General features: G+C 40.9%; 24 protein-coding genes and 2 non-coding genes across 37 annotated transcripts; 11 read left to right on the top strand and 15 right to left on the bottom strand.

Annotated features, from left to right (window-relative positions):
• Positions 1-2105: 2105 nt before the first annotated feature.
• Positions 2106-4113, bottom strand: LOC108601420 (sodium-coupled neutral amino acid transporter 1). Its single transcript, XM_017989318.1, has 5 exons — positions 3467-4113; positions 3299-3408; positions 2895-3035; positions 2632-2838; positions 2106-2581 (listed from the first exon to the last, which is right to left on the bottom strand). Exons 1-5 carry the CDS (start codon positions 4111-4113, stop codon positions 2106-2108), a joined length of 1581 nt encoding a protein of 526 aa, XP_017844807.1.
• A 201-nt stretch (positions 4114-4314) lies between these two features.
• Positions 4315-6327, bottom strand: LOC108602165 (nicotinamide/nicotinic acid mononucleotide adenylyltransferase 3). 2 transcript variants are annotated; one of them, XM_017990198.1, is made up of 6 exons: positions 6040-6327; positions 5559-5956; positions 5398-5499; positions 5187-5338; positions 4469-4706; positions 4315-4413 (listed from the first exon to the last, which is right to left on the bottom strand). In XM_017990198.1, the coding sequence occupies exons 1-6, from the start codon at positions 6140-6142 to the stop codon at positions 4369-4371; spliced, it is 1038 nt and encodes a 345-aa protein (XP_017845687.1). In that variant the 5' UTR covers positions 6143-6327; the 3' UTR covers positions 4315-4368. The 2 variants fall into 2 exon arrangements, with proteins under 2 accessions (XP_017845687.1, XP_017845688.1); XM_017990199.1 differs by lacking the exons at positions 4315-4413; positions 4469-4706 and adding an exon at positions 4935-5022.
• Positions 6328-6621: 294 nt separating this feature from the next.
• Positions 6622-12692, top strand: LOC108604158 (protein phosphatase Slingshot). 5 transcript variants are annotated; one of them, XM_017993487.1, is made up of 8 exons: positions 6622-7019; positions 8188-8439; positions 8497-8894; positions 8971-9036; positions 9099-9293; positions 9352-9621; positions 9679-11401; positions 11467-11508. In XM_017993487.1, the coding sequence occupies exons 1-8, from the start codon at positions 6963-6965 to the stop codon at positions 11467-11469; spliced, it is 2964 nt and encodes a 987-aa protein (XP_017848976.1). In that variant the 5' UTR covers positions 6622-6962; the 3' UTR covers positions 11470-11508. The 5 variants fall into 5 exon arrangements, with proteins under 5 accessions (XP_017848976.1, XP_017848975.1, XP_017848972.1 ...); XM_017993486.1 differs by adding an exon at positions 12195-12299 and having other exon boundaries at positions 6624-7019; positions 9679-11760; XM_017993483.1 differs by adding an exon at positions 12595-12692 and having other exon boundaries at positions 6625-7019; positions 9679-11844.
• Positions 12693-13027: 335 nt separating this feature from the next.
• On the top strand, positions 13028-16483 carry LOC108604443 (oxysterol-binding protein 1). Its single transcript, XM_017993921.1, has 2 exons — positions 13028-15060; positions 15118-16483. Exons 1-2 carry the CDS (start codon positions 13516-13518, stop codon positions 15865-15867), a joined length of 2295 nt encoding a protein of 764 aa, XP_017849410.1. The 5' UTR covers positions 13028-13515; the 3' UTR covers positions 15868-16483.
• Positions 16484-17408: 925 nt separating this feature from the next.
• On the top strand, positions 17409-19237 carry LOC108604196 (oxysterol-binding protein 1-like). The gene is made up of 2 exons (XM_017993549.1): positions 17409-18349; positions 18407-19237. Exons 1-2 carry the CDS (start codon positions 17435-17437, stop codon positions 19142-19144), a joined length of 1653 nt encoding a protein of 550 aa, XP_017849038.1. The 5' UTR covers positions 17409-17434; the 3' UTR covers positions 19145-19237.
• Positions 19238-19501: 264 nt separating this feature from the next.
• On the bottom strand, positions 19502-21832 carry LOC108604195 (oligopeptidase A). Its single transcript, XM_017993548.1, has 2 exons — positions 21668-21832; positions 19502-21612 (listed from the first exon to the last, which is right to left on the bottom strand). The coding sequence occupies exons 1-2, from the start codon at positions 21760-21762 to the stop codon at positions 19524-19526; spliced, it is 2184 nt and encodes a 727-aa protein (XP_017849037.1). The 5' UTR covers positions 21763-21832; the 3' UTR covers positions 19502-19523.
• Positions 21833-21944: 112 nt separating this feature from the next.
• Positions 21945-23738, bottom strand: LOC108604242 (CDP-diacylglycerol--glycerol-3-phosphate 3-phosphatidyltransferase, mitochondrial). Its single transcript, XM_017993616.1, has 2 exons — positions 22568-23738; positions 21945-22511 (listed from the first exon to the last, which is right to left on the bottom strand). The coding sequence occupies exons 1-2, from the start codon at positions 23639-23641 to the stop codon at positions 22092-22094; spliced, it is 1494 nt and encodes a 497-aa protein (XP_017849105.1). The 5' UTR covers positions 23642-23738; the 3' UTR covers positions 21945-22091.
• Positions 23739-23775: 37 nt separating this feature from the next.
• Positions 23776-26331, top strand: LOC108604241 (serine/threonine-protein kinase 24). The gene has a single exon (XM_017993615.1). The coding sequence runs from the start codon at positions 24154-24156 to the stop codon at positions 26050-26052; it is 1899 nt and encodes a 632-aa protein (XP_017849104.1). The 5' UTR covers positions 23776-24153; the 3' UTR covers positions 26053-26331.
• A 245-nt stretch (positions 26332-26576) lies between these two features.
• On the top strand, positions 26577-29341 carry LOC108601819. Its single transcript, XM_017989756.1, has 2 exons — positions 26577-26712; positions 26782-29341. The coding sequence occupies exons 1-2, from the start codon at positions 26632-26634 to the stop codon at positions 29224-29226; spliced, it is 2526 nt and encodes an 841-aa protein (XP_017845245.1). The 5' UTR covers positions 26577-26631; the 3' UTR covers positions 29227-29341.
• A 103-nt stretch (positions 29342-29444) lies between these two features.
• On the bottom strand, positions 29445-29516 carry Trnaq-uug. The gene has a single exon. It is a non-coding gene; the product is annotated as a tRNA-Gln (tRNA).
• Positions 29517-29664: 148 nt separating this feature from the next.
• Trnaq-uug lies at positions 29665-29736 on the bottom strand. The gene has a single exon. It is a non-coding gene; the product is annotated as a tRNA-Gln (tRNA).
• A 66-nt stretch (positions 29737-29802) lies between these two features.
• Positions 29803-31657, top strand: LOC108604527 (sperm-associated antigen 1). The gene is made up of 7 exons (XM_017994038.2): positions 29803-29815; positions 29962-30266; positions 30319-30564; positions 30617-30801; positions 30855-30982; positions 31046-31173; positions 31227-31657. The coding sequence occupies exons 1-7, from the start codon at positions 29803-29805 to the stop codon at positions 31653-31655; spliced, it is 1434 nt and encodes a 477-aa protein (XP_017849527.2). The 3' UTR covers positions 31656-31657.
• Positions 31635-34060, bottom strand: LOC108604529 (uridine phosphorylase 1). Of its 2 annotated transcripts, none has more exons than XM_017994041.1 (5): positions 34002-34060; positions 32793-32824; positions 32607-32727; positions 32208-32549; positions 31635-32151 (listed from the first exon to the last, which is right to left on the bottom strand). In XM_017994041.1, exons 2-5 carry the CDS (start codon positions 32801-32803, stop codon positions 31705-31707), a joined length of 921 nt encoding a protein of 306 aa, XP_017849530.1. In that variant the 5' UTR covers positions 32804-32824; positions 34002-34060; the 3' UTR covers positions 31635-31704. The 2 variants fall into 2 exon arrangements, with proteins under 2 accessions (XP_017849530.1, XP_017849531.1); XM_017994042.1 differs by lacking the exon at positions 34002-34060 and adding an exon at positions 33376-33392.
• Positions 34033-35374, bottom strand: LOC108604528 (uridine phosphorylase 1). Its single transcript, XM_017994040.1, has 4 exons — positions 35287-35374; positions 35029-35231; positions 34295-34978; positions 34033-34225 (listed from the first exon to the last, which is right to left on the bottom strand). Exons 1-4 carry the CDS (start codon positions 35327-35329, stop codon positions 34046-34048), a joined length of 1110 nt encoding a protein of 369 aa, XP_017849529.1. The 5' UTR covers positions 35330-35374; the 3' UTR covers positions 34033-34045.
• A 228-nt stretch (positions 35375-35602) lies between these two features.
• On the bottom strand, positions 35603-43104 carry LOC108601880 (uridine phosphorylase 1). 2 transcript variants are annotated; one of them, XM_017989854.1, is made up of 5 exons: positions 42792-43104; positions 41657-41728; positions 37170-37293; positions 36593-36940; positions 35604-36534 (listed from the first exon to the last, which is right to left on the bottom strand). In XM_017989854.1, the coding sequence occupies exons 2-5, from the start codon at positions 41707-41709 to the stop codon at positions 36019-36021; spliced, it is 1041 nt and encodes a 346-aa protein (XP_017845343.1). In that variant the 5' UTR covers positions 41710-41728; positions 42792-43104; the 3' UTR covers positions 35604-36018. The 2 variants fall into 2 exon arrangements, with proteins under 2 accessions (XP_017845342.1, XP_017845343.1); XM_017989853.1 differs by lacking the exons at positions 41657-41728; positions 42792-43104 and adding an exon at positions 38315-38579 and having other exon boundaries at positions 35603-36534.
• A 1842-nt stretch (positions 43105-44946) lies between these two features.
• LOC108601733 (tetraspanin-13) lies at positions 44947-48022 on the bottom strand. Of its 2 annotated transcripts, XR_001915220.1 has the most exons (5): positions 47848-48022; positions 47475-47642; positions 46772-47143; positions 46039-46696; positions 45776-45867 (listed from the first exon to the last, which is right to left on the bottom strand). XR_001915220.1 is itself a non-coding variant. In XM_017989654.2 (4 exons), the coding sequence occupies exons 1-4, from the start codon at positions 47905-47907 to the stop codon at positions 45772-45774; spliced, it is 696 nt and encodes a 231-aa protein (XP_017845143.1). In that variant the 5' UTR covers positions 47908-48022; the 3' UTR covers positions 44947-45771. The 2 variants fall into 2 exon arrangements, 1 of the variants encoding a protein (XP_017845143.1); XM_017989654.2 differs by lacking the exon at positions 46039-46696 and having other exon boundaries at positions 44947-45867.
• Positions 48023-48229: 207 nt separating this feature from the next.
• On the top strand, positions 48230-53652 carry LOC108603632 (protein NASP homolog). Its single transcript, XM_017992591.1, has 5 exons — positions 48230-48377; positions 51677-51978; positions 52035-52609; positions 52676-52953; positions 53010-53652. Exons 2-5 carry the CDS (start codon positions 51698-51700, stop codon positions 53304-53306), a joined length of 1431 nt encoding a protein of 476 aa, XP_017848080.1. The 5' UTR covers positions 48230-48377; positions 51677-51697; the 3' UTR covers positions 53307-53652.
• On the bottom strand, positions 49722-55708 carry LOC108603630 (CG11768). Its single transcript, XM_017992589.1, has 5 exons — positions 55267-55708; positions 54069-55124; positions 53767-54009; positions 50350-50487; positions 49722-50286 (listed from the first exon to the last, which is right to left on the bottom strand). The coding sequence occupies exons 1-5, from the start codon at positions 55361-55363 to the stop codon at positions 50006-50008; spliced, it is 1815 nt and encodes a 604-aa protein (XP_017848078.1). The 5' UTR covers positions 55364-55708; the 3' UTR covers positions 49722-50005.
• An 11971-nt stretch (positions 55709-67679) lies between these two features.
• LOC117134834 (phenoloxidase-activating factor 2) lies at positions 67680-69107 on the bottom strand. The gene is made up of 4 exons (XM_033293909.1): positions 68999-69107; positions 68740-68942; positions 68430-68686; positions 67680-68382 (listed from the first exon to the last, which is right to left on the bottom strand). The coding sequence occupies exons 1-4, from the start codon at positions 69105-69107 to the stop codon at positions 67794-67796; spliced, it is 1158 nt and encodes a 385-aa protein (XP_033149800.1). The 3' UTR covers positions 67680-67793.
• Positions 69108-69942: 835 nt separating this feature from the next.
• Positions 69943-70356, top strand: LOC108603634. Its single transcript, XM_033293910.1, has 2 exons — positions 69943-70094; positions 70148-70356. The coding sequence occupies exons 1-2, from the start codon at positions 69963-69965 to the stop codon at positions 70268-70270; spliced, it is 255 nt and encodes an 84-aa protein (XP_033149801.1). The 5' UTR covers positions 69943-69962; the 3' UTR covers positions 70271-70356.
• Positions 70276-70732, top strand: LOC108603633. The gene is made up of 2 exons (XM_017992592.1): positions 70276-70529; positions 70578-70732. Exons 1-2 carry the CDS (start codon positions 70353-70355, stop codon positions 70695-70697), a joined length of 297 nt encoding a protein of 98 aa, XP_017848081.1. The 5' UTR covers positions 70276-70352; the 3' UTR covers positions 70698-70732.
• Positions 70733-71027: 295 nt separating this feature from the next.
• Positions 71028-73331, bottom strand: LOC108601418. Its single transcript, XM_017989317.1, has 6 exons — positions 73109-73331; positions 72682-73050; positions 72195-72620; positions 71991-72143; positions 71528-71935; positions 71028-71137 (listed from the first exon to the last, which is right to left on the bottom strand). Exons 1-6 carry the CDS (start codon positions 73329-73331, stop codon positions 71028-71030), a joined length of 1689 nt encoding a protein of 562 aa, XP_017844806.1.
• Positions 73332-75547: 2216 nt separating this feature from the next.
• LOC108601417 (glutaredoxin domain-containing cysteine-rich protein CG31559) lies at positions 75548-80647 on the top strand. Its single transcript, XM_017989316.1, has 3 exons — positions 75548-75578; positions 75771-76552; positions 79954-80647. The coding sequence occupies exons 1-3, from the start codon at positions 75548-75550 to the stop codon at positions 80425-80427; spliced, it is 1287 nt and encodes a 428-aa protein (XP_017844805.1). The 3' UTR covers positions 80428-80647.
• A 967-nt stretch (positions 80648-81614) lies between these two features.
• Positions 81615-103861, bottom strand: LOC108602569 (V-type proton ATPase subunit F). Of its 3 annotated transcripts, XM_017990707.1 has the most exons (5): positions 103749-103861; positions 103615-103696; positions 103353-103558; positions 88222-88296; positions 81615-81685 (listed from the first exon to the last, which is right to left on the bottom strand). In XM_017990707.1, the coding sequence occupies exons 1-4, from the start codon at positions 103803-103805 to the stop codon at positions 88258-88260; spliced, it is 384 nt and encodes a 127-aa protein (XP_017846196.1). In that variant the 5' UTR covers positions 103806-103861; the 3' UTR covers positions 81615-81685; positions 88222-88257. The 3 variants fall into 3 exon arrangements, with proteins under 3 accessions (XP_017846196.1, XP_017846194.1, XP_017846195.1); XM_017990705.1 differs by lacking the exons at positions 81615-81685; positions 88222-88296 and adding an exon at positions 103152-103306; XM_017990706.1 differs by lacking the exons at positions 81615-81685; positions 88222-88296 and adding an exon at positions 103152-103303.
• Positions 103862-113115: 9254 nt separating this feature from the next.
• LOC108603443 lies at positions 113116-115913 on the top strand. Of its 2 annotated transcripts, XM_017992270.2 has the most exons (3): positions 113116-113256; positions 113330-113713; positions 114636-115383. In XM_017992270.2, the coding sequence occupies exons 1-3, from the start codon at positions 113200-113202 to the stop codon at positions 115329-115331; spliced, it is 1137 nt and encodes a 378-aa protein (XP_017847759.1). In that variant the 5' UTR covers positions 113116-113199; the 3' UTR covers positions 115332-115383. The 2 variants fall into 2 exon arrangements, with proteins under 2 accessions (XP_017847759.1, XP_017847758.1); XM_017992269.1 differs by lacking the exons at positions 113116-113256; positions 113330-113713 and adding an exon at positions 114495-114580 and having other exon boundaries at positions 114636-115913.
• Positions 115914-116120: 207 nt separating this feature from the next.
• Positions 116121-117092, bottom strand: LOC108603444. The gene is made up of 3 exons (XM_017992271.1): positions 117026-117092; positions 116643-116972; positions 116121-116554 (listed from the first exon to the last, which is right to left on the bottom strand). Exons 1-3 carry the CDS (start codon positions 117068-117070, stop codon positions 116201-116203), a joined length of 729 nt encoding a protein of 242 aa, XP_017847760.1. The 5' UTR covers positions 117071-117092; the 3' UTR covers positions 116121-116200.
• Positions 117093-121896: the final 4804 nt, after the last annotated feature.

Genomic DNA, 121896 nt, shown 5'->3' with positions numbered 1-121896 from the left:
CGGCAACAAGTACTTGTACTAACCTCAGACGTGACTCATCTGCCGCCGCTGCTGCTGCTGCCACAGCAAACACATAGTTCGTGCTAAACGAGACCTTCTTCAATGTGTACTCTTTTGACGCATTGGGCTGCTGCCCTCGCCTCGCCAGTTGAGAGTTGTTAACAACACCGAAAGCATACAACGAAAATAAATAAACAAAGTTGGTAATGAGACATGCACAGCAGTAGCTAAACTTTGATAACTTTGTTTCGACTTGCAAATAGAAAGCATCAGTCAGCATCAGAAATCCTTACACGAGATTGGATTAAAGCGTACTCCACAGCAAATATGCCGGTGATCAAAAGCAAAGGCTTTGTTGCTGTAAGTAGCTTTAAAGAAAGTTATTTAATAAATACAAACTGTAAAAAGTTTCTCACTTAGCTAAGTTTCAAACCAAAAGGCACACAGCTTAAATTATTTGCAGCAAAGGCAACTTTAAACTTTAAGCCCTTAAGCTGCTTGAATATATTTGTGGTTAAGTATTCCTACTTTTGGTTAATATGTCAACTTGCATTACAAATCTTAGCCACACCGCTTAGGGCAGTGTATTAGCCACTTTAAGCCTTTATAAGCCAAACCCATAGTGCTGTAATTAAAAGTGTGCGGAGAGTACCCTAGGGTTTGAGCCTATTGTGTACCCTTAGCCATAAAAATAACGAGCTAATAAAAGCGCCAAGAAGCGTCTAAGCTTGTAACAGGTGTGACTCTATAGCCACGGGCTCTCAAGCTTTCAGCACTCTAGGCATACTTGTATTAAATTTGTTAAAGTAGAGGATGACGCTACAGCAGCAGCCGCAGCCGCAGCAGTTACTATCAATGAACAATGAGTATTAATTTTCATAAATAATCACATTAAAATTATTACTTATTTGTTTATTAACATTGTGGTTTAGCTTTGGGGAGGTTATCAAGACAACAAAACTTGAGTCATGGCATACGCTTAAAAACATATTATTGAAGACGGAAATGAATGCCAGTTGAAAAGAAAAAAAATTAAAAATAAAAATTATACAAATACGCAAAAAAAAAATAACAAAATAAATAAATACGTTAGAAAAATAAAATACGTTATGCATGGCAGTAAACAGCTGCCAAAGCATAAATTAAATTTATGTCTAAGGCAGAAGAATCTACTTATAAGAAAGAATCTTTTCTCATCAAAAACAACAACAAGTTGGTTATAGCGAAGTTTAAATTTAAACACTGAGCTCAGTTACTTTGGCATTTGTACAACAGTTGATAGCTGCGAAAGGTGTTATCACTGCCTTAAGACTTTCCAGCCAAAAGATACCAAAAGATGGGACTAAACTGGTCTCAAATTACAAACAGAGGGAACGCCAATATTTTGTAGTTAATACACTTTCTTTTTAAATAAATAAATAAAGGTTAACTTACAGTTGTAGAACGTTATGGCAACGTTATGGAAAGCTGGTGAAATTGAAAGAAATTATATAAACAAATAGTTATTTTTAAAAAGCTTAACAAACGCATTGCAAAAATAAATAAATTATATCAAAACACAATCAAGTTCAGCAACATAAACTCAAAAATCTAACTAAAATTAAATATTTTGTATTGCAACAAAGTGTATATCGTATTTGCACACTTCTTTACTTTGCCTTTAAGTCTAAATTTCAACAGAAACATTTGCGACGCAAGCAAAAGATGATAAATGATGCGTAGTTTGTGCAGTTGAGCAGGCAAACTAAATAAAAGTGAATAGAGAGAAGAATACAAAATAGTATGTTGGGTAGTTAAGAGTTAACGTATGTTTTAATAAAGCTTAACTAATTTAATACACACGCTACTTTTTAGATTTACTAATCAAACTGCTGCAAATTTTTATTGTTTATTATATGTTATACAAAATGTTTTAATTAAACAAATATTGCAGCAATCAGCGAGCGGGCGCAGGTTTTTGAACTTTATTGACTGAAGGACGGAAATACTAGTTGATGATGAGCTGTGCATTATATTTATAGCTGCTGTATAGCTCAGGGTGAAGCTCTAAAGTAAATTTGTATAATTAATTTAAAATAAATAAAAAATTATAGTTGAATTTGCAGCTAAGCCGTTGTGCCATTGCCCAAACAAGGCGAGTGGTTCTTAAACAACTCGGCTATGGTAAACAAATTTAGGTATGTGGCCAAGAATGTGGCCAAGAGGCCAAAGATCAGCACACCCATGGTGCAGGATAAATCGCATTCCAGGCGATGCAGCTGCCGCAGCAAGCGCAGCCAACAGCCACGCGGCGTATGCGACTTGCTCTCCACCAGCAGCGGCTCCATTTCCAGCTCGATGGGATCATAGTTGAGATCCAGCGGCAGACTGCCGTAGCTAGCCTCAGCTGCAATGCGCTGATGCACGCGCTCCATGCGTCTAATGCGGCGATATAGCAGAGGTGGCAAAATAAACACCAATGGACCAGTAATAGTGCCACCCACCACATCCATCAGTGCATCAAAGCTGGGCACAAACTCTGCCATCAACACCTCTAGCGCGAGCAAACTCGAGCGTATCAATATGCGCTTGCAGCTTAAAGCTAAAATTTTGAATATAATAAGTAAGTAAATTTATAATTGCAGCACTTACATTCCGGCAGCTTGAAGTAGTTCTCAATTTGCAAAAACATGGCCGAGCTGGAGACAGTAACCGAGAAGCAGAGCTGCAGCGACATCAGTATAAGCATCACATAGTATGGGACACTGGTGGGCAGCGACTGCAGCAAGTTGTCCGTAATCATGGAACCAAATTTATAAGCGGCTATAACGGCGCCCACAATGGCCACACTGCTGGTAACTGCAAATAGCTGGAGCTGCAGTGGGAGCTTGAAATTTGGGCGATAGGCTACTTACTGGCAATGCCACTTAGAGCTGCCCAGGATACTTGCGACTTGCGTTTCATATCCACTTGTAGTGTAAGCAGCGCAGGATGTATATCAAATTGAAAGGCTAGAACGCTATAGCTGCTCAATATGGTAAGGAAACCAGGAAGTTCTAGTTTTTAGGAAAAATTAAAACAATGAAGTGAATGAACGAGCGACTTGTTTAAGATAAATAATAAAAATATTTAATAAAGACTTTTAATATGAATCTATTTGATTTGATTTCTATTTGAGTGGCATACAGGTAATCTTTTCAAATATTTTAGAATACACTTTCATTAGCATTGGCTTATCCGAGATTAAAATGAAAAGCAAAGTCACTGAAATTTCAGAAAAGCTTCGCCATAATTTTGCTACACTTTAATTTTGCTTTACCTAGCGTAACTCCTTCAAAGGGCGTGCCCAGAGCGGGCGCATCGAATAGGCAATACCATAGCAGGCCCACTATAATAATCATTACACAAACTGCAATTATAGCCAGACCGCTGCAAGTAAACCAAAGTTAATCCAAACTAACAACTTGGCTGCTGATGTAGAACCTACCGCATATGCCTGGGACTGCCCAGCCACATGAGAGGACAAATGATGAGGCCCACAATGATGGCCCAATAGCAGTAGCTAAAATTATAATGGCCAGCGCTCATGCGCAGCACAACAGCCTCAAGATTCTCGGCAGCCATAACAATGCTGGGCACAGCCAAGGCAAAGATGCTCAAGTCCAGCAGCACAGACACCAAGAGGCTAACATAAGGACCAAAGGCAAGCTCGGCCAAGGCGGCATAAGGATAATTTCGTTTCTGTAGTATAGAAGGATCCAAGTGCTCAGCCATGGTCCAGCACTGCGACAGCAAAAAGGATGTATACATTTGCAAAAAGATTATAGAGAGAACCAGGAGCAGGCCAAAGTAGCCCAGCTTAACCAGCAGCGAAGGCAGCGTTAGAAATGGAAAAATGCCAAACAAGTCCACCACATAGAGTATGGCAATGAATAGCGACAGGCTCTGCGGCTCATCCGTGTGAACGCGGAAATGTGGCAAAGCGCTGAAGCGTGAGCGGGATAAAAACGGCAGCTGATCATGCTGATGCGAAGGCGTTAGTAGCACCGTGGAACGCTGCTTGGGCAGCGCAAAGGAAGGTGCGCGCGAGGGGCGTGGCACGGACTTAACATGCGAGCGTCGAAAGAAAAACATAGACGAACCAAACGCGACGACTAAATGCGCACAACTGAACCATTGTTAGGCAAGTTAGAATCAGAAGACGCCAGCAGCAGTGTTGGTAATACGATATGGCTAGGAAGCCTTGTGGCTGCAGCAAAAGAATGCAAGTTCATTGCCTTTCGCTTGGCAACGCTAACCCACAACTAAAAGTACGTTTATAAATTAACACTTATTTTAATATATGTCTTTTATATTTACAATAACAATGCTTAAGCTTTAGACTTTGTCTTAGACTTGCTGCACTTGCGCTATCTTCGGTTTCTTCGATTGAGACTGTAAATAAAACAAATTAGTTGCATTTTCAATACACAAAACTGCATTTACTTACTTCCTGCTGCTCCTCTTGCAGCGTTATAACCTGCACTGCTTGTCCAGGACCCGCGCGATTGAGCAGCAGCTTGGTAGCTGCTCCAATTGGAGTTTCACCGCAGCAAAACACGCGCTGTGCCTGCTGCCGCGCAGGACTATCTGTCTCATCCATTAGTTGTTGCTTAGTTGTTGTATTTTTATTCTTATCCATATAGACGCGATTGTATGTCAAATGATTTGCTGCCGTTATATACTTACTATAATCCATATAGAAGGTAGGCGTGTTAACGAGTTGTAATAATTTATAAACAATGAATTTAAATATTTTGCTATTTGATACGTACACTATATAATATACTATATACACAATTACGCTATACTATTATATATTTAAAAAAAAAATTAGCTAAACCACATTAAATTTGTTCAAGGAACTTTTATAGCTCACACTCCATAAAAAGACGCCATTGCAATAGTATAGTTTGAGTTGCTTGATGATTGATATTAAAGTGCATTTGCTGTTGCTCCGGTGCAGGATCTTGTCAAGCGTTGCGCTCAGGCGGTACAGCTGGCCTTTATATTATGGCAAAATAAAAAAGGTAATTACAAAACAATTGTTGTGCATTAAATGTGCTATGAAGTGAGCGTATTGTGTGTGTGTGGAGATGTGACTAAATAAACAGTGTACGTATCAAATGTGGGAGAGATGTCTACAGATTTAGAACTCGCTCACTTACGTTTTAACATTGTAAAGTCCTTGACGTTGAATATAGCTCAACACCAAGTCGTCTAGTAAATATTTAACCGACTGTCCGCGACCTAGGAGACGACGCACCAGTGATGAACTTACTTCATTGGGCACCCAGTTGGTTATCAATGTTATATTGCGCTAAATAAAATGTAAACAATTAAAAACACTGAATTCAGCAGCAGTCTCGTTATAATTACCTGATATTTGGTTAAGATATCAGATTCAAATATAAACTTTTCTGGATTAGAGCCACAGCGTGTGATAACGACCAGTCCATGATTAGCAACAATGTCTTCAATCTAAAAAAAAATCATAAAGAAAGTTAACTTTATATAACACTCGTGTCTAATTAACTTACATCTTCATTCGCCCACAGTCCTGGCACTGCAAAGGACTCCAGCAAGTCTGCGCCGCACAGCAGCTTAAGGCGTATAGGATCTCGACGTTCACGCAGTCCCATAGGTAACCAGCCAGGTAGCACACCATTTGTTTCTTCGTCCCCCGGCGAATTGATGTAATTATTTAAATAATTTTGATGATGCTGGAGCACAGCGCGTGTTTTCATCCAATGCGTCTGATGCACCTCCCAGTCGGATAGACGTATCCAGCTTGAGCTTTGCACCGCCAGCTTAATCATTGCACATCGATCAAGAGATGGCGCCAATCCTTTTTTGCCATAAGTATCATGTGTAGGTGATATAATGCCACAGACCACCTTATGTGTGCCTTGCATTTCAAAGTGATCTCGCGCTATCTCTGTGGTGAGGGTTCAGTGTCAATGTCAATATCGATTTGCACCGGTTGTCGTCGTCATAGCACAAAAATAAACAACAACTTACCAAACATTCGCAAGTGCATCGGCGTGGGCGGGCTAAAGCAGCCGCACGCAATTAACGCTATACGTGGCAACATGCAGGTGGTTTCCTCAATATAACCGGACATCTGTTTGTTCAAATATATATCACTGTCAAAGCGGATTTATATGGATTTCTTATGAAATAACACTCGTCGTTGCTATTTACTTCGCCATCGTCTTCAGAGTAACTGCCAACTTGCTAGGAAGGCTGGATGGATGACAGTGTGCTTGCAACGTTATCGCGAAAATAAGTATCGATTTAAATAGCGCTCTTTTCAATTTAAATTGACAAATTAATTCAAAGTTAAATAAATATTTTTTTTTACATTTTTAATATAAATATATGTTTTAAGAGCAACTTAAATAATGCCATCATATATATATTTCCGTTTAATGTTTTAATTTTCATATAACAAATCTCTCTTAGAAAATTTTCCTCGCTAGATTTCCCATGTTGGGTTTGCACTCTTTCGTACTCGATACTATCGCTGGTCCATGCGATGGTTAGGACACCTCTAGTTTTTGCAACTCTACTTTGACAAAACAGTTTTTGTAATAACATTTACCTTAAGCATTTTAATCGTACCCGTTGTGCGTTGTTAAGAATTGTGTGCTGTGTTTATTGCCCAACGGATCAACGCGCTGCCATAATAATAATAATAGTAATTTAAGTTCAAACCAAACAAAGTGCCGAGTGCAAAAACAAAAATCCCGAGAGAGAGGAAACGACGTCGACAAAATGAAAATGCATTTGTGAATTTTCGCCCAACACAAACACACACTGTGAGACATACAGAGTATATAGGCGCATAGGCATAACTAAGCCCAACGAGCACGCTACAAAGGATAGGGAAGGTTAGGCACGCGGCCAGTGTGTAGGCCTTGGAGACGAAAGCAACTAAAACAATGGCGCTTGTGACGGTGCAGCGTTCGCCAAGTGTGGCAGACTCATGTTCAAATTCGGTAAGTAGTTAGTTGTTGCAACAACAATAACAACAATTGAAAGTGAAACAGTGATTGCAAAATGTGAATACAATTGCGTTTAACATTTAAGTAACAATTGCAGTTGCAGCAGCTGCAGGCGCATATAAAAGAGAAAAAAAACAACTGCAAGTGCGTGTGCATGCGTATGAGTGTGTGTTTGCCATGCATGTGTGAGAGTGTGCGTGTGTTTTTGCGTTTGTCAAAGCTCTCTTCAAGCTCTGCCTGCCCTCAGTGCTGCTAGATTGTGCTTTGTTTTGGTTACGCGTTGTTAGTGTGTGCCCTTAGGGGGTGGTTGGGTGGTACACGGTGTGTATCAATGCCGTGGGCCACCGCCTATAAACACTTCCTGTGCGTGTTCCGTTGCTGCGCTGTCAACGATCCTGGCCAATTTTTGTAAATATGTACAGACGTACGTAAATGTCAGACAACATGCGCTGCCGCGCTCTCACACTCTTCCGCTCTCTCTCGCGCTCTTACTTGTTGTGGGCGTTTTGTAGCGTCACCAGCTTAAGATTCGCGCATCTGTTTTGTTGTTCGCTTTGGTTGTTGTTATTCTTGCTATTTATTGTAACTCAAGCAAATCCACAGCAGACGTCTTGACGTCGTCGCAGCTGCCGCGCCGCATCAGCATGTCGCACACACACTCTCCTCTCACTCTCTCTGTCTCTCTCTTCCGCTCACTATCAATAAATTGAAATTGTGCATTGCCTTATTTGTAGTTTTTGTCAACATCTCTGTGATTTTGCTGCCTGATTCCGTTTTAGCGGCCACCAACGTACCGCCCCCAAAAATAGTTTTGAAAACCTTGTAGACCCGTGCGCCCTTGGAATTTTTATAAATCAGACAATTATCGTTTCGATAGCAAAAAGAAAAAAAAAAACAACTTTGTTGTAAACATTCAGCCCAAACGCTCTCACTCTCTCACTAGTTTTGCTTTTTTTTTTTAATTTGTTGTGTCTGTCGCTTTGCAAAGCAATTTATCATGTTTGTTTGGTTATGAATTTCACTTAAACTCTCGAAATCATGTCACAATCTGTTATTATATTTTGTGTAAAGCGTTTGCTGGTGAGTCTGACTCATAGATATAAAAGACAACAGCATAGCGGTTAATAAAAACATAAAATGTTAACGCTCTTCGTTTTTGCAGGACGGTGAGGCCGAAGATGACGAAGGTAATGGCAATGGCAATGGCAACAAAGGCGAGCGGACTGAATGCTACTTTGCGGGCAAAGGCACAGCTTTAGTGTTGGCGCTCAGTGATATACCACAGCATGCGGAGCGGCGTCTAAGCACCGACTCCACACGCTCCACCAACAGCACACAGAGCACCAACTCCGATATACAGTTGCATTTGCAGTCCATGCTTTGCCTACTGCAGCGCGAGGATACGCTTAAGATGGCAAGTAGTCGCAAATTTGCAAGTCTTCAAATTTAAGTTAACCATGTCCATTTGCAGGCTGTCAAGCTGGAGTCGCAGCGTTCGAATCGAACGCGTTATCTTGTGATTGTTTCGCGCAGTTGTTGTCGTCCCTCCGCGCCCAGCGAACGTCGCTTCAAAATCCAGCGTCACAACTCTGTCAAAGCAGCAGAAACTGCGGCTCCGCTCATCACCAGCACTGCGACGTCGCCAGCGCAGCGGCAACTATCAGTGGACAGCCATAAAACGCAATCGGAGGAGACGGCCAAGCGCCTGGCCAAATGTGATTCAGATGAGCGCGAGCGCGGCGATAACAAGTTAAACTCCAATGGCGTTGAGGAGTCCTGTCTTCTAGGCATTGACTGCAATGAGCGCACTACCATTGGCTTGGTGGTGCCCATACTGGCTGATACCAAAATACATTTGGATGGCGATGGGTGCGTGTGCTAAAGACAACTGCTAACAACTTTTATAAATTTATATAAATTTGTCAACTTTCTTTTGTGTTTGCAGCGGCTTTAGCGTCGCTGTTTACGAAAAGACGCGTCTCTTTAAGCCCGTATCGGTGCAGGCCATGTGGTAACTTATATACAAATCTAAATTCATTTACAATTTAATAACTGTTCCAATGTATTTCATAGGTCTGCATTGCAAACGCTGCACAAAGTGTCGCGCAAGGCTCGTGAGAATAACTTTTATCCTAGCGGACCATCGCACGATTGGCTGAGCAGCTATGAGAGACGCATTGAGTCGGATCAGTCGTGCCTAAATGAATGGAATGCCATGGATTCGCTAGAGAGTCGTCGCCCGCCCTCACCAGATGCCATAAGAAACAAGTAATAGCAACAAAATATTCTTATAAATCATTGACTAATCTACGATTGTGTGTTGCAGGCCCACTGCTAAGGAGGAAACCGAAGGTGTTATTAAACAAAAGCTTAAAGCTATAATGATGTCAGTGGACTTGGATGAGGTTACTTCCAAATATATACGTGGCCGTTTGGAGGATTTATTAGACATGGATCTAGGCGAATATAAATCGTTTATAGATGCCGAAATGTTGCTTATATTGGGACAAATGGATGCGCCTACAAAAATCTTTGAGCATGTCTATTTGGGCTCAGAATGGAATGCGAGCAATTTGGAGGAACTACAAAAGAATGGGTAAGCATAAGCAAATGTGTTAATCAAAGCTTTTAGATTAATGAATTTTCTTTGCAGAGTGCGTCATATTTTAAATGTAACGCGTGAGATAGACAACTTTTTCCCCGGCTCCTTTGAGTATTTCAATGTGCGTGTCTATGACGATGAGAAAACCAATTTGCTCAAATATTGGGACGATACCTTCCGTTATATATCGCGCGCCAAGGCTGAAGGCAGCAAGGTGCTGGTGCACTGCAAAATGGGCGTAAGTCGCTCCGCCTCTGTGGTCATAGCGTATGCCATGAAAGCCTATAAATGGGAATTCGAGCGTGCGCTGCAGCATGTCAAGGAGCGTCGCAGCTGCATCAAGCCGAACAAAAACTTTCTCAACCAGCTGGAAACCTACAGCGGTATGCTGGATGCCATGAAGAACAAGGAGAAGCTGCAGCGCAGCAAGAGCGAGACCAATTTGAAGAGCACAAAGGATGCACGCCTGCTGCCGGGCAGCGAGCCCACGCCATTAATACAAGCGCTCAATCAGGCCAAGTCCAAAAGCAGCTCGGGCGATGCCAGTGCCGAGCAGAGCAGCCATGCACGTGATCATCAACATCGGCGCAGCAGCGCGCAAAAGCAGCGTCGTCTTATGCGCCGCTCCAGCAGCACTTCGCCCAAAACACAAAGCGCCGTGGAGGTGACCAAGCAGCAAAGTCAATCCATGGAGAATCTGACGCCGGAGCGCAGCGTTGCAGAGGAGCCCAAGAACATGCGCTATCCGGGCAGCAATGGCGAAAACTACAGCGTCACTCAGAATCAAGTGCTGCACATACAGAAGCATACGCCGCTGTCTGTGCGCACGCGCATTCATGATCTCGAGGCGCATCAGGAGCCGCGTCGCACAGGCACTGTGTGGACCTCACAGTCCAAGCTGATAACGCAGACCTGCTTTACGCAGTCGGAGCTCGTGCGGGACAAGCGACAGCGTCGCAAAACACACTCCTGGACAGAGTCGTTTGGCCCCAGTGGCGGCATCATACTGGACGCACTGCCGCAGCAGCAGACGCTGCGTCACGGTGCGCTGCCCTCGCGTCATGCCAGCTGGGGATCGGGAGATAATCGCAATAGCTTGCCACTGCGCAACAGCAGCTGCAGTTACTATGACAGCAATCGCAATACCACAGCCATTTTCGAAGGCGAGATACAGGATCTGAAGCGCAGCAGCAGCAGCAACTGCAACAGCAGCGAGGCAACGCCAACTCCAGCGCAGCTGGGCACTGTAAAGCGCACCAAGCAGAAGCTGGAGGAGAATACAGCGCTGAAGAAACGCTGCCAGGAGCAGGAGCTGGAACAACTTGAACCCACGCCAACGCCAACCAATGTCAAAAAGTGTGCCAACCTGCAGCGCAGCGCATCCGCAGTGAGCAGCACACGTCAGCGTCAGCCGCTGCGTTGCAACAGCGAGGAGCTGATGCACACCAGCGATATTGAGAATAAAAACACTGCCAGCGATTTGGCTGTGGTATTGCGTTCAGCCACTGCACAAGCTGTAAGCGAGGAGCAGCGCATCTCGGGCAATGTGCAAATACTCAAACAGAATTTTGAAGCCAAAGCGGGCGGCGCCCATGTCACAGCTGCTGCTGCTGCAACAGTTGCAACAACGGCAACAACTGTTGCAATTGTCAACACTGTTGCCAGCAATAAAAAATGCAGCACACATCAATCGCTGCCCTCCTCGCCAGTAGCGCAGCATGCCGAGCTGCCGGACAATGTTGCAGCTGCCAGCAGCAATTCATCCGACTCCAGCGTAAGCGAAACTTGTGATCGTAATGTTAAAGGTCTAGTGCATAAATATCAAACAACTTCCGGCAGTAAACAAGCAATAGCAGCAGCAACAACAACATCAACAGCAGCAACACCATCACTGCCGACAACCACTACAGCAGCAGCAGCAGCAACAACAACAACAACTATAAGCGTCACTAGCTTCAAGCAACGCCCGCGCTCCTACTATGATCGCTCCTTGTCGCATAAAGCGCATGACTATAGCGAGAATCGACCACCGCCTGCGCCAGCAAGACACCAACAGAGCCAACATCAACAACATGCCGCCGCCGCCAACAGCAGCAACAGCAATACACAAACGGAGCAAGTGCAGCATCGTCGGTTAGCGCAGCATGGCAAAACGCATCCACTGACTAGGCTAAGTTTACCAAAGCAAAGCTTCAATACCGCTGCATACAATACCATGTAAAAGCAAAATTCTCTTGCTAACTAACTCTCTCTTAAACTCACACACACACACACACACTCTCACTTTAGCTGCGTACCATTTGCTTTTTATTTCAGCTCGCCAACTTGCCTATTATTGCTGTATTTATATATATATATTTTATGTACTTTTATTTTTGCTTTTATGTCTCATGTCATGTACGTTTACCTTTCTCATTCCCCCCCCCCCCGCGCTGTGTGCAATTCGCTTAAAGTTTTTAAAAGCTTACATTTATATTTATACATTTATACACTTAAACATTTGTTCTAATCTGTACCCCACCCTTTCTTCTTCCCCCTACCCCACACACACACATATGCATTTCAAGCGATCCCAATCTCTAAATGTTTTGTGCCGTCAGGGACTAAAGCAAGCAACAACAACAAGATCAAGAAAAACAAACTATGAAAATGAAACTGTATTTTGTATTTTTAAAATTAATTGTAACTATATACATACATATATTTATTTTATATTATGCAAGAACTGCCTACGAATAAATGATTTATTGTATATATATATACATATGTATGTTGCGTATACACATATACTATATACATTGCATATGTATTTAATGTGTGGTGTCTGATTCGTTTGTTTTCGTAATCGTAATCGTAACCGTTAACGGATTCATTCTTTAGTCATATGTCTATGTATTTGTCTCGCTCTGTGTGTGTGTCCAATGAACTTTTGTCGGACTGCCTTTATGACCAAGTTTGTATTTGCAGCCTATACCGCATGATAGCCACCATTCGCTACTCCTGGTCTAACGAGGCAAGCAAGTGATACCCAGACGATATCCACCTGATTTATATATATACACTATACAATATGCTTACTTTATTCAAAAAACCTACATATTTAATTTACAATACAAAATATAATGTCATATGTTAAAGTTTAACCCAAAACAAATTATAGATTTTCTCTTTGCTAACGGTGAGTCATTCCAGTTAAGTTACAGTTTGCCGATACGTGTGCGTGTGTGTTGCAACTGTTATGGCAAATCTAATTTTCTAATTAATTAGCCACACAACAGGCGCTTACTCTGCTGTATTGCATAAATATAAAATTACAGTTGGTTTTGCTTAAATTGTCTACAGCTGTTTCTCCAGTTAGCCTTTTTTGTTTCAATTAACTGCTACTAAGCCATTTGTAATGTTGCACACATTGCAATTCAAACTTTACGCGCCGCTATTGCTTAATTTTAGCAAGTTGACAGCGCACTGCAGCACTTATCGTTATCGAGCAAGCAGAATTGGTCACACCACACACGCACACAATACATTCACACCGATACACACGCACACAAATGCGCACTTTACTTCCACAGTTTTCTTTATTTTGTGCTGAAAAAGTTGGAAAATTGCCGCTAGAGTATCGAAATTATTTGTGTACGCGCTTGCGAACGCTGGGCAAAGTGCAATTAATGATGACTGCAACAACAATAGTCAGCAGCTAGTTAAACATTTCGGTTGCTGTTCTACCATTTGGGAGTTATTGTTGTTGTTGTTGTTGTCCATACCCCTCTACTCGCATCGTCATCCAGCCCATTGTACGTGGCGTTTGCGAAATCCAATCAGCTCGCTTTTGTGGTAAGCCTAACTGTTGTTATATACTGAAGCTGCTAGGTAACAGTTATACCAACCATGGCGGATGCTGCGGCCGGCGGCGGTGGCGACCCAGAAATGAAGGGCTGGCTGCTGAAGTGGACGAACTACATCAAAGGCTACCAGCGACGCTGGTTTGTGCTCTCCAAAGGCGTGCTGAGCTATTATCGTAATCAATCGGAAATAAATCACACTTGCCGCGGCACAATCTCGTTGCACGGTGCATTAATACACACAGTGGACTCTTGCACGTTTGTTATCTCGAACGGTGGCACACAAACGTTTCACATTAAGACAGCGAACGAAGTGGAGCGACAATCATGGGTAACAGCGTTAGAGTTGGCCAAGGCCAAGGCTATACGTGCTATGGAAAGCGAGGAGGAGGAGGCTGAGGAAACGGCGCAAGTGGTGCCCAGCCAGGAAATCAACACTGTGGTGCGTGATTTAACCGAGCGTTTGGAGAATATGCGCACATGTTACGATTTGATAACCAAACATGGTGCTGCCCTGCAGCGTGCCCTGAATGACTTGGAGTCCAATGAGGAAGAGTCGCTGGCAAGTCGCACAAAGATTGTCAATGAACGTGCCACTCTCTTTCGCATCACATCGAATGCTATGATTAATGCAGGCAATGAGTATCTGCACTCGGCTGAATCGCAGGGACACAAATGGTCCAAGATGCTGCACCATGAGCGCGAGCAGCGTCAGCGTCTGGAGGAGATTGTCGAGCAAATGGCCAAGCAGCAATCACAAATGGAGCAGGCCGCGGTGCTGGTGCGCCAAAGCAAATCCGCTGCTGCCAATAATCTAACATCCGACGATGAGGTGGAGTTCTTTGATGCAGAGGAGCATGGCTACGGAGCTGCTGCCAACGATTCGCCTGCAGATGGCGGTTTTATGTTGAAGCTCAAGCGACGCAGCAGCTCTGAGGATCAAGTGGGCTCCGAGGGCCAAACAGGCAGCTCCTCGGAAAGTGATGAGCAAAAACGCACAGTGGAGACAGTGCAACAAGTTTACTTTGTTAGCGCCGCTCGTATGCCTTCCGGCGCCGACGAGGACAATGTGGATCGTGCCACTTGCGCCGGCCCCGATATTTGTCCAAGGGTACCTCCCGATACCACTGGACGTAAATTACGTCGCACGCGTGTGCCAGACAAGCCGAACTATCCGCTCAGTCTCTGGTCCATTATGAAGAATTGCATTGGCAAAGATCTGTCCAAAATACCGATGCCTGTGAACTTCAATGAGCCGCTCTCTATGCTGCAGCGTCTAACGGAGGATTACGAGTACGCAGATGTGCTGGACATTGCTGCCGAATGTGAAGATGATACTGAGCAGCTGGCTTACTTGGCGGCCTTCTCTGTGTCCGCCTATGCTACAACCTCGAATCGCACAGGCAAACCCTTCAATCCGCTTCTAGGTGAAACCTATGAATGCGATCGCACTGATGATCTTGGCTGGCGCTGTTTGGCAGAGCAGGTCTCCCATCATCCGCCCGTTGCAGCGCTGCACTGTGAGGGACGCAAATGGACTTGCTGGCAAGAGTTTTCCATGACGAGCAAATTCCGTGGCAAATATGTGCAAGTGAGTTTGAAGCTTTGACCTAATCGTTGCTCAAATAAACTTTGATTTGGCTTACAGGTGAATCCACAGGGTGGCATGTTCATTTCATTCAACGAGAGTGGTCGTCGCTATTCGTGGCGCAAAGTAACCACCACAGTGAATAACATCATCGTGGGCAAGCTCTGGGTGGATCAGCATGGCGAAGCGGTTATAGAAGGCTCCAACGAAGCTCAGGGTAACAAGTGTATACTCAACTATATACCCTACTCCTACTTTAGCCGCGAGGTGCAGCGCAGCGTCAAAGGCATTGTCATGAATCGCAACAATGAGGTCAAATGGGTGGTGCGTGGCACGTGGGATGATAAAATAGAAATAGCGCCAGTGCTGCAGACAACTGGACCCAAGGAGAGTCCCACATACACAACTGGCGAGTTTAAGATTGGCTGGCAACGTCGTCCGGCGCCGCCGGAATCTGAAAAATTTTACAATTTCACCACATTGGCCTGTCAGCTGAATGAACCCGAGGAGGGTGTGGCGCCCACAGACGCACGCCTGCGGCCCGATCAGCGTCTAATGGAAAATGGAGCATGGGATGAAAGCAATAAGGAAAAGCTGCGTCTGGAGGATAAGCAGCGCACAGTGCGTAGACAACGCGAGGTAGAGGCGGAGCAAGCAACCGCTGAGGGTCGTCCATATCCAGCCTATGAGCCCATGTGGTTCAAGCGCGAAAGGCGGGAGGGCACCGAAGACTTTATCCATGTTTATAAGAATAACTATTGGCAGGCCAAGGAGGCCCAAGACTGGAGTGGCTGTCCGGAAATCTACTAATATTATATAAATAAACTTTACTTTGTTTCTAAATATTTAAATTGCAATGCCTTCTCCCCCTCCTCCTATCCAAATGTCCATCCACAGCCTACACTCTCTTTCTCTCACCCACAAACACACACACACTATGAACTAATCGATGTAATAACATTCTTCTAACTAGTGGATATAACTATATATATGTAGTATATATATAAATTATTGTAAAGTAGCTAAACGTGTTGGAACTGAAATGTTTTTTAAAGCGAGTTGTAGCTCGAACTTACGCATTGCGTTGAACAAAAAACAAATTTTTATCATTTTGTTTATTTTATTTAAAATTTTGCTTTTATTAATTAATGGCCTACGCACCTTAATAGCAAACAAACCCCCCACATACATACACACACACACAAGCATACATACACCTATGCTACTATAGAGTTATATAGACACCAAGCAAGTGAAAACACGTTGAAAGTTTTCACTCTAAACAACTACACTTAAAAATAAAAACAATGTTTTCCTTTTTGCCGCAAAATTGTTTTGCCTTTGTTGTGTACATAAAGAAGAAACCATCCAAAAAACAAATGCAACGAGAATATGTTAAATGTTATAAAAAAAAAATTATGCAATTTATTATTAAAGTATTATTTAAATAAAGCAAACAAAAATCTGTGGTTAAATCGATCCGACTTTTAAACATTAAGCTGTAAATATTATTTTTTACAGTTTGTTAATTTGTATACACTTTAATCACTTAGTGAGCCTTGGCTGTTGTATAGATTAGTCTTATCTGGCTTTTACTAATCATAAATGGCACAGCTGTTGGGCGAATTTCCTAGACATACATTTACTATATGCATATAATATATATAATTGATTAAGCTGTCGTAGTGACCTAATGTTATGGGAAGAACCAAATTTATTAAAAGCAATTCAACGGTTATAAATTGTTTATTGATGAAACCCTAATGTTGTGGATTCATTAGTTGAAAGCTTTAAATATATATGACAGTGTCTGAGTGAAACCTTGTAAATATTATTTATAAATTATTTGAATTACAAATTACTACACGAAGATTTAAGACATTTAAGGTTATTAAGGAAGGGAAATTAATTTCCCTTTTTAAAGCTTTAAGGAAAGTACAATTTTAAACGCTTGGTAAGACTTGAACAGTCATTTTTCCGGTTACTGACTGTAATTATATCTTTTTATAACAGTCTTACTAATCTGCCATGAACAAAGAACTGTCATTCTTCAAAAATTGATCATTAATCGCTAAGTAAAGTGACACAGTGCATTTGCTAGCTGATATACTCTTTCATGCATAACTTAAGCTGAGGTGCTAAGTGAAAAGCTGGTGCCAAGTACCAAGTCCCAGCATTCGCTATAACTCTCATTTTATTGACTCACAATCCCACCGAAAATAACAAAAAACTTGGTCAATGCTTTCGTCAAACGTTATCTCAGCCAACAAAAACGAATGTAATGCCCCGATAAGCTTAAAAAAATGGCAACTATAGTATAAAGAGTAAGCTAACAAATTCTCAAAGCGCTCAGTGAGTGTTTTGCTGGCGATAGGGAATGTCTTGTGAATTGAATAATTCTAGCAAGGCGGAGCAGCAGCAGCAACGTCGGATTAGCACTGACGATAAATTGAGATTATCGCAAAAGCATAAAAAGCGCGAACGAACGATAGACGCAATGACGAATACGATCGAAAATTTTAGCGATACGGAAATTAGTGGTTGGCTACAAAAATGGACAAATTACGTCAAGGGCTATCAACAGCGTTGGTTTGTGTTATCCAACGGAGTGATTTGTTACTACCTCAATCCAACGGAAGTTAAACAAAACAGTCGCGGCTCATTAGCACTAAAAGATGCAACAATAGAGCACGTGGATGCTACAACATTCGCCATAACAGATGTCAACAAGCAGACTTATCGCCTTAAGGCTGAGACTCCTCAAGAACTTCAGAGTTGGCTCAAAGCTTTGGAGCAAACCATGCACAGCACACCGCCCAAACCCACTGGCAACAGCAGGCAACGCCGCACATGTGTGCCGGACAAGCCCAACTATCCACTTAATCTGTGGTCCATAATGAAGAATTGCATTGGCAAAGATCTGTCCAAGATACCAATGCCAGTGAACTTTAACGAGCCGCTCTCTATGCTGCAGCGCCTGGTGGAGGATTACGAGTACGCTGATATACTGGACACTGCTGCCAACTGCACAGATGAATGCGAACAGCTGGCCTATCTGGCTGCCTTCTCTGTTTCTGCCTATGCCACAACGACAAATCGCGCTGCCAAGCCCTTCAACCCGCTGCTTGGTGAAACGTATGAATGTGATCGTCGTGATGATCTAGGCTGGCGCTGCATATCAGAGCAAGTATCACATCACCCGCCCATTGCTGCGCTACACTGCGAGGGACGCAAGTGGTTATGTTGGCAAGATTTTTCCATGACAAGCAAGTTTCGCGGCAAATACTTTCAGGTAAGTGTCTCTGCTGGTTGTTGTCTTTGCTAAACTAATTGTTGCTTCTCTCCTAAGATAAATCCACTGGGCAGCGCGCATATTGAATTTCCCGCGACTGGACATCATTATTCTTGGCACAAGGTAACCACCACAGTGCATAATATAATTGTGGGCAAACTCTGGGTAGATCAGCATGGCGAGACGGTTATAAAAGGCTCTCAAGCAGCCGAGGGTATCAAGTGCGTGCTAAACTACTATCCACACTCCTACTTCAGTCGCGAGCAGCAGCGCTGCGTCAAGGGCAAAGTCATCAATCGACGCAATGAAGTAAAGTGGCTGCTGCGCGGCACTTGGGATGACAAAATAGAAATTGCGCCTGTGCTGGCTACCAGTGGACCAGCAGATAATCCCAGCTACAGCACTGGCGAGTATAAAATAGGCTGGCAGCGTCGTATGCCGCCAGCAGGCGCTGAAAGGTTTTACAACCTGACCACACTGGCTTGTCAGCTGAATGAGCCCGAAGAGGGTGTGGCGCCCACAGATTCACGCATGCGTCCCGATCAGCGTTTGATGGAGAATGGTGCTTGGGATGAAAGCAATGATGAAAAGTTACGCTTGGAGGAGAAACAGCGACGTGTGCGCAAAGAACGTGAGCAGGCTGCTGCCAAGGGCAGACCTTTTCCACCTTATGAGCCCAAGTGGTTCAAGCTCGAGAAGCAGCAAGGCAGCGAGGAGTCGATGCATGTTTATCAAAACAAATATTGGCAGGCTAAGGAGGCACAAGACTGGCGCGGCTGTCCAGATATATTTTAAAATTATAAGCGAAATATTACTGAAACTAATTGTGATTTGATTATGATTTGCAATCAGATCATAAACAATTTCAGGCATATGTCATTTTAGCACAATTTTTATTTAAATCGTTAAGAATTTAATGCATTTGTTTTTATTATGTTTATAAAATAATATTTAAATAAAGCAACAAAGTTGTGTGGTTGAACCAGCAAACCTAAGAGTCAGCAGTTATATTTTTAGCGATAAGACTAGTTATCAATGTATCTAGCCTCAGTGACTTCCCTTCCAAACAAAGGCAACAACAAAGCACAAAGCACGTTATCGCAGGTGCTACTAACTAACTAATGAGTGGCCGATAACAAAACGTTGTTAGTCAGGTAATAATGCTGACTCAAACTCAATTGTGTTCGGTGGTCTGCGATGGTTTAAATAACTGTAACGACTTCAACAACGCTTCCACCGAGGGATCACGTCCTTGGAAGCGTCTAAACACTTCAGCTGTGGGCACAGAGCCGCCGTAGCTCAAAAATGTTTGTTTATAACGTTTGCCCACGCTGGCATAATGCTCATCACTGCGCTGCTCCTGAAAACTGCTAGAAATATCCGCTGCTATGAGTTTGGAATACAAATGACTAAAGTGTGCTGCTGCCCAGTCGCCAGCAAAGATGTCTGTCATGGAGCAGGGGTGTGCGTCCTTCTTGTCCAACGCCATGATGTTATAAACTGGCCACAGTTTGCGCACCACCTCCAACCAAAACGCGCTAGATCTGTGTAGCTCTACATCCAAATCGGCAACGTACAGCTCCTGGCAAAGATTGTAACCAGCCATTTGTGTTTTCAGCAGACGCAGTTTCTGCGCCAGCTGCAGATCTATGGGCTCATCCGTTTCGTAATGCCCCGAAAGCGTTTGCAGCACTTGCGCATCATCTAGGAAGTTGCTCATGACATAGCCCGACACCTGAGAGGCATCCCATTCAATGTTGGAGAGTCCTGCAAGATCGCTGTAGCCTGCCTGCGTTAAAAGATGCTGCAGTCCAGTACCAAAAGTCTTGAATACCATTTGTAAATCATCGTAGCTTAACAATGGCGACTTGCCGGGTATCTCTGTAAAGTTGAATATCAATGCGCAAAGCGGCGCCAGTTCGGCGGACTTGTTGCTATTGCGTATGCCCACCATCCAGCCATTGTGCTTGCCAAACTTATGCTCCTTGGAGTAACAATCCATATAGAAACCACCCACGGGTGCAGCACTATTGCTAGCATCGCCATCGTACACATTAAAGAATTTAACTGCAGGATGCCAGACTTCCGCCTTCGGCTGTTGCTCTATGCGCACGTTGAAGAGTTTCTCGCACAATGCAAAAAGTCCATTGAGCACGCGCGGCAGCGGGAAATAAGCGCTTATTTTACCCTCATTCAACTGATGATCCTCCAGCAACTGCTTGCGTTTCCAATAGCTAACATCATAAGCCTCTAATTTATGCTCCGCACCGCTGGCGCTGGCAAACTTTTGCAGTTCACTTAGCTCAACGCTTTGCGCAGGTCCCGCAAATTTGAGAAGTTGAGCAAACGTTTGCTTCAGTTTGTCCACGTTGCCTATCATTTTGGTTTGCATCGACAAGTCTGCATAACTGCTGTAGCCTAGCAAATGTGCCTGACGCTTGCGCAAGCCTCTAATCTTCTCCAGATGTGTGCTGTTCTCTAGTGACTTCTCCTGCTGCTGAGAGGCTTTTATGGAATTGGCGCGCCAGACATTCCAGCGCTGTAGACGATCCGGACAGTATTTCAGAAAACCTTCAACTATTTGTGGCTGCAGCGTAATTTTCCAAGGACCCTCTAGTGGCTGACTGGCATCACGTGCTGTGGCTTCGAGCAGCGGAGTTGGAAACTCACGCACTAGCTGAAAATCGTTCACCACATGCGCAAATGCATGCACAGACATGTTGACCTTATTCTTAAAGCTACCACGCTCACGTCCTAGCTGTGTCAGCAGCTCCTTCAAGCCATCTTGTGCGTCCTTCGACAGCATCAAGCCATTTAATTTTCCTTCCAGTAAATACTTCTGACGGAGTCGTTGCTCTGCCTCGCCACCATCAGCTGCTTGTGCCTCTTGCTGCAACAATGCATTGTAAATGGTCTTGTTGCAGAACTTGGCAGCACGAGCATTACGTGCACGCTCATGTATGTTCATATAGGATTTGGTGGGTATCAGGGTGCTGTTGCCCAAATAAAGAGCCTTGGCCACGCCCCAGGTAGTCTCTAGTGGTGCTGTGACTATGTCCAATTCGCTGTAAATATCTGCTGTCTTCAGCTGCTTGCCGCTGCGAATATCCTGCTCTAGCGCTTTGACTGCCTTCTCCACTGCCGATGCCTGTTGTCCTATGGCGCCAAGGCACATCTCTATGGTAATGTCGCTGAAGGCCGGCAAGCCATCTGGCATTAACAGGCCCTCGCCCAGCGGACCCTCCTCACCAATTTCAGGCACACTGTAAAATAAAAGCCGCAACTTGAAAGGGTTACTTATAGGAAGACAATACTTACAGCACTATATAGCCCGGTCTTGCCTGTGAGCTGTGTAGCAAGCGTTGCGCTGCAGTTGCAAAGGTTGCATGCCGCTGACGTAATATGTTTAACATGTCTTAAAAACAAATATAAAACTAGCTATTTACAATTATGAAAATGCGGCTGCTCGACCGTTTACACAACACGCGCTTGTAGCAACCCTGCCAGCTGTAATCGCACTTGATGATATCGATTAATCAGCAGACAGCTGTTTGGCGCCTGTTGCGCACAAATTAAAAACAATAATATATAGCACAAATATAAACGGCTTTCATTTATTAAAAACAGCTAACTACAGCAATACACACAAACACAACGTAGAAAAGGACACACGTTTGCTATACTAATAGTAACTGCTCCCTAATAGCAACAAAATTGAACTATGATTGGAGAATTTGTTTAGTTAGAAAAAATTTCTAAATATGCGCACTACGGCTTGAACCCAGCGTGGCACGCTTCTTTGTACAATCTCACGTTCTGCTGTTGTTGACATATCATAGAGACGATCTGCCTCCGCCTGCAGACGCTGACTTAGGTCATTGTTGGCGGTGACAAGGCAGATTTGCGTTTCTAGATCACGATTTACCGATCGTTCGCCAAAGTTAGAGGAACCTATTAAAGTTAAATTCGGCAAGCGGGCTTCAGGCAAATAGTACCACAATCCTTTGGCATGATATGTCCAGCCGGGTTTCTCGTATTCGAAAAAGTTCACACGATGGTGCTGTTGGCGCCGCACCAAACTCTGATAGAAACTTTTGGCAATGAGTGTATAAGCAGCCGGAATGCCACCTGCTGGTCCCTTAGCGCCTTGGAAGCCATTGGCCTGAAAGCAACATTGGATTGGAGAAACATAAATGGATTTTATTGCCAGCAACTCACATTGGGATGCGCCATAAGAATGCTGCACTGCGCCAGACAATTGTGGGTAATTGTGTTCATATACTCCTGCGTCAGATTAAAGTAACCAGTGGCCAGTTTTAGGCGTGAGCCTGCTATGCACTTGGAAAGCAACTGCTTGGTCACGACGCTATCATGATGTATGCCAATTTGTCCCATTTCCAGCAATGGAAACACCCACGTATCCGCTTGGGTCTGCTGTTGACGCACTTCCAATTGTCTTTTGTAAACGTCCTGCACAAAGTCTGTGATGCGTTGCTTAGCCAAGCGTACGAACTGCTCCTTAGTGCCCTCGTAGGGTAGTATGCGCCAATTATGATGCAGTCCTTCTGTAGCATCAGCGTTAACAGCCAAGCTAAACTCTTGCACACGCTCTATGAACTGCGCATAGAAATCCGCCAGCGGCTTATCCTCAATGAGTATATAACGATCTTGACGATTGGTAAAGTAGTCATTCGATAGATTGGCACCTGAGATGATGACAGCATCATCAAACAGGTAAACCTTCATATGCTGCAGTCCGAACAGCTCATTCCAACGTGGTGGCGCCAGACGCTTTGTCATTCCCCGCAAATCAGGCGTATGGTAAAGTGAAAGCTGCACTTGCTTGCCAAACTCATGCACCAGCGGCATCAGCATGGTCTTGGAGTTACTCACACCACGTGTACCGCGAGTAAAGTCCAACAGCACATTTAGTTGAAGTGATGATTGTGCTTGTAGACTGTGACGCAGATTTTGCACAAGAGAGTGCTCTAGCTGACCAGTGCCCAGGTAGAGACTGGCCAACACTATGCGTCGCTTCGCTTTGATGCTGCGCTGCATCAGCGTTTGGTAAAAGTGTTGGGGTTCATTAATCACCTGAATTTGCTCGCCACGCAGTGGAAAGCAGGGCGCCAGATTGTGTAACCAGGAGAGGCTTTCAAGTGCAGGCGCGCCGGTAAAGCCACCCGCCAACAGCTGTTGTGGTGTTTGCTGCAGGCAGCCCAACAGATCACTATGCGTGGTGGCGGGACAGAGCTCCTGACTAAATAGGCGGCGTAGATAGAACATTTTCATAGATCGCCTTGACAGCTTCCTTGGCAGCGTTTACTGTTTTCATTCATTGGTTTTGTTTACAAAATTGTTTTTATTTAAACTAGGCTTATTTTACGGAAAATCATATAATAATAATAAAAAAAAAACAATTACGTTGCGCTGTGATGTGCAAGCAGCGATAAACTAACATAGTCTATCGATAGTTTGATTATCGAGCCAACGCAGCGCAACAACAACAAGCGAAAAAAAGAACAAGCAAGCAAAAGAAAAGCCAACGAAAAAAATTTTTTGTGCCCTTCGTGCGCTACTTAGTTGCTTCCAAATAGACACATTACAACACTAAAGCATATTTGTTTAAATGGTAATAAATGTGAACGTGGAAAATTATAACAAATCGAGTTCCAGTTCCTACACAATAGTGCAACGCAACCACAACAGCAGCAGCAGAGGTAGCAGTATCAGCAGCAGCAGTAACAACAACAACAGCTTTGCTTTTTCTTGCAACGCAACGAAAAATTTAAACCTTTGCCATTATGTCCTGGACAGAGAAGGTTGATCCAGAGCTCATCTTTACGAAGCAGGAGCGCATTGGCAAGGGCTCCTTTGGTGAGGTATTCAAAGGAATAGACAATCGCACGCAGCAAGTGGTGGCCATTAAAATAATTGACCTAGAAGAGGCTGAAGATGAAATCGATGACATACAGCAGGAAATTATGGTGTTGTCGCAGTGCGATTCACCTTATGTGACCAAGTACTATGGATCCTTTCTTAAAGGCACCAAGTTGTGGATTATTATGGAGTATCTAGGCGGTGGCTCTGCGCTGGATCTAATGAAGGCAGGCAGCTTTGAGGAGATGCACATTGGCATCATTCTGCGGGAAGTGCTTAAGGGATTGGACTATCTACACTCGGAGCGCAAGCTGCATCGTGATATCAAGGCAGCCAATGTGCTGCTCAGCGAACTGGGTGACGTCAAGCTGGCGGACTTTGGTGTGGCTGGACAGCTCACCAATACCACATCAAAACGTAATACATTTGTTGGCACACCATTCTGGATGGCACCAGAGGTCATTAAACAGTCACAGTATGATTCCAAGGCAGACATTTGGTCGCTGGGCATAACAGGCATAGAGCTGGCCAAGGGTGAACCACCCAATTCGGAGCTACATCCCATGCGTGTGCTCTTTCTAATACCCAAGAATAATCCGCCACAGCTGACGGGTAATTACAGCAAGTTCTTCAAGGAGTTTGTTGAGGCATGCCTGAACAAGGATCCTGAGAATCGACCCACAGCCAAGGAACTGCTCAAGTATCCGTTTATCAAGAAAGCCAAAAAGAATGCTTATTTGATAGATTTGATTGATCGCTTTAAGAAATGGAAGGTGTCCAAGGGCGATGAGAGTGAGACCGAGTCGGAAAATTCAGACTCTGATTCCGATGCCAAGCAGGGCGGCGGAGGCAGCAGCCAGGATGAGCCCTGGATTATGACTGTGAAGGGTCTGCATATCAATAGCGCTCCGCGTGCGGGCGTCAACAGTTTCCAGTTACAGGAACATGAGCTGACTATGCAGAAACTTATGGCCACAACACATAGCCCTTCAAGTGGCAGCAGCGCAGCTGGCGGCAATGCACAAATTGCCAGCGGCAGCAACAGCAGCAACAGTATTGCGACAAGCAGCGACGTCGTCGCAACAGCAACAGCGGGCAACGCTGGCAGCAACAATAACAACAATAACAATAATAGCAACAATAATAACATAAGCAACAAACATGCTTCAACTACCATGTTGAATGTGGCTTCATCAGCTTCCGCCAGCAGCAACAACAGCGCAGGAGGCGCCACAGGAAAGCTGCTGCAAGTGAGCAGCTCTGCCTCAGCCAATGAGTTGATGCAAAAGCAGCGTGCCAGCTCCAAGCCAGAGTTGCGACAGTCGCGTTCTGTGGCCACGCTGGAGCAGGTGGAGGAGCGACGTGCCTCCTTGGGACTACCTATGAGTCTGGAGCAGCAGCAACGTGAGCAGCAGCGTCGCAGCAGCAATCGTGAAACATTCCATGCAACCAGCACCAACAGTAGCAGCAACGTCAACGAGGCTTCCAATCAGTCCAATCATGTCAAGCTGTCGTCTAGCCAGGGACAGTTACAGCCACAGCGACATCATACAAACAGCGCGTGTCTCAACAATTTCCTATTCCCTGTTCTGAGCGATATACAACGCAAATACAATAGCAGCAGCAAGAATTTGCCCAGCATGCATGGTGTGGGCGTTGGCAGCGACATTGGTGACCTCAAGTCCGTTTTTGAGCTGGCTGAACGCTCTAGCCCGGGTGTCAGTGATTTGTTTATGAAGGAGCTTATTCATATGCTTGTGCCGGGCTATTCGGAGACGCGCATTAACAATATTATGGAACGCGCCATACGCAATCGCAAGTAGATTACGGGCAACCAAATTCCAACAAGTTAAATACATTATATTCTATATACAATACTTACTATATACATGTTAATTGAGAGTATCCCCCGTCAACATATATTCCGACTTAGTGGCCAATGGAGCAAGCAGCGTTAGACTTATGAAAAAAAACGAAAGTTTATATATATAAATACATTTGTAGTTGTAAAATGTACGTATTTCAACTGAGCCATGTGGCAAAAATGTTTATTCAACGGTTATTTAGGCATACAAAATATGTATTCGTTTGTTTATCTGCAATATTAATATTATTAATATAATGTAAAACATATGCAACTTTAAAATAAAAGAAAAACAAAATGCAGCAAAGTGTTCTACATTGATTCAAATAGCGCGCCACTTATAATCGATCAGCGATAACCTCCACATGCTCGATATCTTAGTTAATTGTGGCGGCTGTGAGATTAGGCAATATGTCAACAGTGATGATGCTCGATTCATCGATGTTTTGTACATCACTGCTACAGTCTGGCTGCCATGTTTAAAAAATCAAGCTACAAAGAGAAATTAAAGTTTGTTATTTAGTTAAGTTTTGCTAATATGGCGCATTCAATTATTGATGAGGAAACATTAGAGACTGTGGCCTATCAGCGCTCCAAAATATGGGCTAAATTTCTAACGGTAAACACGAAAACAACAACCAATTTTATTGGAAGTAAAAAGACGTTCATTCAAATTCTCTTGATTTAGGATGTTGAGCAGAGCGCTGACAGTGAGCTTGGCGAATTAATAGATCTCAATAAAGCTGAACAAACCTTCCAGCATGAAGATGAGGATAGTTTGCGCGGCTTTGACGAAGCGGAAGAAGATAATGTGGCTGACGATATAAATACAACAGCGTGTATGACCAAAGCGGAGCTGACCCAAGTGCTATTTCACGCCGATGACAAGGATAAAGAAGCAGAAATAAAGCAAATGTTGGATGAAACAATGCCCATTATAGAGGAACATACGCGCAAATGGAAGGCAGCCGGTTTAGATCGCATACTCGACACATTTGATGCCCAGAAAATTGAGCGTCATGTGGGCGACTGGATGCGACGTCACAATAGCAACTATGGCGACACTGGCATGCCAGAACTTACCCCAGACAAAGCCCAACGGCAACGTTACAGGGCCGCTGATAATCCTACCTCCCCGAAAAGTGACAACGATAGCGACGCGGAGTCTATGCATTCTGTGGACACTGCACGCTATATACGCTCCAGTCGCAAACGCAATCCTAGTTCTACGGTCAAGTGCAGTCCGATGACAACCATCAAAATGTATCGCACTGTACCGCGCAAGCGTGATGAACTGCGTGCCAAGTACAATGAATACGCTGAGGATCGAGAGCATCGCCATCATATGCAAGCGCTCATGCATCGCCGGGATCAACTGCATCGACGCAGGCGTGAGCGCGAGCTCATATTCCATACCAGCCCACGATGCTACCCTTACAGTATGACTGACAGTGCCACTGTGCAAAAACGACGCAAGCAGCTGCGTAAACGTTGCGAAAGCTCTTCCTTATATCCTTCATACTCGTCCAGCGAAGACGAGGACCATGCCCATGGTCACTGTGACTGCAATGCTTGCGTTCGACGTGCCTTTTCCAGAACTGCATATCCCTATTATACATATCGCAGTCATGCCAGTCACAGTTACAGTCGTCATGAGTATCCACGCAATCACCTGGAGCATGGCTCAAGATCTATGCAAAGCATGGTACACTTTAAGCACAATGTCTGGCAAATGCGGCGCCAGCTCGCTTGTGAGGAAGACTTGCGTCCGCGCCTAATGGAGGACGAATGCAGTTGCTGCAATAGCGATCGTCTCTGCTCAAATGCGGTGCACATTGCCAACAGCTCAACGGAGGAATGGCTTGTCGACAATAAAAGCAGCCCCGATGATAGACCTGCGCCGAAGCCGCAAAAAAAGCGCAAGGCCAATCTGCTCCCGAACGCTCTTCTCAAAGAGTCCATACAAGAAGCAGATGAATTTAACATAAAACCAAGAGCTGAGAGTAAGCAGACTTTAAAAAAGGAAGCTGAAAGTAAGAAGAGCAAAACATTGGTTTCGTTTTCAACTGAAGAGCAGCCCAAGGCAAGTAAGAATAAGAAAATGAATTCAGACGCATCTGCTGACAACAATAAGAGTAAAGTAAATTTTTCAATTGAAGAGCAGCCAAAGGCAACAAAGAATAAGAGAAATAATTCAGAAGCATCTGGTGACAACGATAAGAGTAAAGTAAAATTTTTAATTGAAGAGCAGCCAAAGGCAAGAAACAATAAGAAAAATAATTCAAAAGCAACCGCTGACAGCGATAAGAGTAAAGCCAGAACTACAAGTACCCAGAAAGCGTCAGCACAACAAAACAAAACTGAAAAGAAAAGCCGCAAAGTCAAAGCAGCCAAGAGCAAAACAAACAAAAATGAGGTGGACTCAGAAGATGAAATGCAACGTGCTCTGGCGTTCTCTGTAGAAACCTATAAACAGGAGCAAAAAAGGACTCAAAAACAAAATAAGAGCAGTTTAAAGACTAATACCGTTGAATCGCCGCAATTTCCAGAGCAATCTAGTTTCAATAGCCATAGCGTTGCCTGCAATTCCACTGCTTTGAGCAATCATACAGCCAGTAGTCGCGCCTTAAAACAGACTGCAGTCGAGTCTATTAATTTGAGTATGCCAAGTCCCAAGGGCTCACTTAAGAATAGCTGGAATACAACAGATTGTGATGCTGACTGTACTGTAGTTACATCCACTACAATGGGCGCTGAGGCAAACACGCTTGTTGCCACACCCACTGTAAGCAATCCGGAGACAGAAATTAAACTTACAAAGAAAGGCATACTGTTGTATGCACCCTCTAAAGAGGATACCATAGAGCGGAAAAAGTTTACACTCACCGAAGATTGCCTTTGTCCGATTATAGGCAAAAGCAGAGCACAAAAATTACTCAAATATCACATGGGCAGTCGCAGTTTTGATACACGTTACTCTGTTTATTATCGCCCAACGCCAAAACTCTTTGCTGCTTTAAGCGCCGGCTCCAAATCTGCAGATCTTGAGTCGTCCAGTTCCAGTGATAGTGATATGGACGTCTTTGAGCGTGTCGAACGCTATGGCGAGGTATATACTGTGCTGGAGAAATAAATCGGTTGCGATTGAGTCGCTTCATAACAAATTATATAAGCATTATTTTAAGCCAACTTTTGTTTAGGGACTAAATGTGTATTAAGTATTTGATCTGGCACTATGTATTTAAGCGTTTGCATTGTATATTCATCAAAGTTTTATAATAAAAATGTTTCCAATTCCTTTGTAAGATAACATACATGTTTTAATAAATAAAATAAAAAAAGTATTCAAACAGGTTCTACCGAGATTTGAACTCGGATCGCTGGATTCAAAGTCCAGAGTGCTAACCATTACACCATAGAACCGTGTTGTCACGAACGCGCTGAGTGTAATAAGAGTTTAGCAACCCTTATCTCACTCGCAAAACTGAAAAATCTCCAAATTTACGGCTTATATAAGTGAACACTTTCATTTTTAAATAATCCCAATAAAAATATAAAAAATTCATACGAAAGGTTCTACCGAGATTTGAACTCGGATCGCTGGATTCAAAGTCCAGAGTGCTAACCATTACACCATAGAACCGCTCTGAAGGCCGTCTGCCAAAACACATTTTTCTATCAGAGCCAACATAATAGTGCTGTAAAACGAATGTTAAATGTTGGTATTTTTATGTGATTTGGTTTTTGGTATTTATTTATATATCTTAAGTACTTAACGCTAGATGGCTACAACAATTTAAACAGTTTGTCGTTGCCAAGCAAGCTGAGAAAACAAAATTTCATATTTAGCAACAGCAAAACTTATAAGAGCCGACTTTTAACTATATACTTTTTAAAACTTTAAGCATGGATCAGAGCAAAAAACTCTTAGAGAAATATAATATTCCATTAAGCCATTTGGATTTTGTTTATGTGGACAAATGCGAAAATGCGCGTGAAATGGAAAAGATTGTTGCAATCTTGCGTTCCGGCGAAGAGGGCTATTATCCAGATCTTACACGCTGCGCTGAGGAGAAGCTTAAGAAGTTAAAGCCTGAGAGCAAATTGTTTCGCTTTGAGGAGCAAATACGTAGCAGCATTGTTTTAGATAAGAAAGAACTGGAACCCATATATGTAAGCTTGCTTAGCTAATATGAAGTTTAATTATTAATAATAATATTGATAGGACTGGAACCAGAGCATTAAGAGCAAAGACAGCGCTTTAAATGAACTTAAAGAGGATGTGGAGAAGTTTACAGCGGATTTGCCACCCATGCGCACGCCTGGCAAGATAGATGTGGATGCAGAGGAAGTTGAAACTAAAAAACCAGCGCCCCCGACTAAAACAATTGAAAAACCGGAAGCGAAGCCAAATGAGCAGCGCATCAAGTCTACAGATTATAGCAAATGGGATAAATATGATCCGGATGAGGTAAGTTTTTAAACTAACTAAATACGCATATGGTTAACCAGTGAATTTGTAGGAGATTCTACGCTTAGAGCTGGAGGAAGAGCGTAACAAAGAACAAGCTCAAATAAAGACAGTTAAGAAGGGCACAGCAGAGGTCCAAGAGCATATGAAGCTTTGCGAGCAGGCAGCTGAGGAGCTGCGTCGTCAAATACAATTGAAGAAACTAACACAATTGGAGCGTGAACAATATGCTGAGAAGTAAGTCAACTCCAAGAATTATAATTGAGAACTAAAGACTTATTTTGTTGCAGACATCGCTTACGTGGCAACGAGTGCTTTAAGAGCAGAGAATATGCTAATGCTATAGAGGAGTACAAACGCGCTATAATGTACGATCCAGAGAATGCGGCACGTGCGCATAACAATCGCGCCATAGCTTGTAAGCAAATCCATCCGACTGCATCAGAACAGTTTCCAACTCATAATTATTTTTTTACATTAGACATTAAGCTACAAAAGTATACCGAAGCTATAGCAGATTGCGAGGCTTGTCTTAAACTGGAGCCAGCTAATGTCAAAGCGCTGCTGCGTCTAGCCGAGGCAAACTACGCTCAAGGCAGAAGACGCGAGGTAAGCTTGAATTATTAACTAAGATAATTTTATATAATAATTTGTTTTTGTAGTCAAATGATGCATATCGACGTGTCTTGGAGCATGACCCAGACAATTCTGTGGCTCTTAAAGCTTTGGAGCAGCTGCGTTCGCAGCTAGGCGAGCTGGCTCCAGCACATGCCACTCGCATGATCATTGAGGAGCAACAGCCGGCAGCTCAGGAGAAGCCCAAAGCTGCGGTAAAGCCACAGCCAAAGCAAGTCAAGCAAACTGCTGCCAAGGACTACGATCTGGCTGAGCTGGTCAAACCGAATCGCGTTGTTAAGAGCAAATTTATAAGCGCTGCTGAAGCGCTTGGTGGGCAGTTGAAGGGCAGCAATGCACCAAAGCTGCAGCAACAACCGCTCATGCTGCAAGAGTTGGATGAAACACAACCGGAACTGCGTTTGCCGCAAGATAAAAATGTAAACAAAAACAAATTGCTAATAAAAGAATTGTAAGCTTTTATGAAATACAAAGATTACTGGCTACTACACTATAAACTGGCGCCTAGTTGCTCAAAAGTTTTTGCAGATACCGTCCGACAATGAGAAAAGGTCGATGCTCAAAGTTCTTTTTCTGTTCCAAGCTGAGCGGTACTTTGCCTTCACTATCGCCGCAAACCTGATCGCCATTCAAACGATTAACGATCGTAACACAAATATCGGCAGCTTTAACTTTTGCTTGCAGTGTCAGCGACGCCATCATGGTGGCTTCCATTTCAATATTGCGTATGCCTTTGGCATGGGCTCTTTGCAGGAATTGCATCTTTTGCTCATTGTTGTAATGACAGACAGCGCCATCGATGCGTCCTTGGCCTTCATAGAAGCAATCTGTAGACATGGTATTGGCATTTATGGTATCGAAGCCATCAGACTGTTGGCCACAGGCAACAATTGCTAGCATGACATCCTTATGGAAATGCGCAGGACGCACAACACGCTCACCCAAAATGAACTGCAAGCCAAACAAATTGTAGCATATATTACAAATATAATAATGTATATACTTACAATCTCATGCTCGTTGTTTAGCAAGCCGTTATATGCATCCTTGGTAACTACTACGGTGCCTGGTGGCACGCCCACGCCGCCACAGGTGCCTATGCGTATGAATATGGGATCCTGGCACTTGGCATACTTGACCAGCTTCAGCAGCTCATGCAGCACTACAGAGAATGTGGATGAGCCTACGCCATGGCTAGCGCAAAGCACTGGACCCACTTTGAATACTGCATAGCGATTTCCCTGCTTGCAAAGATCCACCGGCTCAGCGGAGTTTGGAATATTCAGTGTTTTGCCCAGATATATGGCCAATTCACGCATGCGCGATGCGGTGCCACCCACGCATATAACCTGTAGAGTTGTACTTTATGCATTGTTTATATTTTTAGTTTATTATTGTTCACTTACTCTAACATCACCAAATTGCTTTTGCAGTTCGCTGGTATCCTTGGTATTGGGCACATTGATGGCTAGATGATATAAAAAATCTGAAGACATGTCCGCTAGATTGGGATTGGCTAATTCAACACTATTGAATATAAAAAGCATACAAATGTTGCATATCATAATATGTAATGATATGTAAATAAATACCTGTTAGCCATTTTGAAAGCTCAGCAGTAAATCTGTAATATAAATAATACAAATAATGGTTTATTATATATAAGTGCAATAAAACTGTTAAATTTACTAAATATTTATTATCTAAAAATTTGTCATTGTTATTTGATTATCATTCTTTTTACTAACTTTGAATACACTTTGTCATTTTTTATAAGAAATTGAAGAGTATAATGCAATTTAGAATTTTCTTGTATACTGTTGTAACTTTAAACTTCAGACAACTGACTTTGTTACACTTTAAATTACAACCCAGTTTGAATTCTGATTACTAATTGAAGCAATTGATTGAAGCACTAAATGATTTCTTATTAAATTATTTATTGCACACACATATAACATTAACTTATTTTTTGCTAGCGACCGGCCTTTAAATTTTATCTTATCTGACACGATCTAAGGGTATATATATAAATATATATAAATGTAGGAGTCACAATTGATGAATGAAATATGCGGTTAAGCGTATTTTCCTTTTCAAATCTGTGTTTTAAATTTAAATTTTTTACTAGAAGCAACACTTGTTTAATTTTAGTTTAATATGTAAAGTGATTACCTCGCACAACTAACAAAATATGAAAATATTTTTATTAAAATGCGGGCACTACTGATCGTGTCGCTGGCTAAATATCAACTGAACGAGCTGTGGGCGATAATGTATACGAACAAATATATATATATATGTGTATAATACGAAAGCTTTTGCTGCGGGTAGCTACAAAAGTCTCTATCTGATTATCGTATCGCATGTATTGTATGTATATATTTTAGAATATTTGTATTTGTTTTATAACAAACAATAAGCAACAAATATAAATATAATAAAAAAAGGGGCTATATTTGATTGTTTTTATTACATTCTGAATTATTTAAAATTTTCTTTTGATTGAGTGACGTCAATAACAAACATATCAATCTTTAAAATGTTTTTCAAAGGAAATTATATTATAGGTTTTCTTTTTAACAAATTTTGCATGCAACTTTTGTTATAAACAATTTGATAATTTATTATGGTTTTGCTGTTTACCTGCTGCACTAAACATTTGAGTTTGAAAAGAGAAATTATGACTAAATGTTAAACAATTTCTTAATTCAAACCCTTTGGGCATGGAGCAGAGCTATGAGCATGTTATTGTTTTGGCAGGACACTTGAGGACGATAGAATAAATTGTTTATACTTACACACGCATTTACATTGTACTGCAGCTAAAAATTAAATGCAAGCCTTAGGAACACTCCTGAGTGGTCGCTCTAACCTCATCTGGTACATCGTGTTTGCTTAGACTGCACCAGCATTCATAGGTCTCCTCCGGTGGATCGCCATAGAGCACTCTGCGCATATAGCGTGCTACCAACATTTGCGGTCGCATATCCCACTGGTGTAGTGTGTCCAGTGGTGTTGTAATCTGCACAAAATAAAGAGCAATAGAAATTATTAATGATCAAATCTCATAGAAATTATGGCAGTTAGTTACCTGATCCCCCTCCAAGCGATTTAGTATGGCCACACACATGACTGCAGACTTAATGTTGGCCTGAGCAGTGAGCGCTGCAAAGGCGGTGCTTTCCATTTCAATGTTGGTTACGCCCAGCTCTGAAAGGCGCTGCAAGAATTCCAATTTTTTGGCTGGCGTATAATCACAAAAGGCGCCATCAAGTCTAGACTGACCCTCATAGAAATCATTGGCACAAAGTGTTTTGCCCACAACGGCAACAAAACCATCCTTGCCAGGTTTGCACAGCGTCTTGAGCTCCTCGGCCAGCTCTGCATCCAATTGCGTAGGTCTGAGCTGTGCCTGGCCATGCACAACAACTTCATGCGCTGCACGTAGCTGCCCATCAATAGCCTCCGAAGTAATAACAACTGTGCCGGGCTCCACGCCAATGCCACCACAAGTGCCCAGGCGAATGAAAATGGGATTTTGACATTTGGCATGATGCACTAGCTTAATGAGTTCATGCAGCAGAATGCTAATGGAGGGACAGCCAATGCCATGGCTAGCACACAATACAGGGCCAACTTTAAATAGCGCATAGCGATGTCCGTCCTCGCTGAGGTCCTTTAACTTGGCCGACGTGCTTAGCTTCAGTCCAATTTCACGCATTATGAAGTAAGCAAAGGCTTCCATGCGATGTGCTGTGCCGCCCAGGCAAACAAACTAAGGCAAACTAACTAACTAACTAACTAAACACTAACTAACGAACTTACGCGCACATCGCCAAACACTTTTGGAAAGGCTGTTGTAGCTGTATCCAGATTTAAATGAAACAGCACATCAGGACACAGGCAAGGCAAATACGGGCTTAGATTTTGTATAGTGCTTTCCTTTTCTTTGTCCTCATCAGCAGCACAGCCTTCCTTAACATGTTTTATTAGCATATCTATGCGCTTATTTTGCGCCTTAACCATTGCTTTAAATATATATTTATATATATATTTTAAATATATAGTTTAGCAGCAGCTTACCTTTAAGCTCGCATATTTCTTTGCCCAAATCCTTATTACACATTTTTTTTAAATACAAAAATAAATTTAGTTATGTTAGCCGAATGAAAAAATTTAATAAACTGACTGCAAATGCACAGCAGTCACTTATTATTATTAAAACACACTTTTCTTTGTTTACTGTTTTTATTTAGAATTGAATAAGAGTAACTTTTTGTTTGATATACATAGTATCATGATTAAGCAACATTAACAAATGTTTGTTAGGAATTACAATACATAGAATAATTTATGACATTATTAGTGTATATTTTTGGTTTATAAAGTTGAATTATGCAACATAACAATTAACAGCATTCATTTATAATAATTGTATATATAGTTTTTGTTGTATAAACATCGATGCAATTAACAATATCAATTTGAATTTGAAACAACCAACGCCACACATAGACGAATTATAAAATTTGTTGTATGTATTTTTTTTAACTTCAGCACAATTATTTGTTTGTTTGTTTGTTTGTTACTAACAAGCTAATGAGGTTGTGTGTATAAATAAATCGAAACTTAAAACAAAGTCAACTAAGGAATGTTTGCGTTGTAAAGCGTTTACAAGTATTTTATGGTGTCTTTCAATAAACTTAAAACAAATGCACTTAAGACTAAGGAATGTTGAAACACTTTTTGTATACATAAGTTATGTTGACGTAGCAGCCAAAGGTAACTTCAAAAATTAAACCACATATATGTAAATTACTCATGAGCTTGCGATTCCTGCTGCACAAGCTTAAAGCGTCGGGGCGACTTTATCGAACCCTGATGATCAAACAAAGACTTTAGCTGTCCGGTTTGGGCCAACACTTTGCGTATATAGCGTGCCACAAGTATCTGCGGACGTTGTTGCCACTCATGCATCACCTCCTTGGGTGTATTGACCTGATCACCGTTCAGACGATTCAGCAATGCAACACAGACGACAGCAGCTTTGATGCCAGCATGATGAGTCAAGGCGGCAAAGATGGTGCTTTCCATTTCGATGTTGACGACGCCATGACTGCGCAGCTTCTCCAAATAGGCCATCTTGTCGGCTTCGCTGAACTCACAGAAGGCGCCATCGAGACGTCCCTGACCCTCATAGAAATCATTGGTGCACAGCGTTTTGCCAATGATTGTGTCATAAGGATCATCGGGGCTGGCAAGCGACTTGAGCTCGCGTGACAGCTTCTTGTCCAGCTTGGCAGGTCTATGTATCGTTTCGCCTAGAATTGTCTGCAATAAAAGCGTAAAATTAGTTTCCTATGCACTTGAGGCCACTCGAATTGCTTACAAATTCATGCGAGTTACGCAGCTGCCCATCCAAAGCATCCTCTGTGATAATAACAGTGCCGCCTTCAATGCCCACGCCGCCGCAGGTGCCAATGCGTATGAACACAGGATCCATGCACTTGGCATGATACATCAGCTTGATCATCTCATGCATCAATATGCTCACCGAGGGCGTGCCCATGCCATGGCTCACACACAGCACTGGACCCACTTTATACATCGAATAGCGATACGAATAGGCGCTTATGTCCTGCAGCATTGTGCCGGCGGGCAGCTTGTAGCCAATCTCGTCCATCATGAAGTGTGCAAAGTTCTCCATGCGCTTGGGTGTGCCGCCCATGCAAACGAACTAGAAAATTTGCATACAATTAGTTAAGGTGTCGCCATAAATTATTTAATTAATGCAGCAGCCACAGTTCAGGCTAATTTGAATTTCATGATCAAGGCCAATTAAGTCTGTGAACTTGTTTCACAGCATTCTGTACAAGTCTGTTAGATAATCAAACAGTTTGTTAGCTATTTTTAGCCAGACCAAATATACTTTTGACCTTAAGCACTATTTATATGCGCGCACTCACCCTAACGTCGCCAAACATTTCGACCAAGTCATGACTCTCACTGCCCAGCGCCAAATGATATAAAATATCCTGATCCATTAGCTCTATATTAGAGTTACGTAACTTGACAGTGCCATCTGAGTATCTGCAAATATATAAGCAACAGGTTTTATTAATAAATAGTTGACACTTGCAAATTTATTTTAATTTATTTTATTGCACGCGTTATCAGATTGCGAACTAATGTTATTATTTCCGAGTATTGATAACCCATGCATAAAAAAGGGGGAATTAACTTTTAAATGCAAAACAAACTGATTGCCTGAGGCTATTGGCACACATGTTTATAATTGTTGTTGATATGGTCAATGAGCCAAATCTTTAAGGTCAAGCATACATATCCTTTTGAACTAGCAACATGCGACTAATCACATTATCAAAATTTGTCAGCGTCATGTGATTAGCCATGCCACAAGTGCGTCATAAAAAACCAACAAAAATAATACAAAACAAATATGTAATATATATTATAAAATTGCTTTTTGTACAGCGTATTTATAAGTGCGACCTAGCTGAGCTTGTTAGCCAACATGATTAGGCATATTTATAAACAATTCTTATTGCTTATCAATCTATATTAACATACGCAATTTGCGTAATCTTTCAATGAATGAAATCCAAGCTGCGCTATAAAACTGTCCAAACCATAAAGAATTCAAGTACAGGGAATCTAAAGGTCTAGGTCTAGGTCCGGGTGTTGTGTCATGACACACCCACCGCGATTATATATATACACATATATATTTGCACAAGTGTTTTGGTAATCTATTTTATTCATGTGCTACACATACATCTATAGTATATGTCTATGTGTGTATATTTTATCGTCGACGCTTTTTCGTTTTTGTTTTGTTTTGGCGCTTTGGCTGCTGCTGAATTAGCTGCTGATTTTTTTTGTTATTTTTATCAACTGCCAGCTCAGCGATTTGTATATCGTTTGCTGTTTAATTTAAACAAATGCGGCATATGACTCATGTGAGCCGCCAAAACTGTTGCAAGATGCAACAGCCCAAATCCACCCCTGTGGACTCAAAGGCAACTGGCAGGCAGCTGCCCTAACATTATTTGCCTTGTGATGAAACAAAAACCAGTTATTGCCAGCTTACCGCGTTATGCGTTTAACATATGAATCCATTTCGTCGACCTCATCGTCCTGTATTTGAGTCCTGCAATGTGCCTTGAAGCCATGCTCCAAGTTGTCTGTTATAGTGGGCGGCATGATGTCAGCAGTCTAACTATAACTATATCCTTGAACTTTGTTTTTTGTATATCCTGACAGCCGGCTTCAAAAATTCCAATAAACCACTCAACGCACTATATGAAAAAAATGTAAACAGCAAACGTTGTGTACACGTCAACGATGCTCGACGAAATAAAAAATTTCTTCTATTGCCAAGCCGTCTTATATAGTGGCCGCTCACCTATACACTGACAAATGTCGAAATACGTAAACAGACTGGCTGACTGATGTTTGTTGTTGGCATACCAAACTACTAAATTCGCTATGTTTGCGCGCTGTTAGACTTAACAGCGACTATCTTAACAGCGCTGTTAATTCATATATGCTGATAAGATGCTCAACGGAAGTTCAAATGTCATGTTAACACGCAGTTTGCGTGTGTTTAGCACATCATATATTAAATTTAAATTCTAATGTTTATAAATATGTAAAAAAAACAGTTGTTTAGCACCCAAGTTAGTTATTTATGTAGCTGTCGTTGAATTTCACAAGTATAACGCAATCTTGACTTATCATTGTGCAAACTGTTAGGAGATTTTCAAGTCGCGCTTGTTGGATATAAAATATGCATAACCGTGTGTAGGCAGCTGTTATAATAGCAATTTCCATCTCAAGTGCAATTTATATCAGTTGAAACCAGATAGCAGCATAATATACCTAGTATAAACATGTATATAACGGCTTTTGCGTAATTTTGTCTAGTACACAATTACAATTGCAATTATTAATTGAACTAACAACAGCAGCTGCAACAATAGCAGTACATACAGGGTGCTTTAGTTGTGCCAAATGTGCGCTCACCTGTTCAGTGTTTGTTTTAAAACGTATTTTAAACCGGTCTGATTTATTTTGGTATTCAATTAGCGTAGTCACCTTTGCTATTTGCTAAAAACTTGCATTAGTTTAAAACCGTAGCAACATTTGTCTCATCAAATTTTGACAGTGGTGTCCATGAGCATAGCCCAATTTTTAAATTACATATGCAGCACTTAACAGAAATTGAGCTCAGCTATGTATGTAAAGTTTAACAGCTGCTGCTTAAACGAGCATAAAACTGGTTACTGCTGACAAGCAGCGAAAATATTTAGTGAATGTGGAGCAACAACAATAAAGTCATAAAAGGGGGCTCGACTGTCGCCAAAAAGCAAGAGAGCGAGCGCAGCCAAGCACGAGAGAGAGAGCGAACGCAGCTGTTAAAGCAAGACGCCGAGAGCTTAAGAGCACAAAACAAACGAGAATGCAAGTGTGTGTGTGTGTTATTATTGCTACGTGATATGCGTAGCATTTGCACTTTGCTCAAATTAAACTTATGTTAAAACAAAAGTTTCCTTAATAGCTGTGTGTGTTATAAATTTTATAGCTGCATTTTAAAGTGCAAAGGGAAATGAGTTAGTAAAAATTGAGTGCTTAATCAGTGTGCATTGTTTACTTTCAATTGAGTTGAGCAACAGACGAAGCAGAAGCAGCATGGTATGTATCAAAACAATTATCGCACTTTCATTGACTGTGTCTGCCATTCATTATCTTTTTTCCAAGAATTGCCATTTATACGAATAAGAGATGTCGTGCTGATAGAGACAGAGAGGCAAAAGCAAAAGCAATTAGAAATGGAAGCACAGTTTCCATTGCCAGTTAAACTAGTGCAAAGTTTCCATGGTGATTATTATGATGGGCCGTATGTATGTCACTGGAGATAACAAACTTGTTGTTGTTGCAACATGCGTAAGGTAAGTGTGTATGTGTGTGTGTGTGCCACAAGTCAATGCAATAGTTGTTCATGCATTGCATATACTTGTCACTTACAGCTGGCTGTAATTACATATACATATAAATATAATGTACAAGTGTCTGACTTGCACTTGTGGCCTTCAATTCGCTTGGCCTTGAAGCCAAGTTACGACTCTTAAGCAGTTTATTGCATTTGACTACAATGGAATTTCAGCTTAAAGCTTTTGTAGACAAAGACAAAGACAGCAGCAAATTTTGTTGAAGTTTTGCAACTTACATTTATAACGGCATTATATATAATGCTTATCATAAGTCTTACATGTGCATAAGCATTATGCGTACATTTTATAAACGACTTTGCTGTCAGAGCAGCCACACATAACGTAACTTGCTCATATCATCCTCCGACAGGACTCATATTTCAAGCTCTTAGTGTGTGTGTGCTACACTTGATAATTGACCAATTTTAGTAGCAGCTGCTGTCGTCACACTGTGCTAAGCAAATAGCTTAGGTTGGGCTAATAAAAGTCAAGGCTAAGTTTAAAGGGCAGCAAAAGCTACAAATGCTTAATGTAAAATTAATTTAAAAGCAAAAGTCAGTTATTGTTGCTCAACAGGCAAGTGTCATAATCTCTATAAAGCTATTAAAGCGAAATTGCATTTGTCACACATGACTGCTGTTAAATGAGCAACAACCACAAACAATTTTCATTCGACACTCAAAAGCCCCAAAAGCCCAAAAAGCCAATTGGCAATCAATAATGTGTGTATAGCTACCTTTAGCTACTGTGGTAGGGGCTAAAAGCAAAGTTAATTTGTGTTGTACTTCAGTTTAGATAATAAACTAGTTTATGCTATGATATGAGTTAGTTTAACTAAAGCAGCAGCAAAGCATTTAGATGTGTGCTTAATTATTTTAATGCAAATTGCTTTTTAAATATTTTATAATTTTATTTTATAGTATAGAGCATTTAAAAGTGTTCATAATTTAGTAGCACTGCTAGCTGATAACATATTATTTTATTCTATTTATTATTTTGTGTGGCGCACATGTTAAACTAAGCTGCGGCTACTGTGCGTATGAGCAATGTAAATAAACGCGTGGGCCGTATGTCGATAAATACACGCATACACACACACACACACACACACATATACAAATGCGGGCAGCAAACTCGAGTAGGCTGTGTTAATCATAGGCTCAACCTTGAAAGCTATTTAGAAAATTAACGCGTTAAAATTATTTTGTTAGCTGTATATGGCGTGGGCATAAGTTTAGGCGCATATACAAAAAAAAAGGAAAAACACATGCGCACTGCCTGAGTTTTCTTTTCTTTTCTTTTATTTGCTGCTTGCACTCGCGCAGTTTCTTGTCTCTTGTGCTGTGGCAAAGTTTCAGTTGCACAAAGTTCAAAGTGCAAATTTGTTGCAGCTGCAGTAATTGACCAAACAAAAGTTGCTGCCAAGTTTTGATACTTACTCATCGATTTCTTCCTCGGACAGCGAATGGCTGTTGCCAATATGCAGCGACATCTTGCGTGGCTTAAGGACGCTGACAAAGAGAGTAAAAAGTGAAAGTTAATTTAATGCTAAATGTGCTGCGCATTTTGACAGCTTTTTAATTAAAAAGCACCAATGATGTGAAACGTCATGTGGCCAAGTGTAGATTGTGGTTATGCGTCTCTGCGCCGCGTCTGTGTGTTAATGATTGTTTATTTTGTGCCGAGCAGCCGCAAACGTTGTCCTTGAAACGTTGCCAGTTTTGCTTGCGGCCAATAAACTGTCAACTGTGTGTGGGCTGCACTCATATTTTACTTATTTATTTAAGTGGAGCTTAAGCAAAAACAGTAATCATTTTACTACGCTTACATAAGCGACTCAACAGGAACTGCTGCTGTTGCTTTTACATTTATTTGTTGCATACTTTTTGGCGCTCATTAAGTTTGCATGAATTTTGCTTTAAAAGTTGCTAAAAGCTACACCATTACTTATGCTCAGACTACTAAAATATGCTTAAATATCCGCTACGCCAAAGTTCAAGGCTTTAATTAAGCGCGGCCAGCTTTTTAGCCGCAATAGCAATGTCCTGCCAAGTTGCCCAAGCAACCAAGTTGTTTATGTTTGGCTTTTATGTAATGCTAATGCGCAGCTTTAGCTTAAGTTTAATATTATAAGTCGTAGCAATTTATCAAGTGACAGACAATAGCAAGAATTTGCTGAGTTGCTGGAATTGTTTTACTTTGTGCAGACAAACGTTGACCCAATAAATAAGACTGAGCACCTTGAAAACGTGTACTGAACCATTCAATGCATACGCAACAAATGCAAATAGTACCAAAAGGGAAAACTGGCAGCTTACAAGCTTAAAAGTTTTTTAATTAAGTACAAACTAAAGCAAAAGTTTAGCAGCTGCTTAATATAAAATAACTTGACACAGGCTATATCAAGTTTATAGAGCACATAAAACAGCAGCGTGCGTGTGTTAGTGTGTGTGTGTATGCGTATAATAAATTAAATATTGATTTTCTTTAGTTTAGTTTCATAAGCGCTTACTATTAATTTAATAGACAGCTGCTTAACGCTTATGTAGAAAAATATAAAATATATACACTTACGTAAACAATTGCCCAAGTGTTTGCTGAGCGTGCTAAACAGTAGCGCGCCTAAAACACAATGTCCTGTTTTTCTTTGCTTATTGCTGCTGCTGCTGCTGCTGCTCTTCCGCTTTTGTTTGCTGTGTTTTGCTCTTTTGTGGCTGCCTTTGTTTATCCTGACTGGCTGGCACGTGAACTAGCACGCTGTTAAATTAAAGGATTTGCACACACACACAAGCACACAGTTACGCTCTCGCTCGCTCGCTCGCTCTCTCTCTCGTTTTATTCAAAAGTCTGCAGCAGCGCCCAGGCGACGACTACAGCTGCGCGAAGTTGAACGTTGACTGACGCTGCTAAGGCAAGCGAAATGTTGCTGCCAGCCAAATAACTCAACTTTCCATGCCAAAGCATAAAACTCACTCAAACGCCTGTATAATTGCTGTCTGTGTGTGTGTGTGTGCGTCAGAAATTGTTGAAAGCAGCAGCAAGAAATTTTCAATTATAATAAACAAACATGAACTTGTTACGCATGCAAATTGTTATTATTTGCTTATTTTATGCTCAACATTTTTCACTCATTTCATTTCTTCTTTTTTAATAGTCACATGGCAAGTGGCAAGTGTTGCGTGGTGCGTCACGTCTGCTAGACTATGCAACAGCTGCGCAGCAACGCGTATCCTTGTTGTTCGCTATTAGAATCAACAGCGTTGGCAAGGCTTCAATAATCTCAGTAGACCGAGCGCATTAACGTTTTAATAATACGTTAAAGCGTTAAAGAGGCATTACGCATACGCTGCGTACGCCAGCGAAATTCAATTAAAATTCAAATTTATAGCGCCTACAATTGCTGAGCTGCTAAGCATTTTTTGACAGCTCATAAAGCGTAAATTGATTTGCATTTTTACGCGTAAAAATTCTTTACAATTTACATATTATGCTGTTTAAAATTTAATTGCTTTTTAAAAGCTTAGTGAAGCGTGCGCTGCTATAAATCAAGTAACAGCTAAGCAACAATTTTATTGAATTGTTTGTTTAAGTAAAATTTAGCGCTACTGTTGTTTAATTTAATAAAATTGTAAGCGCTGCGCTTGTATTAATCGAATCTTAGCTTTGTTTTTAACAATTTTATGGCGCGCACGCATGTTTCATTTAATTAACCAAGTGACTTTAATTTGACATTGGCCTTCGAATTTGTTGTCTAGGCTTAATTTTATTTATTGCTTACGCTCAGTCAGAGAGCGACTACCCGTTCTCTCTCGTATTTCCGCTACAAATCCACGTCAGTTAAATGTCCGACACGCTTCATGGATTTGTCAGGCGTACAATGACACTAAATACGAGAAATTACGCTCAACGCTTACAAGAGAGACAAGTGTTAAATGACAACAATAAAAAGCGTTTGTTCTTGCCGTCTTAATATTGAGTTTGGAGGCTCGCTTAATAATTTGTAGACGCTAATTAGCAGTCAAGTTGAACAAACTTAATTTTATTGTTATTGTCAAGTCAAACCCAAGTTAACAAAAGTATACGCAACAGTTGAATTGCAGCAATTAAGGCTTTAAGTTTAGCTGCTTGCCAAATCTATATTTATAGCCAATTTCAGTTTGAGCGACAGCTGTCTGCAAAGCTTAACAAATTCAATACCCCAAGGCGCACAGAGCTTTAGAAATAAATGTGCATAGATAACAAATGCTTGGCAACTCAACTAATGTTGACCACTTCCGCTGCAGGCCAACAAAATGTCGTCCCAAAACAGACAGCCAGCCACCACGCCCAGGCTCAGACACACACACACACACACACACACACACACACAGCTACACAGTTGGGACCACCTGACTGCGCATAGCAAGTTATATAACCAAATATCTGCTGCTGCTGCTCCCCAAACGGTCTAAAGAGCGCAGCATTTTGCGCTCGAGTACATTGAACTTGCCACACGCGCTTGAGCGAAAGTTTGAGTGAGGCACACACACACACCAAAATAAATGTTGAGCAGCACACCCTTATCTCATGCTCTTAGCTCTTTTGTTATGTTGAGCTGTCTGCCAAGTCACGTTAATAAATGAAAGCAAAGGATGCTGCATACTGAACTTTTTGTTTAATGACAGCAACTGTTGTGTTGCTTAATTAAACGTTAATTTGAAACTCTAGACTTTTCATTTTAAAGATCATATTTATTTCAATCACAGCACAGAATACAGAGAATTTTATTTAATGGTTTCTTTGTTGCTTGAAAGGAAGTAAATTAAACTATTTGTGTTTGTTTGTGTGTGTGTGTGTGTAGAACGTGTTACTTGCGTGGGTGCAAGGACTCAGCAGTTAGTGTCTATTTAATTTGCAAGAATTAATTGTTAGTTGCAGCGAGTAAGATAATAAGGAAAATTGAAGCGAACCAAAGCGTTTAAAGCAGCTTTATAGGTAGAGTTGTTATATTTGTTCATTGGAAGGTGTTTGATATTTTTTTAGCTTCACAATATTTAATAAGTTTCAATTGCTAATTGCAAAGATTTAACACACGTCTAACATTTATAGTTTTGCTTTAATATGTATTGTATTGTATATTTAATACGTTATGAGTTTTTTGTATATACGTTTGGTTTTAAAAAACACAGTTACACAGTTGCTAGTTACACTTGATTTGGTTTCTACAATTAGATCAGGTTCGAAATGTTTGTTCGAGTTGTTTTCATGATTGTTGCCAGTTGCGCAAAGAAAATGTTGAAGAAGCTTAACCAAATAAATGTTACAAATTGACTAAAAAGTAAGCATAATAATCTCAAATTTTGGAAAACTTAAAAACGAAATTAAAACTAAGAACTGTTCAAAAACAAACAAACATATATTTGTTCAGCGCGCGCTTGAATCTCATAAAATTGCCGCAATTTTGTTCCATTTCTCGTTCAGTTCATGCCTAGGAAGTTCTTTTGTGTACAAAAATTATATAAATCAGCCTTCGTCCCATTGACTAAAAAGTTGCAATTCGAATGCTTTCCACAGCTTAGTACTGATAGTTATGCGGAAAGACGGCACGTGCAGGTAAATAGCAGGGATCGTGCTGATTGCGATAGCGACGTGCCAAGAAAACGGCCAACACCTGTGCAAAATATTCAAAAAGAAACAGTTTAATAAAGCGCCAAGCATATTGAGTTACAAAAACATTAAAAAATAAACAGTGAGGTATCAGATTACGTAGCTGTATGAAAATATAAACTCATAATGTTTACGCATAAATAAAAGTTAGTTATAGTTTTTTGTATGTTCTCACCATATGTGCTAGCCGAGCTTAAAATGCTCTAAATTTACTGCCAGTTACATCGCCAAAAAATGAATTGTTTAGTTATGTTTAGAGGGAATTCAAGTACAGTTTTGTATATATAATTTTAAATTTGTGTGTGTGTGTTTAATGTTCAGTTCGAAAACACTTGATTGCTTAGAGTTTTACGATCTATTTTGCTTTTTATAGATTAAACATGAGGCTATATATGCTTGTTGTATATATTGTATGTATATAGTATTTCTAAAATTGTATATGTGTATTGTATGGCCTAATGCTCTTTATGCCCGCTTTTCGCAAATATGTATATGTTCTAATCTTAGTTTGTTAATACATGCAGATTTCTTTGTTTGTATAAATATTATTAAATATATATATGCATATATCAATGTTGTTGTTTGTTGGTATAAATGTGTGTGTGTTAGTGTAAGTTTACCAAACAGACCCACGATTGAAATAATGAAATTTACACATTGACATTTAATTTTTGCCGCCAGCACACACTGCAATGTTTAGAGGGTCTCAGTGTGTCGGCTATGAACTAAAGAATTGTTAATGACTTTTGTTAGGCAATTTAGAGGAAGGCGCTGGGCAAGCCGCGCGGATCCTTTTGATTGCGATAACGCACTGTTAGCCAGACACCAACGAACTGATAGCGTGTATGATTGAGGAAGACAATAGTAGTTAAATTAAAGCGTTAAGCAGCGCCCAAGCGATTACTTACCTCAGTGAAGCTGAAGAAAATGCCTAGACCACCGCATAACTTAAAGGCATAGTTAATTTTATCCTCCAGCAACGGACCACACGGCTCGCAATGGCAAAGCGGATCCTTCGAATCCGCGCAGCACAAACGATTGATGGCATCACAACTCGGCTCATCGGTGCTGGTTACATGATTGTTGATAATGTTGGGAGTCGGAGCCGTGTTGTTGAAGCCGCAGCACAACAAGTTATCTTGCACCTGCTTGCGTAGCTGGGGCGGCACAGTATTCCAGCCTTGCTCGGCAAACTGCTGCTGCTGCTCGGCATTGACGGCTAGGCAAGAGCTGGCAATGGAGAACTGGATCAGGAACAGCATGAACAGAATGATCATGTACTATAAATAGAATAAAAGAGTTAAGGGCAACCAAATTCGGAATGTGACACAATTCTGTTATCTCTAATGACGCAATTGTTAAATGCACGGAAGTCTGCAGACCCCACTGTCGTTCCAGCTAAAAGCCATGACTCATGTCAAAGCCTAAACTCAATTATATGCACACAAGCATATGACAATTTGCATGTTAAACAATAGCGCGGAAACGTGTAGTTGAAGCCAACACAACTGACAGTCTTATAGACTGGCGTTGACCTTCGGCTGTGGCCTGCATACACACAAGGTTCACTTGTGCGTGCATAGCTAGCATTAATATGAGTGCAAAGGATACAAAGAAGAGCATCACTTGATGATGCTTGACAGCGCCAGCAAGGCCCAGCATTGAGATACAGATGAGTATAACGCCGCAGGCCAAGATGCCTCCAACAATTGGCAGATTGGTGACAACAGAGGCTGCCCTGGCGTAGACACCGACGCCAATCAACAAGAATCCAATCATCTGCAAAAACAACAATAATTGCCAGTTACTATAAATAAACAACAAATGTTGTAAAAATCAATAACGCTCACTAATTTGGCGCATTATAAATGATTATAGTTAAACAACTGTGTTTTTCACACTCCAATGCATTTCGATGTACATAAAACGTAATTTTCAAATTGCTGTTGTTGTTGTGTGATGATTTTTTGGGGGGTCTGCTTACCACATATAAAATATTAAGCGCAATCAGCGCGTTTTTTGAACATGTAAATCCGCCACACATTTTGACCTTGTGAATTTATTCTGTTGTGCGCTTTACAAATCAATTTATGTAAATTGTTTTTTAATTATGAAATTTTTGTTGTTTTCGAACAGCAGTTCTGTAGCGCAGGTTTCACTTTCACTTAACAAAAAATGATAGGGTTGTAGGCAATATATCAAAATATCACATGTATCGATATTGTGCAACTAGCAGGTATCATCTACAATAAGTTGTGACCCGCGCATTTCGCACACTAGAATTGAATGAAAGATTTTACAACACTAACCGCGTTTCGATTGTCACAGCAAGTTGGCAGCGTGCTTTCTATCGATACAATTATTTTACCATCAGCATTGCGCGGCGTATTTTTTGCGTGTAATTTTTTGCGAAAAAACATTTTTAAGTGTTATTAATTAAAGACATTGTTGTGCAGCAGTTAGATACGATTGCAGCGCAACAAATTACTTCGCTAATAATATTCGCATTAATAGGTGAGTCTAAATACAATTACGAAATGCCAATGCAGACAGCAGAAAGACCAGCACACACACACACACACATACACTTGCATATGTATAAACAAATACATTTGCGCACGCGATTTTGCGAATACTCAACGCTTTTAATTAACTGTCGCAATTTCATTTTGCAGTGCGAAACGTGCCGTAGTTTTGTTTATTCTTTTGCTTTAACAAATGCCCAAGTGAGTTGCCGGCGCATGTGTGTGTGGTACGCGCGTATATGTGAGTATTTTGGCGCGGGTGGCAGGCACCGAGGGCAGCTGCTGCTGCGAATGGCGCGTAATATTCGCACGCACACACACACATATACACATGCGCACAGTCACACTCATACAGGTGAATGAACTTTTTTGCGCTGTTTTGTAATCTTGAGTTGAACGCATGTAAAACATTTAATATGGAGCGTTTAATCTTAGTTGCAGTAACAATTTGTTTTAATTCAAGATCCACGCGCCTATTTTCAGTTACAGCTGTTGCTAAAATTGTCACAAAAGGCTTTAATAATGACCTTTGCTGCTTCAAAATTTGCATATTTATTTTATTTGTTGCCACAGCAGCTGAGAGCAGCAGTCATTTTTAATGTTAATGAACTTGTATATTTTTTGTATTAAATATAAATATCATACAAAATTGACTGGCGCAGTGGCGCGCATTGGCGTAGTCAAGAATTCCCCTTAGGAATTTAAGCAAGCATTAAGAAAAAAAACATTTTTAAATATTTAAATAATTTTTGTTTAATTTGTATTTGATTTTGTTATTTGTTTTTGTTTAAGGCAAGCGTTTGCATAAAAATACACATTTTTTTTGAGTTAAGCACATTGTTTTTTGTTTTTTACACATAGCATAAGTTTTATAAACCATAGTTAAAGCACTCTATGTTTTATATATTTTGATAGTTTTAAACATTTTTCTAAGTTGCGTGTACACTGTACCTACTACTTACAAATACAGTACAAACTCGATAATGCAAACAGCTTGTTAAGCAGCAAATGGTTTAGCTTCATTGAGAATTGTCGGAACGTATCGAATTTGTACTATATTTGATTTATTTTAAAGGCAAGCGATATTTTTGACTATAGACTAAGCAGTTCAAAGCAAAAGCTTTGTCTCTTTTTGGGGGAAAATACAGTTAATAGTAGTGTAGCCTGTGTATAGTTTTTTTAATTCGTGTAGAATAGCTAAATATAAGTATAATATGTATAAGTTATTACAAAAAAGTTGTTGTGTTTTGTTAGCATTTGTAGCAAGTAAAAAGTAAATTTGATTTACAATAAGTTAATAATTTATTAAAATTTAAGAACAAGTTAAGGCTTTGGTACTGTGGCTAACTAAGTATTATAGAAAATTGTAGCTTTTTTTTATATGTATGTGTGTTTGTGTTTGTTTGTGTGTGTAGCAGAGAGGAGGGGAGGGGAGAGAGCGCGCTCTCTCGCTCAGAGAATATATTTGCCCTTATCGCGATGTTCCGCTTGCCGCATCGACGTCGAGGCCCCAGACAACAGAAAACTGGCGCTGGTGCCGCTGCTGCTGCTGTGGGTGCTGCCATAGCTGCCATAACTATCATAGCCACCATAGCCGCCGAGCGGCAGGGCGTTTAGCTAAATCATGAGCGCCGAAAAGGGGTTATAGCGCATGATCTTTGAGAGCAGAATCCAGAGCACTGAGGTAATAGCGCAAAGCACAACGCCACCCCAGCCCAGATCCAAGCTCCATGAAGTCAGAAATATGCGTGCGCCAAGCAGTGGCTTAGCCACAATGGCGACGCCCCCAGGTCGCGCCACAATGCCATCCACAGTGCCGTCATAGTCGCTGTCCAGCATCGGACGTCCCTGCTGGCGCTTGAAGTGTATAATCATGAGCGTAAAGAGCGCAAAGAGAGCTGCAAACAAGGATAAGGCAATTAAAGTGGCAACTAAATAAGTGGAAATTGCTGTAAGCTTACCCGCCAGCAGATACATGACTCCGGTGATGAGTATGGCGCTAATTTGACGCTGACAGACGCCAAAGGCGCCAACTAAGGCGGCGCTGCCCAAGATAATGAGGCAGACCAGTGAGCAGGATATGGAGAGATTTTGCATTCCTTGTTGAGCGCGCAAAGTAAAGAATTTGACGTTAAATTGTGTAAAGTTTTGTAAACGGACGAAAAGGAGTTTAATTTACAAAGGGAATTAACAAGAAAATGTGAGGATATGCGGGCTAAAAGCAAAGTATGTGAGCTAAATTTAACTAAATATGCAACTCACTACTGTAGTTTGTATAAACTTTATGCGCTTAGCTGCAAGTTGCACTCTTTAGCTTATGAAAACCACAGCTGCACTTAATTGACTGAATATGAAAAGCAATTGACTGCTAGCTTAACATTTGTTTTTCCAATACTTAATAGCCGCAATCAGTGGCATAAAACCAATTACATGTCCTATAGACTATGCAGACTATACCGCCAATTAAATGCCATCCAGGCTGGCTCATAAAAAAGTAGTGGCAAAGCCAAAGTGGCAATTGCAATTTATAGCGCTTGTGGTTGGGCTTAAACGCAAAGCATAGGCCTAACCACATGATGACCTATTTTGAACGCCTTGTTGCACGCACACAGACAGACAGACACACACATACACATGTGGCACGTGTGTTGTGCTGTGGTTGGCTATTGTCAATGGTCTGACATTTAACTTAGTTAGTTGCAGCTACAGTTAAGCTGGGCTAGAGCCTATGAATTTACTTGGCAGCCTAAGTAGTAAAAGTTATAGAGTTTTTACTGTAGTTTGCAGCAGCTGCTTGTTCTCAACTCTATACACTTTGCTGCTTAAAAATTTAGTTTAAATATGATTTTAGTTTAAATATTGTTGCTGCTTTGCCAAGTGTATTTGGTTCTAGTTGCTGCCTATTTTAGTCTCACGCTTATTTTAACTTGCATTAATGACTTTTCGAATATGCAAAGTGCAATGCAACATTTGGTGGCAAGCAGTGAAGATGAGTTGAAGCGTTAAGCTTAAGCGTATGAAAATTTGTGATACACGCAAGTTGTAGCGTAAGCTGAGTGCGTACGATATATTTATTATTATATATAAAGTAATTATAGCTTATTTGCTTAAGCTGGTCTCTACATACATCTAAGGTGACGTCTAGGGCACAACCTCTACAATTTGTTATTATGGTTGGTTAGAAGGCATTGGTGGAATTATGTTAAAATAAATTGAATTGTAACTAATAAGAACAAAGCACAAAGAAAAAGCATTGCAATTAATTTTGTAATTAATTTATATTTGCAGCTAAACAAACAAATTGCCAGAATGTCCGCTGAAGCCGAAGTAATTGTAACTGCAGCTGCAGATGAGGCGCCCACAAAGACAGCCGTAGAGCCCGTGGCAGCGGATACAACGCCCGATGCAGTTTTAGTGGAGCAGGAGCGTGCAGAGAAAATATTGAAGGCCAAGGAGCTGTTCAGTCAGGGCTCACGCAATTATTTGGTCAAGAGCTACGATGAAGCAGCGGATGATTTAAGTCAAGTATGCCAGCTCTATGAGGAAATCTACGGCGAGCTGGCGGATGAATTGGGTCAGCCTTTCTTGCTGTAAGTGCTACATAAATTTGGAGTGCGGCATTGTTATTTAATTCATTTATTTATAGCTATGCCAAGTCGTTAATCGCCATGGCGCTGGATGAGAACAAAGTTATTGATGTGCCTGATGAGGCAGCCGACGACGAAGAGGAGGTTGACGACGACGATGAAGAGGCAGATGAGGCTGAGCCAGCCAAGCCGGCACAAGCAAATGGCAATGGCAAAAAATTGGCCAGCATTAAGGAGAGCGCTGCTGATGAAGCCGATTCGACAGGTGATGCCGAAGCAGCTGAAGCTGCTGGCAGCTCCAAGGCACCTACAGCTGTAGATGAAGTAAGCAGCAGCAATGGCGCTGCTGCTGCCAACGATGATGAGCGCCCGAGCACTTCAAATGGTGAAGCTACTGCAAGCACCAGCAATGGAGCTACCGGCAGCATGGATGTGGATCAGGAAGAAGATGAAAACGAGGAGGCCGAGGGTGTTAGCGGCAGTCTGCAGTTGGCATGGGAGATACTTGAAGCCGCTGCTAAGATCTTTTCACGCCAAGGCTTGAGTGGCTTGCCTTACTTGGCCGATGTGCAAACCGAGCTGGCCAACATTGAGTTTGAGAATGGCATACTGGATGCAGCACGTGAGGATTACGGTGAGTGCGCGCGCTTGAGTTTAAAATGTGCATAAAGCTAATGTCGTATCCTTTTGTCATTTGCAGAGAAAGCGCTCAAGATACACGCCGAGCTGCCGAATACAAACAGACGCGCGCTTGCCGAGCTGCACTATAAGATTGGCTTAACCTATTTAATGCAGCAGCTGAATAAGGAAGGCGCTGCCGCGCTGCGCAACTCAAGCGTTTTGATTGAAGAGGAAATTGCCGAGATTAAGGCCAAGGAGAATCCCAGCGAGCGTGAGAAGAATAATATGCTGGACTTGGAGGAAACTAAGCAAGAGATTTTGGATAAAATACAGGAGATTGAAGAGACACAGGCGCAGGTAAGCAAACAGGATTCTCAATTGCTTGGCAGCTAAACTAATGCAAACTTTTATAGACCATAGCTGAGGTGCGTGCCGCTTTGGATAGCTACATCAAGCCCATGAGCAGCAGCAGCAGCGCCAATGGCGGCGATGAGGCAGCGTCTAGTTCATCAACAGCATCAGCAGCAGCTGCTGCAACTGCTACCAAAGCAGCTAATGGCGCTGCTGCCAGCTCATCATCCTCGTCGGCTATAAGCAGCAGCTCGGCCAAGCCCACAGATATCACACATTTGATTAAACGCAAGAAGCCAGAGGATCCCAGCTCGGAGGCTGAAGCTGCCTGCTCGCCGGCCAAACGTGCTGCGGTCTAAGAATTTCATACACAGACTGCACATTCCAGTTCCACACACACACATATAAAACCCACTCATACACATGCAGTTACCGTTACTTAAAAACTCACATAGAAAATGAGCTACATAGAGCGCATCATGATGGCGTCGATTGCGCCTCGATTTCTTACTATTTATAACTATTTGTTTTTGCTGTTTTCTTCTACTCAATCTCTCTCAATCATTTTCAATTAGTACGTAAGCCTAAAAAATCACAAGTAGTGCTAAGCAAAAAGATAAATCATGTTTTTATACAAAAGAAAGAAAAAGGAAAGGATTGCGTGCCGATTGAAAAGCATAAATAAAACGTCAATTGCCAACAATTAAATTATTTATAAATTAAGTGTGTATGTGTCTGTGTGTGTGTGTGTGTGAACTCCAAAACTGTTTTTAGTCACTGGGACTTGGAACTGGGACTCGATTGCACCATAATACGTACTCAGATGTGGCTGCAGTGTGATGACCTGCGACTCACTGTGCTGCCAATCGTTGCGCTGCTCCTCGCCACGTGCATTCTCCATGGAACCAGCTAAATAGTTGACACAAGGCGGCGCACCACGTGGAAATTTGGGATTGCGACGCAGCTCCTGCAACTGCTGCACGGGCAGATCAATGCACAAGGTCCAAATGCCGCCATGCATGGGCACCAGAAACACCGAGTCGCGTCGAAAACGATGATCAGCTAAGAGATTTAGGTATGCACAACTTTGAAATACACTTTGCTATAAATTGTGGACTTACCACGCTTGTCCGGCTTTAGCACTGCAACCTTTTCATCCAGCAACCACTCCAAATGCAAGCCCGAGCGATTGGAGTAGCGATCCAAACTTACACGATCCCACGTCACATGCTCCCAGTGATCAGTCATAATGGCAGCGCATAGCATCGCCGTAGCGCTGGTGGTCATCAGCAGTGTAAAGAATAGAAACAGCACAGGCGGCGGTCCCATGCAGCAGCTGGAGCAGCAGGCGCTGCCGCCATTGCCGCTGCCCATGCCCAGTGCGTCCATTTGTGAGCTCAACGAAGTGGTGTCCACAGCAGCAGCAGCGCTACCGCTGCCACGACGTTGTATAACCTTGGCGCAGCTGTTCTGCCTCAGCAAGATGCTGTTGCTGCGCCGCAAGCTTTCCACTGCCGCCGCAGAGGCAGCAACTGTGGCGGAATTGTGCGCGGCGTCAAACTGCAAGGAACCACCTACGACCGCTGAGGGATGCTCATAAATGCTGTTGTGCCTGCTGGGCGCAAAGTAGTAGCAAGTGGTTTGCCTGGGCGCAAGTTCGGCTAGCTCGGGACCTAGAGCGGGCAGCTCCTCGTTGCTGCTCGAGTAGACAATGGACTGCTTGAACTGATTGGAGTAGCAGTTCTGCTTGAACGATTGCGTTGGCGGCGCCGATGGCGGCTGCTGCACATACAACGCCTCGTAGTCGCAGTGATGCGGATTGCGATAGATGACGGGCCAGGAGCGCGTAGTCTTTGAGTTGTGGCTATAACTGTGCGTCGTTGTGGTTATGGCTGCTGCGCTGGCGCTGCCCAACAACTCTGGCTGCTGCTCCACCAACGGCGTCAGTTCATTTGGCTCTGCTTCAGCTGCAGACTGCTGCTGCTGCAGTGGCTCCTCCTCCTGTTGTGGCTGCTGCTCCTCTAGTTGTGTTGTTGTTGCCAGCTGACGTTGCAGCACATTCTTGTTGCCAATGCTGCTGCTACCACTGGCACTGCTCCAGTTTAGTTGCTCCGCTGTTGGCAAGCTAAAGTCCTCCTCTTCGACCAGAGTTGCGTTACCCACGGCTATGCCTAAGCCTGGCGAGAAAATGCTGTTAGACGTCGGCTGTGAGCGGCTGCGCAGCAGCGTTATGTGTTTTTGTTGCGGTGCTTCATGTTGTAGAAGTTGCAGTTGCTGCTGTTCTTGACTGGCCAAGCTGGTGGGCGATGTTATGCTCACCTCGGGCACACAGCGCGCCGTCACTTTGTAGCGACTGCCGCTGCCAACGCCGACGCCGACGCCGACACCAGCGGCGCCTTTGGCTCTCACCAGTCATAACTCAGAGCTGTCGCGTTTCTTGATCTTCTTGTTTAGGCTCATGTGGTGTACGTGGTGTAGTTGTTGTTGTTGTTGTTATTTGTTGTTGTTGATGTATTGGTGTTTATTGATGGTTTGTTTGTATGCGGCTGATGGTTGCTTATTGGTTGTTGTTGTTTATTTGGTTGTTGTTGCTGCTGTTGCGTTTGCTAATTTAGTGCAAACAACTACGAGTCTACTATGCGCATAAAATGTAAATTTTGTTGTGTGCCACAAAAACGTTTAACTACTAGCGGCGTTTTATTGTTGTTATTGTTGTTGTTGATGAGCTGCAACAGTTGCAGCAGTTTTGTTTGTATTTTGTACCAATTTACAGTTGTGTTTATTTTTGTAACTGTTTGTTGTTTTTTTGATTTTGTTGTATTTGTTGCTCGGCTGTTTTAGTTTTTGTTGTCTTTTGTTTAATAATTTTATTTGTTGTTTTGTTGCAGATGAATTCTCTTTTCTACTACGTTTTTGCAATTTTTTTTATATTAGCTTGAAGCTATATTAAGAAAAAAATGGAGTAGAAAAATAAATTTACAACATGAGTTTTGAAAAGAGCTGAGAGTTTTACAAAGAACAGCAAATGTAAAAAGTTAAGTTCAAAACAAAGATCAAGTTAAAACTACAGTAGAGTGCAAAAGTAAAAGGCGCAGAGCGTGCACGCTCTCTTTAGATTGCTGCATTGATAAACATAGGGCGCTCTCTTAATGCTGAGCGCAGACTTAATGTGCGTACAATAGTGGAAAACTAAATTCAAAACAAAGATCAAAACTACAGTTAAGTATGCAAACACTAAGCAGAGTGCAAAAGCAAAAGTACAAAGCTGAGAACGCGCGCTCTCTCTTTAGATTGCAGCACTGATAAGCTACAGCTTCGTACAGGCTCTCTTTAGATTGCTGCATTGATAAGTTTAGTGCGGGCGCGCTCTTAATGCTGAGCGCATATCTAATGTGCGTACAAAGTTAAATTCAAAACAAAGATCAAAACTACAGTTAAGAATGCAAACACTAAACAGAGTGCAAAAGCAAAAGTACAAAGCTAAGAGCGCGCGTTATCTCTTTATATTGCAGCACTGATAAGCTACAGCTTCGGTTAAGCTGCGGGCGCTCTCTTAATGCTGAGCGCATTTCTAATGTGCGTGCGAGTGAGCGAGCAATAGCGCTCAGGCAATTTAACTTTGAGTAAAGTAAGCAATGCAAATGTGCTGGACGCTGTCGCGTGTTTTTCTTTTCATGAATGAAGCAGTGCGCGTGTGTTTTTGTGAATTTGAATGGCCAAGTGACTACACCCGACTAATAATTGTCTATACGTTGGCATAATAAACAGCCTAATTGCATTTGCAATTCCAAGCACAATGAACTGCAACTAATTCAATTCTTTAGTGCCAGGCAACCCAGTTTTCGCGCAATATGGCGCAACTTTTTTGGAAATACAATTCAAATTGTGTGCACAGAGGCAGAGACACAGACCACACACCTGAACACAAACACAGAGCTGAACGTGTGCTGCATTTAATATGAGTAGCCTCAGCGGCAACGACTACGGCGCTCCGGAAATCTGTTTGGCATATTCTACTGACTGGCTGACTGGGCTGCTGGGCCTGGCAGCGGTTGCAAAATTAAATTTGGCAGCCATTAGAGAGAGACTACAAGAGAGCGAGAGGCTGCATGAGAGGTGAGTGCATTTTGTTTGCTACACGTGTAAATTAGGTTATGTAGCTTAGGCGCAAGTTGTTGCGGTTTAGCGGCTTCAGTTGCTGTGTAATGCAATAATTAGAGGCCAGCGCACATAGTTGTGGCTACTAGTTTGCATTTAATTGTTTGGCTTAACTTTAAGCATTGAGTTGTGTGCCAAGTCATGCTTGTTCTACGTGACGTATACGTGATGGAGAGCTCGTTTGCTTGGCTACATTTTTAATGCAAATCTGTTGTTGGTTTGCATAATTGATGAGTAGCCTGCAAGTGGCTACACTACTTCATCATCATCATCAACAGCAGCAGCAGCAGCAGCATCCTCAGAGCTTGACACAAAATTAATTAACATGTGTAAGTTGCTGTTGAGTTGATTGAGTTGCTGTCATGCTGCTTTGTGTGCTTTATGCGCTTTGCTGCTGTGGTCATAATAATATTAAAGGCTGCAACGCAAAACTTTACGCCTTGAGCTGCCACCCACCTGTGCAAACTTGACTTGGTCTGCTGCCAGTCTCAGTGTTGACGCTGTTAATGAGAAAACGCAAAAGTTTCGCCTATAAGCGGCAAACTAAAAAGTTGAGCACAATGCCAGCCAATGCGATGAGTTTAACAGTCGAAAAATGTGCTATTGAAACTATAAAAGTAGCTACCCTATTGTCTTAATTATGCCAACGTCATGCTCAAGCTGTTGTTGCCACATGTGCAACAATTGCCCCAGAGCGCTTAAGTTTGCTGCAATTCATTTTGTACTACAAGTACTGCAGCATTTTATGCATGTAATTAAAACGACACTTTATTACACACACACACGCACACATACACTTGTTGTCTGTCGTGTGGATTGTGCATTTTTTTTCGTTGTTGTTATTGCTGTTGCTGTGGCAACGCGTTGCTCCGTTGCCTTGATAATTAACGTAGCGTATTTTTATTTCGAGCCGCTCTCTCTCTCTCGCTGCTTAAAGAGGTCAGCAGCACTGCCATGAATTAGCCAGAGCGCGCTGCTTGCCACTTGCCACATTTGCAATGACGCAATGCAAATGTTGCCTATAATAGTCTGGCGCAGCAAGTGTAAATTTGTTGCCATGAGAAGAAACTTTGGGGTTGGCCCCCCAAAAGTTTTGTTTATGCGCACACTTTGCTGACGCTTTGCACTTTCTTGGGGCGGCAACATTTTTGGCCTTAGGAGTTATGGCTGTCAAATCCGTTTAGCCAAACAGCTGGGGCCAAACTGCAGTCAAGTTTATTTTATTTATTTAGTGTGTTTCGTGGCCAGAGCTCCAAAGCTCATAAAATATGAGCAACGGAAATTGTAGTTAAATTGTTTGGTTGCATAATTAAAATTAATGTCTAACAATTTATTTGCTGCACATAATTTGCTAGGCTTGAGTATAAATTTGAGCACAAACTATTAAACAGTTTTTAAGCTAAGCTTAAGATAACTAAAAATTCAGTAGCTGCGCTTAAATTTATATTTTTAAGCGAATTTTATAGCAAGAAATCAGGCAAGTAATATTGATAAAATATTTTCAGAGGAGTGGCTAAACTTGTTAACAAATTTGGACGAAATTATAGCAAGAAATCAGGCAAATAACATAGATAAAATATATAAGGGCCAAACTTTTTGTTTGTTTGCGCTTAAATCAATAACTCTTGCCATTTATTTTAGTAGCTACATTAACTTTTAGTTCGATATTTTTTCAATTTGGCAAACTAAGCTAGTTGACTTGATAAATATCTCAATGACTGAACAATAACAATTACGCCCTCTCACCCATTTTCGCTCTCTCTTTTGTATGTCGTATACGTAATTTAGCTGTGGGCATTATAATTATATATGCTGGCATTGCATTAGAGCAAATGTGACATCTAGACAAATTACATACATGTATGCCAAAAGTACTAGCTGCTAAATAAATAAAAGCACACACACACACACACACGTAGCTTGTTCATTTGGAAAGTGTTTTTATGGCACTAGGCAAGGCAAACAGATAAAAGCAGTTAATTTTGCAAAAGACAAACACACAGACAGACATATGAGCTCTTATCACGTACTAGCACTTGGAGTGTGTGTGTGTGTGTGTGGAAATCCAAGCGTCCAGTAGCCCAAAGGTTGTCATTAGATTTAAGTGGAATGCCAAAGCTGAACTAAATGTCAATGCAAATTGCAAACTAATTGCCAGCTTAGAGCGTCGAGTTTATGCAACTTTCACTTGCAGTTGGCCCAGTTTGTCACTGGCAACGTAGCGTATGCGTAATGCGTTTGCCAAATCTAGTGAATCTACATTCAAGGCCGCCATACTACTGTGCGCACTCCATTTTATTTATAGCCTGCTGGCGCCCTACATACAAATTTATACGTTTTTTAAGTATAGGCGCCTAGTCTGGCTAAAATTCGCTGGCAAGGCCAAAGTCAAAGTCGTAAACTTGCCAAGTTTTACTGTTGGCTAACTTTCAGTTATATTTTATGTGCTGCTAAGCAACTTTAAAAGTGCCACACGCACAATTATTGAACGCTCATTAGTTGACCTGGGGGTGCAACAAACTGTGACAAAAGTTGACTGCAGGTCAAGGATGTTCACGCGGGCGTTTGTTGTTGTTGTTGCCAATGCCTTTGCTGGGCACTTAAATTTCACAAAATTTTATGAGGCTGCTGCTGCTGCTGAAGACGCTTTGACAGCATTGTCAGCATGCCACACAGCGGCTGGCACATTTCTTTACTCTGGCAGGGATTAGAGCATCCTACGCTGCTCAAGGCCACACTCTGCCTGCGCCTTGTCAAATTGAATATAAATATTTAAGTTGCCTGCTGAATGATGCAGCACAATTTTTTTTTGCTTTAACCTCTTTGCATAGTGATAGTATCAGCTGCTTCATAAGCTACTGCTTACTCTTGCTGCTGCTCCTTGCTGCTCCTTGCTGCTCCTTGCTGTTGTCTGTTGGGTTATTTTATCGACCAATCAATGAGGCAAGGGCAATTTCGCAGTTGACTTAGGCTCGTAAGCTTATAAAATATGAATTGCCAGCGCTAAAACTAAATGCTGCTGCTTCCAGTGCCAATCAATGTTTTAGTTTGCTTGCGAATTGCGCATACGACACGTGGTACGCATTTAAAATGCTGCTTGTATTTATTTTGCATACGCTGTAGCGATTTGATGTGTCTGTCTGACTGCGTTCTCCAATTTTATTGTCAGCAGCAAGACATAAATATTTATATTTATATTTATTTTTATGTTCATTTGCCTGCGTGTCGCTTGCAAAGTCGTTAGCCTGATTGCGCTTTGTGTTGCAAATGCTTGTGGCAGCAGCTCAATTGACAGCTTTAAGCTTAAAGTAAAGAGCTTGTCTAAATAAAGGCAATGACAACTTAAAATAATAACAAATTACAAAAGAAAAGAAGTGCAGACACATTTTTGATTGGCAGTTGCTTAATTAAGTTGCCAACAAGCTTCAATTTAAAAGCAAAGGACTTTGCAGTCTTAAATGTTATATAAGCTTTAATATTACTGATCACTTTTATCATATACACACTTTAAGCACATCAAATAATTATAACTTATACTTTTTCCAAGAATTTGAATTGCTATTAAGCAATTTAATGCTTAAAAGTATGCAAAGAAATTTTGCATTTGAACAAGTAATTCATTTTTCATGGAAAATTTGCACTAAAGTGTTGCTAAATTTAGTCAACTTGCTAAATTGTTGAAGCACATCATTAATTTGACTAAAGTCAAGCGTAAATTTTATACTTTATAAGCAAAGGCTGATATATAGAACTATATGCTATATATTATAATTTAGCAGCGCGCTTTAGTTTTGCTTGCTGCTCTTAAATATTTTGAACACGTTCTACAAACTTCTGACACAATACTCAAGCATGCTTATATACTTGTATACGTGTGTGTGTGTGGCAAACCGAAAAATCCAATAACGACAACGACATTCCCCAGCGAAGCAACTCACTGTTTTTTATTTTCGTTGTGCTAAATGCCAAGAGTTTGACTATTTCAATCGATTACCATTCTCCCAATGCACTAAACAATGTCAAAGCTATGTACAAAAAAAAAAAACAAAAAAAAAAAGCTGTCAAGTGCTGCAATTAAAGCCAATTTTTATTTTGTTAACAAGCCTAAGTTAGCAACGATCGATTGCACATAGCGCTGTTGACATTTTTAAGTTTTTTGTTTGCAGATCATGCTCGTTGCATTTGAAATTACTTTGCGTGTTTACATGTGGTATTTGCTATTTGTTGTTGTGCCAGTATTGACGTCAATACTTAATTATTTACTAGCCAGCGTCAGCGTGTGTGTTATGTGTGTGTGTGTGTGGGCGTGTCCAACGGCATGACGCGCGCGTGAACTAATGAAGGCTTAGCCTGAACGAGTTTGCAAACAGTTGAAGGCTTAAGCAAGAATTTTGGGTGTGCACTTTTAATGAAATTCTAAAATTTGTTAAACTTTTGCGCAAATATTTGCATTGGTAATTATTTATTTTGCTTGTACAACAGTGCGTATGCATAATCCTGCTGTCTAGCTTTGCCTTTGTTTAGCTTGCATGCATAATTGAATGCATTTGCTTAGTGTCTGGTGAATTGAAGCGTTAGCCAATCAATTTTCACTCGAGACTGTAACAATTCCCAAGCACTTGTTGTCCTTAGCTGCTGCGATAACCGTCTGACTTGCTGTTTGTGTTTGCTTTGCCAACGTATCGCAACATTTATCAACTGCTCGCCACGCACTCATTTTTCAGCACGTGAACTGAACTTTTACAGCTCTTGCCCATATCATTTGTTCACTGTCCATATATATTGAATTTCATGGCAATTGTATGCGTACTTCACTTCAATTGAGTTTCAAAAAGTTGCACAAAAGAAAAGAAAATGTTTTTTGAGGCCAGTTGTTGTTCGAATGTTCTAGGCTAAAGTCAAAAGTTTTGTGTGCCTGGCAAAAAGTTTTCTTTGGCCAGCGCTTAGTCATGACTTTCGGTTAAGCAAACGTTAAAACGTAAATTTAATGAAGGCGAAGGCATCGCTTTGGCATATTTATAACCAAAATACACATACAATATTTATTTATTTATTTATGTAAGCAAAAATACCAAAGGGCGCCGTCTTTTTATATTTTGCTCACTTTGCATAATGAAAAGTTCGGCATATACTTGTGCCGCTCACTGTTTCGGTTGTTGTTATTGCTGGCGAGTGCTTTCAAATTAAGCCACAGCAATGTCGCATGTTTTTGCCAAAAACAGACACATACACATACATAAGTATGTAAAGTGCTTTTGATAAAAAGGAAATGAAAATTGTAGCGCACATGCCACATAATTGAACAAGACCAAGCAAGTCCACCCAAGCCCGCACCACTCACCTAGCTGACGAACGTATTGTTTGCCGTGTCATCTGACAAGCTTGTGCAATAAATCAAAACTGCTCGACATTGCCATTAATCTTCAAGATTGTCTATATATTGGGCGCTGACGTTGCCCAATTAATAGCCAAGCCCCAAAAAGTAGGCAGCATATTAAATATTTAAGGCTCAAGCCATAAATAAAACTAACAATAATATTTGCTTGCCCCCCAAGCTTAACTCTTTATGAAATTTCACTGTCATTGTTGACTTTGAAGCTTAAGCCGCTTAGCTACATATCAAAGTCGACATACATGGCAACAAAATGCTGCAACGATTGCATAAACTAACGGATGCTACAAATGAAAGCCTCCGCTCTCAAAGCTCACAGGTGCATGCCCCACGTATGTGTATGTGTTATGCCTGCCACATGTCAAATAGTTCGATTTTTCTTTTGCCTACACTACGTTTTTGTGTGTGTGTGTGTGTGTGTTGCAGCTGGAACATGATGTCACTGCTGTGTCGCCAACCAGATTGACATCCCTTGCACAATGCATTTCCTGTCGGGGCTACGCTGACAATGTCAGCATTTTATTGTTGCCGCCAGTTTGAACTTGCATTGGCAGCCAACTCATGAGCAAGCTGCGGTGCAAATTGTACAAGGAAATGAAATAAATGCGGCAAGCTTGCAAATAAAAAATATATGAGTAGTTGTGTGGGCTTTTAATTTTATTTATGGCTATAGCTAGCGGCAAAACAAGCAAAGCGATTTTTTTTATATGCGCGTTTAGCATAAATTGAAATTGCGTATACGTAACTAAACAGAATATCAATTAAAATGCCTTTGCTATGCAGTCGAGCAATTGCTGCTGGCAATAATGTCTTTTTATGTATAAAAAAGCATTTTACATTTTTGAACATTTTAATTAAATAAATGTTGGCTTTGTAGTGCTTTTGACATTTCAAATTTATAGTTAAGCCAATTTTGTTTAATTTGATTTATAAAAATAATGCATAATGAATGCCAATAATGAAATAAATTATTTCAAATAATGTTTAAAAACAGCTACTTTGAAAGCTGCTGAGCTACGCTTTAAAGTAAAGCAATTTATAATGAAAATCACATTAAAATGTGATACATTATTGAAAATGTGTTGCTTTTTAAAATTTGTAATTTAACTGGTTTTTATGCTGCTATGTTACTAAGGTTTTACAAATAGATGCGAGAGTTATGCTTAAATATATGAAATATTAGAACAATCAGTTTACTTTAGGTAGATTTTATTATTTTAAATTCCAATTTATTCAGATGTGTATTTTATTGTTAAATTAGTTTGTATGTGGAAACTTTATCTAATTATATTTACTTTAGGTAGAGCTAGGCTTAACTTTATTAAATGAGCTTAAAATCTGGACAGCAGTTGCAGTAGCTACATTTTGTTTATACTGTACATAGATTGAACTACGTCAATGCTAATGAGCAAGTGAAATGTGTGCGCTTGCTGACGGCAAACTACGCACTTGAACCTGCTTGTCAGAATTAGTTGAACCCCAAGGCCCCCCCTTATGACTTATGGAGTGGGGGCACTGCCGCACTCGTAACCCATGGAAAATGCGCTTAAGTGTGGACTGAAGCGCTGTGGCTGTCTGTACGTCTGTCTGTCTGTCTCTCAGTCTGCATGTGTTTGTATAATGAGCAAACTCATATCTTTCAAATGCACGCACCATGACAACTTAACGCATGACGTTGACGTTGACGTTGGTTCTATGACATCACAACAACAAAGGCAAGAGCAATGTATGAAAAAAAAACGCAAATTATGTTTTTACATTAAACAAAGTGTAGCTCAAATGTCAAACGGCTGCCGCATGCAAATCAACGCATTTATTTATAGAGTTTGAAGTAGCATGAAGGTGAAAGCAAGTGGCATTTGCATTTGACGCATCCCCCAGTGAATACGCAGCGTGTGAATCTGGCGTAAAGTTAAATAAATTTGATCGAATGTGACAACACGCTGGGGAGTTGAAATGCGTGTTGTATAAATATTTTTAATTGCATTTTAATTACAGCTTTTTAAAGCATTAATAAATCAGCATTAAGCGCAGCATTAACAATTTTTAAGAACATGCTAACAATAAAATTAATTTTTACGTGCGCATGTGCTTATGACATTTAATTAGTTGAAATGTCTATGTAGTTTGTATGTAGTATATGTGTTATGGACAAGCACTTGCAATTTGTAGTATATATATTTTATATGTAGACACTTAGATGAAAGTTAAACAGCACACTGGGGCGTATACTTACTTTAGTTTCGAGACAAAGAACAAATGCAGTTGGGCTTTGGGCTTGGGATTTGGGTGCAGCTAAAGAAACGACACTTTAATATAATATTTAGTTAGTTCACAGCACAAAGCGCTTTATTATGCTTTTTATATATAAAATGTATGTGTGTGTGTGTGTGACACAGCAGGCTTTGCTTTGAGCGTGGACAAACATGACGTAAACACCCGAAAAGTATGCTAGCTTATATTATTTTTATTCTTGGAATTAAACTTGTTGTTGTTGCTGCTGCTTTAATTTGCTGACTTAGCTTGAACTTTGATATATAATTTGAAATCCATATACTTTTGATGTACTAAAAACAACAACAAAATAACAAAAGCAGCGCTGGTTTTTGTTTAACGAAATTTGTGCTTTTTAAAGCACATGCCGCTGGCTACTTGGGGCGGGCGGGAGGCGTGCACGCTTTGGTATGAGCGGGGCGTGGCAGTCAGACATAACGTCGACACCAAGGACATTAAATAAGGCGCAGCACACACACAAAGAGCTACAACAATAACAATAATAGCGCGGGGGGGTCACAAATAATAACAAAAATAACAGCAGCAGTAACAACAACAACAAAAGTGTGTCACACGCAAGCAGCACACACATACACACACACGCTAAGCACACACATACACTAAGCGCACACGATCGAAAAACTTAGCCGATAGTTAGCTCAGCACGTTCGTTGACTTGCAAACGTTGCATCAACTTGATTACACAACACTAGAGAAAATGCAAGCGCAACTGCAGCAAAGTGACTTCACTTTCACTTTCAAACACACACACAATGCGTTGTGTGTGTGTGTGTTGGTTGGGCATGCGTTAAACTAACTCTTAGCTTAGCTAATTTCAAACACTAACTTTGCTAGCCGACACTTCTCGATATTTGTTGCTACTAATATTGTTATTATTGTTATTATTGCATGCGAAATTGTTGCTAAGCGCCTGCTGAAAAGGCAACGACTGTTGCGTACGAGAGCCGAGGACGGACTGAGTCAAAGGACTCACGACTCGTTTCAGTTTCATTCGGTTTGCCATTGAGTGTTGCCGCCGCATTTGAGTTTGAGTGAGAATTTTCTAATATACACTACACAGTTGAGAGTGAGCGCGACTTGGACAAATAAGAAAAAATAGTTGAAAAATTAATATTGATAACTTAAAGATTAGCTCAAAGTTGATTTTTGTGGCTTAATTGTTGATGACGCATGCTGGGCGACAAAATAAAAGCGTTAAGCATTTTACTGAATTTAAAGTTTAATTTTTATATTATTACAAAGTAATAATTACTGGAATAGAAAATAAATGATTAGCAAGTGAACATTACATTATTTTAAAGGCGTACTAAGCTTAATTAACGCTTTTGCTTAATTGCTAAGCACTAAAAACAACAAGAAATGTACAATAATTTTGGCTGTACAGATTTGTTTGTATTGATTATGATTTTGTTTTATATTTAAACTGCTGCAGAGCATAGCAAAGTCGTTTACTGAACTTATCACTTTTTAATGCATGAGTGCAAATTGTAATTTGTATGTGTGTGTGTCTGTCTGTGTGTGTAACTGGCTTCCTGCCATTTGCCGCTTGCAGTTTTCTTTTTTTTTTTTTGGGATATTTTCAGTTTTTGAAGCGGCTTGTGCGACAAGCAACATTTCCGGTTTCCGCTTTGCATTAACCTTAACCTAAGCTCATAAGCGCACACACACACATACACACGCACGCACGCACACATGCATACAAACTGCCACTCATACTTGCTTCAAATTGAAGTTGCAGCAGTCTAATCAAATTTTTGTAGCCAAGTACAATTGCCACAGTATGCAAGGCAAAGTCATTTAATTTGCATACAATTTGCGGCATGAAACAGACACAACTAAGGAATGAGTACAGTAGCATAGAGTGGTGGGTGGGGGTGGGGCTGACGTATGCTTACTACACTCGAGGGCATTGGGTGCAAATGAGCAAAGTTGAGCGTCGTTTTTGTTTATGACTCAGACGCTACACAATGAGCACGAAATGCCCCAGAGGTGTCTGCCACTGTGTGTGTCTGTGTGTGTGTGCTGCATAAAAAGTGTGTTTGTGTGCGCTGCTGGCCAATGAAATCAAAACAAGCGACGTTATAGCAGTTACAATATGTCTCGATGCTGCTGGCGCGCCCACCTGTTGGCTTAGCTTGTGTCTGTGTGTGTGTGTGCATGTAAATATTTGTACATGCAAATAAATGTTGTGCTGCTGTATTAAGCCAACACTGCGTATGCGTAATTACTTCGTTAATGCGCACCAGTTTTAAATGGCTTCATTTAATTGCAAATTAAAATACAAAAAATGCTATTAATATAAAAATAAATTAGACTACAGCATAGCGTATAGAAAAATGAATAATAAATTAGGACAAAAACTATGCGGCTATGCATGGAAAGCTTTGCCGAGTGAGCACGCGTTATTTTGTGGCTTAATTGTTGATGACGCAAAAAAAAAGCGAAAGCGTTAAGCATTTAAAGTTTAATTTTTATATATACAAAATATACTTAATGCTTTATATTTAAACTTGTGATTCATAGTCTGAAATTAAATTAAAGCTGCATTTAATGCTGTTTATAAAAATAGCCAGCATTTAATTTTGAGCAGCTAATTTAATAAACCTTACTGGTAGCTGTTATTCTTTTTATAACTAGCTTTATATATATGAAAGTCGATGAACCCTTTTCTTAGAATTTTTGTAATTATGCTTAGTCCTACTAGTTGAATCTAATAAAAATTGTTAAAAAATTCCACTGCCCAAACTAATTAACAAACTTTCACCAAATGCTTACGGCTAATCAAGCCTTAGTACAAATTTAACCCCAAACATTGCTTAGCACTTGCAACGCATTAAGTTTCATTGGCTTGTGCGCAAGTAAAATAAGTCAATTGAAGTTTGTAACTTTAATAAATAATTCATACGATAAACACTTAAGACTAGCACATGCGGGTTTTTCCCCACTTATTTGGAAGCGCCTCACTCTAAACTGTTATGCCTAATCAATAGTTGAGCAACTTTTATAGCGTCAGCGTTGTTTGTATCCAGGGCAAATAGGTGCCCACATTAACATAGACGCCCGGCACGTTCGCCTGCCCGCAGCCAATGCCCCAGGCCACAAGTCCGACCACAAACCAAACGCCGTTGGCAGTGCACACAAGCGGTGAGCCGCCATCGCCAGTGCAGGCATCCTTGCCAGCTTCGCCGCCAGCGCACACAAAGCTGGTGGGGCTGAGCTGAAAAGTGGGCCCCAGACGCGTAGCACGCAGCGCGGCCTCGCAGTTGGCATTGGGTATAAGCGGCACGTCCACTTGACGCATAATCGCCTGATAGGCGCCCGTTGGACCAAAATCATTCTTGCCCCAGCCGGCGACCCAGCAGCGTTGACCCACAAAATTGGTGGCAGGCAAGCAGACAGTGCCAATGGTGGAGCGTGTATTGATAGCAATGGGCGTGGCTAGCTTCAGTATGGCTACATTATTCTGCAGATTATTGGGATTGAAAGCGGGATTCACATACACATTGGAGATGGCAACATCCTGCGCGGGTATGGGCTCGCTGGTGCTGGCTGCATCCCATTCACCCAGGCGCACCTTAAAGGAAGTCAAACTGTGTTGGATTAGTTGGAGTTCAATGCTGTATATTGGAGCACTTACGCTAGATTGTAAACCTTGTGAGCGGCTGTGAGCACATGTTGCGCTGTTATCAAAGCGCCGCCGCCCAAATAAACATCCGCTGTAGTCAGGAGTGCTACTTGCCAAGGATAAGCGCCAAAACTAGCTTGGCCAGGACCTGCCAGCGCAGCGCCTGGTGGCGGCGGAAAGCGCAAGCCGCACTGATATGCGCCCGCTTGACAGCAAGCAACAAGTCCAAAGCTGCAGCTCAAAGGCGGCGCTGCTGTGGGCACACCAGTCTGCAACAAGAGGCAGTTGCAAGTGTTGCAAGCTAGTAAGCTCAAGTACTTACCACGCCGCCGCTGTTGACTATGCGTATATCAATTTGTCCGCTGCCATCGCTGGGAACAGTGGGCAAAGGATTGGGACAACTGCCAGGCGGCACGCAGCGGCAGTTGCTGGCGCTGGGTGCAACAATTTGCGGCACAGGCGACCAGCTAGCAGGCGGCACTTGTGGCGGCAATAGCGTGCCCACTATAAGCTGACGCGTATCCACTGCAAAGTTAAAGCCACTAAAGTAAACTGCAGTTAACTCCAAACTGCAAACTTACGCGTTAAATTTCCTTGTGCTGCGGGTGCGGCAGAGCCCCAATTTTGAGCTTTAGTGCTCAGCAGCTGCAGCAGCAGCAGCAGCAGCGTAAATGTGGCTAATGCACTCATGGCCTGTTCTAAAGCAACTAAGCACGTTAAGCGTTGCGCCAGTTGGCTATATAGTTCAGACTTCCTAGGCGTAATTTATTAAACCACTGACCTTAGTATAAAGTGTGGGTTGGGGTTTTCCAAACTTTAAGCCACACAAAAAATAACGTTTATTAACAAAAGCCACAAAAAAATGTGTCAACTCAACAAACGAAAAAAAAACGAATATGTAATGCGCTTACATTTAATTTAAATAAAAGCAAACAAATTGCTGCTGCTTTTAATTTGATTTCATGTAAACTTTGATGCACTGCATTAAAAATAAACTGCACAGTGTGTTGCAAGCTATTAAATATTTAATATGTATAATATATATATATATATAAATATTTTAATGCTGCTGACTGCCAAGTTAGTTAACAAAATGCAACTAACTTTGCTACACTGTTAACTTAAACAAATGGCCATCAATGCGCGCAGTGACAAACAACATGCATGTATAAATAAATAAAACACACACACATACACACATATATATACACTATAGCATGAAAAACTAACGCTGGTCATTAAATATAAAATAAATTGCGTTGACAACAATGTGCGCATAGATAATTTCATTTCGCTTTTCATTTTCATTTGTTTAATTTGTACTTTTTTGTTGTTGATTTGATTTTAACAACTTAATGGTTTAATTGTTAATAATTGTTGTTGTTTAACACTTTGCGCTCCGATAAACATTTCAATGCGCTTTCAGTTCAAAGCGCTTTGCACCCAAAAAACTGTTAAGCCACAGATAAACATTCGCTGTTATCAGCGCTAGTGACTGCTACTAACTAAAATAAATGCTCATTAGTTAGTTACACAGCAAGCAACATGGGTCATCCGGAATTGGAATTCTCAGCTATACCCAAGCTATATGGTCCTGAAAACTTTTGGCACTGGCGCATGCTGCTAGTTTCCTATTTAGATGCTGCTGAGCTATGGAAGGACGATCATCCTAGAGAAGTAAGCTTAGTGCAGCGCTGTCATAGCTTTATATTAATTGTTTTATTTTGCAGAATGCGCATGCCAAGTTTATACTGCTGGCCAGTTTGCGTGCTGATGTCATCGATGTTGCTTTTGATCAAATGACACCCAAGCAAATATTTAAAAATCTTGACGAACGTTTGCGTCCATTTTAAAATCATAGTTCAAGCATAACTGTCAAAAAGGCGTATAATATATTTATTTAGCAGCTGCGTATACAGAATAAAGCTTAACAAAATGATTGATATATTTAATATAATGGGCGATTCTACAAGCAAGTTACCACCCAATAATTGCATTCATGTGCCTGATCTTCCCAAGCTGTGCGATAATGATACCTATTGGAAGTGGAGAATTCTTTTGCGCGCTTATCTAGATGCCATTGGCTTATGGTCGGGCAATGCGCCATTAAAGGTATTAACTTTATATATTATGTTAGCTTTGTTATAATGTTTGTTCTAGTGCCCGCAGAGCAAGTTTATTATTTTAAGCACATTGGAGCTTTGGATTATTGATAAAGAGTATGAAAACAAAGATGCCAAGGCTATATTTGAAGATTTAGAAAGGCGCTACACAACTTAGAGCAATAATATAAATAAATTATTAGCTTAAAGTTGCGCGCACAACAATAATTGTCATTGTTTTATTTTTTCGCAGTGCAGCTGCAACCAGTTGATACGCAAACCACAGCATGTACACAAACCTACACAACAATGGCGGTTTGATTCGAACATCAAACATGCTGCAAGCGCTTGGGTGCGTGTCTTTGCTTATAGTGGTGAGTACTTGCTTAAAGCTTTCAAACAACAAAGTTTAAATAAGAAAATAATAATTTATTGTATTTAAATAAGCTTACAGCACTAAAAAACAAATAGCGCAGTTTCTTACACTGGCTACTTAATAACTTATAATTTATAAAACACTATTGCTGCTGCTTTGCGCACGCAGCAGTCGCATGATCAATGAATCTTTAGCCAAACCATAAATTGAAGTTTGTTCGCTTTGGCTTTCAGCCACTTTGGCTGTTGTTGTTTCTGGTGTAGCTAGCTCGCCTGCAATTGTTGTTGCTGCTGTTGCTCTTGTTGTAGTTGCTGCTGCAGTTGTTGCAGTCACTGTGCTCTTATTCAACAAAGTCAACTCAGTTGTTGTGCTGTCAAGGGGCGTGCTTGAGTTTTGCTCTACATGATCTGTAGTGGGTGTGCTGCTGGAGCTGTCAAAGGTGTTAGTTGAACTTGTAGCTGCTGCTGCTGCTGTTGTTGTTGTTGTTGTGCTTGCTGCTGCTGTTGTTGCAGTCGCCGCAGTTGTTGGCTCAGTGCTTGTGCTTGTGCTGCTTTCGCCTTGCAGCGTTGTGGGCTTTGCTGTTGTTGTAGACGCTGCCAAAAACAGAATATCCGTAGTAGTTTTAATTTCACCAGAAGATTTGACGCTAGCAACAGTTGTAGGCTGTGCTGTTGTTGTTGTTGTGGGCGTGGCTAGCCAATTGTACACTGGCTTTTCATAGCTGTATTGACTTTGTGGCAGCAACCAGTTGTTATTGCTTGCCCAAGTTGCCGCAAATTGATCAGTCGACTCTGCGTCAATCTTGCGTATCTTGCGATTCATATCCTTGGGCGTGGGTGTGTTGACAGTTGTAGTGCGCAGACGCTTGCGCAAATGCAAACGCTTTCGAGCTGCAGCTGGCGCTTTGGCTGCAGTGGCTTTATGATTGCTATAAAGCATTTGTGGTATGCGTGATGCGGACTTTTGTGTGCTGCTCACAATGCTTTGGGACACTTCATCGTTGAGCTGCGCGCATTCAGCGCGTTGTGTTATGCGCCAAACTGTTAAAAGTAAACAATTTTAATATAGAGCAAGTAAGTTAGTAAGTAGACTTACCGCTGTTGGGATCCTTGCAGCGCAGGCGCTCCAAGTAGCATTCGTTTATAATGGTGTAGTTAATGCCATTGCGATTGGCGCAAATGGGACTATAGACAGTTGGGCATGGCTTATCGCATTGACGACAGGCGCCTTCATATAGCACAGTCCAAGCTGCATTTATAAATATAAATAAATGTGTTTAGCGCTAAGCTGTCGACTTACCATTGCCTACAGTTTGACTGTACTGCATAAGCTCGCACACATTGCTAAAGCTGCGCGTTTCGCCATTGAAGCTGCCGCAGACTGGCTCATTGCTAAAGACGCAGCTCTTGTGCGCGGACTGCAGCTTGGGCTTCATTTCAAAGCTGCCATAGACGCTCATTAGCTTGCTGCTGCTGCTGGGCTTGCGCGCTGGCAGCGAATAGCTTTTCTCCATGGCCATGCCATCATTGCTGATGAACTGCGTGTGAAAAGTCGAGGGCGCAAAGATGTGCACAGCATTTTCAAAGCCCGCAAGCTCATTCTGCTGCTTATCGCTGCGCTTGCTGCGCTCCATATTCTTGGGCTTGCTCTTAGGCTTATACTTGCGATTATGCTTCATTTTGGTGCTGTCCTCGCCACAAAGTCCTTGTGAAATAATGCGCCAGTCTGTAAGCAAGCGGCGACTATAAGTTTTAAATCATTTGTAGTTTGGCTAGTTGGCACTTACTTCTGCCTGTTCGGATGTTCTCCGCATTAACCAAACACTCATTGCTGAAGCTCGACTTGACGCCTGCATAACTCGCGCACACAGGACGATAGATATTGGTGCAGGGCAGCGGACGGCGACGCTTGCGCTGTCCTATCAACACGCTATGCTGCGGCTGCTGCAGTTCGTTGGGTCTGCTGCTGCTGGGACACACGCCCCATTTGTACAGCAGCCAATCCGACTTGGCATAGCAACCAGCGCGCGTCATTTCACAGCGATTTCTAAATGTTCTGCGCTCATTGCTAGCCACACTTACACCACATATAGGTTGGTAAACATCCTCGCAGCCAAACTCACAGCCAGGCAAACAATAATGCAGCGCCACATCAACTGCAAAAGCTTCAAATTGCATTTCCAACTTCAAGCATCAACTCATTCTGTTACTTACACAGCGGTGCCGCCATTAGATTCTCACGTTGCGCCTTGCGCAGCTCACACTCGTTCTTGAAGATCAAATACTCACCGCGGCTGCGTCCACACGTGGGCGTATTATCATTGGCGCACAGCATGTTTTCATGCTCCAACGCCCACGCCCACGTCACTGGGCCAGCAATTAGTGTGGCCAGCAGCAGCCACTTCTTGACTTGTGCTTCTCTAGCTGCGTTACTCATGTTCTAGTCGTAGCTGCGGTACTAAATGCAACTTGAGCTGCATTCACTGCTTTTATACGCAAGCTGCAGACGCAGACGCAAACTGATCTGATAGGCGTCTAAAGACAAACGTGATAACAGCCCAACAGCAGACCCAAGTCTGCGGCTGACTCAGATTCGCTTCTGCATTGAGATAAGCGAGCTAGATAATCAATGTACTTTAATGGGCTTACAAATGTGGAAGTCATTTTAATGGCAGCTTAGTTTGCGTTAAGCTTATTTAATATACACTTAGGTGTTTTTTTAATTAGTTATTGTTAGTAACATATGTTGGGTTGCCCAATAGATTCATGAGCTAAAAGCAATGAAACTGCAAAAGTGAAAATAATTAAATGAATGTTATTTTGGCATAAAGATTATTTTCACTTATGCAGCACTTTTGCAAATTTTATAAAAATATACTAATAATAAGATTATGTTGCAAGTTATGTTATATTAAAAAAATTAAAGTATATAAAGTCAGCTATGGGTGAACTATATTTCAGTACTTAGTACCTACTTACTTACAACTACTACATATTAGATATTTGAAAGCTCAAATGCAATGACAGTTCTTATTTGCAATATTCATCAATTAAGTCAATTTTAACTCCATTTGTATATCATTCTTTTCATTTAAAAACACTGACTTAGGCTTAAATGCAATGACAGTTATTTTTTGCAATATTCAGCAATTAATTCAAATTTTTAGCTACAATTAGCATGTTATTTATATTTTAATTTAAAAACCAATGACTTAAGAAATAAGATTATATTGCAAGTTATGTAATATATGCGTTTGGGAAATACATTTTATGTCTTGAATTTCATATGAAACATTTAAATATTAATTATATGCATCAGCATAACTTTTGTGCAATTTAATTTTAAACAAATGTATAACAACAGGTTTTTAAAATAAAGTTTTTGCCAAGTTTTTTGGCACTATTAGCCTCCAAGCATGCTTGAAACAAAAAAGATTTTAAGACAAGTTGAAGTAGTCTTAATCTAAGGCCATTGAGTTAATAGTTTTTTTATTCCTTTCAAATTGATTAAGTTTTGTGCATAGATCTGATCATGTTGATAACAAACTAGGCAGCATTTTGTATAGCTTATATATGCTTATTAATTCTGAATTTATAAAATCCAAGAAGTAGAAGAAAGCAACAAAATTGTTGTTAGAAATTTATCTTTAGTTTACATCTTAAATTTCAAACTTTTCAATACAATTCTTTCTACAGTTTTGCTGCATATATTAAACAGCTTTGTGCCACAAATTATTTCTAGAATTTATTTGCAATCAATTAGTTGCATTTTGAGCTCTAATAATGCGGCTGTTAACAATTTGTTTTGTGTGCTTTGGGCCTACGTGATTTTTGAACAGTTTGGCTGTGGCCCACGCCAAGTTAAGAGATAAGCAAAGCGCCAAAACTTTTGGCGTCTGCATTGATTGTGGTCTACAACTTAAGAGCTGCTGGCTGCAGCTATGTGTGTGTCTGTCTGTCTGTCTGTCTGTTGCAGCTTTTCCGCTTTTACGCTCAACTGATTAGCTGCTTATCGTTGCGTTTGCATTTGCTTTTGTCTATTTCTTACAGTTTTATGCAATTTTCGCTTTTTGTGTGTGGTATCAATCATAAGGCAAGCTTTAAGCCAAGTTGCATGCAACTATGTGGCAAATACATTAATATCCGGTAGTTAAGTGGGCACAGCAGGCGTCAGCTAAACAAAAAATTCTTATGCTAAAGCGGAAATCCAAAGCCAACAACAACAGTTAGTAGCATTGAAATGTTGCCAAGTTAATTGAAAAGGCTTAAAAACAGTTTGCTTTTAATTTCAGCGCTAAATTATGTGCAGCCGCTTTACATAATCTTCGCCAGCAGCCAGAAGCTTCTGCAGACCGCTAATGCCAAGCCAAGCAATTTGCGAAACCAGAAATTGGCAATAATAAAGCGCAGCTAATGGAATAACTGTGAGCCAAGCCGAGAAGGAAAGAAAGAAAGAAAGCATTAGTCAGCTATAAGACTTCAACCAAGCTGAATCTCTAAGCAGCGCTGAATCTCTGGCTGCATAACTAGGTGAAAGACTGAGAGAGCTACGAAGCGTTAGAGAGCGCGCGTTACGATCAAATGTTGGCGCTGGCTGCGGCTTTGGCTAAAAACGCAAACGCAGTCTAACGACAAGAGCTGAAGCATAAAGACATGCGACGCAACGGGTGCAACGGCCGCCAAAGTCAGTGAACGCCAAGTGAACAAAAAGTATAAAACAACAAAAAGTAAACAACATTTGTGCGCTTATTATAAACGTCAGTCGTAGCAGCTAACGTCGCGTCTAAGTTTTTTTTTAAGATGGTGGTGCAAAAGGCAAACGCTGCCACGCCCACACTGCCTGTTGTTGCTGTGGGCGGCGGCGGCAACAATGCAGCCAATTGCTACCTGGAGCAATATGAAAAGTATGCCACACACTGCGAAACGGCGGACAGCGGCAACGGCAGCGACTTGGAAAGCAACAGCGACTCGCTGCTCAACTGCAGCAGCACCGAGTATGTGCGTCAAGCAGCAGCCAAGCCCAGTGGACAGCTCAGGCAGCGACACAAGTCCATGCGCATGCTGGGCGCCATATTGCCCGACTCCTTGCTGCGTGATATACGCGACAGACGCAGCGCCGAGTATGTGGTGCAATTCAATGGCAACGACAGCAGCAGCAGCAGCGACAGCAACACAGCGGTCAAGGACAAGCCAAACCTGACTGAGTTGCCATCCCCAGTGGGCAGCTTGCGGCATTCGCGTGAGTCGTTGACTGAGGAAAAGATTGAGGAGCTGCGCGCAGCAGTGCAACGCGCCAACTTTGTGCAAAGCGCTGACGACAACGACAACGAGCAGGCAGCAGCAGCAGCTGAGGCCACATCGCTGCCTGTGCAAACTTGCAACAGCAGCAGCAACAACAACTATAAATATGCGGACGATCAGTTTTACAGCTTTCACATTAACGAACATGAGAACTTCAATAGCTTGAGACGCGCCAGCGCCGCGCTGGAGCGTCAAGCGGAGCGGGATGTGTTCGCCGGCTACAGAGATGTGCGCAGCAGCGTTAGCTCCACTCAGTCCACCATACGCTCCGCCAAGGGCACTGTGCGTGGCGTTAAGAATCGTGTGCGCAATGGAATAGCCACGTTCTTGCAGCTGCATCAGCAGCCCAATGTTAAGGTAAGTCCGCCAACAATCTGTTGCCTAAATTATGCAATACGTAGCGTAAGCTTGCACTGGAGAAAGTGCTGCTTGGCCAAATACAATTGCCAATTGAATTCAATAGACAATTTTCGTTATTTATAGCGCCCGCTTTGGCGCGTAATCTAATGAGCTCGCTGTCTTTCTTTTCTACCAACAACTTTTCACCTAACTGTGTGCAATTACACACACACACACACACACACACACACATACAGATAGCAATAACAGCTACCGTTAAGTGGCTTATTTTGTCGTCATCACGTTTACCACGCAGCTGAGTCGCTTTGGCTTAAGCTTTAGCTGCGAATTATTTTGATATTGCCAAAAAACGAATTTTCGTGCGGTTAGTGAACTAGCCTTGACTTGGTTTAAACTTTAAGCTTATACTAGGCAGGCTAAATTTTACTTTGATATAAACTAAAGCAGTAAATACTTTATTGAATTGAATATTGTATTGAGATCGCTTCGATTTAGATTTCTTTATATAAACCTGAAAATCACTTAGAGCAGAACTACGCTAAGTTAAAAGCTTTATGTATAAATATAAGGCGTGGCTATTGCTTCTAAGTCTGCAATCTTGCCACTTTTTCTACTATAAAACAAATAATTGGCTCAGCAGGTTGCTTGGAGTTTAAGCTACAGTTTTAGCTTAAAATCTTTTAAGACTTCTTTACTTCAAAAGTTTCTTTTTAGGCTGCTTTACTTCTAGGCATCCATATATAAATATCAGGCTTTATTTAACTGTCTGTCGATTTGTTCATAAACTGTCTTAGAGTTTAAGCTTTGAGCATAACTTTAAATATTTCAAGACTTCTTTACTTCAAGCGCTGCTATTTAGGTTTCGATCTATAAATTTAGCTTTAGCCAACTTTTCCTGCTACAGCAAACAATTGTCATTGCCATAATTAATTTACTTACTTATTATGGCGCAGAACTCATTAACTGCTTCTCTCTCTCTCTCTCTCGCGCTGTGACTATATTTGATATTGATAGCATTAAAACTTCCACTCATTAATGCTTGGACAGCTGCTCTAGTTTTTTATATGATATTTGAACAATTTTTGCATTTTAGAAACTTTGGTTTATTTCATTTACATTTTTTGTAACTGTTCAAAAGCTCAAAAATTTCTCTGGCGCAACAACAATACATAAATAATTTTTGGTCGATTGTCTTTAGTGCGTATCTTTCTGCTCTTTAAACTTATTTTTGTGTTTTTATTTTGGTGCTGGCTGGACCATCAAGTTAACTCATTTCACTTTACAAAAGATTTCCCTTTATCTATATGAAGAGTTAATGCCTTAGATTTTAGATCTTTGGCGTATGTGTTGGCATTTCACTTTCATAGCTTTAAGTTTTGATGGCTTTGATGAAATGTATTTGAGTTTAGCATAAATTAGGCAGCTGAGGCTGAGACTAAAGCCAAGCCTAAGCCAAAGCCCCGAAATGAAATGGAAATCAAATGTTTCTTTTATGTTTATGACTTTATAGCGGCGCACATGCAAATTAGCTAGCAGTAAGAGTTGGAAGAAGCGACTAGACAACAACAACAATAACAACAATAACAAGATGCTTTATGTGCTGTTACTGTTACTGTTGTTGTTGTTAATTACAATGCCAGACTGCAGGCAGAGGCAGTTACAGTTACATATGCAGAGCAGTTAGCATTTACAACGAAAGTGAAAAGGTTTGTCTATTGTTTTGCATGCTTGGAGCAGCAACAGCTGTAGCAGCAGCAGCAGCAGCAACATCTTCAGCCTTAATTAGAGCAATCTGCGCACATTTGCAATTTATGATTTGCCTGCCAAAATTGACAGTGCTGCTTACACAGACATTGACTTTAATTTGTCACCTTCGAGAAGAAACAACAACAGAGACAGTCGCATTAGCCTCCATCTCTGGCTGTTGCTGCTGCTGTGTTGTTGCTCAACTGTTCGATTGGCAATCACTCCACAAAACTGTTAGCTGGCCATACAAGTGACCTGCTTTCTCTTTTTACCAATTCATGCAGCCGCCGCAGCTGCTGCTGCTGCTTTGGTTGTTGCTGTTGCTGCTGCTGCTCTGACGTTTGATGCGTCTGCAACTTGACAAAAGCTACAAACACATGCAAACTATAAATAACTCGCATTTTGTTGTTGTTCAAATCACGTGTGTGTTAATTTGTTTAAAAGCGCCATTAGTCAATTTATTACATTTGATTTATTTTTGTTTTGTTTTGCGTTTTGTTATCATTTTTTTTTTTTTTTGGCTACTTTGTTGACATTTTGCGTTAATCAGGCTCAGCCGCATTTTCAGCAATTGTTTTTGGCTAATGGAAAAACCAAAACCAAACCGTTGCCAATGGAAAATGTTGACTTTCCATTTGACCGCAGCTTGTTTTGCTGCACAGAGGCTTTGAACTTACAGCTGCCTCTCGCTCTGTGTCTCTCTCTTCTGAGTTTGTGTGCAGTGCCATTGCAAATTAAATTGACTTCTGGCTGAAGCTTTGCGCTGCTCTGGATTTTGTCTCCACACACACACACACACACACACACACACGGGGGGCTATGGCTTAATCTAAGTTTGAACAGGCGTTATTCTCGTTACACCGGTTTATTTGACGCTAGCCCCTGAGTATTTCAGCATAGCTTAGCCCCAAATGCGGTTGCACTTGCCAACACACACACATAGACACACACACGCACACACATGCACAGTTCATTGATACCAACAGGCACCGAAAGCGGTTCATTAGCCAAAGCAGACGCCACCAAAGTTGGCCAACTAACGGAAATGTTAATTGTACCCAACTCCCCCCAACACACACACACACACACGTACTTACACACACACTTGCATACACTTAACCAGTTGGTCTCTTACAAAATAAGCCATCATAAATAGTCGGGAAAACGCTTTGTGGCTGCCATTTGAATTGTCGATAGACTGCCAGTTTTTCCATTATTGCTTAATTGTATTGATTAATAGGATTTTGAGTGACATGCGGCGATAGTTTGTTAGTTACGTGAGAGCTGCGGCCAGAGCTAATGAACTCCAGCAGCGTCGCAAGTTGTAACCGAGACGTCAACAGCTTTTGTCTTTTCAACGTTTAAATGCCTGCAATCAATTTAAGCTTTTGTATCTCTTTTGTAAGCCCCCAAAAGAAAGCTGAGAATGTCATATTATTGTTTTATGCTTTATGCCAAGTTTAAGGCTTTAAACTTATTTCGTTGCGGCGGCATTATTCGTCGACTTCATTTGGCCATGACTGATGAAAAAAATGCTCAACGCTGTAGCGAATGCTGTGCCAATTTTCAGCTTTTGGGTGACCTGCTTTTCCAGCAGAGCTTAGAACTGAAACTTGTATTAATCTCTGTCTCTTTTTTTCTTTCTTTTGCAGTGCTACAAGGAGAAAGATGTAGGCAAGGTGGTGCTGTATACAACCAGCATGGGCGTCATACGCGACACTTACACCAAATGTGCCACTGTCAAGCAGATTCTACGCACACTGCTGGTCAAGTTCGAGGAACGCGACGTATTCATGAGCATCGAGTACCAGGCGGAGATGCGCCAACGCATGCAGAGCACACAGATACGTGTGCCCCAGCTCTTTGTGGAGGGTCAGCATATTGGCGATGCCGAGACTGTGGAACGCCTGAACGAGTCCGGTGAGCTGCGACAGCTGTTGACGCCCTACAAATCGATCGCCAGCACCTACACCTGCCAGACCTGTGGCGGCTATCGCCTGCTGCCCTGCCCCTCGTGCAACGGCTCCAAGAAGTCGGTGCATCGCAATCACTTCACGGCCGAATTTGTCGCACTCAAGTGCATGAACTGTGACGAGGTCGGTCTGGTCAAGTGCCACAATTGCTGAAGCCTCAGATACAGATACAGACACACAATACAAATTGAAAACTATACTAAACGCGTTGCATTTAAGTGCATGATTTGCATTTCTTTATATGCTTCGTCCCCCTAACCCTAAGCCGTATATGTTAGCCCTAAGCCGTAAGCCGTAAGTTTATACTTAGTCAGCAGTTTTAATGAAAAACACTAACTAACCATACAAATGTAACTTAGACTTAAGTAGTAAATACACAAATAAATGAATGACAAAAATCATGCACACGTATTTTATTTATGTCAAATTTTATTTCAGCATTAACAAATTAAAATCGTGCAAAGCGAACATTTTTAACATACGCGTGGATATGCTTGAGCTGTAGCCAATTATTGCTCGTTGATGTTTATAGATCTTAGCAAACAGCATTAGCTTATTTATGCCTTTTAATAAGAACTCTCAGCAGATCAAAGCACATTTACGTAGTTCTTTTAGTTTCGACGCTATGGCTAAATTTCTTCAGCAGTCAATTTTTCTTTTAGTTATAACTCCTCCGTTATCCTTCGCAGCACACAATGGAATCCTTTTTGGAATCCTTGGCCAATTATCTATCGAATTGCATACCAAGATTGTCGAAATTGCACAAAAAAATATTTGGCAAAAATCGCAAAAATTCATGATGTAACCATCACGAATTTTGTTAAAAAATAGAATTTTCTAGAATGCGAAATTTTTGATGCAGTTCGACAGTATTTGGTCCTGCGAGTGTGCCAAGACAGAAATTTCCAGGAATCGACAGGATATGCCCGAGTTATGAACATTTTAAACGCATTGTTTGTTGTGCCTTTGCCGAAAAAAATTGCATACTTTGCGGAGGCAAAATGAAATGAATCGCTGGTTGCGCAACTAAAACCATGGCATATTTTTAGCGGGCAACTAATATGCTGCCGCACGCGAGTATGCTATGGTTTTTAAATTGGTTGTTGTCTATACTGATGTGCGTTCATTGGTTTGTGTTATTGATGAATAAAACTACAGCAGCTTTTTAAATTAGAAAAACGAAGTTTTATAAAATATTGTTTGTTTATTTGCTTTCTATTTCTACAAAATTAAATACTTAATTATTATTTACAATCGTAATTAATCAAATATATTTGTGTATGTCTATCATGAATGCGACCGTTCATAGCATGTTGCTTATTCTGAAATACTCAACCAGACGCTGTTCAAGTTAAGTGACTGCTGTCCTTATTGTTCAATTTAAGATGCGCAGCTGATGCTTTATCAGAATCTACAAAGAAAAATAGAGCTGTAAATAAATAAAGCAGCAGCAATTTATATTTTGTTGTGTTAATTCATTATTAATTTTATATGCTGGTTAGTTTTTGTTCTCTTTTGGCATAGAGAGTTCATTGTTTGCGCTGCTGTTTACCCCTTTGCTTTGCTCTACTCTGTACAAGTCTTGTGCGCTTTTCTTCTATTCCTTTTCACTCGAGGCAATTATGTAAACCTGCCTCACTCAGCCCTCGCACTGACCGTGCAATTTTCTCGCGCCATTTAATTTCTGCCGGCCTCGTCTTCAACCTCTCCACTCTTCTAGCTTGGCAGCTTTAGCCGTAGCCCCTACGTAGCCGCCTGTCCCATTTGCCATTGCCATTTGCTTTTGGTGTCTTTGTTAGTTATTGTTATGGCGTTTTTAAATGTTATTTTCCACTTGGCTCCGCAGCACATACACACTTTTGTTAACATGACCGCCCACACGCACTCCTCGCATAGCCAACTGACCAGGACAGGCACAGGCCAGCGCAAACTGACCCTGGGTAGCAGCAACCCTTGCGGGACGCCGTTCAAAATTGTTGTGTTTCCGCATTTGCTTGTTGGCGGCAACTGTTGGCACCCAGCCCCGACTCCGACTCCCGACTGCGAATCGTTAAATTCACAGGCGGCTACATTGTAATTACGTAGCAGAGCCAGCGAACAACCCGTCGAGGCGACTGGCCCAAATCCTCAGCCAAGGCAGCTTGATTTATGCGCCCAGCAGCGTTGACTCCAGGCGAACGAGCGAAAGAGCGAACAAGGCGAACTGGGCGGGCTCGTCATACGCAATTTTTCATAAACAATTTGGCACAATAACACACAATATGCTCAGCATGGCCAAAAAAAGGGGTGTAGGTGGCCAATAGCCACGCCCACGCCTACTGCCAAAATATGAAAATGAAAATAAAAAAAAGCAGCCAGGCAGTCAGGCAGGCAGGCAGGCAAGCAGTGCAATATTAAAATAAATATTGTAAATGCCGGTAATGCCAGCAAACGTTGTTGGCAAACGTGTGAGCGGCTTGTGGCCACAGCGGGTAGGCGAAAGCAGCAAGGGGCTGAAGCGGGCGGACAGGCTGGCTGGCCAGAAGCTGTCACCAGTGTGTTGGTGTGTGTGTGTGTGTTGTGAGTTCCGTTTTGCGCCACATAATGGCAGCTCTGGCTGTGCACAAGTTGCGGCAGTTAAACCTTTTAAAGGCAGACGAACGCGTCGCTGCCGTCGCTACTGCTGCCATTGTTAACTTTATCCGCGGTAATTAGTTTATGCGCGCAATTTCATGTGCAATTCGCTTATAAAATATGCGCCAGGCTCGTACCGCTCGCAACGGAGCTTACAACTAATGCTGCATTACTTTGGCAACAGGCGCAGGTGTTTGGGCAACAAGGCACTATAAATTTTTGAACATTCCCAATTGGCGACAAATAAAATTAGGCACACATTATGTTTTTTTGGTGGAGCAGCCACAAAGTTTTTAGAAAATAATTTTTGCACAGACTGTGCTCATTACAGTGGGCAACAAATCACGAGCGTAGCTACTCAACGGATTATTAAGTGAAAATTATGGCACTCCTAAGGCTCATAAAGCATTCCGAACTGAAACTAGTCGCTGGCAAGCTTACTAAACATTTTTTATTGTCAAGCAAAGCTTTTGTTGCTGCTGCTGCTGCTGCTGCTGCTGCTGTTAACCCCTAAACCAATTTGCTGTGTCTACATAAAAAGTGTAGCCATAGCTCTGTATTATGTGCGCTGCTTCACATTGGGCGACGTCGTCGTCGTCGTCGTCATGTGCATAAGTTTTAATCTGCCTTTGCTATAAGTTTAGTGGACTACAGTGAAGCCTCAGTGCTCAGCAGCAGCATTAGAGCTGCAGCTTTGTTGTGGCTGCCACATATTTTTTGCTATAACTTGTAGCACTTCTTAGCGCTGGCATTATCAGTCAGTTTTAATGCGCTCTGGCTTATCCCAAAAGTGCAAAACAATTCTCAAGTTGTGCGCAATAAATTGATAAAAGCAAAGCAAAAGTGCCGGCTAACAATTGATGAGAATTTATGCGCTAAGTATGTGAGAGAGCGAGCGTTTGATTAAATTATTTTTATGGCATTCAAGTTAAATATATACAACATTAACATGCAAGTTGCTTGCACCTGTCCTCGCTGCCTGCAGGTCAATTAATTCAGTGCCGCTGCCAACTATTAAAGCACACACTGGGCGCTCATAAATTGAAAGCGCAACTGGCAGCGCAGCCCAACCTGCCACATGAGTCAATTCCCCAGCGAGCGTTATAAATGAATGAATATTTCATAGCGCTGAGCGTAAGCGCGAGCTGCCGCGCTTATGCGTATGCGATTGCGATTGCAGCCACTCTCCCTCTCGCTCACACTCTATCTAGCTGTCTCTTTTGGCTGTTTGTATATTAGCCATGGCCAGTGCCAGCAGCTGGCCTCGCAAGACAGTTTGCGATTGAGTTTGAGTTGAATTTTGGCAGCGTCGCTTTACAAAGTGCGCGACGACCTCCCCCCCAACCCCTAACAGCAGCCACTGTTGGCTGCAGCTGCACCCGCATGTTTCGCTCTCTCTCTTTCGCTCAGTCGCTCAGCTCTATCTTGTCTGCTGCTGTCTATTTTGCTGGCGCACTGGTAAATATTTATTGAACACGATTTGCTCGTTAGGCGAACGCAAAACACACACACACACACACACATACAAGTGAAGCACACACACACACACATGCATGTGTGTAGACGCCATTTCTTTGGCTGCCTTTACGTTTCGCACATTCGTTTTTCACTTTGATTCATTTTGTAGCATTTTTCAATTTCTTTGTATTGAATACGTTGCTGCTGTTGCTGCTTCTTCTTCTGCAATCTGTGTGTGTGTGTGTGATTTTTATCTTACATTGCCTGCTGTGCAAATTTTCAACTCTGCCGCTCTCACTCGCTTTCAATCTGTTTGCTTAGGTGTGGCACTTGAAAATTGTTGTTTGGCCTAGACCGGACAGCTCAGAGGCTCTGAGGCTGGGGCTTTGGTAAGAAAAACAGTTAATAAAATCCCTTGACACGCAGGCGCTTACATAAGCTTTTAGCAAATAATTGAGTGTGCGTGTCCTTATACTTATGTTTAGCACGTATGTCGTGCTTTGCTTAAATTCCATGCGGCTCTAGCCTACCTGGACACAGTCCCAGTCCCCCAACTGCCAGCTCAGGTTTCAGTTTCTGTTTCTAGCTGGAAATTCAATTGAATTGGCAAAAATTGTTGTTTACATGCCGATTTGCTTGTTTGATTTATGCAAAATGTGTATGCCCCCAATCTACACACACACACACACACGCACACACATACATATGTATGCTCATTGATGTGTGCCTCGAGATTTGGGCAAACAATCCACAGCAGCTGCAGAATTAGCCTGGGGGCGTAACTCCCTTTGCCTCACTCTCTGTGTATTAAACGTTATTAGCTGCCAATGTTGGTTGGTTGGGCTGCTCTTAGATTGGGTCCTGGCGATTGTGTATTTGATTCTCTAATAGGCATGCGAGCTACGCATGATTTGCATCTACTGCTTACATTTTTTTTTGCTGTTTGTTTAGCAGTTGTTTAGTTATGTGCCGCACGTATGCGCATTATAGTTACGCATACGCCGCATTAGCCGCTTCAAGAGCACTCTAAGTGCAAACGCATTTATGCTTGCTGCAGCCCACATAATGACCTGTGCCACAATTTGCTGCAGGGGCAGCAACAACTCGGAGTCTTTGCGAAAAAGCAAATTTGTCTTCTTCTGTGAGCAACTTGCAGTCAAGTTTGGGTAAACACATTTTTCCACCAGCAGCAATAAATAATAACAGAACGAGCGAGCGAGCGAGTGAGAGCAGCAACTGCAAAATATTAATAATAAAAGCACGCAGCAGCGGCAGCAGTGCGCATAAAGGGACAGCCAACAATGGATTTCGGCTGGGGCTGTAGGATGCGCTGTCCGAGAAAAGTGCAACCACGAATAAAATCAAAGCCATCAACTGCAATTGCAGCTGGCAGGCAAAGGGACTACACTCTATATATGTATGTGTGTGTATCTGTGTGTGTGTGTGTGTGTTGCAAGTGCTATTCCTGTTGAATTGAATGGTTATTGAAAGTGCAGCAGCAACGTCTACGACGACGTCGACGCTATACTTATCAATAGATATACATAAATACAGGGTGTCGACAAATCATTAAGCTAAAATCTTTAAAATAAATATACAAATAAATAAGCAATCATTTTTGAAAGCATAGTGCAAATTAAAATAATAAATGCAACAACTAAACACAATCTAATCTTTTAAAATAGTTTGCTATGCTTAAAGCAAGAGAAGTTGAAATTCTGCAGTCTAATAAAAATAAATTCAGCTGTTGCTCAATATATAATATTTTATTATTAGTTGATTATATAGCAAGAGCAGTTAAAATTCTACAGTCTAAATAAAGCAACAGCTGCATGAGCTGAAATTTATTATTAAAATTGATTGCTTCTAGATATCAGAGCTCACTGCTTGCAATTCAAATTCCAATTGTTGACTTTTTTTCAACTCTTAGAAAGAAGTAATGAGAAAGATTTACTGTAAGCATTATATATATGCTAGTTTCTAATATAGAAATAGTTGTTTTGTATAAAAGTTAGTCTAAGATCTATGCGTGAAGCGAAAACCATTTTTATTTAGTAAAATTTATTATTTAAAACGATGCAGAATTGTTTTTTGCTTTTGCTTTGATAACAAAATCTTACTGCTTGTAATTCCAATTTGCTAAAATTTATTTTAGATTTTATAGAATTTTGTACGCAGCTCTTTCCTTATCAATTCATATGATAGAATGAAAATTATAGTGCTAAATGCTTAAGAAATCTTGGGAATCAAGAAAGTTGCTCATACAGAGTTTGCTACAAGAAATTGTTTATATAGTAAGTTTGCTGTATTTTATATGTTCTTACGTTAAAAATATATCTAATGACTTTTAAACATTTTATGCCTTAACTTTTGGTTTAAATAACTTTGTCAATTGGACTTAAGCACAAACATTGCAGCCTTTGAACTCTCTGCTCTCTACTCTGCTTTGCTTTAAGTGACACACCCTGTATTTATAGTGTAGTGCAGTTGCATGCGTAAGTAAAGTTTATATATATAAATATATATTTTTCGGTCTGCCCTAACGGTCATAAAACTATTATGCAAGCTGCATAAAGACTTTGTCAAGTGGAAAATATAGGAATGGCGCGCGCGCTGTGAGAAAAACTTTTACATTTCGTTGCTCAACAAGGAAAATTGCTTGCGCGCTTGAGCAATGTGTGAACATTCATTGGATGCTCTGCTCAGCGCGGCAACTGATTTCAATTTAAAGCAAGCAGCTGTGGCACGAAAAGTTGTTGCAAGCAGCAACAACAACAACAGCAACAGCAACAACTAATGTTGCTGGCACGCATTTAATAATACGTTTTAATGGCCGATTTAAGGATTAGAGTTGAGTGCAAACCAAATATATTTATAGATGAATGTGTGTGCGTGTGTGTGTGTGTAAAGGCACACTTTCAATTTTCTTAAAACACATAAAACTTGATTATCTTGATTAAATTGCAAATCAAAAACATGCTTCAAGGATTACTTGTGGCCCAGGCATACAACACGCACACACACACACACACACACATGCAAACAATCTTATCAAAACCACACACACAGATACATACATACATACAGACCGAGTGAGCTCGCTTGCCTGCACAAAGGCTCACACACACACACACATATGTGCATGTTGTTATGTGTGTATGTACTTTGTGGCTATAAATAATAATTGTAAGCTACAGTTCGTGTGTCTGTGTGTGTGTGTGTTTGATGTATACATGTTAATCTGTTAACAAGAAGCTTAGATCGATTTCATTTCAAAAGTGTTTATATCAATTTAAAGTAATTACAAGCAGCCACAAGCATAAGCGAGAACGAGGTTAACACAAAACAAATCCCATCTCTGTCTACAAAGTACTCGACTATAATTGTATATGTCCTATATCTATCGTCTGTCTGTCTGTCTGTCTGTCTGCTTGTAAGTCGCTTTGCCTTAATGGAAAATATTACGCAAATTGATTCCAGAAGTGCCATGTCATATGCATTTTGGTTTGAGTTCAAGTTTTGCCTTTGCCAGTTGCAAATTATATGCCTCGCCTCATCGTATAAAGTACTTACTTAGCTATATATAGTATATAACTATCTGCCTGCCTCTCTCGCTCTCTTTGCTGTGCGTGTGTGTCAAGTGTATTGACAAAAGCTCTGCTACGCTTGCTGTTTGGTTAAGTCAACTGTCTCTCAATTTGTAATTAATATGATTATTGATTAGTGATCTCGCTCTTGCTCATGGGTGGGCGTTGATTAATATCAATCAACTGATTAGTTAGCCATGCTAACAAATTGATTGTGTGCCAATATGACATTTGACATGCTAAACACACACACGCGCACCTGGGCTAAGTACCTGCATTATAAGCTTACCAATTAATTATTGAAGCAAGGCCTGTCCATTGTACTTTAAGTTATGCAACTGCAGCGCCAAGGAATTTCAAATTGCTGTAAATAAATTAGAGCATTAGCTTACAATATAAGTAATGTATAAATATATATGGGTTTAAAAATATTTATTTATAAATTTTAATTGAATTAATTCTAAAGTACAATTATGTAGCCTTCTGGCTTTGCTTACAGCTTAAAGTTTTTCAAATCTGCGCTAGCTGCTCAAATTTCGCCTAAATTGGTTTGTAAATTTATCAACTATTAGTTGATTTAACATTATGAGCTAGCATTTGGTATTTTATAAATTTTTTAAATATTGTTTGCCAACAATGAGTCATTGAAATTAAACTTTAGCTAGCTACAGCCTTTGGAAACTCAAGTTCAATGCTTTAACAATTTTAAGCTATTTGTTAAAACTGTCATACGATATTCCCCAAAGTTATTGCTAAAATTGTTTAAAAATTATGCAACTATTTGTTAATAAAACATTATAAACTGGCATTTTAAATTTAAAAATTTATTGCATATATTTTCAAGGCATAGATCTTCAACTTCATTTAGATATTTATTTAATGTCAACTATGGACAGTCGACAATAAAAGAAAAGGATTACAAAAAATATTTAAAATTAAATTAAAAAAATATTTAATTTATTTTAGATTTGATAAACTTATAGATTGGGAATGTTAAAACAGACTCAACATATAACCTTTAATATATAAAGCTTAAGGTTCAAACCAGTGTTGCCAGACAAGAAGCAAAGATTTTAGGATATATAGAGAAATACCAATGAGCTATATCAATAACAAAGCAATATCTAATTGCAGAAATTTCTAATTTCCGGACAAGCCTTTAGACAAAGCTAAATGCTGTATGAATTCTAATTAGATTACAATTGGGGTAAGACTAAAATGGCAACAGCGGTTCACATATCAATTTTGTATTAAACTTATTGAGACTTGCTTTGCATAAATTATATATGTAATATATATTATTTCAACTGCAATTGTAGAAACATTAATGCATTGCTATAGACTTAGATTTATTTTGCCTAAGCAGTTTTACTTTCAAATCTTGTGGCCCAACGGTCAAGCTAAGTCCTTGAAGTTTAAAATTTAATGCTGATTTACAAGCAAAAAAGCGGCAACTTAAATGACAAACTGTTGTTGTTGTTGTTAGAGCAGCCCCAAACAAAACTAATTAAATGTCAGAGTAGCAGCAGCAGCAGCAGCAGCAGCAGTTGGAGTAGCCGAAAAAACAAAATGACAAGAAAACTAAGTTTTGTCGCAGCTGTGCGTTTAGCACGTAATGCGCTGCTAAATCTGCAAGTGTCAAAGGGCTAAGAGCTAAGGCTCAGTAGCGCGCTCGCTCGCACTTAAACCGAAAGGTAACTAACAGGTAACTAACAGACATAAGTAGAGCACACACACACACACACACACACACACACAAGCAATGCCGAATTTTCAAGCTAATCTGACCAATTTGAAGCGCCATTGTCTTTGCCTGGGCTGACTGCAGGCAACGCCCAAACAAGCAGCAGCGGCAAAAAGTAAAATGCCCAAGGCGTGTGCGTGTGTGTGTGTGTGTGTTTGGCTTGCACTTATGCACATGTGTACAAACACACTGAGACAGGTAGCAGTAGAGAGTGGCAGCCAAGTGTGGGAGTAGATGACGTTATAATGGCATACAGAACTCTTACTAATGAGCAAAGTGCGCAGGCGAGCAAAGTGTGGGTGAGCTGAGGGGGTTGACGTTCACCTTGCCGCTGGCGTTTGTACCCAATTTTACAATGTAAGGCATTAACAACAAGCTCAGTGTGCTCAGTGCTTGCTGCAGCTCAGCAGGCAAGGCAAGGCAAGGCAAAGGCACGGCAAGGAATTCAACACTCGACACCCGGCAGCTTCAAACTAATTGTGCAATTATTTTTGCATAAAGTGGCATAAACATGGCTAGAAGTGGCATTATGCAAGTGCTCTGACTTTTGCAACACACATGCACATGTGTATGTGTGTGTGTGTGTCTTTGTATGTGTGAGCGCGTGCCTAAGTGGCACTCGTGCAATTTGTATGTAATATTCATTGTCTTTCTTTTCTTTAAGGGCAATAACTGGCGTATGCGTATTTTGCACTTTAAGCTTAAGCAGCAAGCAATTAATTTAACTAATTTTGCAACTTGTATGTGCAACAATTAGTGTATATCTATTTCTATTCAATTATATGTAACGTCTTAAATCGTGCACTTGCCCATAAGCAGCTTAAAGTAATCTCTGTATCAGTTTCAAGTCTCTGTCTCCGTCTCTGCCTCTGTACACCTGTTAACATAAAATTCATTATTATTACATTTGTGGCATTAAATATTTGCCTTTTGTGTGCATGTGTGTGTGTGTGTGTGCTGCTTGTACATAACTATTATCAAAGGCATACCATCAATGTCGTATAAGAGCGAGCAGCAGATTTAATTAAATTTTGCAATTTAAAATACGAAAATTTGTAACGAGTATGAGACGCTGTCGCCTCTTTGTTTAATCTTTATGCCGATTGGAGTATGCAGCTGGAGCAGGGCCGATGTGGCATAGTTTTGAGCTCAAGCTTGTAGCTTTAAGTTTAAAATGTGCCAAGTTTTGCAGGCAGCAGAGCGAGCAGCGTCAATGGCATTTTTCGACAATTAAAATTAAAATTTAAATGAAATGAATGCCATGTCTATGTGTGTGTGTCTCTATGTGTGTGTGTGTGTGTTGTAACCACAACATAGAAAGGGCTGAGGCTGAGGCTGCCAGCACTACAAAAACAAACCGCAGCAACCAAAACCAAACACAAATGTTACACAAAAGAAAAAGTCGACTTCGTCGTCTGGGTAAAAGAACGAGCACAAATATGTAAATGAAATTGTATGACTCGCTACACACACAGACAAACACACATGTGTGTGTAGCAGCAGCAGCAGCAATTGCTGCAGTGGCGCGGCAAACACTTCAGCAACTTCTAACTAGGCAACTGTGCGCAAGTTGCAACCAAAATGCAATGCAGCTGCCAGCTACACACACATACGCGTGTATCTGTGTGTGTGTAGCTGTTGTAGGTGTCTGTAAACCTGTGTATGTGTGGCTTGTAGTTCGTTGACTTTTGAAGTTTGTCAGCGCGTCGACGACAGCACCTGAAGGAGCAACAGCAACAGCAACAGCAACAGCAATTGCACTTTGGCGTTACATTTATTACATACGTAATTGTTGTCAGTGTGTGTGTGTCTATCTATGTGTAGGCTGCATTAATTATGTGTGAGCGCAGATTTTGCCAATCGCAGCTGCTGCTGCTGCTGCCTTTGCTGCGGTTTGCTGCAAACTTTCACTTTTTACACCAATACATGCACGTGTGTGTGCATGTGTGTGTGTGTGCCGCTTAGCAACGCTTGCATATGCATAGCTAGCCGCATTTAAAATGCCTTTTGCATATTTCATTAACGGCTGAAAAATTCATGAACTGCTAATTGAAAACGTTTGTCGTAGCCCCCAAACACTCCAAACCAAAGGAATGTGCCCAGGCGCTGCTGCTGTTGGTGCGTAGCCAAAGGTGCTCAACATAGTTTAGCACTTTGGCAGGGCTACACTACCCTAGGTAAGAAATCAAAACGTCGACCCAAGCGCTGCGCTGAGGGTTTAGGTGCCGAACTTCAGTTCTAAGCTACACTTAATGTATGCGGCGACGACCTAAGCGGCCCCCAGTGAACCGACGACCACACACACACACACACACACACACACATGTGTGAGCACTTACATATGCGAAAATAGAGTCGAAGGCTTTTGTGGGCTAGCGCTGGCACACCTTCAATCACTTCCGCTGAACGATGAAGTAGCTGCTTGGCACGCTATTATTTTGCCCAGAGCCGCAGCAAAAGGCGTTGCTTGTAATTGGAACGTGTGAGAAATATATAAAAAGAGTGAGACAGAGCGAGTGAGAGAGTGAGAGAGCGCCACATATGGATTGTGTGGCTGTTTTTTCGCCGGATGTCCTGTTAGAAGCGTAAATAGGCATAAAACAACGAAATGAACATTTCTATTACAACCCAAACCACCCACCCACATAGCAATTGAGGCGTGGCAAGACTCGGCTCAGCTTCAGCTACAGCTACAGCTTGTCCGCTAGTCGGAAATGTTGCCAGGCGCGGCTGTCTAATGGTTCTCACTTGCTACGCAACAATGCAACAGCAACAACAACAGCAACAATCCTTTGGCTGTTTTGAATACATTATTGCCATGGCGCTGACTCCGACTCCAGCTGTAGCCTCATTATGCTGCAAGTTGCTGCCTGCCACTCAACTGTACATCAAGCCAGTTGCTAGCTCAAGCCGCAAAAGCTTTGCTTAGCTTACCAAGACTTTAAGTCCGGCCAAAACAATCACAAGACACACACACACACACACACACACACACACACACACACACACACAAAAGCCAAAAGGTAACAATGCCCAAGTGCCAAATACATGGCCCAGCACGTACATAGAGCAGCGACTTGAAGCTGCTTTTAGTCAACTTTAGTTACGTTTCTTTTTTCATTTTTTTGGGCGACTGCCCGCTGCTAATGGAGGTCGCATTGGTTTTTTTTTATTTGCTGCTGCTGCTGCTGCGTTTCTTTTTTCTACTTTAACTGCCGACTGCACTATTTACAGCTTTAGTTTTTGTTTGCCTTGTGTTTTGTCATGCCGCCTCTTATGTCCCCAGCGCACAAAAGTGTAAACAACTTTCGGGCGCTTGACCAAGTGCAAGGTGTACAGCAGCACGTTCTACGCTCTACGCTCGCTCCACATGCAGCATGCAGCATGTGGCATGTGCAGCGTCGTCGTCCACTGTTAATCCGAGATGTTTGTTTACCTTGGCACTGGCCACTGGCCACTGGAGCTGGAGACTACAACGAATGGCAGCTGCAATGGTTACGGGCTGGGCTTCGCTCATTTATCTTGTGTGTATGCAATAACAACGACTTAACCATAGCTTTAGCTAGTCCACTGCTAAATCCATTGAACCAGCAACGAGTTTAATAAGTTACTCATGAAGTTTGTGCACTAGATAAATTAGAAACTGCAGCCAAGCAGAGCGCAAAAGAGATAAAGCGAGAGCGAGAGCGAGAGAGAGCGACAACGAAAACTCATAAGCAACCATTTGCTGTCTTAACTCAATTTAAATGAAATGTTGGCTTCAAAATTTATGCACACAGCAATTAAATGCGAAATTTTAGCCTATAAACTATATATAAATAAATCAAAATAATTAAATAATAATTATGCTTTAAACAGAAACTGCTAATAGTTTTAGGGCTGCAGATTTAATATGCATAAAAAATAAATAAATATGAATTGATATAAATTATTTCGATTTGAGTATATTTTGAATTAAAAAATAAACTGCTAAGGCTACAGATTTAATATAAATAAAAAATAAATAATTATGAACTGATATAAATTATTTTTATTTAAGTATATTTTGAATTAGAAGTGAACTAATAATTGGTTTAAGGCTACAGATTTAATATGCATATAAAATAAATAATTATGAGCTACGAATTGATATAAATTATTTTGATTTGCGTCTATTTTGAATTAAAAAATAAACTGCTACTAGGTTAAGGCTACATATTTAATATAAATAAAAAATAAATATTTATGAAGTATGAACTGATATAAATTATTTTTATAATATAATAATGAACTAATAATTGGTTTAAGGCTACAAATTTAATATGAATAAAAAATAAATAATAAATGTATTATGCATTAATATAAATAATTTTAATTCGAGCATACTTTATTATAAGCTAATTTTAGGCTTCAAAATTTAAATGAAATATATTTAATAATACTTCATTGCTTTAAGTTTATTAAAACTTGTTTGATGAGTATTAATTGTATATAAAAATTTATTTTAAATAAAAAGGTATAAAAAGAATTGAAGCAAACAAAATTTCAATTAAATATATTTAATAATATTTCATTGCTTTAAGCTTAGTAATACAAATTTATTTTAATAAAAAATGTATAAAAAGCAAACTCAAACTGAATTCAAATATTCTGAGTAATATGCATTATTTTTCTTCAGTGCAACTACTAATTCTGCTAATACGTTATTATTAATTCATTTGCACCTCAGTCTGTGTGTTTTTTAACAGATTTGTAACTGTTTACATCACACTATTATGTACAATTAATTAGCAAATATTCATAAATGATTTATGCGCATTAATCAAGCGCTGTTAGGCTTTATAAACTTGTAGCACACACACACATTTTTTTTTATTGTTTATTTATTTTGTTATTTATGCACATTTATATTTATTTGTATTGTCAATGCTCAATTAATGGAAAACGAACTGACACTTTGTATTTATTTTTCATCTTATTGCCATATTAAATTATGCATAATTTGTTTAAACACACATGAGTGTGTGTGTCAGTGTATTGGAAAAATTCTTGTTAAATTTTAATTATTTTCGCCGATCGTTGTTGCCATTTTTGAGTTTTAAGCGCACAAACCGCTTTAATTCATATTTAAATTAATTAAAATCATTTACGCGCTGACCAAACCGTAACAACAGCAGCAACAACAATAATAACAGCCATTCAAAATTGGCAACAACAGCAAGCCAAATTAACTTTGCAGCGCTTCGGAAGAGTAAAAAGCGTAACCGCAGCAGCAGCAGCAGCAGCTAGGGCTGACAATTGTGGGTGTGGCACAGCAGGTGAGCTAACAGTGGGGGGACAGCCAAGTGCTTGCCCGAAGGCCTTTTGGGGATCGCCAACTGAACTGAACTCTGAACCTGGGCACTGCATAAAGGGGCGTGGCCATGGCGCTTCGTTTATAGCGCATTTTATTTTAATAAAGACTTTTAATTGAATTTTCAATTGTTGCGCCACACGACCAACAACAGCAGCAGCAGCAGCAGCAGCAGCAGCAGCAGCAGAGTGGGCGTACAAAAGGGGGGAGTGGCAGCGAGTGTCAGCTTCAGCTGTTGTTAGTGTTGTAATTGTTATTATCATCATTACGCTTTTATGTACTCTCAATATGCATGCAAATATGCATGTTGTTGTGGCAGCTGCTGCAATTGTTGTTGTTGTTGTTTTTCAATAACACGCTGTAAAAAGCGCAAGTCTGTGGTTAAACAATTACACACAGCGAGCGAGCGATAAAGAGTGAGAGTGGTAGCGCTCCTCTCTATAGATAAGCAGCGAACAAAGAGTCATGAGCTTTGATTTACACATGCAACTGTCGCAAATGGCGTTTCGCCACTTCCGGTTTCCGCTGTCGCTGCTCGCTGCTTAGCATGGCATGCGAACTGCCATACAACAAATATATTGTTTAATGTTAAATCAATGAGTGCGACAACAATTAAAATATTCGCTCAGCTTCCGTTTGACGTGCGCAGCGATAATAAAAAAAAAAAGCACGAAATAAAAATGTATTAAATTTCCCCACTTTATTACATTGGAATTTCAATAAATTATTTATGGCACAAACACATATTTATGCATGAGTATGCGGTGTGTGCGTGTGTGTGTGTGCGCTGAACGAGCTATGCATTTTATTAATTTTTAATTTGTTACGTTATGTGCATATTTTTATTATAACAATGCATATTTTCTATAACTACTCGAGTGAGTGAGTGTTTAACTATGAAAATAATTTATGAACTTAATGTTGCATGCACTTATGCAAATACCCTGTAAATGCTGCAATAAATTATAAAATATATAATAAAAATTATATACAAATTATACAAGTTTTTATTTTAAGCTGCTTCAATTTATACGCTAGTATTTGCTAGTTAAGCATTTTAACTCTTTTTCAGTCACACACACACACATTTGCACTTTTAGTTAATATGTGTAAATTGCATATTATTTACGTTGCCATTGGCATTTTCATATGCCAATAAGCAATAATAATAAAATGCTCAATTGCACTTATAAGTTTCAACTACTCGCATGAAAAAATACAAATCAACGTGGCGTATGCGTATTGCAGCCAGCTATGGCACAGTTATAGCTCTAAGTTAAACAAAGAACATTTATAATTTATAATTGATTTAATTGTGTGTAAAAATAAGCTGGCCAAACAGTTTTAAATGTTTTATGTTATTTTACAACAATTTGAGACGCACAATTAAGCGGAGTTTGCATTTTAATTGTTTGAAACTAAAGACAAAAAAGTAAGCATAAGTGTAAAATAATAAAATAGTAAAAAAATAGTAAAAAATAAATAAATTTTGATTTAAGTCAATCAACTAAATCCAGCTTTGCTTGTTTTGTTATATAAAACTTTGCATACAATAAATCAAAATGTTTTTAAAATTGCTGCACTAATTGTTGCTAAGATGTGTGTACGCAATTAAAATATAAATTAATTGTGTGCTTAACTGCAACACACACACGCATATTTTATAGCAGTTAGCTGGGCTATGTTAGTAGCTGGCTAATTGAATTTGCAAGCGAGTTTTGCTTGGCTGAATTTGCTTGCCAAAAGTTGCAGCTAACAAGCCTCAATCTGTGTGTGTGCGTGTGTGTGTGTGTGGCTAGCATATTTGCATTTGCTGCATGAATGAGATAAATGAGAAGTTGGGCAAAACCATAATTACCTGACCAACTGCAATGCAATGGCCGTAAGCAGTGCTAACTATGCTCATTGCCTTAAGCCTCAGAGTCGCTCAGCCAGCGAGAGCGCAGAGAGAGAAAAGGGCAAAGGGATTTTTTCTCGTAGCTGCTTTTGAATGAAAAGCTCAAGTGTAACCCGCAGCAACCGCAGGCAGCAGCAGCAAAAGTAAAGCGTAGCATAAGAATGTTATTGTGGTTCTCATGCGCTCTCGCTCACACACACTATAACGCTCTCTTGCTCACACACTCTTTGCAGTCGAGACAGGCTCAGCGAACTGACATGAATTGCCTGCTAGACTCGCAGTCGACTCTTGCAAATCAATTTTCGACTGACACTGCCTACAAATAGTTATGCAACGCTCTAGGCTGCAGCCTGTAGCGCCTGAAGTGCGCCTGGGCTGTGACTGAGCTGTGACTGCATTAATTAAAAAATTTTGTTGAATAAAAAGCGCAGCACTAACAAATTTGTTCATAGGCTAATAAACTTGAATGCCGCAACAAAAATAAAAGCGACAGCACAAAAAAGGAAAACTGCAGGCGTGCAAGAGAGAAAGCAAGAGTAGGCACAAACTTGTTTTTTGCCGCACTGTCACCCAATTATGTCACACAGTGTACAACAAATTAATGCCTCGTTGCGTTGATTGCGCCGTCGTCGTCGTCGTCGCAGTCGCAGTTGCTGCTGTCAGAAGTGCGCACGAAAGCATGCAATGCAAAATCACTAAAAAGCAGCGCGCATATGTGTGTGTGTGTGTGTGTCTGTGTGATTGCGTGACAATTTCAAACAGATTTAACCGCCAATTTAAAATGAAGTCAATACAAGCGAAAGCAACTGAAATGTCCAACAAAATGAAGCTGCTGTTGCTGAAAAAAAAGTCAACAGGGCTGGCAGATACCCTGGCTTGGCTTAAATGCTTTTGGCCAGCTTAAACTGTATGAGCAGCAGCGCTCATTTGCATTGCCGCATCAGCAACTGGCTGCCGACGTAGACAAGCAGGTTGCTGTTGCTCTTGTTGCTGCTGCTGCTGCTGTTGTCGGGGCGTTGGCTGCTGTCTGTCTGTCTGGGCAGCAGTGCGTGCTTCAACGCCAGCTGTGAAATGTATTGTGCGCCTTTTTTTTGTGGGTTTTGAGTTGCTTTTTGTTTTTTATTGAGTTTGTGTCAGAGCAACGATTTAAATGAAATAAATTACAATAAATCACTCAATCGGTTTAAATAAAAATGTTGCGCGTTGTAATGAGATATGGCGTGGCTGCCCTTGGGGCAAGCACTTGAGTTGTTGTTGTTGTATTTAAAGAACTGAAGCATAAACACTTGGCTTGAATGCCACTTGAGCGATAGGTAGAGCTATAAACCAATTGGCCAAGGCAATCAACTTGATGCGCACTGCCAGCATCAAAGTGAAGCTCAGAGGCAGCCACTCCAGCATTTGTTGCATAGTGGCGTAGAGCAGTCAGTAGTGCATGTAAATGCCATGACAATAGCTACTAAATAAGAGCTTCAGGGCCCACTCAAAGGCATTATTCGCACTGCTACAAGAGCAGACGAGACGAGACGAGAGCAGTGCCCAACCCTCATATGGAGACACAGTCGTGCCGTGTGCTTTGTCCACCTGAGTTGTCAACAAACCGTGAAATTATCAAACCAAATTGAAGAACAGACAGTAGCGTAGAGTGGGTAAAAAAGTGCTGTGAACTTGTTTGTCATGTAACGCACGTCTTAGTGCATATGTTAAGCTGATTCGAGTGGCAAAAAAGAGCTTTTAATACGTATACGTAATACGTTTGAGTGGGGAAGCTGCTGACTAAATGAGTGGCCAGACAAAAGATAAGCTATGCAAAAATCTTACATTTGGCTTTAGAAATTTGCATAGGATTTGCAGCCATTTATCTTCGAGAGAGAGCGACTGAACGGAAATGCGGTTTATGCAACATTTAAATGCGCACTATTTCCGCTTGGCGCCCACGCGACCTTCAGATGCCTCAATTATTTCATTAAGTAAAACGTTTGCATTTCACCTAATTTCAGTGCACAGCAGTCGAGACCAGAGCCGAGACCAGACCTTGGCCACTTCCGTTGCATACACACACGCAAAGCCAAAAGAGTTGCGAGTCGTACACGAAACGGAATTTATTTCTCAATTCCCACTTCAATTTCGCAAATTGAATGAAAAAGCGCTTAAAAATATACAAAAGCAACGCCAGCAGTGCTGGCTGGCAACAAAGGCACGCGGATCGTTGTCGGCGGCAGCCATGAAAAGCAACAAAACCTGAACCCCCCCCCAAAAAAAAAGGCCAACGAACGTTGAGCAAAACGAAAGGAAATCTTACAAATAAAACGGAAGTTAATTTACTACGTAAACCGAAAAGCATGGCGCAGCCACATCCGTTGAGACAGAGCACAGTTCTATATATGTGTGTGTGTGTGTGTGTGTGTGTGTGCTCTGCTGCTGCAAAGATATAGTACTGCTGGGGATCAGCTGAGGCGACGAGCTGCGCATACAAAAAGTAAAGCAAAAGAAACAAAAGCTGCGCTTGCGGCTGGCCATTTAATTGGCCCAAGTTTTTGCTGCTTGCCGCTTAAGGTAGCCAAATATTTGCACATGCAACAGACACGCAGACGTTGAAACGTTCCTGAGCGTGCGGCAGGTGCAGCACTTGCACTTAAAACCGCTTATTACGTTAACAATTGCAAATATCGAGTTGAAAGCTGAGAATACAGTTCGCCTGCAGTTCTCTCTCTCTCTCTCTCTTGCCCACGCTGAGTACCCAGCAGACAGGATTACTTTGCATAATTTCAGAGCCATACACAAATAACACAGGCAACATTTTCTACTCCCACGCGCTGCTGCTGCTGGGCATGTGGTTAGCGCACTTCAAGCAACTTCAACGGAAGGAAATTTCACTAGCCAAATGCAGCAGCAGCAGCAGCAGCCCAAAAGCCTTGTGCGTGGGCGTGGCATGCGGCACAAAGGCGCATTAGAGCGATAGCGCTGTGGCCGTAGCGAGCAAGTATTTGTTATGCGGTAAAAATGCATAAAAATCCACGAGACCGGCATTTATTTAAATTTATGCCGTTATAACGTAATTTTGCATTACCTACAAAAAAAAAAAAAAGCGCTGGCGCCAAGTCAGCAGTAGCAGCGCCATTTTATTGTCTGTATGTGTGTGCTAAATTTTTATACAAAAAATATTTTTATTTTTTTGCACATTTTTGCGGTAGACGCCGCCAGCAGCAGCAGCAAAGTTTCCCTTTTGCTGTATTTAAACTAAATATTTGCAATTGTTATTTGTATATGGCGCGCACTCTAGACAAATATTTATATCTATTTCTATACAAGCCCAGTACAGTTGGACTATTGTTTATGTTTTTAATGCTGCCACATTTTTATTGTGCAAATTGTTACAAAATACAAAAGCCAAACTCATTTGTTATGCATATGAAGTAGACCAAAAACTGCGGCAGGCAACATTCCATTGTTGCCACAATGTTTTGTGGGGCAACAATGGCTAAGACTTAAGCTGTTAAAAATGTTACCATCAATTGACAAAGTGTAGCCAATTAAGCAAAGAACCTCAAGCACGCGCGCTGTCTAATCTTTGAGCTCTGCGCTGGGGCAAGTTGCATTCAATCAAATGTAACTGTAAAGCTATTGCAATATACTACGACAATGTAGTGCGCTCAGTGCGGCTGTGTTTTGAATACAAATTAGGCAAAGTGATAGGCAATAGAGCGAGCGAGAGAGCGAACAATGGACACGCCTCCAATCAAGTGTTTGCTGTTAAGCTGCTGCTGCTGCTGCTGCTGTCGACGCTGTCAATGTACGAAATTGACTTAATTTAAATTCAAATTAATTAATTAGATGCAAATGCTCAATACCTTAAGCACACACACACACACACAAATACACGCACACAAATGAAATCAACTGTCTATGCTTATTGCTGCTACGTTGTGGACAAATGTCGCTTGTTGTCAGTTATTTCAGTTCAGCCGTTACAATTGCTGCTTAAGCTAATTAAACGCACTGTCTGTGTGTGCGTGTATGTGACAATAAAACGCGCACAACAAGTCACACACACACACACAGACACAGACGTTTGGCCATTTTGTTATACAGCGAGCAATCTCAATGATTTTGTTTGGCTCACTGACTCGTAGAATTGAGTTCACATGCATACGCTTGTATGTGTGTGTGTGTGAGCAAGACATTTCAATGTCTGTCATGCATTGATACCAATTTGCAATTGTTAATGAAACGCTTTGTGTGTGCCGATTGCATTTGCTGCCACGCCCACGCACAGCAGCAATTGAAACTAGCTCACACCCAGGCTACAAATTTTAAATGAAACACACACACACACACACACACATACATAGTCGCTCTCACTCTTGCGTTTGTTCGCCTTTGGTCATTTTACAGTTGCATTTCAATCTTTTGCTTTCATTTCACTTTTGCTTGTTTTCTTTGACATTCGAGTTACATTTTGGTCAAGTTGCGCACAAATTTCACTTCAGTTCTCAGTCTCTGGGCTCTTTGCTCATTTCAATTTTGTAATTGAGATTAGCTCTTGGGCTATAATGGAGATCAGATCATTTAATTAACTTTGTTCTACCAGCAGCAGCAGCAACTGCTGCTCGCACTTAATTTCAATTGATTGCCAACTGCCTTTGGTTTCGTATTCTCCCATTGCAATTTCATTTTGCTAATTTGTCTTACAGTTCATTACAAAATTTCTGCTACGCACAATTTGCTGCCCTGCCCTGGCCTGGCGCTCTAACAAATATAATTATGCCAAGTTGTAGTTAAAGTGCTTTTTATGTTGTGCAACTCTATTTACGTTTGAGTAAAAGTATTGTCTGCTGGCGTTAATGTTCATTCGCTCGCTGTCACTTTGCTTTGCGCCTTTCGCTCTCAAATTGCATTTAGCTGTTTGTTTTTTAAGCGCTGTCATGGGAATTCAAAAACTACATTTTGAATAAATTTATTTATTTATTCTATTTTTTTTTTGCAGCGCACAAAACTTTGCCATTGCCATTGCTACTGCTGTTGTCGTTGTCGTCGTCGTCAGTCAGTCACTTATTTATTTAGTTTGCTGCTGCTGCTTTTGCGCTCGTCGTATGTCAAAAGTTCGCAGTGCAAAGTGCTGCTAGCCATTGCTCGCTCGCTCTGAAAGTGGCTGGCTGCGTGTTTTAATTAAAAAAATGTCTTTATTCTTAGGCACAAAGGCTATGGCGCAATATGAAAACGCAGCGCAGCATTAAATGCAATGTGTTTTTTACATGCCAATGGCATTTGTTGTTGCTGCTCTATGTTATGCAGTTGAGTGCATATTTGGCAAATCAAACGAAATGCGATTAGGCATACGTCATGTGGGCTGTGAGTGGCTGAGTGGGTGTGACTGTGACAAGGCATGCAGCAGCTAATTAGGCTCAAAACGTTGCACGCCATTTTGTTGTCAGTGAATTTACCTGCAGCGCTCGTTTTTGACAGCCAGCCAATTGGTTTGGCTGCTGCTGTTGCGCTTGTTGTTGTTGCAGCACTCAAATTGCATGCCTCATTAAATTTGAATGGCAATCTCACTCACACACTCTCTATGTGTGTGTGTGTGTGTGTGTTCAGTTATTTGCAGTATGCTTTGCAATTTATCGCTGCATACTTGCAGGCGTCGATTTGTGTTGTGCACTTGATGGCGTTGCCTACTTTCGGGGCGCTCGCTTTACAACGCCATTTTGCTGACGAAAACGGCGACAAATGCCACGCCCACACTGTGTTTGCCGCATAAAAGGGCAAACTTGTCGTCGTCGCTGCTGCTGCTTTCAACTTTTGTGAATGCCTTTGCGTTAACTTCTTGGCGCAACAGCAGCAACAACAACAACAACAACAACAACAGCAGCAACAGCAAAAAAGTTTGGCGCAAAATACTTTTGCGCAAATATTGTTTTCGCCTGCTTTTGTTGCACTAAGCGCTATAAGATGCGCACACTGCCCCACACTGCTACTAACTTTTGCTAACTGCCATACAACGAGAAACGCTTGCAACGTAAATTGTATCAATGTGCGCCGCTGCTGTCTTTTCAGCAAACTTTTCATCTCGCAGCAACGCTTTTCTTTTCATTTGATTTTATTTTGTTACGCTTTTGTTTCTACGCCTTGCATTTTGGCCATGTATTGGCATTTTCAACGCGCATTTGTTGCTATTGTTGTGGTTTTCAGTGTGAGAGAACATGCAACAGAGAGAGAGAGCCAGAGATTTTTATTTTATTTTTGGCAATTTCCTTCAAAAAGTTGCACAACTTGTATAAAATATTTGCGTTTCGCTCACAAAAGTTTTCAAATCAATTGTGCGGCGCCCGTTAACTGACAATGCATACTGTACTTGGCTAGTTGAAATTATTGCGACGTCGCAGCGGCTTTAAAATGCCCTGCTTAATATATAAATTAAACTTAAGCTGAATCTGATATGTAACTTACATTTGCGCGCTTGAGTATCGAGTCCTTGTTGCTGTCATATTCCTGCTGCTTTGAGGGAATCTCCAGCACAGTGGGCAGCGGCAACACATGCGCATCCACTGTGGCGCGTATAAGATCTGCGTATACTTGATTTATTATAATTATGGCAATGTCCTCACGTGCTAAAAAGCGCTTGAAGCACGCCTCAATGTCAGCTGCGCTGCTGTCTGTAAATAAATTGAGAATTGTTTGTTTATTATTTTTAGCTGCTTTTGCTAGTTGCCTCGCTCCACCACCATAAAGTTGGACTGACGCTGCTCGTTCACTTCACCAATGCCGCCCAGCAAAAAGCCCACGCAGGTGTCCTTTAAAAAAATAATGAAGACTAGAACATTTATAAGCAATTCGAGCGCAAACCTCATCGCCTATGACAGCCATCAACTTTGTTTCGCTATCCAATTCGTTTGAAGACATTTTTTTTTTTCTTATAACACAGCTCAGTTTCAGTTTAGTTATGCGCTGAAATTCGTAGCTTGCTAAGGAATTTTTGCTGCCTGCGTTGATTTGTTATAATTTTTGAGTGAAATGCGAAACGAGGCGTATCTTATTATTATTAAAAAAATGAAAACAAACGCGCGCAGTTTGCTGCACTTGACAGCTGTGCGGCAAATCGCAGCTTGCACTTTGTGCTTGTTGTTGTTCAAATTTTTTTGTGTAGTGTTGTGAAGCGTAAAACAAGTTTTATAATTGTTTAAAATGTTTGCTGCCAACGTCCATTGCAATGCAATTTTATAACGAATTTTGTCAGTTTTGCTGCTCGAAACTTAATCGAGAGCAGCAGCCAAAACAATAACAACAACAACTAAATTGTGTGCCAAAACATTTGCTACCCCACACTCCCCACCCCACCACACTAAATACATTGTACATTTTACGCAATGTTGCGCATGAAAACTTTAATGCTGCGACAGCTCCTAATTGGATTAGATAACTTCTCAAAAAGGGCTTAACACACACACACACACAAACAAAATATACATTACGCATACGCCGCATGCTGCGCTTGCCTTTGTGCAGCATTATTGCTTTCCATTTTGCTTTAGTTAACTCATTTACGTTACGTGACAACAACAACAATCACATAAGCCCTAAAACCTGCGCGCTACATTTTGCTAATTGTTGTATGTACAAACTTTCAACAATGGTGTTGCCACTTAAGCTTAAATCAACTCAACTCAACTCAACTCGAACTCGACACAACTTGACCGCAGTCAAACAATTTTTTTTTTTATTTCAAATCAGCTCTAATTGTTTACATATCAATGACCACTTTGACTTGGCTGACTTGTTGTTGTTGTGGCCGCTGGCGTGTGGCATAACTAATTATGATTAATGCAGCAAACTGCGCTCATGACATTTACAGTTAATTGGCAGCTGTGTGTGTGTGTAGCTTGATTGCAGTTAACTTGGCCCTAGGTGCATTGAACCGCGCATTTTAGCCAAAATAAACTAATGCGTGCTTTGTTAATGCAATAACATTTACAGTTAAACGCGCGCTGCTTTATTTTTATTTTAACAACAACTTTAAACATTTAGACAGGCGGCATTTGCTAGCTACCGGTTTGCAGTTTTATTAACTGACAACGCTTTGGCTTGACTTTTTGTTGTTAAATATGGTCGTGGCGACATTTAATATGGTGTTGGTTAGAAAATTTTCACTTATGCTTGGCACGTTTCGCCTATTTTCCACATAAGCACTAAATGCTTTGGGTCAAGCGAGCGCTCAAAAAAAAAAGCAGCAACAACAAGCAACAGCAACAACAACAAAGTGTTGAAAATTCTAATGTCGACTGAAGGGAAAACGCATTAGAGAGTGTTAAGCAGTTGGCTGCCGAATTTGGGTTGCCTGCCCCTGCACGTTTTCTCTTTGGGGAACTGCTTATATAGGTTAAGGTAATTGTTATGCTGATTAGAGCTTAACGCTAACTATATTGCTAATACAAAAAACTTGCGCCAATGTGTAGCTGCTGCTGCTGCTGCTTTTGTTGCTAAATCTAGTGTACGACTAACATTTACGTATCATTTAAAATGCAGTCACTTGGCAGCCGAGATTGTTGTCATGTTAACTTTGCTGTTGCTGTTGTCTGCCTTTCGCCCTTTCATTTTTGAACTTTAAAGGCCCCCACAACAACATCAATTGCAAGCAGCGTTGTTATTTATATAGTGCTTGAAATACCATAACATTTGCAAATGTGTATGCATGTTATATAAGCCGAGCTACAGTCGTATGCACATCACGCAAATCAAGTCACACTAAATTCGCAATACGCTTTCTTCTATGTCTATATTGCTTTCAATTCGCATATCACGTTGCCATCAGCAGAGCTGCTGCTGTTGCTGCTGCTGCTGCTGCTGCTGCTGCTGATTATTCAACAAAAATTTTTATTGAAAAGCTAAAGAGGCGTGCAAAAACATCAACAACAACAACTTAAGCTACGGTTACTAAGATAAAGTAATGAGCAAAATGTCAAATGCAGTCAGCGATCAGAGCATACATAACAACGACATTAGCGACAACAGCAGCAGCAGCAGCAACCAACAGTTCAACAGCAGCAACCACATGAATTTCGTAGTGAGATGTTAAACTGCCATTCACTTGCCATTCCCCATTCCCTGTGTGCTTTTTGTTTTCTTCTGCTTTATTGTATTTATTTTTGTGCGCGTTTCAATTTAATCGAACTGTAAAATTAGCATAATGACATTAAAATAAACCAATGCCAATCCAATGCAGACAGGAAGCAACCAACTGTTAAAAGTTAGTTCTGCGTACACACTGAAGTTTGATAAAAACCCTTTCAAGCCAACAGGGCTGGCAACAGATTGTTTTTTAAATATGTAAGCCACGTTTGGCAAATTTGCAAGCTAAGAAAAGAAAACCAAGTTAGCGCATTAGTCATTGATTACTTAATGCGCTTTAATTTAATTATAATAAAAAAAGCTATAAAATTGCTTTGCTATTAATCCAATTTATAAACAAATGTTTTAAACTATTGCAAATCGTTTTGTGCTTTTTTGTTTATGTTAAATTTGCAACTTTCACGCGCTTTGCGCTTTTCAATTTAAGCCGCACTGCTGACGTTTTGCAGCCCTGGTAAGCCTGCTGTTTATTTTTGTGGGTGCAGTTGCAATGTAGAAGAAAAAAATGCTGGCTGGCTGGCTGGCTGGTTGGGCTGTTAGCCAAAAATTGTGTCAATGCATTGAACGGCGCCCGTAAATATTTAAAATTTTTATTTTTTATTTTATTTTTCTTTTTGGGTTGTTAACCCCAAACGTTGTGCGCTGTTCATTGGTCTAACTTTATGCGCTTGTCGCGTATTTGTCGATTCCATTGACGAAGTGGGTCAGCAGACAGACAGACGGACGTAGGGACGGACTTAGGAACAGTTAATAGAAAATGCATTAAAGCTTCAAGCTGCTGTGCCAATTCTAAGCGCATGTAGCGCACATTAGTCTTCAAATGAGGTTGGACTGTAAAGTAAGCAGAACTATATATATTTTATCGAAAAACGTCACGTAATTATGCGGCACATTCAAAAGATATATTGTTGTCAGTGTGTGTTGGAAATACTAGAACGACATGTTTACTACAACTTCTTATTTTCAATTCCCAGCCCCATACAAACTGTACGTAGCTCTAACTGTCGCTACGTCCGTTCGTCTGTCTGTCTGTCGCGCTGTCGAATTTGTTAGCAGATGCGTTTGATTTGTGTTGTTGCCCGTACCCTGTTGACACTGTACGCTGCCACAGATTCAACGGCATTGTTGTCGCTGTCATCGTAGCACGTTGTATATATATATATATATCTATATATATATATATAGAGTTATTGTGTAGCGCATTTTATATTCCAATCACAAAAGGCGTTGTCAGAAAACCAAAAAGCTGTTGCCAAGCTTCTGAGCCGTGCCCAGCAGCGTGAACTGAAGTGAAGTGAAGTGAAGTGTGGGCTCCACCAAATAGCGCACTGATCGCCATTTACTGACACGTCACTTTTGAGGCTCAGCTCTCAGCTCTGAGTTGACATCATACGAAAGCCGAAAGCCCCGACTCGCTAGTCGATAAGCATCTGCTAAGCATGTCTCTGGCTCTTAGAGAGCATTAAAAACAATTTGTGCTGATGGCTAAAATATTTGCAACTAGACAGACAAGACAAGCCTCAAAAATTGCTGAAACGCTGTAGAATGAAGTTCAAAGAGGTTTTGCAGGTAATAAATCAAATATACAAACTATGCTATGTAATTTTATATTGAAATGCAGATTTAAATGTAAAGTTGTGCTAAAGTTAGGCTCTAAGTATCTAATGCTATTGCCTCTTGTTATAAAGATTAACATTTATTAGTTAGAAATAAATTACAAAATATCTAATGCTATTCCCTCTTATTATAAAGATTTAAATTTATAAGTTTGCAATAAATTAGAAAGCCCCAGAGAGCGTAATTATTATAAATAAAATTATTATAAAACTTATACAGTAATCACTTTGTTCTGCTTTTTTAGAAGTTACTTATTAGCATTGGCTAATTAATAAATGATTTGATTTATTTTATAAGCTGAATATTATTTATGAGCAATATAATATATAAATAAAATACATAATTTAAGTTTCATAATACTTTCTGCTCTAATTTAGTTTCTTGACTAAGTTCTGCATTAACTAGTAAATTTTTGATTTATTTTATAAAGCTTAAAGGCCCAAACATTAATTGTGATTATTGAAGATTTGCTATTTTCAAAAACTTGCTTCTGTGCTTTAGTTTTCTACCTGCATCTTGGTTTATTTAGTAAACATTGTTACTAGTTAGTTTTGATTTTTTTTAAAGCATTATTTAAAAATATAATATTATAGAAAATATAAATCTTATAAAAGATTTCTTATTTTCAAAAACTTTCTGCTGTGCTTTAGTTCTTTGACTTTGGACTTTTGGATGAAATTCGAGCTTTGTAGTCTGTCGACTTCTATTTATAGAGTCTCATATTGTGTTTTATGCACGACTGCACTTTTGCTAATTTTTATAGACACATATTATAGCCATAAACTTTCGATTAGCAGACTGTCGTCGCTGTATGCGATTTGGGGGCATTTGCTTTGAATGCTAAATAAAACCTTAACAAATAGCTAAAGCTTAATTGCCCATTTAAATTAATATAAATTTCAATTTGAGTTCACACACAAACGCACACACACGTGCACACACAGCTGTTGTTTGTCGGCTTGGCTGGATTGGCAATATGCAAAGCACAATGCGCATACCACATGTTGCCAGGCTGCCACCCAATACCAACACACGCCACCCGCCACTCCCCTTCCCCTTGCAACTAAACGACAGCAATGCGCGACATGCGAGTTGTAAAAGAAATGTGAATATCAGCGCTTATAATACGCATGAAAATGAAATAAAATCGCATTTTTGTGATTGATTGAAGCATGAGTAATGAAAAATTGAATGCGCGTAAGGTATGTGTGGGTGTGGGTTTATATATATATATATGTCTGCATGACGCTGATTTTATGCACTACATTACCTTTTGGATTTCGATTCAAACAAATCAGCCAGCAATTTAGCTAGAAAGAGAAGCAAACGTAGCAAGATATAAATTTAGAGCTGCTGCCTGCAAGTGAAAAGCATAAGAAATGCTTTTTAATAAAAACACAAACAAGTTCAATTGAATTTGAGCTTCAATTGAATTAAATCAGATGCAAAGCAGCTGATAATGCCACTGCCACTGCCACTCTCTCTCTCTCTCTCTCTCTCTGTCTCACTCTCTTTATATTAACTTATCAGCATGTATGCTTATATTGCAATCTGTATACAAATCGCTTGGCATTGCCTGATGACACGCACGTAAGCTGGACCCCCAAAGAAATGCGCATAAACTTAGAGAGCTGGGCAAACAGCAATGACGTTGTCAACGCATCGAGGGGGTGGGGGGGCGGTTTGGGTGTTGGCTGCGCGTTTCAAGCTAAACAAAAGTTACGAGGCCATATTAAAATGTCATCGTGTCAATGGTGCAGACGCCTGGGACTGGGACTGGGACTGGTAGTGGGTAAAACTAACGACGACATGATGAAGCGTAAACAAACATGTTCAGCTTTGCAGACACAACAAGCGACAAGAGTGTGGGGTGGGGGGGGTTAGCTTGACCAACTCTCTGACTAAAGTAAAACAAAATGAAATTTTACTTTTGCTATCTTTTTTGCATGTGCATGATTTTGAGCAACAACAGCAACGTTCACACATGGCCAGTAGATTTTTATTTGTATTTCAAATGTTTTGTGCAAGTGCCAGCAGCATTTGAAGCTGAAGTCCATTTGCTAAACTGACTCTCTGTCGCTCTCGCTCTTGCTCTCACTCTGTGTGATTTTTAGCAGGCTTTTGTATGCGAGACAGACACACACACACACACACACACACACACTGGCTAACAAAGTTGAGTTGAGTTGCAGCTGGAAAAACTCTTACTTCAGGCTCTAACTCTCAATGGTTTCGTTCGCTGAGCCGAGCGCCGAGAGCCAGAGCACATGACTTTCAAATGCTGCTGCTGCTGCTTTGGCGCTGCCTGTGGCTAGTTTTTTGGGATAGTGGCTGACCCGCATGAAAATGCTGGCCCTGGCATATTTTTATGCCGCAAGCATGCAGGACAAATGGCTGAAATTTTTGCTGCTGCTGCTGCCTCACTCTTGCCGCTTGCTGCTTGATGATGATGATGATGGTGACGTTGCCAGTGCAACAATGAGACTCGGGTGGGGGGCTATAGATGCGATGCTGGCTGCAGTTAGTTTTCGACATGTGTACGTGGCTAGCCTGCATTACGCCTGGGCACGCGGTAAAGAAAAAAATACGTCAAGAAAGTAAAGGAAGCAGCTCCCAAGAGCGCACATATTTTCTCTTCTCTCTGTGTGTGTGTGTGTGTGTGTGTGTAATATAAAAATTGAACAAGTCGTTTGTCGGCAGCTGTAGAATTTATGTTGCGCCTCTTTTAGCTTGAGTTGAAAATTAAACATTGCGTATACGCCTAGGTGCATAATAATTCATATCTGGGCATGACTCTCTGTGTGCGCCTGCAACGAAATTGTGTGTAAAATGTTTTAATATGAGCTCATAATATACGAGCCCAAGCACACCTTTGGCCACAATTTCGTGATTTATTGTCAACGTATCGAAAGCAAAAATAGACCCAAAAAGTGTTTTTGCTTGTAAGTTTGTTTGTGTTTGTTAAATTCCAAGCAAAAGGCCAATGCAATTTTTATTGTTTAGCACTTTTATTTATTTTTTTGCAGTTTGGCTGCCTTGATACGCCGCCGCCGCCGCCCTGCCCCACTCAGTCGGATATCCTGTGGCAACGTAGCCTCAACTACATGCAATTGAATTTGCATTTGCTTTACAACAGCCAAACAAACACACAGACACACACAGACACAAAAGCATTGTGTAGTTTTGGCATGTAACATTTTTTGGGCATTTTGTTGTTGTTTTTTAATTGCATTGGTAACATGTTTTTTGTGTGCACCCTGGTACAAGCTACAATGAAATTCTATGCCCACTTTATCTTTAAGCCCAAAAGCTTAGCAATTTTATTTTCTAGCTACAAACTATTTAAATTGCATTTTTACTGCACATTTTCTTTTATTTTTTTGTTGGCTCAGCTTCAATTGTAAATATTTGGTCTTACTGCGAAATCAATTATGCTCTAACTATTGTTTAATTGAATAACTATGCTCTTTTTGTTGTTGATGTTTACTCGTGCAACTTTTACAATTTCGAACTGGCGCTGGCGCCATAAATGTGATTTTATTTATATTCAATAAATATAAATACTCAAACAAAAAATTGTTGCATTTGTGAAGCGTTTTGCAAATATTTTTAAGCCGTTAAATAAATACGCAGACACTAACACACACAGACACACATGTGTGTGTGCTTGGCTTTCATTGGTTTTGTGACCTGTGCCGCCAATTTATGGCATTAAAAGTTGCTACAAATAAAACAGCAGCAACTGTTAGAAGCGCAACTGTGCCGCAAAATTTGTGGCAACAACGCTGTATTATATGGCAGGCGTTGCCACATTTCAAATGCTGCATGCCTGCCAGCCACACATACATACATATAAATAAATTTTTAACATTTTTATTTGAAAGCGCATAAACCGCAGTGGCTGTTGGTCTAAACCAGAACTAAAAAAGGGATCACAGCATGTCAAAAAAAAAAATATAGATTTTCATATTAAGCGTATCACTAGCAAATTGCTGTGTGTGGCTTTTATAAGGCTTTAACAAGCCAGGTTAATAGTTGAGAAGTGTCATGCATATTATGTCTAATAACAAGGCTAAGTGTTGAGTTTTATTGTGGTTAGATTAATAGTAGTAAATATATAAATATTATAGAAATGTATAAAGCAGTTCAATTGAAAGAGTAAGTTAAGTAAGCAATAAACAACTAATATAACTAAATCTTTTTATATTCAATTGATTGGAAGAAATATTTTCATATTCGATTGATTGAATTGAAGACTTAAGAAATTGTATAACGAAATATTCTCTATTTTGACTAAAGTATTAAGATATATCAAATCAAAATCTTTTCATACTTGATTGAAGAGTTAACAACTAAAGTAACTTTAAGTTCGAATACTCCATTAATTTGCTTAAACAATTAACAAGTATAGCTGAATCTTTTCATATTCAATTAGTATGAAAACAAATATCACAAGGAAGTCGATTCATATTTAATTGAAGACTTATTCAAAAGTATAATGAAATCTTTACACGGTCGAATTTTTTGTTCAAACAATTAACAAGTATAGCTGCATCTTTTCATATTCGATTGAGAAACTAACAAATATCTTAATAAAATCTTTGCATATTTAATTAATATTATAAAGAATTAACAAATATTACTAACGTGACTCTGTTCATAATCGATTGAACTGTAAGCAGCATCATATTTGTCTACTTCATACAGTTTACTGCACCCCTCGCTCATTTGAAAAGTTATTTGCCCCCGCGCCTGTCGTTAATTACACAAAGTTGTCTACGCTGAGCAAATTGCTTGGCAATAAATAAATTGAATTGAATAATTTATTTAATTTTATTTCAGTTGCCACCAACAACAAATAGAGAGCAGCGCTAGGTACGCTCGTTGCAAATATTTTTGCCTTTTTAAAACTTTTAGCCAGTGACAGTGGCAGGCGCACACAATTTCCAAAGCGGAAGTGTGCAGGTGCTAGAATTTTCAGCGCGCGTGTGTCATGCAGCTAAAGGCAGTTTAAGCTCTCATATGTGTGTGTTAAATTATTTGAGTGTGTGTGTGTGTGTTGCACATTTTGTGGCATGGCAGGCAAACAAAACGTTTAATTGGCTCAAAAGCATACAAAAAACGTAACCAAGTCGATTATATAACCAAAGCCAGAGCCAGAGCCCAGCAGCAGTCGTAGCCCGAAATTCAAAGGCGAAAACTTGTTTTAGTTAAGAGCAAAACTGACGCAAGGGTAGACGCCAAGTCAAGTCAAGCAACTGCTGCTGCTGCTGCGTCGCCAAGCAATGCAAGTCAGGCCAGGCCGGGCCAGGCCAAGACAACTTACCAACGGGTTTGGCGTGTTATTTTCGTCGGTTTACCCAGCGTAGTTTTCTAGCTTGCGACAGCAGTCACTGGGCGCATACATATGCGATAAATAAATATATGTACATAAAAATTATGAACAAAATCTCTTGCCGCAACTTGGTTAAGTTGGTTGACAACGCCTGCTTGGCACATTCAGACGCCAGCGTTGCCAGCAGACAGTTCAGCCAACAGAGTCGCAGCCGACAAGATGAAATTATTTGCTTTAGTACTCAGCATAGCGCTGCTTGCGTTGACCTTCGATAAGGTAAGTTTCCGTTAACTTGTTGACTCGTTCGTTCGTTCGCTTGCTACACTTGCAACATTGTCTTCCGCTTTAGACTGCCGCCGCCGCTGGCAGCAGCAAGTTTAAGGTGCGCACACATGAGGACGCTGTGGCGGCGCATGAGGAATGCCGCGAGGACCACACTGTGCCCGATGATATCTTTGAAAAGTTTCTGAACTACGAATTTCCCGACCATCGTAACACGCGCTGCTATGTCAAGTGCTTTGTGGAGAAGATGGGACTGTTCACCGAGCGTAAGGGATTCATTGAGAACGCGTTCATTACGCAGTTTACTTCGAAGACCTTCCAGGACTTGGAGCCAGTGCGTCATGGTTTGGAGAAGTGCTTGGATCACAATGAGGCCGAGTCTCCCACTTGCACTTGGGCCCATCGCGTCTGGAGCTGCTGGCTGCCAATCAATCGTCATGTCGTTCGCAAGGTTTATGCTTAAGACAAATAGTTTGGTACTGTGATATGAATAAAAAAAAAAAAAAAAGCATAAAGTTGTGCTCAGCTGACATTGAAAGACTCTGTATGTAGTATAAGGCGCATGGGAAGCGATTTGAAGCTGCCGAATTGAGTGTTTCAAATTTTATGCAACTCAATTGATCTGGCGACAAAGGCAAAGTGTGTCTCAGCTGACATGGGCAGACTCTGTGCATAGTCTAAGCAAACTAAAGTCGCACGTAGACATTTATATATCGATATGGCATCATTAGCAGGCTACTCATAAATCTTATGCGACTTTGTTAGCTGCTGTACAAAAGTTGAACTCAGTTGACATTGGCAGACTTAAAGTCGATTGGCTAAACATTTATATATATCTAATACTCTACTGCACTACTACGCATAAATCTAAAGCGTTTCAGTCAACTTTGCAACACTTTTATACAGCAAGTTGTGCGCCGCCGACATTTTAGACTGTGTATCAAATTAGCTGCCTCAAATTTAATGCAACTCAACGCACTTTAAGAGTCTCTATACATTTCCATTTCCACTTAAAGCGCCTGCAACTAACTTAATAGACTGCTTTACCCTTTTCATTTGTACAGAGTCTAGCAAACTGACCTAAGTCAAGGCAGCTTGACTGTCTGGCGTTGAACTCTCGCGCGTACGTTGACTTAATCTCAAGGCGCTGATAACCTTAGGCTGCTGCTGTTGCTGCTGCTGGTGCAACTGATAGCCGCTGCTCTTTACATTTACTTGCCACAACGACAAGTCGCTCGCGTAGTTCTAATTGTGCATTGCGCGCGTTGAGATGCGGTTGCTACTTTTGCTTTATCTGCTGCTCGGCTGCTGCAGTCAGGTGCGTTACACTTGCAGCTTTGGGTTTCAACTTGTTAATCTTCACTAATGAGCAGGCACTGTGCGATTTGCTGGGCGATGCGCAAATCTTGGAGCAATGTCTGCGTGAGCTGAGCACACCCGAGCGCATAGACAGCGATTTACGCAAGCTGGAGCGCTACGCGGAGTGGACCAGCGAGGAGTTGCCTTGTCTCATGCGCTGTCTAGCCAACGGCAAGGGCTGGTTCGATGTGGCAGCCAACAAGTGGCGACGCGAGCGTGTTGCTGAAGAGCTCGGCGCTGATATTTACAACTATTGCCGCTATGAGCTGCAGCGCAAATCACGTGACGGCTGCAGCTTTGCGCATCGCGGACTGCGCTGCCTCAAGCAGGCCGAGCTGCATGCCAGCGCCAACCTCAACACGCTGTTCAAGTGCAGCAAGCAGCTCAACGCCAGCAATGTGCAGCTGCTGCAGTACAGCAAACTGGAGTCACCAGAGTCCATACCCTGCCTGCTTAACTGCATGGCCACTGAGCTGCAGCTGTACGACGAGGCAGGCAATTGGCGTCTGCAGAACTGGCAGCAGGCATTTGGACCAAGTCGGCTGGAGGCGCAGCCCGACTACAGCGTCTGCCGGCGCAGCGATGCGCAGCGTCAAGCGGCAAGCAGCAAGTGCGCTTGGATATACGAAGAGTATCTATGCTGGGAGCAGCTGAATGGCAATCTACAGCAGCAGCGGCAGGAATCAGCAGCAAACATAGTTAAGCAATAAATATGAATTTATTATTTGTGTAAAGTAACAAACTCGGCAAGCTGTTGACATTTAAGAAATGGCAAAAGGGTAAATCAAGTCAAGTCAGTGCAGCGTCTAAGGCGTTGCTAAAAACAATAATTGTAAATATTCTTCCATAGCAGACAACAAGTGATTTAAGTGATGAATTTGTTATACTTCTTCCCAGTTAACTACAAAAGCATGAATGAAGTCTTATATTCTGCAATAGATGACGCCAAAATTCAAAAGACGAATTAATTATCAACGCTTCTCATTGCTCAGACCAATTTATTCTTCCCCTGAGTTCGGAGGAATTTGTTATGCAATTTTAACTCCAAAAGCATGAATGAAGTCTTATATTCTGCAATAGAAGACCAATCAGATTTAAGAGAGGAGTTTACTGTAGAATTTTATATACCCATCGCTTCTTCCCAGTTTGACTGAAGTCTTATATTCTTCAATAGCAAACAAGTAGAATGAAGAGACGAATTTGTGATGGAATCTCAACGTTTCTTATTTCTCATTTCCATTTCTTCTCCCCCAAAGCTACAAAAGCAATGAATAAAGTCTTATATGCTTCATTAGAACACAACAAATTGAAGAGACGAATTTGTTTTGTAATTTCAACGCTTCTCAATTCAATTTCTTCTCTCTCAAAGAGGCATGCATAGAATAGAAGACAACAAGATTGAAGAGACAAAATGCAAGAATGTGTTTTAAGCAACGATTCTTCAATAGCTTGAAAGAAGTCTTATATACATTCGATTTGTTTGAATTGAAGTCTGTTTTCATTATCATACGTCGCATCTGTTAAAGCTCAATAACACCGCAAGCTGTACAACAATTCTCTAATATATTTTATTTGAATTTCAAACCTTTGCGGCCATAACAAAGCAGGTAAATTGCTCATAAAAATTGGCACATGGATTGCGACCGCGACGCTTGGCGCAGCCTGAAACGGGAGCAGCTGGTTGTGGTACGCCCAGGGATTGACGCATGGCCGGCAGACGCCAGCGACGCGTGCGTTCATCGAATAGCTGCAGCTGGCTAATAAAGCAGCGCGTATAGCATGGAATTGGTTCGACCACTGGAAACTTGGCATAGTCGGCCAGACGACTCCATTGCTCTTGCTCCACCTGCTGCAGACACTGCTTCATCACAGATTTGGCGGCACGCGTGGCATTCGGCATGCTCTCAATCAGCACAAACGGATCGTTTTCCAGCTGTTAATATACAATTTGTTTTTTTGAGCGGCGTGAGTTTTGTAATCAACGCGCGTAGCGGTCAGTGGCCGTCGTGTTATCAACTTACGCTGACAAGGCAATGGAAACCGACGTAGGCATGTTCACAGCTGCTGTCGCTGGACTGATCATGCAACCGCAGCTGCGAGCTGCATGCCTCCACCAGAGCTGGGCTGAATCTTTGGCGCAAACGCTGCCCATTGAAGCCCGCAACTTTGTCGTAAAAGTCAAACATTTCGCTGAGATAACATTGAGTAAAGCAGGGCACCTCCTCATAGTTGGGCGACCATTGTTTATAGCGCTCCAGTCGCTCAGCATTGGCTGCATTCAGTCCGCCATAGTTGCTCAAACATTTGGCAAGGATATGCGCTTCGCCTTGGAGCAGCGCGTGGCAGCCAAACTGTTGAATACTGAGTTAGCTTTGGCTATTTAAAAGTTGCAAGCGTTGCTTACCACAAGCGACAGCAAATAAACAGCAAGCAGCGCTAACAGACGCATATTTGTACACGATTTGATTTGTTTCAAGTGCTAGCAAATACTAAAAGGCTGCCAAAAATAAATGAAACTAGCAGCCCCAATGATAACCCAATGAATTTGTCAGGTTCAAGCGATAAGCGCAGCGCCCCATTATCAGCTAAGCGACAATGTGGTTCAAGTTTAGCTTGCGCAAGAGTTAAATGCTCAACAAATAATTTGCTTATGCAATGTACTGTTTGGGCCCAAGCCCAAAACTCAAGCTAGTTGCATTTTTATTGAACAGCCAATGAGGTTAACAACGAAAAAAAAAAACATTGCTGGCACTTTTGTTAATTGATTTGATGTTTGGCATTATGCCCGCTCACTTGTCAGACATTTAATAATAATGCTCAGCACTTGCCTTTTGCTGTTGTTGTTAAAGGAGCGACTGGCTGCGTCCCACTTTACGCATTTTTAAGCAACCGGATTTTTGAGCAAAAAACATGTTTGCGCATCTTGCAATGAAGATCTACCAAGTTACCAATAATTGCAAGTGGCAGACCATCTGCAATAAAAGCGGTTCTGCCTAAAAGCCAAACAACAACAAAATTTAAGCCATGCTGGCTGGCTGGTGGCTGTTGCCAACAATTTCTTTAGCTGACCTTGGCTTGTTTTTCTCTGCTGCTGCTGCTGCTGCGTGTGGCGTTTTATGTTTGCGCATTGAAATTATCAAATCCAGTTTTATTTATTATTTCTTTCTCGTTTCACTCTTGCTCTGCCTGTTGTCAAATTTTAAACAAATTTCATAGTTAATTGTTATTTGTGAACGCCTGCTTAGTGGCTTTGTTGTTGCCAAACAGCTTTTAGAGCTGGCAATGTAGCAATGTGTCGTTGATGAAGATGAAGCTGAAGCTGTGATTGTTGTTGTGGCTGCTGCTGATGTTGACACCGACGACTGCTGCACCGTTATATGCGTTATAAACTAACTGCCTACTGACCTTTGGCAATTTCAAATGCAACAACCTAGCCAAGTCGCCAACACTCACAGCTGTTGTCGCCCCCCAGCAGCAGCAGCAGCAGCAATTGCGAAACATCTTTATCTACATCTACAACTATTTAGCATTTTTATAGCGCTTAGCATTGGATTTGCATTAATTTATTTATTTTGTCGCTTTAGCTTATTGCTTTCTTTCGAAGCTGTTTGCTCTGCTTCGTTGCTGTGTCGCAGTCGCAGTTTATTGATAAGTTTGAAACAAAAAGGTTTCAAGGTTATAACCCAGTTTTTGGCAGCGCCCTGCCTCAGTTTTAATTCAAAAAATAAAAAAGCAACAATGCATATTTTATGATGATTCGTTGTCGAACAAGCCTTTTTCAATATGCAGCTGTCCTTGACAAGCGCTGGGAACCAAATACATTTTGTTTGAGCGGGTTAAGGACTGCGCTGCTTGATAATTAAATATACATCAGCAATCAGTGCAAAATATACAAAACAAAACTAATTTGGCAGTCCTCACTCAGCTTAATTATAAAACCATCTGTGTCGCAGCATTTGGTTACAATGGGCGCGAGCATTACAATGGCAACAGGCAAAGAAGTCAACAACCTGCTGTGCATGCTAAGATTTTCCAAAGCCTTCAAAAATCGCTGCAAAATTAAACAAACTCTCATTAGCTGCCGCCGCTGCCAACTGGCGCATTAATTATGCAGATGTATTCATATTCATTTCAAGTGTGGCAAACTGCATTGTCGTAACTAATGGCCAAGCAGACATGTGTGTGTGTGTGTGTGGGTGTGAGCCACAACATCATTAGCGTTACCAAGCAGGCGTTGGCTGCTGCGCCCTATTTGCGTACAATAAACAAAATGTGCTTACATTGTCTACAAATTAGACTAACAAACGTTTAGGCCTCGCTCGTTTTTCATCGAAAAGCAGATTTTGTTTTTTTTGAAAGTAAATTTCACTGATCATTGACCTCGACTGTGGTTGCGTGTAAGCGCCATAACATTTGCTGCCTGATCGCATTGCAAGCGGGCGGCGGGCGGTCGGTCCGGGGATTACGTAAATCCCCAAATTAGTTAATAAATGAAAACTGTGAACTGTGAAATGAGAAATGAGCTAAACAATATACAAGCTAGCATATATATATATATATATAAAGCCGTTACGTTTGATACAAATGCCGCAATAATTTGCTTGCAACGCTTAGCTGCAGTTTTTTTCATTAGCCAAAGGGGTAACTGAGCAATTAACGTAATACACAACTTATGTAAATTGTTATTGCCCAACTATTGTCATATTGTCAATTCAACAAGTTTGCCTCAACTTACTTAGAAGGCTGTACAAATTATATAAAAGCGCAAGAAGGCCACAGCATCCAACACTAATGTGCGTATATTTGCTTTTCTCAAAACAAAAACCTTTTAAGTCTTTTTGTTTTACTTTGCGTTAGCGCTAAAATTATTGTTATTAGCATTCAATTAATTGTGTTTATAATTGATATGCTTAAGCTTGCTGGCCTACAACTATCGCTAGCTGTCATGAGACTGTCATTGCGCTATTTATAAACATTGAACTATTTACAGTGGGTGCCGCTCATAGCAAAAATAATAAGTTTCAAAACTAAAAGTTAACATATTAAACTTTTGAGCTTTGAGCAGTAGCAAATATATTGAAAAATGTTTAATTGTGAATTAAATTAAATGCAGTCTTAGAAGCATAAATTGTATTAATTCGTTCTCTAGCTAAGTTGCTGCCTTTCAATAATTTTTAAAAATTTCTAAAAATTATGCTTAAGCTTCTAATGCAATTAGCTAACTTTTGTTAATGAACTAAAAGCAAATTCAAATATTTAAGCAACCAAATGGCTTTAATTTAACTTTGTTGAGTCTCAAACTTCAGTTAGTGCTTTAAGTATATAAAACTCTAACATTTTTTAATAATTCTTGCCTGTCGAGCTTTTACTGTAACAATTTAATGCTATATGCATTTAACCTTATACATTGAACAACCTTCGGCTGACACTTTTACTGCTCGCGCTGAGCTTGAGAATTTCCTACAAGCTCGAACTAGGTTACTAGCCACATAATGCAAGCCCAGACGCTTAACTGCAAGCCATGTGATTAACTGGTAAGCCGTTCTAACGGCGCTTTGGCTGCAGTAGCCACAAACAAAAGATTCAACGCACGAACTTGGCGTAGCAACAACAGTTAACGACAAATTACCGCTGCACTTGCTAAGCCCAAGTTGCTTGCATTAATTGTAGCCAACACACACACATGCACATATATGCATATGTGTGTGTATTGGTATTTATTGTATTGGCTGTGCAAACGAATCAGATAGCATTCAATAAATATTTAAAAGGCGGGGGAGCTGGGCGCGCTGTCTGTTGTCTTGAGTTGTGAGTAGGCCAGGCCAGCAGCAACTTTTCTTCCGCGTTGCACATGCGACAGGCGTTAGTGTTGAGCATGCCACACCCTCGCATAAAATGGGCTACAAAAAGTCAACAATTAAAAGCGCAGCACAGTCTTGTGCCGCTGATGCAATTTACTGCATTTTTCAAATGCTTGTCCACAAATTACTATGAACGAGTTGGCGGCGTTGCCCAAGCGTTTACTGTTGTCCAAATGCAAGAATTTTGTTTTGTGGCATTCAATTTTGATTACAGCTCAACTAGACATAAGTCAAAAAAATAACAAGCATACACTATAGTATATATATCTATAACAGGCTTGTGTAAAAAAGGTCGCTGCAGCTGTCTGCGCTAAAAACAAGTTTAGAGCGCTGAGGTTGGGCAAACAAACCCTAAAAATTGTTTGCTTTTTGACAAAAGCAATGCAATGGCGTTGGCCTTTTGCATGCAGGCTAACACACACACACATACAAATACATAGACTGCTTGCATATTTGCTGCAACAGCAGCGCGCAGTCGGCGGCTATTGAAAGCGAAAGCATAACTGACAAGGTAGCTTAGTTTTTTCTTATTGCTGCAGCTTGTTTTGCACTTCTATAAACTGGTTCAGCTGTCTGGCACTGGTGGGCAGCCACACAAGATATTTGTAGTGTCTCCACTTCAATAACGCTGCTACCCAGTTAAGAGTCGAGCGCTGAGAGCCACTTCAGCCAGTTGGCTGCTACTGGCTTTTTGCGTGATTGCTGGCAGCTGTAATTGTTCTGGCCACAATGTGTTGCTGTTGTTGTCTCTGTCTGTAATTTCATATTCTTCCTGCATTCCGAAACCTTGAATCACATTTCTTGCAATTTAATTGCATACAGCAATTTTTTTCTTTATAAATTTTTTAAGTGGCCAATGCTGACCGCCGCGCTGGGTCAGTTTTAATAGTAGCTGCAACTACAACAACAACAGCAACAACAACAACTGGCTGGCCTACCTTTTACTTGCACGCACAGCCTGTTTTACAATTTGCAGTTTTAAATGCCAGCCAGTTATATATAAAGCTTCACTATAGACTGCATATTTGTTTAGTGCAATTTATTTGCATATTGCGCGCAGTTTGACCATCATATAAATTAATTAAGTGCTGACTTAAATAAAAGTCAGCATAGACAATGCGGCGTATGCGTAATAATTGGCATGAGTCACAGCCAATGAGGTGAAGTTCAGCTATGAATTTGTGGCTAGCTGCGCCTTTAGCTTTAATAAGCGCTAAGCCTACACACACACAAGCACACACACATACATATGTAAGCAAGAATGCCATTTAACACCCCCGCCGCTGCTAAATGCAAAACATAACGACGCCGTCGTCGCCGCCGCAGCAGCAAATTGACAAATGGTTTTTGGGCTGCCACAAAAGCAGCAGCAGCAACAACAAATCAACGTTGGCGTCGACGTCAGCAGCGCTGC

This window comes from Drosophila busckii, chromosome 3R (genome assembly GCF_011750605.1).
Source record: "Drosophila busckii strain San Diego stock center, stock number 13000-0081.31 chromosome 3R, ASM1175060v1, whole genome shotgun sequence".
NCBI classification, from domain to species: Eukaryota; Metazoa; Arthropoda; class Insecta; order Diptera; family Drosophilidae; genus Drosophila; species Drosophila busckii.
This window is presented reverse-complemented; position numbering and strand designations above follow the sequence as displayed.

Excerpts from the sequence above, each read along its gene's own strand:
- LOC108604527 (XM_017994038.2), top strand. Across the intron at positions 30,565-30,616 it reads ATAAATATGATCCGGATGAG|GAGATTCTACGCTTAGAGCT; the intron begins GTAAGTTTTTAA and ends GTGAATTTGTAG. Across the intron at positions 30,983-31,045 it reads TAACAATCGCGCCATAGCTT|ACATTAAGCTACAAAAGTAT; the intron begins GTAAGCAAATCC and ends TTTTTACATTAG.
- LOC108603634 (XM_033293910.1), top strand. The coding sequence starts at position 69,963 with ATGGGTCATCCGGAATTGGAATTCTCAGCTATACCCAAGCTATATGGT. Across the intron at positions 70,095-70,147 it reads AGGACGATCATCCTAGAGAA|AATGCGCATGCCAAGTTTAT; the intron begins GTAAGCTTAGTG and ends TTTATTTTGCAG.
- LOC108601880 (XM_017989853.1), bottom strand. The coding sequence starts at position 38,427 with ATGCCGCCCACTATAACAGACAACTTGGAGCATGGCTTCAAGGCACAT. Across the intron at positions 37,294-38,314 it reads TATGTTAAACGCATAACGCG|ATACTCAGATGGCACTGTCA; the intron begins GTAAGCTGGCAA and ends ATATATTTGCAG. Across the intron at positions 36,535-36,592 it reads TGCGTAACTCGCATGAATTT|ACAATTCTAGGCGAAACGAT; the intron begins GTAAGCAATTCG and ends CTTTTATTGCAG.
- LOC108601819 (XM_017989756.1), top strand. The coding sequence starts at position 26,632 with ATGGCGCATTCAATTATTGATGAGGAAACATTAGAGACTGTGGCCTAT. Across the intron at positions 26,713-26,781 it reads TATGGGCTAAATTTCTAACG|GATGTTGAGCAGAGCGCTGA; the intron begins GTAAACACGAAA and ends CTCTTGATTTAG.
- LOC117134834 (XM_033293909.1), bottom strand. The coding sequence starts at position 69,107 with ATGAGTGCATTAGCCACATTTACGCTGCTGCTGCTGCTGCTGCAGCTG. Across the intron at positions 68,687-68,739 it reads TAGTCAACAGCGGCGGCGTG|ACTGGTGTGCCCACAGCAGC; the intron begins GTAAGTACTTGA and ends CTCTTGTTGCAG. Across the intron at positions 68,383-68,429 it reads CACAAGGTTTACAATCTAGC|TTTGACTTCCTTTAAGGTGC; the intron begins GTAAGTGCTCCA and ends AATCCAACACAG.
- LOC108603443 (XM_017992270.2), top strand. The coding sequence starts at position 113,200 with ATGAAATTATTTGCTTTAGTACTCAGCATAGCGCTGCTTGCGTTGACC. Across the intron at positions 113,257-113,329 it reads TTGCGTTGACCTTCGATAAG|ACTGCCGCCGCCGCTGGCAG; the intron begins GTAAGTTTCCGT and ends CTTCCGCTTTAG. Across the intron at positions 113,714-114,635 it reads ATCGTCATGTCGTTCGCAAG|GCACTGTGCGATTTGCTGGG; the intron begins GTTTATGCTTAA and ends ACTAATGAGCAG.
- LOC108604528 (XM_017994040.1), bottom strand. The coding sequence starts at position 35,329 with ATGTGTAATAAGGATTTGGGCAAAGAAATATGCGAGCTTAAAG. Across the intron at positions 35,232-35,286 it reads AGAAATATGCGAGCTTAAAG|CAATGGTTAAGGCGCAAAAT; the intron begins GTAAGCTGCTGC and ends ATATATTTAAAG. Across the intron at positions 34,226-34,294 it reads ATCGCTTGGAGGGGGATCAG|ATTACAACACCACTGGACAC; the intron begins GTAACTAACTGC and ends TATTTTGTGCAG.
- LOC108604242 (XM_017993616.1), bottom strand. The coding sequence starts at position 23,641 with ATGAAAATGTTCTATCTACGCCGCCTATTTAGTCAGGAGCTCTGTCCC. Across the intron at positions 22,512-22,567 it reads TTCTTATGGCGCATCCCAAT|GCCAATGGCTTCCAAGGCGC; the intron begins GTGAGTTGCTGG and ends TGTTGCTTTCAG.
- LOC108604158 (XM_017993483.1), top strand. The coding sequence starts at position 6,963 with ATGGCGCTTGTGACGGTGCAGCGTTCGCCAAGTGTGGCAGACTCATGT. Across the intron at positions 7,020-8,187 it reads CAGACTCATGTTCAAATTCG|GACGGTGAGGCCGAAGATGA; the intron begins GTAAGTAGTTAG and ends TCGTTTTTGCAG. Across the intron at positions 9,622-9,678 it reads GAGGAACTACAAAAGAATGG|AGTGCGTCATATTTTAAATG; the intron begins GTAAGCATAAGC and ends TTTTCTTTGCAG.
- LOC108603630 (XM_017992589.1), bottom strand. The coding sequence starts at position 55,363 with ATGACTGGTGAGAGCCAAAGGCGCCGCTGGTGTCGGCGTCGGCGTCGG. Across the intron at positions 54,010-54,068 it reads GCTAAAGCCGGACAAGCGTG|CTGATCATCGTTTTCGACGC; the intron begins GTAAGTCCACAA and ends TAAATCTCTTAG. Across the intron at positions 50,488-53,766 it reads CACACTGCAGCCACATCTGA|GAATGCAAAATCTCTCCATA; the intron begins GTACGTATTATG and ends GCGCTCAACAAG.
- LOC108603632 (XM_017992591.1), top strand. The coding sequence starts at position 51,698 with ATGTCCGCTGAAGCCGAAGTAATTGTAACTGCAGCTGCAGATGAGGCG. Across the intron at positions 51,979-52,034 it reads TTGGGTCAGCCTTTCTTGCT|CTATGCCAAGTCGTTAATCG; the intron begins GTAAGTGCTACA and ends ATTTATTTATAG. Across the intron at positions 52,954-53,009 it reads TTGAAGAGACACAGGCGCAG|ACCATAGCTGAGGTGCGTGC; the intron begins GTAAGCAAACAG and ends AAACTTTTATAG.
- LOC108603633 (XM_017992592.1), top strand. The coding sequence starts at position 70,353 with ATGATTGATATATTTAATATAATGGGCGATTCTACAAGCAAGTTACCA. Across the intron at positions 70,530-70,577 it reads CGGGCAATGCGCCATTAAAG|TGCCCGCAGAGCAAGTTTAT; the intron begins GTATTAACTTTA and ends TGTTTGTTCTAG.
- LOC108602569 (XM_017990705.1), bottom strand. The coding sequence starts at position 103,805 with ATGTCTTCAAACGAATTGGATAGCGAAACAAAGTTGATGGCTGTCATA. Across the intron at positions 103,697-103,748 it reads TGGCTGTCATAGGCGATGAG|GACACCTGCGTGGGCTTTTT; the intron begins GTTTGCGCTCGA and ends ATTTTTTTAAAG. Across the intron at positions 103,559-103,614 it reads CTTTATGGTGGTGGAGCGAG|ACAGCAGCGCAGCTGACATT; the intron begins GCAACTAGCAAA and ends ATTTATTTACAG.
- LOC108604241 (XM_017993615.1), top strand. The coding sequence starts at position 24,154 with ATGTCCTGGACAGAGAAGGTTGATCCAGAGCTCATCTTTACGAAGCAG.
- LOC108604529 (XM_017994041.1), bottom strand. Across the intron at positions 32,550-32,606 it reads AGCAATTTGGTGATGTTAGA|GTTATATGCGTGGGTGGCAC; the intron begins GTAAGTGAACAA and ends ACAACTCTACAG. Across the intron at positions 32,152-32,207 it reads TAAACAACGAGCATGAGATT|TTCATTTTGGGTGAGCGTGT; the intron begins GTAAGTATATAC and ends TTTGGCTTGCAG.
- LOC108604195 (XM_017993548.1), bottom strand. The coding sequence starts at position 21,762 with ATGTTAAACATATTACGTCAGCGGCATGCAACCTTTGCAACTGCAGCG. Across the intron at positions 21,613-21,667 it reads AGACCGGGCTATATAGTGCT|TGTGCCTGAAATTGGTGAGG; the intron begins GTAAGTATTGTC and ends TTTATTTTACAG.
- LOC108601417 (XM_017989316.1), top strand. The coding sequence starts at position 75,548 with ATGCGACGCAACGGGTGCAACGGCCGCCAAA. Across the intron at positions 75,579-75,770 it reads CGGGTGCAACGGCCGCCAAA|CCAATTGCTACCTGGAGCAA; the intron begins GTCAGTGAACGC and ends GCAACAATGCAG. Across the intron at positions 76,553-79,953 it reads ATCAGCAGCCCAATGTTAAG|TGCTACAAGGAGAAAGATGT; the intron begins GTAAGTCCGCCA and ends TTTCTTTTGCAG.
- LOC108601420 (XM_017989318.1), bottom strand. The coding sequence starts at position 4,113 with ATGTTTTTCTTTCGACGCTCGCATGTTAAGTCCGTGCCACGCCCCTCG. Across the intron at positions 3,036-3,298 it reads CTTTGAAGGAGTTACGCTAG|AACTTCCTGGTTTCCTTACC; the intron begins GTAAAGCAAAAT and ends CCTAAAAACTAG. Across the intron at positions 2,839-2,894 it reads AGCTCTAAGTGGCATTGCCA|TTACCAGCAGTGTGGCCATT; the intron begins GTAAGTAGCCTA and ends AGCTATTTGCAG.
- LOC108604443 (XM_017993921.1), top strand. The coding sequence starts at position 13,516 with ATGGCGGATGCTGCGGCCGGCGGCGGTGGCGACCCAGAAATGAAGGGC. Across the intron at positions 15,061-15,117 it reads TCCGTGGCAAATATGTGCAA|GTGAATCCACAGGGTGGCAT; the intron begins GTGAGTTTGAAG and ends TTTGGCTTACAG.
- LOC108601733 (XM_017989654.2), bottom strand. The coding sequence starts at position 47,907 with ATGTGTGGCGGATTTACATGTTCAAAAAACGCGCTGATTGCGCTTAAT. Across the intron at positions 47,643-47,847 it reads CGCTTAATATTTTATATGTG|ATGATTGGATTCTTGTTGAT; the intron begins GTAAGCAGACCC and ends TTGTTTTTGCAG. Across the intron at positions 45,868-46,771 it reads TTTTCTTCAGCTTCACTGAG|GTGTTGGCCGTTTTCTTGGC; the intron begins GTAAGTAATCGC and ends TATTTTGCACAG.
- LOC108603444 (XM_017992271.1), bottom strand. The coding sequence starts at position 117,070 with ATGCGTCTGTTAGCGCTGCTTGCTGTTTATTTGCTGTCGCTTGTG. Across the intron at positions 116,973-117,025 it reads TTTATTTGCTGTCGCTTGTG|TTTGGCTGCCACGCGCTGCT; the intron begins GTAAGCAACGCT and ends AGTATTCAACAG. Across the intron at positions 116,555-116,642 it reads GTTTCCATTGCCTTGTCAGC|CTGGAAAACGATCCGTTTGT; the intron begins GTAAGTTGATAA and ends GTATATTAACAG.
- LOC108602165 (XM_017990198.1), bottom strand. The coding sequence starts at position 6,142 with ATGTCCGGTTATATTGAGGAAACCACCTGCATGTTGCCACGTATAGCG. Across the intron at positions 5,500-5,558 it reads GACTGTGGGCGAATGAAGAT|ATTGAAGACATTGTTGCTAA; the intron begins GTAAGTTAATTA and ends ATTTTTTTTTAG. Across the intron at positions 5,339-5,397 it reads ATATCTTAACCAAATATCAG|CGCAATATAACATTGATAAC; the intron begins GTAATTATAACG and ends CATTTTATTTAG.
- LOC108604196 (XM_017993549.1), top strand. The coding sequence starts at position 17,435 with ATGTCTTGTGAATTGAATAATTCTAGCAAGGCGGAGCAGCAGCAGCAA. Across the intron at positions 18,350-18,406 it reads TTCGCGGCAAATACTTTCAG|ATAAATCCACTGGGCAGCGC; the intron begins GTAAGTGTCTCT and ends TTCTCTCCTAAG.
- LOC108601418 (XM_017989317.1), bottom strand. The coding sequence starts at position 73,331 with ATGAGTAACGCAGCTAGAGAAGCACAAGTCAAGAAGTGGCTGCTGCTG. Across the intron at positions 73,051-73,108 it reads TCTAATGGCGGCACCGCTGT|TTGATGTGGCGCTGCATTAT; the intron begins GTAAGTAACAGA and ends AAGCTTTTGCAG. Across the intron at positions 72,621-72,681 it reads GAACATCCGAACAGGCAGAA|ACTGGCGCATTATTTCACAA; the intron begins GTAAGTGCCAAC and ends GCTTGCTTACAG.